This window comes from Theropithecus gelada, chromosome 3 (genome assembly GCF_003255815.1).
Source record: "Theropithecus gelada isolate Dixy chromosome 3, Tgel_1.0, whole genome shotgun sequence".
Taxonomy (NCBI): domain Eukaryota; kingdom Metazoa; phylum Chordata; class Mammalia; order Primates; family Cercopithecidae; genus Theropithecus; species Theropithecus gelada.
In genome coordinates this window covers 50,833,468-50,975,713 of record NC_037670.1, presented here as the reverse complement: position 1 = coordinate 50,975,713, position 142,246 = coordinate 50,833,468, and the positions used below count along the sequence as shown (strand labels likewise).

Sequence of the window (142,246 nt, the reverse complement as noted above, 5' to 3'; positions counted from 1 at the left end):
GGGTTGCATGTGTGTGTGTGTGTTGTATGCACACAGGCACATACAGAGTTAAAATGGCTTGGTGGTGGTTACATGACATGGGTCACGTGTGTGCGTGGGTGTCATGGGCTGAGAGTTCCAGTCCCAAGTGCCAGTGCGTGTGAATGGGACCTTGGTTGGAAACAGGGTCTTTGCAGATGATCAAGGTAAGATGAAATCATTAGGGTGGCCTCTAATCTAATATTACCGGTGACCCCATTAAAAGAGGGACATTTGGACACAGAGACAGAGATGCACGTGTGAAGACAAAGGCAGAAATCGGGTGAATCTTCTAGAAGCCAAGGGCTCATCCAAAGCTGCCCTCCAAGGATCGTAAGCTAAATGAGAGAGCCAGGGATGGACTCTCCCTGACATCCCTGGGAAGGAACCAGCCCTGCCCATGCCTGGCTTTTGGGGGTCCGGCCTCCTGAGCTGTGGTACAATACGTTTCTGTTGTTGGAGCTTCCTAGTGTGTGGCACTTTGTAAAGGCAGCCCTAGCAACGTGAGGCAGTGTGTACACTGCTACTTAGTGCGTTTGTACTACTTAGCCTTTAATAAACACCATGGAAGACGCCAAGTTAATTCAGAGAACAGATACACAAACACACAGATACACACACAAACACACACATACACAAACACACAAACACACGCACATACACACACAAACACACACATACACACAAACACACACCCACGCAACCCACACAAACACAAATGCACACACAAACATACACACACACAAACACACATACACACACACACATACACACATGCACAAACACATACACAGACCCTGTTTCCAAACAAGGTCCCATTCACATGCACTGGCGGTTAGGAATTGAACACTCACCGTATGACAGCCACACACACGCAACACACACACAAACACACACACACACACACACACACTTAGGGAGGCCAAGGCAGGTGGATCACCTGAGGTCAGGATTTGTTCAAGACCAGCCTGGCCAACATGGTAAAACCCTATCTCCACTAAAAACACAAAAATTAGCCAGGTGTGGTGGTGCAAGCCTGTAGTCCCAGCTACTTGGGATCCTGAGGCAGGAGAATCACTTGAACCTGGGAGGAGGAGGTTGCAATGAGCTGAGATTGCACCACTGTATTCCAGCCTGGGCGACAGAGTGAGACTCCATCTCAAAAAACAAAACAAAACAACAAAATTTAACCCAGTGCCTTAGTTTTCTATGGCTGCTGTAATGAATTGTCACAAATTTAGGTGGCTTAAAATAATACAAACTTATTCATACAGTTCTATAGGTTAGGTGTAAAGTCCGAATCAGGTCTCCCTGGGCGAAAACCAAGGCGTCCACAGGGCTGATTCTTTCTGGAGGCTTGGGGAGAATCTGCTTCCCGGCTTTTCCAGCTCCTGGAGGCACCCACGTGCCCTGGCAAGGGGCCCTTCCTCCATCTTCAGAGCTCACAGAGCAGCATCTTCTGTACCCAGATGTCCCAGGCCCCCCTCTTTTTTCTTTTTTTTTTTTTTTGAGGCAGAGTCTTGCTCTGTTGCCCAGGCTGGAGTGCAGTGGTGCGGTCTCAGCTCACTGCAAGCTCCGCCTCCCGGGTTCACTCCATTCTCCTGTCTCATCCTCTGGAGTAGCTGGGACTACAGGCACCTGCCACCACGCCCGGCTAATTTTTTGTATTTCTTTTTTAGTAGAGATGGGGTTTCACCTTGCTAGCCAGGATGGTCTCGATCTCCTGACCTTGTGATCTGCCCCCCTTGGCCTTCCAAAGTGCTGGGATTACAGGCATGAGCCACTGCGCCTGGCCCCTCCCAGGCCCCCCTCTTATAAGGACCTTTGTGATGACCTTAGGCACACCTGGAGAACCCAGGAAACTGCCTTTCTGCAGAGCCCTGCCTGAGTCCCCATTGCCACACAAGGCACCAGGGTCATGAGTCCTGGGGGTCCAGACCTGGGCATCTTCAGGGCCATCGCTCTGCCCACTGCACATAGCAACATAAAAGCACAGACATGGAACCCCACTTCCATTAGCCCTTTATTCTCTGTGATCACATGGAGATTTTATCTGGGTTTAAAATTCAAGAGTGACACAGAGTATGAATTGTAAAGTGTCATGTTTTGGTTTGGTGAATGCAAATTTTGTTTTGTATGTGAGATATTTTACTAAAATTGGCTAATATATTTTTAATTGAAATTTACTCTTAGTTGTTTTATTTTTTTATTTTTTTGAAACAGAGTGTCACTCTGTCACCCAGGCTGGAATGCAGTGGTGCCATCTCGGCTCACTGTAACCTCCACCTCCTGGGTTCAAGCAATTCTCCTGACTCAGCCTCCCAAGTAGCTGGGATTACAGGCGTGTGCCACCAAGCCCAGCTAATTTTTGTACTTTTAGTAGAGACGGGGTTTTGGCATGTTGCCCAGGCTGGTCTCGAACTCCTGATCTCAGGTGATCCACCCACCTCAGCCTCCCAAAGTGCTGGGATTACAGGCATGAGCCACCGCGCCCAGCCAATTTTATTTTAAAACTAAAGAATGAGTCAAGAAAATAAAGATGTTGCCTAAATTGTAGCTTTGAAGATATTTTGGTTTTATAACATTAACTTATTTTTTGACTGGAATAATCATATACATGAAATTCAATAAAATAAAATGTTCACAGCTGCATTCCTGTCCTTGCCATTATTATTATTATTTCCTTGAGACAGGGTCTTGCTCTGTCATCCAGGCTGGAGTGCAGTGGCACAATCACGGCTCACTGCAGCCTTAACTTACCCCCAGGGTTAGGTGATCCTTCCACCTCAGCTTCCCGCATAGCTGGGACCACAGGCTTGTACCACCACACCTGCCTAATTTTTTTTTTTTTGAGGCGGAGTCTCGCTCTGTCGCCCAGGCTGGAGTGCAGTAGCGCAATCTCGGCTTACCACAACCTCCGCCTCGCGGGTTCAAGCGATTCTCCTGCCTCAGCCTCCCAAGTTGCTGGGATTACAGGTGCGTGCCACCATGCCCGCCTAATTTTTGTATTTTTAGTAGAAACGGGGTTTCTCCATGTTGGCCAGGCTGGTCTCGAACTCTTGACCTTGTGATCTGCCTGCCTCAACCTCCCAAAGTGCTGGGATTACAGGTGTGAGACAACGCGCCTGGCCACACCTGCTTGATTTTTGTATTTTTAGTAGAGACGGGGTTTCATCGTGTTGCACAAGTTGGTCTCAAATGCCTAGGCTCAAGCATTCCTTCCTCCTTGGCCTCCCAAAGTGCTGGGGTTACAGGTGTGAACCACCACACAGCCTCTTTATGGGATTGTATCAAAAGTCACAAGGAGCCGCCATGAGCACTCCATGCTGGAGACATTTCCCACCCTGGGGCTCCAGGCTCTGCAGGCATGGGATGCATCCCAGTAGCAAGGCCCCTAAACCAACGTGCTACCCTCAGACAAGGATCACTGTCCTTCCAGCTGGGGGTGAGGGTCCCTACCTCTCCCCGGATCTGCCCCCCTCAGGTTGGCCACTGTGAGGGTCTGTCGCCTGCAGCACTCACTCCTGGACCACTTTCCAGGTTGAGGAGGGAGCCCAGGTTCCATCACTGACCAGCTTCCAGGCCTTGGGCAAGTTCTGAAACTTCTCTATGCCCCGTTTCCACACTCATAAATGGGATGACAATGATTCTGACTGTCAGAGCGGAGATGCGGCTGGTACATACCGGTGTGGGGTCCGTTTCAACCAGGCAGTGCCGGGGTCCTGCCAGTCATCGCCATCATCATTGTTATTATTGAGATGGCGTCTCACTCTGTGGCCCAGGCTGGAATGCAGTGGTGCGATCCTAGCTCACTGCAGCCTCGCCTTCCCGGGCTCAAGCAAGTCTCCCATCTGAGCCTCCTGCGTAGCTGGAACTCAGGTGCACACCACCACGCTCGGCTAATTTATTAATTTTTTTAGAGACGGTGTCTCATGATGTTGCCCAGGCTGGTCTTGAACTCCTGGCCTCAAGTGTTCCTCCTGCCTCAGTCTCCCATAGTGTTTGAATTACAGGCGTGAGCCACCACGCCAGGCCCAGTTATTAAATGTTTTGAACATCACTCCTATCTGTCCCCATGTGGTTATTGTGAGGACAACAGGAGTCCATTCTTGCAAACTTTGGAGAGCACGGCCTGGCACACAGCAAGGGCTCCGCGAATGTTTTCATCGTTGCGTTTCTCAGGCAGGCAGACTCCCCCCAGACCCACCCCATCATTACAGATGGTAATTCCAGAGAAAACGCCTTCACTTCCCAACACCCATATATGAAATCTCATGGAGCAACTGACGCCTGGGCTGTGATCCATCACTGTGGTCAGGGAGATGGAGTTCTCTGATTGGCTCCGATTGGTTCATGGCTCCACCCCTTTGGTGGGGACGGCATCCCTGGGGGTGTGAAGGAAAGAGGCTCTGAGGCCCAGGAAGTGGTTGCTGGGTAGATACGAACACATACACACACACACAAGCATGCATACACATGCACACATGCACACGCAGGCACACACACACGTGCACACACGTGTCTGCACACATGCACACATACACACACTTGCACTCACACACATGCACACGTGCACAAACGCACACATGCACACACACGTGCACACACGCACATACACAAACGTGCACACACAAACACATGCACACGCATATGCACACACACACACAGGTACACACATACACATGCACACACACACAAACACACACAAACACACACACAAACGCACTCACATGGAAAAGAAAAAAAGAAAAAGAAACGTTTTCTCCACCAGGGCATATAAAAACCCACTTTGCATAAAAGGGGAGAGTTATGATGTTGCTGCATTGAAGACAATATTATAAAGATGTAATTTCCCTCCAAGTTAGTCTATAAATTTAAAGCAATCCCACACAAAAGCCCAGCAAGCGTTCTGCAATGTGGGATCGTGATTCTAAGGCTCATCTGAAGAATGCTCGCTTGAGAACAGCCGAGAAAAATGTGGAAATAGAAAGGAATAATGAAGAGGGCTTACCCTATTAGACATTAAAATGCATCACTAGCTAAGCCAGCTAAAGCAACCTGAATCTGGGGAGGAGGAGACAGATAGATCAATGAGTGAGAACGCAGGAGCCGGGAACAGACAGGACCTAGATGAGGATTTGGTGAGAGGTGGGAGTGGCGTCTCGCATCAGTGGATGTAGAATGGATTGCTCGATAACTGTACCGAACATCTGGTCAATCATTTGGAAGAAAATTCCGAAGCTCCCTACTTTGTATGCCAAGCCGAAATAAATCCCGGAATAGTAAATGTTTAAGATAAAAAGATATTGGGCCAGGCGCGGTGGCTCACGCGTGTAATCCCAGCACTTTGGGTGACCAAGGCGGGCAGATCACTTGAGTTGAGGAGTTCGAGACCAGCCTGGCCAACATGGTGAAAGCTCATCTCTATTAAAAACACAAAGATTAGCCGAACATGGTTGTGGGTGCCTGTAATCCCAGCTACTTAGGGGGCTGAGGTAGGAGAATCTATTGAACCCAGGAGGCAGAGGTTGCAGTGAGCCGAGATCGCGCCACTGCACTCCAGCCTGAGTGACAGCCCAAGACTCTATCTCCAAAAGGAAGGAAGGAAGCAAGGAAGGAAGGAAGGAAAGAAGGAAGGAAGGAAGGGAGGGAGGGAGGAAGGGAGGGATATTGAAAAACAAAAAGCAAATTATATATTATTTTCTATTAGGAGCAGGCTGGGTTTCTTAGCAGATTAAAAATACAGCCCGTGGGAATCTTCTAGGTGAGGCCTCTGCATGGCGGTGGTGCAGCTCACGCATGCTGTCCCGAATGCCAGCGATCCTTCCGTCTTCACCGCTGCTGACGTTTAGTCTCTGGTCATATTGTAATTCGGCCCTTCCTCTGTTGCTGGGCACTTCAGTCATTTCTATTTTTGGCTGTTGTGAATGGGACTATTATGACATTCTGAAACAAAACAGAATCTGTAAAGACGAGAGATGGATATATTTTGTTAAATAAGTGTTCAAAACATCTTTACATCAAAATAAACATGGACACATAGGCACATGCCTTGGTGAGGCTTTTTTCTTTTTTTTTGAGATGGAGTCTTGCTCTCTCCCCCAGGCTGGAATGCAGTGGCACAATCTTGGTTCACTGCAAGCTCCGCCTCCCAGGTTCAAGTGATTCTCCTGCCTCAGTCTCCCAAGTAGTTGGGATTATAGGCGCCCGCCATCACACCCAGCTTTTTTTTTTTTTTTTTTTTGTATTTTTAGTAGAGATGGGGTTTCACCATATCAGCCAGGCTGGTCTCAAACTCCTGACCTTGTGATCCACCCACCTCGGCCTCCCAAAGTGCTGGGATTACAGGTGTGAGCCACTGCACCCGGCCCTCGGTGTGGCTTCTTGGTAGGCAGGGTCCGTCTGCCTGTCTGGCCCCCACCCGGGTCCCATAGCTGCAGGTGGCGGTGCTGTGGCCCTCCCTGGAGACTTGACACCTGGAGTTGCCCACCCCCATGCAATGGTGTGTCAGGAAGCTCAGTCCCCACCCCTGGTTGCTTGCAGTAAGTTTCCGACAGACCCAGGGCAGGATGGATTCTGTGATTCCTTCTGTGTGGCAGAGTCCTCTGTGGGATCAGGCAGAGGCCTCATAGGGCATATGGCATTCAGGCAGCTCAACTCCTCCACTCTCCTCCCCCGTCAGAGGAAGGGCAGGTGGAGCCGGGAACTGGCAGCGTCCTGGCCGTGCTGGTCTGCGAGGGCCGCCATAACAAATACCCCAGGCTGGCCGACTTAAACCACAGACACTTATTGCTCACAGCTCTGGAGGCCGGACGTCCTCGGTCAAGATGTGGCAAGGCTGGTTCTTCCTGAGGCCTCTCTCTTTGGCTTGTGGATGGCCGTCTCCTCCCTGGGGCCTCACATCGCAGGCCCTCTGTGGTCTGTGTTCAAATCTCCTCTTCCGGCCAGGCGCAGTGGCTCACGCCTGTAATCCCAACACTGTGGGAAGTCAAGGCAGGAGGATCACCTGAGGTCAGGAGTTCAAGACCAGCCTGGCCAAATGATGAAACCCCTTCTCTGCTAAAAATACAAAAATTAGCTGGGCGTGGTGGCAGGTGCCTGTCATCAACTATTCGGGAGGCTGAGGCAGGAGAATCACTTGAACCCGGGAGGTGGAGGCTGCAGTGAGCCGAGATCGCACCACTGCACTCCAGCCTGGGCAAAAGGAGCGAAACTCTGTCTCAAAAGTAAAACCAAACAATTCTCCTCTTCCTCCTGAGGGCACCCCCTAATTACTAGGAAAGAATTCCTGTCTCAGGCTCTGGCTCGAAGGAACTCAGCCTAAAACAGTACCAGATGTGGCCCTGCAGACCTGAAGGATGAACTCTTGATCCTGCCCTCACCCACTGGGCAGATGGCCAGGGGGCCCCTGGTAACAGTCTTTGGCAGGCTGAGATGTTCTCTGAAAGGTAAAAGACAAGCAACTGTGCCTAGTACCTTCTGCCACGAAGACAGAAGCACCAGGCTCAGTAGGCTATGTTAGTTGCAGAGGCAGATTATTCTGCGTGAGGTAAAAGGGCCCTGCCACACTCATCAAAAGGCATGGAAAATGCCAGGTGTAAGTGGCGCTTTGATGCAAGGACTCTACCACAGCTCGAGACTCAGGTTCCAGGAATCCTGCTGCTTGGGCCATTTGGCTGGCAGATCCTGTGGCGCTCAAGGCACCTGCGGAGGGTGAGTGTGCTGGGTAGGACATCAGGCCAGCCACAGTACAGTTCTGTAGCACAGGGCAAGCCCGGAGTCCGGGAGCAGGTCCATGCCGCAGCGGGGAATCACATCCAATTCCAAACAGCAGCTCGCTTGCTGGGGGGCCTGGTCCTGGCCGGGCATCTAACCACAGGGTGTCCAGTGACTGTGTCACCTGCAGGCTGCCCACGCTGAGCCAGAGGCTGAGAAACCCACCAAGCTACGAGCGCACACTGGCCCATCAGCAGGACCGGGCTTGGCCAGCTACACAGAAGGATGGCCCGGACGCTGGTCTCTCCTAATTGCTGCTCCCATGACTCTGTATCTTCTCATGCCTGTGGGTTCAAAGATGGGCTGATGAGGGAGAGAAGGCTGGGCTCGTGGGAGCTGAGAGTGAGCAGCCCACCAGGCCGCACTCCTGTGTGCAGAGAGAAGGGACGCAGGGTAGGGATCCACACGGACTCCTGAGCAGCGGCAAATGGCGTGGCTGCTGGGCTGGGGAGGTGGAAGGAGCAAGATTGGAACACTGGGGACAAATAATTTTGGAAGAGACGTGGGGGACCTGCAGGAGTGGGCTCAAAGGACGAGAATCTTTGCAGCTCATGGTGGCACCCACCAGAGGGAGCCCACAGCAGACGAGGCTCAGAAAACAGGTGGAAAGGATGGCTCATGCCGGGACGCCAGCCAGCCTCCACCCTCAGCCAGCCGGCCTCCATCCTCGGCCACCCCAGACTCCACCCTCAGCCACCCCAGACTCCATCCTCAGCCACCCCAGCCTCCACCCTCAGCCAGCCGGCCTCCATCCTCGGCCACCCCAGACTCCACCCTCCGCAGGCAGCCTCCATCCTCACATCCTCAGCCACCACAGCTTCCACCCTCAGCCAGCCAGCCTCCATCCTCGGTCACCCCAGACTCTATCCTCAGCCACCCCAGCCTCCACCCTTGGCCAGCCAGGCTCCGCCCTCAGCCACCCCAGCCTCCATCCTCAGCCATCCCAGCCTCCACCCTCAGCCAGCCAGCCTCCATCCTCAGCCACCCCAGACTCCATCCTCAGCCAGCCAGTCTCCATCCTTGGCCACCCCGGCCTCTATCCTCAGCCAGCCAGCCTCCATCCTCAGCCACCCCAGCGTCTATCCTCAGCCAGCCAGCCTCCGTTATTGGTCAGCCAGGCTCCATCCTCTCCATCCTCAGCCAGCCAGCCTCCATCCTAGGCCACCCCAACCTCCAACCTCAGCCACTCCAGTCTCTACCCTTGGTCACCCCAGCCTGCCTCCTTGGCCACCCCAGACTCCACTCTTGGCCAACCCAGGCTTCAACCTCAGCCACTTCAGCCTCCATTCTCAGCCAGCCAGCCTCCATCCTCAGCCAATGCAGCCTCCACTCTATGCAACCCCAGCCTCCACCCTTGGCCACCTCAGCCTCCATTCTCAGCCACCCTATCCTTCATCCTTGGCCACCCCAGGCTCCACCCTCGGCTACCCCAGCCTCCATCTTCAGCCACCCCAGACTCTACCCTTGGTCACCTCAGCCTCCATCCTCTGCCACCCCAGAATCCATCCTCTGCCACCACAGTCTCCACCCTCAGCCAGCCATCCTCCATTACTGGCCAGCCAGGCTCCATCCTCAGCCACCCTGGACTCCACCCTCAGCCAGCCAGCCTCCATTCTAAGCCACCCCAGACTCCACCCTCAGCCAGCCAGCCTCCATCTTCGGCCACCCCAGACTCCACCCTCAGCCACCCCAGCCTCCACCCTCAGCCAGCCAGCCTCCCTCCTTGGTCACCCCAGACTCCATCCTCAGCCACCCCAGCCTCCACCCTCAGCCACCCCAGCCTCCATCCTCAGTCATCCCAGCCTCCACCCTCAGCCAGCCAGCCTCCATCCTCAGCCACCCCAACCTTCATCCTCTGCCACCCCAGGCTTCACCCACAGCCAGCCAGCCTCCATCCTCAGCCACCTCAACCTCCACCCTCAGTCAGCCAGCCTCCATCCTCAGCCACCTCAACCTCCACCCTCAGTCAGCCAGCCTCCATCCTCGGCCACCCCAGACTCCATCCTTTGCCAGCCAGCCTCCATCCTTGACTGGTCAGCCTCCATCCATAGCCAGACAGCCTCCATACTTGGCCAACCAGCCTCCATCCTCGGCCAGCCCAGCCTCCACCCTCAGCCAGCCATCCTCCATCACTGGCCAGCTAGGCTCCATCCTCCGCCACACCTGCCTCCATCCTCAGCCAGCTAGCCTCTATCCTCGGCCACCCCAGCCTCCATCCTCAGCCACCCTGGCCTCCACCCTCAGCCAGCCAGCCTCCACCCTCAGCCACCCCAGCCTCCATCCTCAGCCATCACCTCCTCCACCCTCAGCTAGCCAGCCTCCATTATCAACCACCCGAGCCTTCATCCTCTGTCACCCCAGCCTCCACCCTCAGCCACCCCAGCCTCCACCCTCAGCTACTCCCAGCCTCCACCCTCAGCTAGCCAGCCTCCATCCTCAGCCACCCCAGACTCCATCCTTGGCCAGCCAGCCTCTGTCCTTGACCAGCCAGCCTCCACCCTTAGCCAGCCAGTCTCCATCCTTGGCCAACCAGACTCCATCGTCAGCTACCCCAGCCTCCATCCTCGGCCACCCCAGCCTCCATCCTTGGCCACCCCAGCCTCCATCCTCAGGCATCCCAGCCTCCACCCTCACCCACCCCAGTCTCCACCCTTGGTCACCCCAGCCTGGCTCTGTGGTCACCCCAGCCTCCACCCTTGGCCACCCCAGCATCGCCCTCGGCCACTCAGTGCTGGTGCAGTGGCTCTTATTTGGCACGGCCGTGGTAGCAGGGAGGGAGGGAGGGTCTGCAGGGTCCAATCACAAGAACTTCCCTTCACCAGGGCTCATCTAGCTTCTGCCACTGCCAAATGTCCGAACCTCGCTATGAGGCCGTCTCTCGAGGTGGTGGTGGCAAGTGGATTTCACTGGACTCCTTCTGGCCTGGACTCGTGTTACCTGGGATTCATCCAGGACCAACCCCGAGGCCCGTGGAGTGTCTGATGCGCTGGCACGAGGACCCACCTAACATCACTTTGGCTCAAGGGACCCGCTTTATGGAGGAGAAGGTGTGTTGGCGAGCACAGGACCCCAGGATTCTCTGATCCCACCACACAGTACATCACCCCAAAACTGCCAGCCGGATAGAGGGGTGGGTGGAATGGTAATGACAGCAAGGGGACCTGCTTGGAGATGACGCTGTGAAGACAGGGACACGTCCTGTGGCATGTGGCATACACGCTAACACAGCGGTGCTATTTATACGGTGCTGTTTTCCCGATGAATAGAAGACAGGTTCCTGAGAGCCAGAGGGGAGGGGGTAGGGGCGGCCCCACTGTCCATCACCACCGGTGACCCACCTGGGGAACGTCTGCTTTCCATCCCACGACTTTAGGCTCCACAGCTCCCAGGATCCTGGCTCCCAGAGGCAAGAGGCTTCCACCAGGGGACACAAGCAAAAGGATTACTTTTGAGATAAGAAAAAAATCAATGAAAGTTATTATTCTTTCACATACTGGCTGGCGAGGCAGCTCACACCTGTAATCCCAGTACTTTGGGATATCAAGGTGGGCGGATCACTTGAGTCCAGGAGTTCAAGACCAGCCCGGGCAACATAACAAAACACCGTCTCTATGTCTCTATTTAAAATGTCCCACTGCATTTAAAACGATTGCAACAGCGAAACAGCCAACGCACTCCACGTTTGCAAAGGGGCCTTTTCCTTCTCCTGCATGTAGGCTGGGATGGTTTTAGAGCACTGAGGCAAAAATGCAAAAACAGCAATCGTGTGACTTTTAAAACTAACTCTGGGATTAAAGGGAGCTGTGTAAAGAGCTAACTAGGTTTTGTTAAAGATTTACAGGAGTGGCCAGGCGTGGTGGCTCAAGCCTGTAATCCCAGCACTTTGGGAGGCCGAGACGGGCTGATCACGAGGTCAGGAGATCGAGACCATCCTGGCTAACACGGTGAAACCCCGTCTCTACTAAAAAATACAAAAAACTAGCCGGGCGTGGTGTGGGCGCCTGTAGTCCCAGCTACTTGGGAGGCTGAGGCAGGAGAATGGCATGAACCCGGGAGGCAGAGCTTGCAGTGAGCCGAGATCCAGCCACTGCACTTCAGCCTGGGCGATAGAGTAAGACTCTGTCTCAAAAAAAAAAAAAAAAAAAAAAGATTTACAGGAGCACTGTGACCTGGTCAAGGACTAAGAAGCGTCCAACCTCCTTGGACCCTCCCTGGCTCCCAGATCAGTCACCTCTTGGTCCCAACCTCCTCCTCTTCCCCTACATGTAACATAAACCAAGCCTGAAACTTGTGCTGACTAAAGATGGCGTTTAGGGCGCTAGTCCACCATCTTTCCGGTCGGCTGGCCCTCCGAATACACCTGCTCTTCCTCCTACCAGCACCCATCTGTCAAGTTTTACCTTCTCTAATAACAGCAAGCAGGTGAACCTGGCTTTGATTACACAGTGGATGTTGCCTGTTTACTCTGAGCTCCTTTCACCAAGATAGAAACAAGCAAAGAAAGCACTGACCTGGGGCCCTGCGCGATGGCTCACACCCAGCACTTTGGGAGGCCGAGGCGGGTGGATCATCTGACGTCAGGAGTTTGAGACCAGCATGACCAACTTGGTGAAATCCCGTCTCTACTAAAAATACAAAAGTTAGCCAGGTGTGGCGGCGGGTGCCTGTAGTCCCACCTACTTGGGAGGCTGAGGCAGGAGAATCGCTTGAACCACGGAGGTGGAGGTTGCTGTGAGCTGAGATCACACCACTGCACTCCAGCTTGGGCAACAAGAGTGAAACTCCATCTCAGAAAGAAAAAAAAAGAAGAAAAGAAAGAAAGCAGTCACCAGCTGGCAAGGGTAATGGACCGTGATCAGCATTAGAAAGCAAGGCTGCCTGTGATGAGGGCTTATGGTTGGGGTTAGGGTTAGGGTTAGGGTTAGGCTTATGGTTAGGGTTAGGGCTGGGTTAGAGTTAAGTTAGGGTTATGTTTATGGTTAGGTTTGGGTTATGGTTAGGTTTCAGTGGTCGGCCTGGGCATACTGCACCTGTGGGTTAGGGTTAGGGTTAGGTTGGGGTTAGGGTATGGTTATGGTTACAGTTAGGTTCAATCATGGGTCTGGGCATGCTACATCTGTGGGTACTAGTGTTCACTCCTCTACCCCTCTCCAAATGTCTCAGCAGATGAACCCACTAAAATGCAGGCAAGCTGTGTCAGATAGAAGCCATCTAATGTGAGAAGCAAATGCATTTGAATAGTGCAATGGGAGTCAGTGGCAGATGCTGTTGGTGACCCACCCAGATGCTGCAGGGTTCCTCCCACCCCTCTGGGGTACCCATGCTCCAGCTGCTACCTGGCGCCGTTGCTGAGGTTCACACCTGCTTCCCCTCTGGAGGGTTTTCCTCGGGCGGTTTGCACCACCCCTCTTGCAGGAGTCAGGGATCCTGCTGCCTCACCCTGGGGCGGCTTGTGGTCAGTGACCGCCTCACAACGGGGCACGAAAGCCTCACTGCCTTGTGGCAGGACAGGCCCCATGACAGCCTTCCCCAGCTGAAGTTCTGGGAAGGAATTAAGTCCTTCGGAAAAGTGATTTCAGTGACTGTTTTCTCAAGCCTGCCAAGGATCGTTGATAGATAGTTCCATACTCGATGCGTGGGAGAGAAGATAGTTGAATAGAGACGGTCCAAATCTTAGGACTAAAGTCCAGAAGAGTCACTGATTATATTAGTTTAAAAGGCAACACCAGTCACAATGGGTGGCTGTCCTCGTTTAGAAATTTAGTCCCAGGAAAGGAAGACTCACAAACACTTTGGACTTAAGGACACCAGGCACAGCCGAAGATGACGGCACTTATTAAAAGCAGAGAGATTGGCCGGGTACATTGGCTCATGCCCATCGTCCCAGCGCTTTCAAACATTAATTCGAAATAGACTATGAATTTAAATATAAAAAGTAAACTATAATCTTCTAAAATAAAATATAGCAGAAATACTAGAACATCTTCAGGACCTCTGGCGAGGCAATGTGACACCAAAAGCATGATCTACAAAATTAAAAAATGGATCAATTAGAACTCAAAAAGTTAAAAAAAAGATTCTTGCCTTCTAAGGATGAAAAGACAAGCCCACAGGCAGGGAGAAAATATTTGCAAAGCACACAACTGACAAAGGTGTTGTTTCTAAAAAAGTGTAAAGAACACTTAAGACCCCACAGCAGAAACAAACAAAACATTTAGAAAACGGGAAAAAAGGCCGGGCGTGGTGGCTCACGCCTGTAATCCCAGCACTTTGGGAGGCTGAGGTGGGCAGATCACCTGAGGTCAGGAGTTCAAGACCAGCCTGATCAATATGGTGAAACCCTGTCTCTACTAAAAATACAAAAATTAGCCAGTTGCAGTGGTGTGTGCCTGTAGTCCCAGCTGCTGGGGAGCCTGAGGCAGGAGACGTGCTTGAACCAGGAAGGCAGAGGTTGTAGTGAGCCGAGATCATGCCACTGCACTCCAGCCTGGGTGACAGAGTGAGATTCTGTCAAAAAAAAAAAGAAAGAAAGAAAGAAAGAAAGAAAGAAAGAAAGAAAGAAAGAAAGAAAGAAGAAAGGAAAGGAAAAGAAAAAGAAAGAGAAAAAGAAAGAAAAGAAAGAAAAATAAAGAAAGAAAAGAAAGCATGAAAGAAAAAGAAAAGAAAGAAAGAAAAGAAAGGAAAGAAAGAAAGAAAGAAAGAAAGAAAGAAAAGAAAGAAAAGAAAGAAAGGAAAGAAAGAAAGGAAAGAAAAGAGAAAAGAAAGGAAAGAAAGAAGAAAGAGAAAGAAAGAGAAAAAGAAAGAAAGAAAAATAAATGAAAGAAAGAAAAAGAAAAGGAAGAAAGAAAAGGAAAGAAAGAAAGAAAGAAGAAAGAGAAAGAAAGAGAAAAAGAAAGAAAAATAAATGAAAGAAAGAAAAAGAAAGAAAAGGAAAGAAAGAAAGGAAAGAAAGAAAAAGGAAAGAAAGAGAAAGACAGTAAGAAAGAAAGAAAAGAAAAGAAAAGAAAGAGAGGGAGACAAAGGGGAAAAAAAGATGTAAGGAGACATTTCATCAAAGAAGAGGTACAGAGGACAAATAAGCACCCGTATAGGTGTTCACCATCAGTAGATACCAGAGAATAGAACTTAAACCACAGTGAGATGTCACTGTACACTGTTAGAACGGCTAAAACAGAAAATAATGATATGATCCAATGCCAGTGAGGGTGTGGAGAAATTTCATCTCGTGTACATTGGTGGCGGACACAAAAAATGGGTGCAACCACCCTGAAAAACAGTTGAGCAGCCAGCATGCACTTACTATGCACCCCAGCAACTGCATGCCTGTGCATTAACCCCAGAAAGATGAAAACTTAAGTTCTCACCAAAGCCTGTGCGTGAATGTTCATAGCAATTTATTTGTAGTGGCCCAAAATTGCAAAACCACCCAAATGGTTTTCCACAGGTGAATAAGATTAAACAAACTTGGGTGTGTCATCTATACAATGGAATACCACTCAGCGATGAAAAGGCGCAAACTAAACCGTTGATTCATAAAAGAACTTGGGTGGACCAGGCACGGTGGTGGCTCACGCCTGTAATCCCAGCACTTTGAGAGACTGAGGTGGACAGATCACCTGAGGTCAGGAGTTCGAGACCAGCCTGGCCAACATGGTGAAAACTTGTCTCTGCTAAAAAATACAAAACTGAACCGGGTGTGGTGGCAGGTGCCTGTAATCCCAGCTACTTGTGAGGCTGAGGCAGGACAATCGCTTGAACCTGAAAGGCGGACGTTGCAGTGAGCCGAGATCGTGCCATGGCACTCCATCCTGGGCAGCAAGAGCAAAACTCCATTTCAAAAAAATAATAATAATAAAAGAATTTGGGTGGCTTTTAAGGGCCTTATGCTGAGCGGGGGAAAAACGCCTCAAAGGTTAAATAGGGTATGATTTCATTCATATAACGTTCTCAAAATGACAGAAATGGAGGAGAGATTTGTGGCTGCCAGGCAAGGGTAGCATTGGGGTGGAGTGGGGGACGGCAAGATCCCTGTGGTGACGGAACAGTTCTGAATCTGGACTGGGGCAGTGGTTACTGAAATCTATATATGTGGGGTAAGTTCGCAAAGAACTACACACGCGTACATGCAGGTGAATGCGTGTGCAGGCTGCTAGGAACTGAATCAGATCTTAGTTAACAGAATGACACCCAGGTACAAGCTGACTTCCTGGTTTTGATACTGTACGCCGGTTACGTAAGGTGTCACCGCTGGGGGAAGCTGGGTGACTCTATTTTTACAACTTCCTGTGACTCTATAATTACCTCAAATTTAAAGTAAAAATTTTAAAGACTCCTAGAAAGTAGAACAAAAGGGCCATGCAATGGGGTGAGAAGAGATACTGAGAAAATCACAGTCACCCAAAGAGACTGTCCCTACACCCCACCAGAGCCCACATCCCCACGTTCTCTCCCTCTGAGGAGGAGCAACGGCCAAGTCCAAGACCTGCCTGGCCAAGGCCAGCCCTTCCATGGAGCACAATATCTCATCCCATCTTACTCAAGCATTGCTCTGGCAATTCTCTCCCTCTTCCTGTTTTCTCAAGCCTGCCAAGGATGGTTGATAGACAGCATCATACTCGATGCATGGGGAGGAGATCATTGAATACAGACGGTCCAGATCTTACGGCATCACCAACGTTTTCTTCTGCACTGGATCCTAAAACACACGGTTATTTCCCCATCTTCATGCACCACGCCCTATGCCCCATCTGGGGGAACAGAGGCTCCAAACACCCGTTGTTACAGAAAATAAAGAGATACCTCTTTGCACATCTGCCTGCAGGGTAGAGATGTCAAGCCCGCTGCATTTTTAGAGAGAAAGGGCTAGAAAGGCAGATACTGATATATTCCCATGGTGAGCTCGGGGTGGGGAGAGCAAATGACTTCTGTTTCCTCCTTTGTTTTCTAAAGTTTATGTAGCAAAAGGATTACTTTTGAGATAAGAAAAACATCAATAAAAGTTATTATTCTTTAACATACTGGCTGGGTGAGGCAGCTCACACCTGTAATCCCAATACTTTGGGAGGTCAAGGCGGGTGGATCGCTTGAGTCCAGGAGTTCAAGACCAGCCTGGGCAACATAACAAACTGCCATCTCTACAGAACAAACAAACAAACAAACAAACAAAAAATAGCCAGGTGTGGTGGTGTGAACCTGTGGTCCCAGCTACTTGGGAGGCTGAGATAGGAGGATCACCTGAGCCCAGGAATTTGAGGCTGCAGTGAGTCATGATGGTGCTACTGCACTCCAGCCTGGGCGACAGAGCAAGACCCTGTCTGAATAGAATAGAATAGAATAGAATAGAATAGAATAGAATAGAATAGAACAGAATAGAATAGAATAGAATAGAATAGAGTACAGTAGAGTATAATAGAATAGAATAGAATAGAGTAGAGTATAATAGAATAGAATTGAACAGAATAGAATAGAATAGAGTAGAATAGAACAGAACAGAAGAGAACAGAGTAGAGTAGAATAGAATAGAATAGAATAGAACAGAGTAGAGTAGAGTAGAGTAGAATAGAGTAGAGTAGAGTATAATAGAATAGAATAGAACAGAATAGAGTAGAGTAGAATAGAATAGAATAGAATAGAATAGAATAGAATAGAATAGAATAGAAAACTGTCAATGGCTCCCTATGCCCAGAGCCCTACTGTCGTTTCTTCACACTTGCAAAGCAGGCCACCGAGCCTGGCTCCACCCTGTCCCTAGTCTCAGCAGACCAGGCCCCCTCACTGCCCCATGGTGGCCCCTCTGGGTGGGCTCAGGGGTCTGTGCTGTCTGCACCTTGGCCCCTGCCATCCTCTCTGGATGGAAGTCCACTCCCTGTCCCCACCGCCTTGTCTCTGCCACGCCAATTCCTGTTTGTCCTTCAGGGTCTTTTTGTTTGCCTGTTTTTTGTTGTTTTGTTTACTTTTTTTGTATGTGTGTGTTTTTTTTGTTTTTTTTTTTTGTTTTTTGGTGAGACGGAGTCTCGCTCTGTCACCAGGCTGGAGTGCAGTGGCGCGATCTCGGCTCACTACAACCTCCACCTCCCCGGTTCAAGCAATTCTCCTGCCTCAGCCTCCCAAGTAGCTGGAATTACAGGCGCCCGCCACCACACCAGGCTGATTTGTGTATTTTTAGTACACAATGATGTACTATGTACCACAGTGATGTAGATGGGGTTTCACCATGTTGGTCAGGCTGGTCTTGAACTCCTGACCTCAGGTCATCTGCCTGCCTTGGCCTCCCAAAGTGCTGGGATTACAGGCATGAGCCACGGTGCCTGGCCACCTTCAGGGTCTTGAGCGATCACCTCCTCTAAAGCCTCCCTGTCCCCAGTGGAGATGACGTCCCCTACTCTGTGGCTGCCCCCTGGTCAGCCTCCCCCATCGCCCACTCCAGGTTGTCTCTGAACTGTGGACTGAACCTTGTGCACCCCATCGTGGGTTCCCTGGCGTCCTGGCCATGCAGCCAGCAGGGAGCCCAGCAGGAGATGGGAGGGAGATTGGGGGAGGAGCCGGGGTGGGCACGTGTCCCCAGTCCTCCTGCGAGGCTGCCCAGGCCCACTGGGAACTTCCCCTGAGGTCCCTCTTCAGGGCTCCGTGGGCTTCTCTGCACCTCTCTCTCCCTCCGGGTTCGGGGGCTCTCCTCCTCCCCCTCTCCCAGGGGGCCAAGGTGTGCCGTCAGCTTGGTGTCTCTGGAAATGGCCCCTTCGTAGGCAACCCCTTGAAGGATTCTACTTTGGGGTCTCTGCTCTTTCCTGTTGGGACCATGGCTGACACGTTCTTGGTGGAGAGGGGGGCAGACAGCATGTCTAGTACACAGTAGGCCACCGTGGCTGACATGTTCTCGGTGAGGAGGGGCAGGCAGCGTGTCTGGTACACAGCAGGCTCTCTCCGTTTGTGTGCTAAGCGAATGCGTGGGTGGCAGAGACCTGGGGCCTTGGGTTTTCTGCTCTTCCGGCTCTGCCCTCTGCCCCAGGGAGGGACACCTGGACTCAGCCATGCCTTTGGCCTCGGTGCATAGAGGCCCCACCCCCATCTTTGCCCTCCGTGTCTGCAGCCTTGGCCACGGGCCCCTGGGCTGGGGTGCCCTGTCCACGCTTTTCCTCTGAGCTCCGCCCTGTGGCTCACCCTGGCCTGTGGGATGCCAGCAGATGTGACCCTGGGGTTTGCTCTCTTGGCTATCGCCACAAGAACCGGCCTGTGCTGGCTCGATGGAGGATGGGAGACTGTGGGGAAGAACCCGTTCCTCCCTGTGCCCCCAACATGAGAGTGTGCCCTCTTGCCAGCCGCCCCCCGAGGGGCCATGCCGTGCTGTGGTTGTGGGTTAGGCAGCATGAAAACGGCAATGGATAACCAGTGCACTGCAGGAGGGGCAGGCGTTGGCATCTCCCGCTGGACAAACGAGGAGACTGAGGCAGAGAGGGCCAGTGGCTTGCCGTGGTCACACAGTCCTGGGGTATGGCCTGGGCCTGAACCCTCACTGTGGCTTAGCCCTTGTCTCATACATGAGCAATAGCTGCCCTCCAGCTGCCCCTCGGAAGCTGGGCACCCATCCCAGCTGCAGGGCAAGGCTGGCTCCAGAAGGTTTCCTCCTGCTCCTGAGCCCAGCTCTGAGCCCACAGGGCACCAACCCCTCTCACCTTGGCAGCCTCCACCCACTTTCTCACCCAAACCAAATACCACCCCTTCCAGGAAGCCCTCCCGGCTCTTCCCAGTGGGGAGTTCCCATCCTTCCTGGACCTCCAGTGCCTCCCCTGCTGCCCTGAGCAGGGTCACCCCCCTCCGCACTGAGTGTTCCACCAGCCTGTGAGCTCCCCGGGGGCCGGGACTAGGCTGGGCTCCTCCCTGTGCCCACACAGAGCTTGGCACAGAGCCCTGCACACAGTAGGTGCTTCATAAGTGTGTGTCTCCTCCTGCTTACATCCTGTCACCCCCACCATGACACCTTCAAGCAAGGGCATGGGAATTCGGGGCTCTTTGTCCCAGGACTGGCTGAGCGTTCACAAACACTCAGGGCCAAGCCCCACAGCTCCCAGGAGGCCTGAGCTCCCAGGCTGGGTGTCCCGGCTGCTGAGGACCGTGCACCTCACCACTTGCCATTTTCCCTTGTTCCTCTGTGGGCCCTTGACTCTCCCTGGGCACCTGCCCTCCCACACACCCGCCCTTCCTGGCCAGCTGCCGGGTGTCCCCAAGGCAGGTGCCTCTCTTTGGTGTCTGCCCTTCTCCTGCATTCCCTATAAATAGCCCATCTTTGCTCCTCGGTGAAGGGAAGCGTCGGGCTGAGAAGGCCTGGCCGCCTCTCTGTCCCATGACCAGACAGTCATCGAGTTGCTGTGTGACCTTGGGCATGCCAGGGCCCTCGCTGGGCCTCTACCCGTCAGCCCTGGATCCCGCTCCTGGTACCCGCTCCTCTCCCCTGGGCCTGGCCTTGTGGTCTCCAGCAGTCTCTCATGCCCTCCCGGGACCCCTCATGGAGGATGGGGAACTGCCCAGGGCTGGGAGCCTCAGGTTGACCGCAAACCTTGGGTCAAATGGGGAAGAGCTGGTGACGCAGCGTCCTCAGAAATGGCCCCCTTTGGAGGGCTGAGTCACAGGGTGCCCATGGAACCCACCCAGGCGTGCACCCCCGGAGTAGGCCTCACACTCCCAGGACCCTGGTGGGGTGACCTGAGTGCAGGTGGCAGGACCAGGCTGGCTAACCTGGAAGGGACAGATGGGCCCTCAGTTCTGTGGCCTCTGGGGGACTGGCCCCTGGGCTTCTGCTCTAAGGAAGGTCCCAAAAGCTGGAGACAGCGACAGAGGAGAGGGGTGAGCTTCCTGTCACCGAGGGCATGCAAGCAGAGGCCGCCCCTGCTCCTACCCCCATTGGCCCTTCCTCCCTCCCTCCTTGTCCCCCACTGGGTCAGGCTGAGACTGGGTGCCTTCTTGGGGACCTGTCAGAGCCTGAAAACCAGCTTCCATCCCTCCAGTTCCTGCCCTGGAGTCTCCTGGGTTTCTGTTGCCTCTGGGATCTGGCTCTAGCTGTAGCCTCCTGCCTCCCTGGGTCTGTGCCAGAGTTCAGACTGGGGGTGGGTCTGCCCTCAGTGGAGGGGTCGGGTGGGGGCTCAGCAGCCGGGACTTTAGGAAGGAGAGGGGAGGGGCCGTCCAGGCAGGCAGGGAGGGGTGACAGGGAGCTTTGACTCCCAGTCCCAGCATCAGGCAGGTGTCTGGACCCCGGGGCCATGTGGGAGGGAAGGGCCCAGGGCGAGGCGTTCCCCTTCCCAGCAGAGCCCTCCCCCTGAGCAGAAAGGCAGCTCTGCGTGGGGTGCAGGGCTGGGGGTGGTTTCCCTGGGTTGGGTACAAGACCCCCACTCAACTGGCAAGTGGATTCAAGGGCCTGGGAGTGGAGTCTCTTCCTCAGACTCTTGCTCTGGCTCCTGTAGGTGGAATAAGGGGCACCCCATGCTCTGGGCAGCAGGAAACCAGGGACTCTCTCCACCCTCCCCTGGGGATGCTGAACAAGCTGGTGCTTGTCCCACGTGGACCCCAGCCTCTTATTCACTCAGAACAGGGGCCACACAAGGGCGGGCTGTCTGGGGGAGGGGTGGTGGGTGAGATGCGTGGGGAGGGGCTGCAGTGCAGGGTCTGGCTCTGGGCACAGCATCCTGAGAGACCCCTGCAGAATTAGGGGTCTCTGGGCACCTCCTGTAGCTGGGGCTCTGGCGACGGCAGGGGAGCCCACCCTCACACAGACGCACCCTCCAACCACCTCACGCTCACACTCACTCACATGCAAACCCACACCATTGACTCACCCAGAACCTCACTCAAGAGCCTCTGGGCGTCCCAGGCCCACTCACAACCCCTCAGCCGCTGGGTTCTGCACACACCCCGCTGGCACGCACAGCCAGACACACACAGAAGCGACCCGGCACCGCAGATCCACCACGCCAAGACCCTGCTCCCACCCATCCTCCCGCTGCCACCTGAGCTCGGCTCCTGCCTGCCCTGTCCACACTGGTTCTCAGACACGCTCCAGCCCAGTGTGGGCCGCCCATCTCCCAAGGGTTCCCACGTGCACCCCCCTGGTCACACCATGCTCTCGCCAAGACAGCACAGTATGTCCTCACCCCAAGGCCAAAATCAGTAAAACCACCCCCCAAAATGGGACGTAAAAGAAACCTCAACGCTTTCCCTGAAACCCACAGTAAAAACCCAGGACAAACAAGCATTTGACTTCTTTTCCTTTGCAGATTTTTTTTTTTTAGTAGACATAGTCTTTTTTTTTTTTTTTTTTTTTAGTAGACATAGTCTTTTTTTCTTTCTCATTTTACAGCAAACATTGCAAATATAGAAATATTTTTTTCTGTACAATAGAACGACTACAGTGTACACGGGGGCTGGGCTGAGGGACGTGTCTCCCAGCCCTCGGCCCTTCCGGCCACCCCGGCCGTCCACAGGCACAGCCTCCACCCACCCTGAGTCCAGCAGGGCTCCAGGACCTGTCCCAGAGGCCACCTGGCCGCCGGCATTCACCTGACCCTCTGTGGTGGACTCCGGAGGCGGCAACGAAGAGACAGACTGGACAGAGAATCCACAGAAAACCACGGACCGAGGAGATCACGCGAGGGGCCACGAGGTGGCCACGCCGGCCACACCCCCCACGGACGGCGTTTTATGTCTTTTTAAAAGAACTTGTATTTTATTATTTTTTTTATAAAAGGAAGAAAATAAAGAGAGAGGAAAAGAAAAGGCAGAGAAGACTCAAAAGAGGAAAGATAATGAAAAAAAATCCCCACCCCCACCCCCCATCCCTAAGACACAGTTTTCCGAAGTCCCTCGTGTGTGTGTGTGTGTGTGTGTGTGTGTGTGTGTGTGTGGACACGTACCACCCGGGGCGGCGAGCGCATCCCAGGACCAGCCACAGGAGCTCAGGACGTGTCCCCCTTGTCTGTCCCCGCCCACGCCCCCCTCGCCTCTGCAGGGCCCCCCGGCTGTCACAGTTGCTGTGGTGTTGTGCGTGTGTTGGATGCTGTGGTGTTGTGCGTGTGAGTCTCTGGGTGGATCCTGCATCCTTTTTGGTCCAGTGGGCATCGCGGGTCTTGGGGGGGCTCAGGACTTGTGCTGGGCCGACACGCCCTTCCAGTAGTCCAGGATGTCGTGCAGATCCTCGTCTTTGGCGAACTGAACCTTCTTGCGCAGTGCGTGGCCCGCGGCCATGAACTCCTCTTCCTCCTTGTGCCGCCGGCGGCTCAGTCTGAAGCGCTCCCAGATGCTCTGGGAGGCCCGGCAGGTGTACTCGGGGCTGGAGGAGTAGCTCAGGCTGTGGTACTGCGGGGACAACTGCGAGTAGGCGAGGTCGCGGGGCCGCGGCCGGGTGAGCGGCTCCAGGATGGACGCCTTGCGCCCCAGACCCTCGTGCGCAGGCGGCGGCGGTGGCCCGGGGGGCGCAGGTGGCTCGGCCGGGTGGGAGCCGGGGTACGAGTGCCGGTGCTCGCCGTACTGGCGACCCTTCTCGGCCTCGGCCCGCAGCACGGCGGCCGCGGGCGTCACAGTGAGGATGGCGTCGGCCGCGGGGGAGCCCTTCTCGATGTACTTGGCCTCGGCGGCCGCGGCCTTGTGCACCCCAACAGCCTCGGCTCGGAAGGCGCGGGGGCTGCGCGCGGAGCTGCCGGACGAGGCGCTGGCACGAGGGGGCCCGGCCGCCTCCACGCTGTGGTGCCGCTGCAGGCTGTGGCCGAAGGCGTCCTTGTACCCGGGCGCCAGGAAGCCATGCTTGGCGGCCAGCGGCTCGGACAGCAGCACCAGCGGCGGCTCTGCGGCGGACACGGGCCCCGACTTGACGCCCTGGAAGGAGGTGGACTCGGACTTGAGCGCGTCGATGCAGTTGTTGATGATCTGGTTGACCTTGTCCACCTCCTTGGCGATGGTGGAGATCTCGGCCACCGAGCTCTGGCTGTCAGGCCCCGGCCGGCCCAGCTCACAGTCCCTGCGTTCCGGAGGGTCCCCGGTTCGAACCTCCATGTAGCTGCCCTTGCTGGCCTTGGGGGTGTCCGCGCTCTCCACCAGCTTGTACTGCTCCACCTCGCCGGCCACAGGCAGGTAAGGGATGCGCGTCACGGCCTCGGGGCCCAGCAGCGGGCCCTGGGACAGCGGGGCCAGGCCGGGCGCCTCCAGCTCCGGCCCATACTTGAGCTCGATGATGGTCTTCTTGAGGCTGCCAGCTGCGGCGGCAGAGGCGGCCTTCTTGTGCTTCTCCTCCTGGCGCCGCCGCCTGCGCAGGCAGTAGTAGACGGCACCCAACACCAGCACCATGCCGAAGAGGCAGCCCAGGATGGTCATGATGTAGTGGGTGGCCGTGGAGGGGCTGGGCACCGGGCCGGGTGGGCTGGGCAGCCGGGGCAAGCAGATGGTGAGGCAGGTGTGGTTGTGGCGCAGCCCGGCGCTGGTGGACACCACACAGTAGGTGTAGTTGGTGAGCGTGAACAGGTTGGTCAGGCGGATCTCCTCCTGGGCCTTGGTCAGCCTGGACACGGTGGAGGCCTTGCTGTTGTTGAAATGCTCCAGGGTGTACATCCGGTGGAATGGGCTGGGCAGCTGGACAGTGATGGTGGCCGAGTTCTGGGTGAGCTGCTTGACCTTGATGAGGGGGCGAGCCTCGGCCTGCGTGGCCAGTGTGGGCAGGGCCACCAGTGGCGTGGTGCCATCCCCGGAGAAGCACTCATCATCGGCACAGGGTGTGTCACTGGGCTCTGGAGGAGGTGGGGGCGGCGGGGAGCGGCCCGGCTGTGAGCGCCCGGGTGCCGGGCGTGGGGGCCCGACCACCTCAGCCGCGTACGAGTCCTCGGTGCAAACTGACTGCAGTTTGCTGAGGATGCTGCGGTGGCCACGGCGGCCCTGGCCCAGGAGGTAGTATCCGGAGTAGACGGGCGGCGACTCGCACTGCATGCGGTCGTAGGTCTGCGTGGCATTGGTGAAGGCGGCCAGCCAGCGCAGGAAGCCCAGCAGTTCACAGGAGCAATAGAAGGGATTGCTGTAGAGCTCGCACACCGACAGCTTGGCCAGGCCGGCGAAGGTGCCGCTGTTGAGCTGCTGGATGCGGTTCATGGACAGGTCGATGTTGACAATGTTGGGGCACTCCCAGAAGCTGCTGGCCATGACCACCTCGATGAGGTTGGCCTGCAGGTACAGGTACTCCAGCTTGCCCAGGCCGCGCAGCATGCCCTCCGTGAGGTTGCGCAGCCGGTTGTAGCCCAGCTGCAGCACCTGCAGGTTGAACTGGCCGGAGAAGGCGCCGTCCTCGATGTAGCCGATCTCGTTCTTGGTGAGGTTGAGGTACGTGAGGTTGCCGAAGCGGCTGAGCGAGGCATACTGCACGCTGCGGATACGGTTCTCGTTGAGCCGCAGGTCCACGATGGTGTTGTTGATCTGCTGTGGGATGGCCTCGTAGGGCGGCTGATTCTGGCTGCAGATGGCCAGCCACACGAAGCCCTTGTCACCCTCGATCAGCCAGCAGTCCCCGCGGGCCAGGCCGCCTGCGTGCAGCAGGGTGGCAGCCGCCACACACACCCACAGCGCGCCCCACCCACACCCGGCCATCGGGACCGCCCTGCAGGGAGCCCCAACTCAGCCTGCCCAGGGGGACCAGGTGGGGGGGCCAGGCGGCAGCCCCCAGAGGGATGGAGGGGCGGGAAGGGGAGGTGCCTGCACTCTCAGGGGTGTCCTGTCCCAAACTGCATGGCCGCGTGACGTAAGCGCGGGGAGGGAGGGTGCCTCCCTCACGGCCGGCCGTCTCTCGTCTTTCGCCCCAGTCCTGTGGTGACTGAGGCCTCCTGCCCCATGGGCCTGGGTGTCCTGACGGCTCCACTGGCTCCTCCTGCTCCGACGTTCCTGCTGCAAGACAGAAGAGAAGACAGCGGTCAGGGGATGGCCAGCATCTCACAGCAGCGCATCTGAACGTGGGCTGAGTCCCTGCTCCGCTGAGCCCCCCGGCCTCTTCTGTAAAACACAGAAGAAAACAGAAGCCCCTTCCTCAGAAGCCCCTGGGGGGTCCTGAGACGGGTCAGGATAAGGGAGGAAATGCTTCACCCTCCCGTGGAGGGGTCTCCTCAGCTCTCGGGCCTCAGTTTCCTCATCTGCAAAATGGATGGGGCACTACCTGCTTGGCCGGGCTCCAAGGTACTGACAGCCCAGAATTGAGACCCCCTGAAGCCCATTTCACTCTCGGCACAACCCTGGTCGGATGAGGAAACTGAGGCAGGGGACTGGGACCTAAAGTCGCTTGGCTGAGGAGTGACGGGGCTTCTGCCGGCTGGCTGCGGCCAGGGATGCGCGTGTGAAGGCCCCCGCTGGGCACGGTGCCTGTTGCCTGCCGCTTCTGCTCCCAGGAGGCCCGGCCGCAACGCCCCTGGAGCCGCCTGTAGGAGCTGCCCCGTGCACCCGCCGCTGGGCCCCCAGCCCACCGCACAGAATCCTTCCAGGGCGCGGGCTCCGCTCCAGCCCTCTGGGAGGGAGGCACCGGGAGGTATTCTGGCCTGTCCCGGGACTCGTGTCTACCAGGTCTCGGTCTGAGCTCGCCTGCCCTGTGTCCCCGGCATGCTGTGCCCCCTCTGGGCCTCAGTTTCCCCAAATGAGCCAGCTGGATGGTCTCTGAGGGTGTCTACCTGGCACTGGGACTTGGCACTGTCTGCACCTCACCTTGGTGGAGTGTGGCCACCTCCCTTCTGGAAGGAAGGGAACTGCTTGCTCCGCCGAGAATTTCCAGGTTCTGCTCATCCTCCCCAGGCTGGGAGACGGACAGCTCTGAGGCCCCTGGGGGAGCCAGATGCCTCTCCCGCCATCCTCCCCGCCACCATACGGGGTCCTCTGCTCTATTCCTCAGCCTCCACTGGACCCTGAGGGTCTCCAGGCAGGATGGTGCCTCCTCTATCTCCCTAGTGTCTGCTGAGCCTGGACACAGAGGATGTAGGGACCGAGCCATAGGGGAGGAAGCCCCAGGCAGGAAGCACCCTGCAGATGGGGCTGGAGGTACGTCCGGGGAGCGAGGCACGCCGCTGGGCTCCTGCTCCCCCACGGACCCCCCACCACTGCCTTCAAGACAAGGGGGCCCCTGGTGTGCAGCCTCACCTCCTGGCCGCCTGTGCCTCCCCTGCAGGATAGAGAAATGGGTGTGTGTTTGCTTGTTAGTATGTGGATTTACAGCCGGCCTCTGCCACCGAGCCGTGGCCTGGCGCGCATCCAGCTGAGTGTATTTCACTGATATTGACGTTTGCAACTAGTCTGCACTGAAGCGGTTTAAATTAGAGAAAAAAAATATAATGATGTAAAATGGGTTTTTTCCTCCCTTTGGAAACTTCATAAAGAACAATTTTGTTCCAGCTCCTGGAGAAGAGTCTATTTCTGATTTAAAGAGGAGAAGTCAGACGGCACGGGAGCTGTAGCGAGGTCCTAGCAGGCCTCGGGGAGCTAACCCAGGGCTTGGCCTGGAGTGGCCAGGGGACACCCAGCTCAGCCGGGTGGGACCTGACTAGGCCCACTCAAAAATGGCTCCGGGGGCTGCTTGGGTCGGGAAAATGGGGTCCCCACGTGGTCTGGTTGGATGTGAAATCCACCATCACGGGAGAGTCAGCGCTGTCTCAGTCACCGTCATGCCATGTGCACCTGCCATCCCGCACCCACGCCAGCCCCTCCATCCCTCCCCACCATCCCTCCACCGTGCCCAGACAACCTGTGCCAGTGCTGGGATTTAGCTTTCCCAGGCCTCTTGGGGGCCCAGGTCTCAGGCAGAGGCGCGTGCTGGCCGGGGGCGGGCCAAGGGCGTGGGGCGGATGGTGTCCGGCTGTGCCCAGCCTCCGGAAGGGCGGGTCTGGCCAGCGGCCGCGCAGGAAGCGTGTAGGAAGCGTGGCGCCTCAGCCCACAATCGTAATCACCTTTAATCTCTTGCTCAAAATAACCCAAAGTCAAGGTAAGGAGGATTACAGGGCCTAAAAGCCCTTATCACAGGCACAGGGAGGAGGCTTGGGGCCTGGGGCTGTCCAGGCTCTCCTGGGCCTGGCAGCTGAGGGCTGGAGGGCTGCGTGCTTATGGGGGTCACATGTGTGTGTGTGTGTGTGTGTGTGCATGTGTGTTTGTGGACACATGTATACCCACGTCCACCCACACACGTGTTTGGTACACGTGAGCCCTCGTACGTGTGTGCCAGGTTGCGTGCGTATGTGCGTGTACAGATGTGTGTGCACAGGTGCGTACACAGGGCTTGTGTACATAAGTGCACAGGCCATGCTCACTGGGGCACTAGGCAGAGCAGGTGTCACTGAGGGCACCCTGTCTGGGCAGTGAGGCCTGGGGCCCTGGTGTGTCTGGGGCTAAGGGGAGGCAGGTGTGGGTGGCATGGGTGCAGCTCAGAGTCCCCCAGATTTCCTCATGTTCACACATGCACGGGGGTCTGTATGTCTGGCATGTTGCATGCATGCAGGAAACATGCTCTAAGTGTGCAGCAGTGGCTGACATCTCCAGAGCCCAGCTGGGCACCACACTGTCTCCTGCTTCCTGGCTCACCTGGTTCCTCCCCTGCCAGCCCTTTTCTTACCACCATGCCCCACTCCCCGCATTGTGAGTATAAGAATCTGTGCATCAGACTCCTTGGGAGTGGCGCTGGGAGCACAGCCTCACCTCCCCGCCCGGCTCTGAGCCCTCCTCCATTGGGCTGGGCAGCCCATGTGATGAGGGAGGGAGGCTGTCCCCAGCCCAGTGTCCAGCCCTCACCTTCCTATTCGGCCCCTGCCCCAGAGTCCAGGTGAGCAGGAGCCTGACCTACATGGGCTTGGGGAGTCCTCCCCCGACCCCCAGCCTGGCCTCATTGCCAAGTCTCCTGGGCAGGGGGATCTTCGGGGCATGTGGGCGTGACTCCCCATGTGGCCAGCGCCCTGCCAGTGAGGAAGGGTGGGCCCACAGCCCCGTAGGAGGCACGGGATTTTGCCCCCTCTATGGCCCGAAGCTTTGGAGGGGCCCCAAAGTTTTCTTTTCTTTTTCTTTTTTTTTTTTTTTGAGACGGAGTCTTGCTCTGTCGCCCAGGCTGGAGTGCAATGGCGCAATCTCAGCTCACTGCAACCTCTGCCTCCGGGGTTCAAGCAATTCTCCTGCCTCAGCCTCTCAAATAGCTGGGATTACAGGCACATACCACCACACCCAGCTAATTTTTGTACTTGTAGTAGAGACAGGGTTTCACCATATTGGTCTGGCTGGTTTCGAACTCCTGACCTCAAGTGATCCACCTGCCTCCGCCTCCCAAAGTGCTGGGATTACAGGTGTGAGCCACCACGCCCAGCCAAAGGGCCCGAAGTTTTCATTCTGCAGCTCACTTCACAGTGGGGAAACTGAGGCACAGAGAGAGAAGGACTTCTCCAAGGTCACACTGTGAGTCAGCCCTGTGCAGCCTCCTGTTGGGGACCAGGGGGACAGGCTGGATGGGTGCTGTGCTAGGAAGGGTTCAGGAGGCGCCCTGGGTCTGGGAGCCCCCAAGGGCAGAGGCTGTAGACCTGGCACAGGAAACAGGGAAAGGCTGAATCACCCAGGAAGGTTCTGGACGGACCACAGGCCCCCCAAGGCCCTTTCCAGCTGGGCTCGCTCACTCAGTCATTCTTGATGCCCTCGCTGATCCACACGCACACCTGCCCCTGTACCCCGCATCCTGTGATCCACTCATTAAACGTTTCTAGAAAGGAGTGCTGGCCGGCATGGAGGGCAGGTGCGGAGACCCCACATGGGTGCTGCTCTCCTGCACAGACCCGGGCCCAGCCCTGCTCCCCTCCTCAGCACACTTGCAACCTCAGACCCAGAGGCTAGCATGGGTGTGGACCACAAGGCCTCAGGGAGGCCAGCAGGCCCACGGCAGCCCTCGGGAGGGCTGCTCCCCACTGCCTGAAAGGAGCTCCCCTTGCTCTCAGCCCATCTGCACCTGCTCCCGGGGCCTGGCCTCCTGCCTCAGGGAGATGCAGAGGCTGTGGCCCCTCTGGAATGGGCCCTCCTGGGGTCTGATACCTCCAGCCCTCTGCAATGCCATCCTTCCCCTGCAGCTTTCTTGGATGCATGGAGGTTCTGTACTTGCACTGTCCAGCAGGGCGGCCACAGGTCCCCTGTGGCTCTGGAGCACCAGAAATGTGGCCAGTAGCTGCTGTAATGGAACTCGATACAGTTCCATTGTATTGATGTATTGGAAGGTTCTAGTTTTAGAACCTTCCATAAAACAAACCAACTTCACCTGCGTGCCCTCCAGCCTCTGCCTCAATGTGGCAGGTTTTCTCAGAAGGATCGGCAGTGGTTTCCATCCCCCTCCCTCACCTCCTCTTCCATCCTCAGCTCCACCCCGTCCAGCGTCCCCCCCTCGGGCCCTCTGAGCTGTTCTCACCAAGGTCACTGGCGACCTCTGCCCTTCCAGTGCCCATTTTTGTCTTGCTCAGCCTCTCAGCAGCCCTTGGCCCAGGCAGCTGCTGGCTCCCTCCTGCAGCCCTCTCCGCTCCGGTGTCCCAGCTGCCACCCTCTCCATCCAGGTTCCTTCACCTTCACCCCGACTCCACGTGTTCCAGCCCAGGCTCAGTCCTCACAGCCTCCTCTCCCCAGCACTCCCAGGGGGTCTCGCCCTGTGGTTTTGTCTCCGTGCAGCTGACCCCCGATCTATCTCGAGGCCCTCGGCTGCCCCCGACTTGAAGATTCTCTCCCGTCGCATCTAAGTGGCTGTTCCAAGATCTTGTCCCTGCTGGCATCTCCCTGCTCACCATCCACTGCATTCCTCCACCTAAAGTTGATGCCGCATCCTGGACTCCTCTCTTTCCTCCCCCCACACCTGGTCCAACTCCAGTAGCATCTAATCCACCTGCAGAAGCATCCGGAATCCCTCCATTCCCACCACGACCGCCCTGGTCCAAACTGCCCAAATCCACTTCCGGCAGGGATGACGCCCTTGGCTCCACCTCATCTCCTGGCACCCAAAATCCATTCTCCCTCCACAGCCAGAGGGAGCCTCGCTAACCACCAAGGCAGTCCTGCGGCCCCACCCTCTGCGCAGCCCTGAGGGCATCCAGTCCTCCGCGCGTGGCGGAGAATCCAGCCTCCAAACACGATCTCCAGGGCCCACCGGATCTGCCTCTGCGCCTTCTCGCTCCCTGTCCCCGATGCACACTCCCTTCCTGGCTGAAGACCCTGCACCAGCCACCCCTCCACCTGGGAAGCTCCGGCTCCCTCCTGTTGTTCAGTCCAAGATGCAGCAGCATCACCTCAAGAACCCTCCCTGCTCTGCACCCCGAATTCACTCTCAGCCCCCACCTAGCTTAAATCCTGGCACTTCTCTCTCCCTGATGTTGTGCTTGGTTATTTACTTTTAATTCATGTTGGAGCTGCTCCTGCCACTGCAAGAGCAGGAGCTGTGTGTCCTGGTCACTGTGGCATCCCAGGGCTGGCGTGGTGCCTGGCAGCCAGCACTGGACAGACTTGGGCCACGCTGCGCACGGGCTGGGATGCGCCAGCTCTGCTTCCTCTTCCGTCGAATGGGAGTGAGGACCACTCTTCCCAATGGGCCTGTGGTTTCTCACAAACATTAGCTTCCTTTTGTATTTTTTAAAAGAGATGGGTCTCACTCTGTTGCCCAGGCTGGAGTGCAGTGGTGCAATCACAGCTCACTGCAGCCTTGACCTCCTGGACTCAAGCCATCCTCCTGCCTCAGCTTCCCAAAGCACTGGGATTACAGGTGTGTGTCATCATGCCTGGCCATCCTTTTCACATTTGATCAAGCCCATAAGAGTTTTTACCCCCTCAGGAAAGATATGAAGTGCCCACAGGGAGTTAGGGCATCCTAACCCTAACCCACAGGGGGTCCTGCCTCTCAGTTTTGGGCCAGACCCGGCTGGGTCATGCATGTCCCCACCAGCTTCAGTGTCTGATGCCCCTCACCCAGATGGAGAGAGGCCTCCACGTGCCCGGCCATGGGCAGCCACGAGAGCACCACAGGCCATGCCATGGGACACGGGACCACGCACCCTTTGTGGTCTGGATGGGAAGCCCCTCAAGTGAAGGGACTGGCCAAGGTCGCCTGGGCTATTCGGGGAAATGGGCTCCCAGAACGACTGCATTCACTCACAGCCGCTGGCGAGGTCTGCTCGTCGCACGGAGACCTCGGCTGTCCTGGGGGCATCTGCCTGTCCCAGGCCTGAGCCTACCAGGCTTCCATCTCGGGACAGCCCTGCCTCCCACAGGCAGCGCCTGGGTTGGGGGGAGCTGGAAGGGGCAGCCAGCATAGCCTATTCACAGAGAGTGCTTACTGGGGGACAGACACGGAAGCCGGGAGAACAGAGAATGGGGTCAGATGTTAGGCCCGGTGACCCTGGAATGTGCTCAGCTCTGGGCCTGTCTGGAGGGTGGAGAGGGGCAGGAACCAGAGTCAGTGGCCTCTGGAAACAGGAGCACTCCTGGGACCCAGTTGCTAAAGAGCTCTGTCCAACAGGCTGTGACAGGTAGCGAGCCCCCCATCAGCAGGGGTGTTCAAACAGGAGCAGGCGCGGAGGGCAGGGCTGCCGGGAGGTGGGGTGAGCGGGAATGCCCCTGACCGAATGAGCTGGCCATTTCAGGGAACGTTGAAGGTGGAGGGAACACTCAAAAGGATGGAATCTGAAGCACATTTGGCCTTCCTGAAGAGGTTCTCTCTCCTGGATGGGTGGAGGGCGAGTGGTTTAGCATCTCAGAGTGGGACCCAGCCCCCTCGGACAGCAGAAAAGACCCCAACTCCAGCTGGAACCTGCTGGGATTCAGGGCCAGGGGCCAGCGGGTCAACCCCCTGCCGTGCCCCTGAGACCCAGAGCAGGAAGGTCCGTGTTCATCTCCTGGCCTTGTTCTGTCCACTGAAGATGGGTTGCCAGGCACTGGACATTTAGGAACCATGGGGCCCCTGAAGGGCTTACAGACCACAGTGGGGCCTGCAGGGAAACGGGAGGCCTGGCTGGAGCTAGGGAGGTGTGCGAGACAGCGGGCAACGAGGCCGGGCTTTGGCAGGAGCCGCGGCTTGAAGGGCCTCAGCAGATGAGTAGGAGTTTGTTAGGGAAGGAGGGTAACAGGCATCCCAGGCAGAGGAGGTGTGTTGGAGCCATGAAGGTGGGAGGCCCCTCCAGGGAGTGTGGGGTGCCCAGGGCGCAGGCAGTGGTGGGCAATGCTGGGCAGGAGGTAGGGCTGCAGGGGTAGTGGGGGCAGGTGGAAGGGCTTGAGTGCTAGGAGAGGAGCCTGTTGTTTGACCAGATCATCTCCCCTCCCTGGGCCTCTCTGCTCAGAAGGGGTGGGAGGAGAGAGCACGGCATTGCTCCCTGAGAATCCTCTCCTGGAAGAAGACCCTCTCTCCTCTGAGTACTGGAGTTGCTGGGAGAACTGGCCACAGCAGGAGAGGCCAGGCATCTGGGCCGGAGCCAGAGTCTGGGGTCTCCAATTCCCGTCTCCAGGCCTCAGTTTCCCCCATCCTAACACAAAATTGTTGAACCAGGCGCCTCCAAGAACTCTTGGGATTGTGTCTGTGTCTCCCTGGCTGGAGCCCTCGTGATGTCTCGTGATCACACTCACACACGCTGCCCTGCAGAGAGCACCCCCCTGCCCCCCAGGGGACGATGGGGACAGTGCGTGTAAGGCGGGCACCAAGTTCCTTCCGCAGCCTGTGTCATCACTAATGAAATCAAGAAATATGGTGGTTCCAGGCTTTTAAACTTCTTACGACTGAATTTGCATAATCACAGCAGCCGTGCTGGGACGGGCGTGCATCTGTCTAAAAATATTGTTCCTCGTCTCGATCATTTAAACCAGATGAGAGGCCAGGGCTGGTCTGGGGCTGGGGCCAGGGCTGGACTGAGGATTCTGCTGATGGAGCGAAGTTTCCAGCTCCAGGGGGAAAGGTGGGCAGAGGGCCAGACGTGTGGGGGAGGGGGGCAGGGAGATGGGTGGAAAGCTATAGATCGATAACTTTTCATCGTTCCAATGTTTTGCCGATAGATCATGTTTACTGCTAACGTCTGCCTGCCTCTGCAGTTTGGCTCTCGCCCTGTCTCCCTGGGCTCTGCCGCAGAGCCCATGAGGCTGTGATGGGCATATCAGGGCAGTTGGGCCTCGAGCCGCAAGGCCGGCCACAGTGACCTGGCCGGGCTAGGGGCAGGTAGGGGGCCCACCTGTGCACCTGCTGTGTGAGGGGATGCAGAACCATCGCAGGCCAGGAGACGGTGTTGGCTCTGCCATGCGCCTGCTGTGTGACCTTGGGCATGTCACTTAACCTCTCTTAACCTCAGTCCCCTCATCTGTCAAACAGAAATCATCATGGCATCTGCCTCCCAGGGTTGTGGTGGGGATGCACCACCAGCTACTTAAGGCTCCTGGCATGTTGCTGGGTACAAGGGGGTGCCCAGTAGATGCTCATTTTCTCCTCGGTAGGGGAGGGAAGGTCAGTGCAAGGCAGTGTGGGAGACAAAGCCGCATGCTGGACACATGTGGGTTTTCCTTCAGCACAGTTGCCAGCCCTGGTGCCCACACAGGGGGGCCCATGGAGGGCTCTCGCCAGCTCTGGGGGCAGGGCAGGGGAGCCTCAGAGCTCCAGAGGACCCCCCAGGCCTGGCCCTCTCTTCCGCTCCCTGCTCCCATCCTATTGTCCAGGGGAGGCTGGCGGGGGATGCACGCAAGGCCGGGGCTGGGAGGGCTGACTCAGCGGGGCTGGCTCCTGGGGACACGGCCACGGGGTTGGGTCTGGCAGGCCTCTGACCTCAGCCTTGCCCTCCAGGAGGCCGGGCTGGGGAGGAGAACAGAGGGGACCACTGCCTGCACCACGTCGCCCCTGTGTAAGGACCCAGTGAGTGCTGGGGAAGGTCAAGGGGCTGTGGGAACGGTACTGAGTGCCTGACAACCTTACCATCTGACCTTAGGCCATCCACACAACTCATGGAAGCCTCAGGGCTCCCCCTGCCCTGCCCCCAAGAGCAGGAACGCCCTGCGAGTGTGCAACAGAGAAAAGCTCCTGTTTCCTCCATGGTCCGTTGGTGCGCGGTCCCTCCCACACGCAGAGCCCCTCCCCAGGGTTCAGGGAGGCAAAGGTGTTACCTCAGTTGGACAGAGCGGGAAACAGAGGCTCAGCGTGGGAAAGTCTAGCCAGGAAGTTGAGACTTCCTCACAGCAAGGCCCAGGAAGGCGGCAACAGCACCCACTCCACTGCTACTTAAAAATGCAGATTCCCTGAGCGGGCATGGTGGCTCACACCTGTTATCCCAGCACTTTGGGAGGCGGAGGCAGGAGGACGGCTTAAGCCCAGGAGTTTGAAACCAGCCTGGGCAACGTGGTGAGACCCCATTTTTACAAAAAATAAAAAAATTCGCCGGGTGTGGTGGTGTGCACCTGTGACCCCAGCTAGGTGGGAGGCTGAGGCAGGAGGATCCCACGGGCTCAGGAAGTCAAGGTTGCAGTGAGCCATGATTGTGCCACTGCGTTCCAGCCTGGGTGACAGAGTGAGATCCTGTCTCAAAAAAAAAAAAAAAAGTAAAAATGCAGATTCCTGCCTCGCCCCAGAATACGCAGAGGCAGGCCCCAGAGCAGGAGCCAAGGGCTAGGTGAGGCAGCCCCTCCCCAAGGCCCTGGCAGGCGGGGAAGGGGGTGCCTGGTCCCCTCTGCCTCCTCCCAACCAGAGTGGGGAGGGCTCAGGGATGGGGCTGGGACCCTGAGTGCTGCCTCCTGGGATGCACCAGGCTTATGCTGTGTCCTACCTCTGGGCCTGCAGCCCCGGGCTGCTCTGGAGTTAATTAGAGACCCAAACATTTAATGGTCTGTTATGCTTCCACGGGGCATCTTTTAAATTAAAAAACATGATGTATGGAGCCGTTGGAGGGAGAAATCACTTCGCAATGGTTCCCTGCTCCAGCACTGGCAGGGTTGTGAGGTGTAGGTGGCTGGCTGGTCTGGGAGAGGAGGGATGACCCTCCCTGGGAACACTGGATCCCCTCTCACCACCGTCAGAAAGTGCATCACTTAAGCCAGGCAAGGGTCTAGGTGTCCAAGGATGCCTGGCAGCCTCCCCATCACACCCTCATAACCCTGGCAGCGGGAAGTTCTATCTTTAGTCTGACCTGAATCTCTCCAGTTGCTTTCAGGGATGGCCAGTTTGAGACTGAAGGCAGAGAGGTGCTGGTTCTTCTCTTCCTAGCAGTACCCTGACCTCCAGGAGCCCCTGAGCTCTGGCAAAGCCTTTCTGATGATGTCAAGCTGGCAGATTCTGTCCCTGTTCTGACCTTGGGTCACAGTCTGGTGGTAAAACAGGACCTCCTCCTAAGACGCTGGAAGGACCCTTTGGTGGGACTGAGGCCTGGCTCCCCTCTCCCCGGGCGCAGGTGCACAGGCATGTGGGCTGTTTGCAAGCACAGATCCTGCCGCACAGCAGCGTTACCATGATGACTGAATCTGTGTGTATTTCCTGGCTGCTATTAATTGTGCTAGAGATTTGGGACATGGTTTGGGGGTGAAGGTTAGAAATGAGCAATTAGCCCTCAAACGTTAAACTAATAAGGGAAATAAATGACCAAGCAAAGCCTAGCCTGGGAGACGCCCCCACAGCAAAGCCCAGAAGGCGGCAACAGCACCCACCCCATTGCTACTTAAAAATGCAGATTCCCAGAGCGGGCATGGCAGCTCACACCTGTCATCCCCGCACTTTGGGAGGCAGAGGCAGGAGGACAGCTCAAGTCCAGGAGGTTTCAGCAACGGAAGATGGGCTGGAACAGGGCTGGGATGTGGCCGCCCCAGGCAGGGAGTGGCCCAACCCGGTTTGCTTGGTGACCAGGATGTTTCCAGTCGGAAGGGGTGCCATCTCCTGTCTGTTACTAGAAAGTTCTATCATAACCCCAGGGATGCTGACACAACACCATGAAACAATTACTATCCTACCGCCCAGGGCGCCTCGTGCCTCGAGATGACCGGGAAGGCATTTGCTGTCCCCACGCCCATCAGCACCCGAGAGGCCTGTCACTCCCCCCAGGGGGTTCCCCAGCCACCAGCCCTCACTCACACGGTCACAGCATTTCCACTCCCCAAAGCCACCTGTCAGGCACTGCGTGTCCTGGGGACTGGTGTCCCGGCTGCCAAGGAACCTCAGCTGGATCTGGCTGAGCTGTGAAAATAAAAATGTGGGCCAGGCATGGTGGCTCGCACCTGTAATCCCAGCATTTTGGGAGGCCGAGGTGGGCGGATCACTTGAGGCCAGGAATTCTAGAACAGCCTGGCCAACATAGTGAAACTCCGTCTCTACTAAAAGTACAAAAATTAGCCCGGCATGGTGGCAGGTGTCTGTAATCCCAGCTACTCGGGAGGCTGAGGCAGGAGAATCGCTTGAACCCGGGAGGCGGAGGTTGCAGTGAGCCGAGATTGTGTCACTGCACTCCAGCCTGGGTGACAGGGTGAGATTCTGTCTCCAAAAAAAAAAAAAAAGAAAAGAAGAAAAACGTGGCATCTCTTGACCTCATCACATGGAGTTTCCCCGAAGCTTGTTCAGCGCTGTCCCCGCTGTGGCCTGTGCTCGCTTCCCAGGAAAGAGGTTTCTGTAGACAAGGCCAGTGCCATAGCGTGGAGACGCCTGCTTTTGACTTGCATGTCATTAGCAACGTGGGGCATGTTTCTCCCCACCGACATGGCCTTCCACCACTTTGCAGCTCGGGGAACTCCACGCCATCCTGAGACAGGACATCCTCCTCTGACTACCAATCTCTTCACTGTTTGAATTCCTACATTTAACTGTCAATCACCTGCAAACCATTTCTCTGGTGTAAAGTAGGATCAAAATTGATTTTCTCCCTTCCCCCAGATAGGCAACAAATTGCCCTGACACTAGATTGAGTAATCTATTCTCTTGGGCTGATTTCTGGTGCTCTAGCTCCACCCAGGCTGGAACGTCTCCTGCCTCTCCTCCTACCCCCTACAACCTTGCGTAGCTCCCCAGTACTCTGGAGAGAGTCCACACTTCTTCTTGTTTTTTTTTTTTTTTTTTTTTGAGACGGAGTCTCACTCTGTCGCCCAGGCTGGAGTGCAGTGGCCGGATCTCGCTCACTGCAAGCCCCGCCTTCTGGGTTCATGCCATTCTCCTGCCTCAGCCTCCCGAGTAGCTGGGACTACAGGCACCTGCCACCTCGCCCGGCTAGTTTTTTGTATTTTTTAGTAGAGACGGGGTTTCACCGGGTTAGCCAGGATGGTCTCGATCTCCTGACCTCGTGATCCGCCTGTCTCGGCCTCCCAAAGTGCTGGGATTACAGGCTTGAGGCACCACGCCCGGCTGAGAGTCCACACTTCTTAAAGGGGCTGACTAGGTCTCAGTGAGGGTCCTTGCTGTCTCTCAGCTGTCATTTTGCCATATAAGGCTGTGATTTGCCTGGGCATTTTTGCTGACATGTTGTTTCCTCTGCCTAGGACATGAACCCCTTCCACCACCCCAATGTTCTCCCACTCAGTGGGCTTCTCTGTTCGGTCCCCACGTTGGAGCTGGAGCCTCGCGTCTATAACTGGGGCTGCCTTTGCTTGCTCCGCTGTGACCCCACGCTGCCAGGCTCTGATTCTCATCTCTCTCCACCTGGAGTCCACCTTCTGCACTGAAAGCTCGGGGCAGGTAGGGCTGGAGTTGGGGTTTCCTTTCCAGGCATTGAGTAGGCAATGCCTGATGAATGAGTTCAGGGAAATATTAACTCTATAGCTGCCTATAAAAGAAGGCAACCAGCTCAGGCAATTGGTTTACGCCTGTAATCCCAGCACTTTGGGAGGCCGAGGCAGATGGATCACCTGAGCTCAGAAGTTCCAGGCCAGCCTGGCCAACATGGTGAAACCCCGTCTCTACTAAAAATACAAAAATTAGCCAGGCGTGGTGGCAGGGGCTTGTAATCCCAGCTATTTGGGAGGCTGAGGCAGGAGAATCGCTTGAACCTGGGAGGTGGAGGTTGCTGTGAGCTGAGATCGCACCACTGCACTCCTGCCTGGCTGACAGAGCAAGACTCCATCTCAAAAAATACATAAATAAGTAAAGGAAGGCAATCCGAACTTGGCCTATGTCATGGTTTTCTTGGGATGGGCCCTGTGCATATCTATCTCTGGGTCTAATGGTGAATATATCCCCTTGTCACTCTAAAAGTATCCCATTTGGGAAAATATACTGTCATATGGTTACCCTGTCACGAGGCTTCTGTGTGGGACCATTTTTCCTATTGCTATTGATAACACCTCCCTTCTCTTCTTTGACCAAATTCAGCTCGATTTCAATCACCGTAAGTCTGTAAGAAGCCTCCATATCTGGTAGGAAGGACATCTATCATTCTTCCTTTTCTCTGCATTTCTTTACTCTTGCCATTTGAATATTCATTCAGATGAACTTTTAGAATGATTTTCCCTCGCTTGGTAAAACTCGCCACCAGCCTGTTGAGGGACTGCATTAAACCTATGAATTAATTCTAGAATAACTTTTGGGTAATATTCCAACACGGCACGTCTCTCCACTCTTGTTTTATTTGATATCTCTCAGGATAACTTTATAGAGTTTTTCATAATGATCCTAAATTTCTCTTGTCAGTTCATTCCTGGGAATTGGGTTTTGTTGTTATTTTATTGGTGCCGTTGTAAGTGGGGACCGTTTATTTAATTATGTGTCTCGACTAGCTGTTGTTAGTACAGAGAAAAGTTATTGATTTGTATATGTTTGTTTGATTTCCAGCCCAGCACCTTCGTATTAAATTTTTATATTAAGTCATTTTTTTTTCTCAGTTGCTTCTCTTGGGTTTCTAAGGTCTTGAATCATATTGTCAGCAAATAATTACAATTCTTCCCTGTAGACATCCCATTTAATTCTGTTTCGTGTCTTATTGCTATGTCCAGAATTTCTGGACAATGATGAAAGCCTTGCTATTTTTTAATATAAGTTTTTGAATGGGAATCATTAAAAAATCTCATCACCTAGAATGATTCTGGCTGTTGAACTGAGACAGATTCTTGACTTCGATAAAGAAGTGTGTTTCTGGTTCTATTTCTAGCCGTTACTTTAAAATCCGAAATTGGCACTAGATTTTATCAAATGCCTTTCGTCATTATGAATGTGCATGACAGCTGACCTGTGGACACTGTGTAGTTTATTAATAGATTTATCTCACATTAAGCCAACTTTGAATTCTTTGTTTAACTTCTACATAATCATAGCCGATTCTTATCTCTGTGATAGTCTGTGGAATTGGATTTCCTTGAGTGTCTTTGAGGCTTTTTGATCCAATATTCACGGGTGACATCAGCGTGGGGTTTTATTTCCTGCAGGGTCTTGGCTGGTTGGGGGTTTGAGGCTGTCCTGGCTTCCTCCTCCAGCTTATCAAACAGTGCTGCTGCTGGAAGCCCCTGGCTTGGTGGGCTTGGCCCCCTCCCCAGTGGATGTGTTCTGGAAAGCCCCACAGGCAAATACCACATGCCGCTTTGTAAAGTGAATGATCACGTTCTCAAGTGAAATGTCACGCCTCATTTATCTTCTGTGCTTTCCAGATTTGCACGATTCAGGGTCGGCTCAAAGTAGGGTGAATGACGGAGCAGCCTCCTCTGGGAGAGCTCACGACCGCCTGGAAGGGGTCCGATGCGGCGGATTCAGAGATGGCCTCTGGGAGGGGCTGGTCATCAGGTGGGGCTGCCGAGGGCCTTGGAGGGAGACCCCAGCTCCCTGCCCGTGAGGCTAGGCCTGTGAGACCACCCCCACCCACCTCCCAGGACCTGCTGGTCTATGTGCCGGGGCATCCGTGCTGACAGATGGACATCCCGGTAGGCATTTGGGAGGGGAGGGCACAGAGAATACAAAATGAGTAAACTGCCATCTCAGCCCCTTCAGGACAGCCGTTCTGACATAGGAGAAAAGGAACAGATGCAGGAAATAAATAGGGGCTCAAGGCAGGACTGCTAGGGCAGACCCTGTCTGCAAAAGACAGCTGCATCTCTACCTCCCACCCGGCGTCTGCAGAGACCTTGCCACCCCTTGCTGAGACACAGGGTCTAGCTCAGCACCCATGAATCTGGGTTGGCCTGAGATAGCCTTGACCAAGGCGCTGGTAGAAGCGAAGCCATGTCCGTCCTGGGCACAGCCCCTAGCTAGGCTGGCCTCCCTGCCTCCTGTGTCGTGGAAGCAGCCACCAGGTGAGAAAAGCGGCTTTCCCAGCACCTTGCTGTGAGACCTGGGTGGTGGGGGGTGTGGTCCCATCGAGACTGAGAGGCCAGGGCCGTGGCACTGGCTTGAGAGCGAAGGAGCCACTGCTGAGCAGAGGTGAACCGCCCTGCTGAGCCCTTCCCAGTGCCTGACCCAGGAACCCTGAGCAAAAGGAGCCTGCACTGAGCCCCTGGGGTGCAGGACTTTGTCGGGCAGTGGTGGATCACTGACTCACGCCAAACCCAAGTCCTCAAGTAAGAGGGAGTGGGTGGGGAGCCCCAGGCCTCCTCCAAGCTCACTTTCCCCGTCCACTACAGGGGGCCGAGCTCTTGCTCTAAGAATCCACTGGAGAATTGGAGGGCTCCTGGCGGTGAGTTGAGCAGAGGGGCTCCATGTGGTGTGAGGGCCAGGGGAAGCCAGCAGCGGCAGCTCTGCGGGGCAGGAGAAGCTGAGCTTTGAGCTGAGTTTGCCTCCTGAGCAGCTGGTCGTTCCCCAGCTGGGCGATTTGCAGAATGTCCTTAACTTCTCTGAGCCTCAGTTTACCTTTCTGACAAATGGGGCCACTGATAGCCACTAACAGGACCATCATGAGAGTGAGATGCGCTGTGTTTGTGAACATGCTGGGCACACGGAGGAGCTGGTGTGAAACCCCTTCTCTGACAGGCGCTGGGACCTGGGCGGGGCTTGATCCTCCCACTCAGTTCCTGATGCTCACAAAACTCTGGGTCTTTCCCAGCCTCTGTTTTCTCTCTTCTGAAAACTGAAAATACTAACATCACCCTGGGGTTCCTGGAGGGGGGAACGTGAGACAATACATGTGCTGTGTGCTGCCTGGGGCGTGAAGTGGTCTGCAAAGCCGTCGGTGGCATCTGCGCGGACAGAAGGAAAGGTGGGGGGTCTGAACAAAGCCCAGGAGGTGTCCCCAAACCAGGGGGCCTTGAGCGTTGGCACAGTGGCTTTCTGTGAGGGAAGGTGGCCAGGACCCTGAATGAGGAGGGCTGGGTGGCTGTTGGCAGCTGGCTTCTGCTCACCCAGCCAGCTCTGCAAACCTTCTGCCTGTCAGAGCCTATAAAGAATCTCTCTAATGACACAGCAAACATTAATTACAGCTGGAAGGCCGCAGAATGGGGTTGGTCTGAAAGAGGCTGCCCCTTGTTAGTCACTGAGCCTCTGGGGAGGGTGCAGGCAGGGGCTGGACTTCCTCCCCAGGGGCTAGTGTGGTGGTGGGGGGATGGGGAGCAGGGGCTGCTTCCAGGGCTATGGTGCAGACCACAGGTCCTGGGGGAGACCTCCTATTCTCAGCCCTGTTTGGCGCCCTAAGGGAAAACCTGTCCTCGCAACCTGCAGCAGGAGAGGCAGAAAGAGAGGCCCCTGGGTGGAGCAGGAAGGCCTGGGACCCAAGTCCAGCCCTGCCTCTTACGGCTCTGGACAGAATACAGCCCATGCAAAGGGGCGGTGCTTGGACGTCTCCGCCTCTCTCAAACCCCTCCCCTGCACACTGGGTGGAGAGAAGGCCCATTCCCTGGGTGTTCACAAGTCCAACAGGCTGCAAATAAGGACTAGGGGAGGTGAGGCACAGTGGCTTACACCTGTAATCCCGGAGCTTTGGGAGGGCAAGGTGGGAGAACTGCTTGAGTCCAGGAGTTCAAGACCAGACTGGGTAACAAAGCAAGACCCAATCTCTGCAAAAAATAAGAAAGCAGCTGGGCATGGTGACACATGCCTGTAGTCTCAGCTGCTTGGGAGGCTGAGGCGGGATGATTCCTTGAGCTCAGGAGGTGGAAGCTACAGTAAGCCATGATCACACCACTGCATGCCACCCTGGGTAATCAAAAAAAGACTACTGGATAAGGCCAAGGCATCCAGGCAGACAGAATATTGGAAGGGAGTGGAGTCCTTGAGTTGAATGAGGAAATGAAGGGAGGCCCCTTGAGTGGGGCTGGGGAGACAGCCTGGGGCTATCCTTCTAGGGCAGCCTAGGACTGACCATAGGGGCATCCCACTACTGAAGGTCCCAAGACTTAGTTCCCCTCCCTGTCCCTCTCATGGAAAAGAGAAAAAGGAAGATTCAGCCCTAGTTTCTTGGACCCTGGAAATATCTGAGCTTCAGGAGATACCCCTACCAGAATAAAAGTCTCAGGAGATACTCCCACCAGAATAAAAGCCTCAGGAGATAACCCCATCAGAATAAAAGACTTTGTCTCATCATTTCTAGCTATCCCAGAGAGAAGAGAAAGACTGCAAGGTGGAGAAGCCTGGCTGAAGCTTGGGGACTCACACTCACCATCTCCACCTTCCTCGTGTGCTCATTCATCCTTCATTCTCACAATCATTCATTCAGTATTTATTGAGTGCTTGGGGGTGGACAGGGAGGGAACCAAGATGGACGGAACAGGGTTGTTGTCTTCATGGATCACAGAGGCTCTGAGCGCTGAAGAGAACATGAGTAATGGAATCCCACAGTCCGACCCCAATGCTGGACACTGATCCTGTTGCTTGCTGCTGTGTGCCCCTGGGCAAGTGGCCCACCCACGCTGGGCTTCAATCTTTATGCCTGTAAAATGACCCTGGAAGGACTAAATAAAAGGACATATGGGAAGAACCCAGCCTGGCTCCTGTCTCAGTAGGCATGGGTCTCCTGTGGAAGAACTTGGGACATGCAGGGGAGAGTTCTGGTGGAGGAGGCATCCCAGCCCACCTGCGGGCCCTACTGCTAATAGCTGGGCTCATGTCCCACCCGAGGCTGGGACGATGGCCCGTCCCCTCTTCTCAAGGTGATGCCCTTGCTGTGCCTCTGGCTGTCACCTCCCACCTGCCCACCTGTCTGTATCCAGGAGGTGGGGGCAGAAGGGACTTGGGGGCCCTCCCTGGACAGAGCCTGGGCTAGAAGCGAGTGGTTGGCTAGCTCTCTGTGGAGGCCTGGGTTCCCTCTGCAGCAGCCACCACATGTCAGGGGATCCAGGGACCCAGGAGAGCACATGCTGGTGGGCATGAGGCCTCGGGGGAGCTGGGCTGGCTTGGCCTTGGGGAGGGACTTGGCGTAGTGTCGGGCTGAGCGTGCCGCCAGCATATGTCTGAGCGGGCACATTTGGCAGGGTCCATATGCTGACTGCTATAAATAGATCTTCTCATTTAGGCTTCAAAGGGCCAAGGTGAGGAAGAACCGACAGGGTATGGAGAGGCACCGTGCAGGCAGGACTACGGCTCTTGGCTTGGGGCGGGAGCACCACCCAGAGACCCACAGTGGCTCATGTCCCCATCCCAGCACGGTGGCCTGGACAGAGCTTGGGTGCGGTCGCTATGGAGCAAGCGGGGGTCAGGCCCGTGGTGGGTGGGGACCTTGGAGCCCTGCATTCTCCAGCTGAAGACCCGCTAGGCCCTGGGAGAGAACAGTGTGTGTCTGAGTGTGATTTTTGTGTGAGTGTGCATTGTGTGTGAGTGTGACTTTTGTGCAAGTTGTGTATTTGCGTGTGAGTGTGATTTTGGGTGAGAGTGTACTGTGTGTATGATTTTTGTGTATTGTGTGATTTTTGTGTGAGGGCATACTGTGTGATTTTTGTGCGAGTGTGTATTTGTGAATGTGATTTTTGGGCGACGGTATACTGTGTGTGTGTGATTTTTTGTGCGAGTATTTGTGAGTGTGATTTTGGGTGAGAGCACTGTGTGTGTGAGATTTTTGTGTGAGTGTGTATCGTGTGAGTGATTTTTGTGTATTTGTGAGTGTGATTTTGGGTGAGTGCACTGTGTGTGTGATTTTTGTGCAAGTATTTGTGTGTGAGTGTGATTTTTGTGCAAGTGTGTATTTGTGAGTGTGATTTTTCGGCAAGGGTGTACTGTGTGTGTGTGATTTTTGTGCAAGTGTGTACTGTGTTATTTTTGTGAGTGTGTACTGTGTGTGTGTGAGTGTGACTTTTGTGTGACTGTGTACTGTGTGTGCATATGTGGGCGTGTTCTCAGCCTCTGGCCCCTTCAGCCATGGGTCTACCACTTGCTCCTCCTCACCCTTTCCCGACGTGCACACACAGACACACACACATGTGTTAGACACACGAGCATCTAATTACTGACTCACAGCAGGCAGGCGTCCGACAGCTGGGGCAGCCAGAGGACATTCCATTTTCGTTGAAGCTGACAACACTGGAAACCACCCAACTGGGGTGCGAGTGCACCCTCTCAGGAGTGACTTAGTCAATGAGACGGCAGCCAGGCCCGGGAGGGAGGCCTGTGTTCTGCTTCCACCCCACCCCCGCTCTGCCTCGCACCTGCCGCCCTCCCTCCCTCCCTCCCTCCCGTCTGTCTAGCTCCCGCCTCTCTAAGGCTGCACCAACCTGGCAGACACACGCACCTGTCACCGGCCTCGCCTGCGCCCTGTCCTGTCCCACTGTCTCCTCTCCTCTCCTCTCCTCTCCACACCACCAGGGCCCCCGCCAGCTGCCAGGAGCCCCAGCGCCAGCTGTGGGCGGGATTCTGGACGGGCAACCTCCCTGTGGGAGTCATCAGCCTATTCCCTGGGTTCCTTCTTCCCCAAACACAGTGTCTGGCCCCTGCTGCTGGCCAAACTGCCTGCACCCACCAGGTTTTGGGGTGTCAGGGTCACCTGCTCCCCCTCCCTAATCCTAGCCTCTGCCCCACTTCTGGGAGACCCCTCTTTGATCCCCAGCCCAACCTTACTTAGGGACAGAACCGCCCTCTGGGGAGCAGGGCTGGGCCGTGACACCTTGTTCTGCCTCCTGGGCTGTGCCCCTACTGACAGGGGCCTCGCCTGGGCCATGCCTGGCATGGTGGGGAGGGGACTGGCACCTGACATCAGGGCAGGGCCAGTGTCCACTGTGAGGTAAGGAGATGAAGGTGATGATGCCCTCGGAAGTTGGCCAAGAGGCTGACCCAGGCCAAAAGGGGTGCCAGGGGTGCAGGAGGGGAGGTGGGTGTGAGGCACAGATGACCCTGACCTTGAGGAAGGGGCAGTGGTGGCCGTGAACCTGCGAATCCACCAAGAAGAATCGGGTGAGACACACCCGGCCTCTGTGACAGGCCCTGTGGGGAGTCGCGTTCATGGGGACCCGCCCTCCGGCAAGGCTGTGGTCAGTGATCACTTACGCTTGAGTCCCTCAAAGGGCTGGGGTTCCCCAAAGGGGGTCCGTGCGGGGGTCATGAGCTCTGTCCTCACCCAGTTCTACCTGTGAGTAGCAGTTTGGATGAAATTTGAGAGTTTGCAGGAGGGCCAGGACCAAGACCCAAGCCTTCCCTCCTGCTGGACTGATTGAGGGTCAAATTCATCTCCACAAGTCACACAGGGCAAAACTCACACCCACGTAGCCAGTCAGCAGGGAGGTGGAGCCGCACAGCACCTCAGGGAACAGAAAGACCAAGAGCAAGTTCAAGGGTAAACATGGCCACCTGAGAAGGCAACGTGGGTTGACTTAATAGAGGTACGTTAGGTAGAATAGAGGAGGTGATCTGGTTCTGCCCAGTACTGCTTAGCCACGATGAAGGGTTTGGTTTCAGACCTCCAAGGAGATCATAAAAGCTCATGCTAACATTGCACCCATCACGCGCCAGACACTGTGCTAGAAACTCTGCATATATTAACATGTTGGATACTTACGGTAACCCTGTGACATCTGTGCTGTTATTTCCCAATTTACAGATGAGGTGCAGACATGTTCGTGAACTTGCCTGAGTTCCCACGGCAACTAAGTGGTGGGGCCGGGGCCCAAGCTGAGGCAGCCTGGCCCCATAGCCCGTGTGACTAACCACATCCCGTGTGGCTTACAGGTCAGCGTGGGCATGTTACCAGGTGAACGAGTGGCCCCAATGGGAGGGAACACAACGTCAGCTCATCCAAAAAAAGTGGGAGGAGATGGGGTGTCTGGCTGAGGGAAGGCGCGTCAGGTGCACTGCAGCTCGCAGAGCTGCCTACAGCAGAAGGTTCCCCCACCCAGGGCAGGCACTGCACGTGGCCACTCCTCATCCTCCCAGAGACTTCTCCACGCCTGACGATGAGAGTGGGACGCGGTGTGCAGTGCTGGAAAACAGCTAGGCAACATCTCACCAAGGCAAAGATTCTCGCAGCCCAAGAGCCCAAGCCCCAGGTCTGGGCACAGTCCTGGAGAAGCCGGGAGAGCTACCCAAAGATGTTCCAAACAGCATTGTTTATAATGGTGACAGGGCGGACACCGGATGTCCACGAGAGAGTGGACCAGAACCTTGTGAGGCATGGGCTTGGTGGAGTACTATGCAGGAGTGAAAAAGAAGGAACCACTGGGTCACGTGCACAGAGTGGATCCCACTCACAAATATGCCTCCCAGCCAACAAGCCAGCTGTCCAAGATACCTACTGTATCACACCCCATATCCAAAGCTTCAGAGCTGGCAAAAGTGTATTACATAGGCATTTGTACAAATACGGTCATAGTGTAAAAAATGTGTCACAATAATGTTGTGGGGGTCTGTCACACAGCGCTGTAAATCCACAGAACACCACTGAACTGCATGCTGAAATGCGTAAGATGGTGAATTTTATGTGTATTTGACCACTATGAAAACAAATTTTTTTTGAGATGGAGGTTCACTGTTGCTGCCCAGGCTGGAGTGCAGTGGCGCAATCTCTGCTCACTGCAACCTCCAACTCCTGGGTTCAAGTGATTCTCCTGCCTCAGCCTCCTGAGTAGCTGGGATTACAGGCGCCCGCCACCATACCTCGCTAATTTTGTATTTTTAGTAGAGACGGGGTTTCACGATGTTGGCCAGGCTGGTCTTGAACTCCTGACCTCATGGGATCTGCCCACCTCGGCCTCCCAAAGTGCTGGGATTATAGGCATGAGCCACTGCGCCCGGCCAAAAAAGTTTTTATTTTATTTTATTTTATTATTATTTTTTTTTTTGAGACGGAGTCTCGCTCTGTCGCCCAGGCTGGAGTGCAGTGGCCGGATCTCAGCTCACTGCAAGCTCCGCCTCCCGGGTTCACGCCATTCTCCTGCCTCAGCCTCCCGAGTAGCTGGGACTACAGGCGCCTGCCACCTCGCCCGGCTAGTTTTTTGTATTTCTTAGTAGAGACGGGGTTTCACTGTGTTAGCCAGGATGGTCTCGATCTCCTGACCTCGTGATCCGCCCGTCTCGGCCTCCCAAAGTGCTGGGATTACAGGCTTGAGCCACCGCGCCCGGCCCAAAAAAGTTTTTAAAGAGAAAGAGGGATATAGGATCTTAGTGCACAGGGACTAAGCTGGGAAGGGGGCAGGTATTTGGGTATTCATTGTATTATTCCTTAGGTCATTGATTGTATTAAATATTTTATAACTAGTGAAATATTTATAGGGGATTACTTAAATATTTGAGACATCTTAAATATTTTATAATCAATTTTAAAATGTTTTAGAAAGCAATGGGCTGCCACGTAAGACTGAGCTCCCCGTTAGTGGAGGTATACAACGAGAGGCAGGACACCAGAGACGCCACTAAAGTACTGGGGTAGAAGGCGGACTAAAAAAGTAGCTCCTGGCCAGGTGCAGTGGCTCACGCCTGTAATCCCAACACTTTGGGAGGCTGAAGTGGGCAGATCATTTGAGGTCAGAAGTTTGAGACCAGCCTGGCCAACATGGTGAAACCCCATCTCTACCAAAAATACAAAACTTAGCGGGGCACGGTGGCGGGCGCCTGTAGTCCCAGCTACTCGGAAGGCTGAGGCAGGAGAATCACTTGAACCCTGGAGGTGGAGGTTGCAGTGAGCCGAGATCGCGCCACTGCACTCCAGCCTGGGTGGCAGAGCAAGACTCCATCTCAAAAAAAAAAAAAAGAAAAAAGAAAAAAAAAAAAGTATCCTAAATTGGGCTAGCTGTGAGGGTCACTCATGAAGTTTAGAAAAAGAGGCTTCCAAGACATACTCTGGGGTCCTGATTTGGTAAGTCTAGGTCAGGCTAAGCACCTGTACTTGTTAATATGCCCCCTTCTCCAGCTAGACCACCTGTCTGGTTTAAGCACTGTTTCTCTAGTCCCAAGGACCAGGCCTGGGCCACCTGGGCCCCTGACCAGCTCAGCCATTCCCAAGGCTGGGGCAAAAGACCGTCCACTTCATACCTGTTGTAGTAAAGGATGAGATGTACCCATCCCAGAACGTTCCTGGAGCCGTAAGCCAGGGGCCTCTGGCAGTGAGTCACACAAAAGCTCCCATAGCACAGACGGAATCACTGAAGACCAGAGAGGGGAAGGGAGGGAGTGTCACAGAGTCACAGGGGACGAACGAGACTTGAGCTTGGGCCTTCTCGTTCCCTTCCAGGACCTCCCTATGCCATGGGCAGAGGTACTGACTGGCTTCACAGACCCCCGGACAACAGATGGTGAGCGATGGTTTTGCAGGCCGTCCCCACCTCAGAACACCCCCTTCCACCCTGACGGGCCTGGCTTCCACTGGGCACTGAGGAAAGACCTGATGGACTGAGCGTGGTGGGCTTGGCAGGTGTGTAACTCGATGCTGTGTAAAATGGTGCCCATGAGAAGCTGAACCTTCATCTCACAGGCTGATGGCTTTAAGGCCCCAGCTGTTCTTCATCCAGCTGACAAGGCATTTAAAGCACCTACTATGTGCCAGGCGCCATGCTATGGCATGGCACAGGGCAAATGGGATGCACTGTCCAGCAAGTTCGCTGCCTTCTGTGTGCCTTCCAGTGTGCCTGGAGTCACATCAAGAGAAGCTCCCAATATTGGCATCTGCCCGCTGAGAGCTTGCACCTACACACTGAGGGCCTGAGAGGGAAAGGGATTTTCCCTGAGTCACACAGTGAGGTCATCCCTCTCCAAGGTGACACCCCTGTACCTCCCTGAAAACATTAGGCCTGATTGGGCAGCCAGGAGGAGGGTGAGTGAGTGATCAGTCACGTAACTTCCTCCCACCAGCTCTCCCTCCCCCAGTACAAGTTGCTAAATCTCTCTGTGCCTCTCAGCTACCTCACAGGGATGAGAGAACTCATTACGGTAATGCCAGACAGCTTTTATCCAATGTTCAATTGTGCAAGTGCTGACACATGTTTATTTAAACATGCTATTAAACACATAGAAACACTATGATGTGGAGAGTCCTCGGATCATTCTCATTTTCCAGAAGAGGAAACTGAGGCACAGAGAGAGCACATGGAACACATTGGTAAGGGACACAGCTGGGACCTGGGCCCAGGCAGGATGGGTGTGGCGCTGCCTCTGTACCAGAGGCCACACAGTCACCTGAGCATGCAAGGTCTGAGTTTGTTCATGCTCAGTATTTAGTAGTTGTTACTTTAGACAATAATACAATGATGTTCTATGTTACATAATAAAAGTAAGAGCTTACACTGTGGAAGAGAGATCCAAGTACTAGGTGGTGGGGGGTGCTGGGGGGAGGAGGGGATCCCACCACAGGAAGGGGAGAGAGGTGGTCTCCAGGGCCTGAGATGCACTAGAATAGGAAGCAGCTTTTAAGGAGCTCAGAAAGGCATCACAACCTGCTGAGGTTCTTGGCACACAAGCTGGCGCAAAGAGCCATCTGGTCTACCACCTGCCTGGTTAGATGCGGCCGGGTTATTGAACGCGGTTTTCCATTCATTCATGCCACAAACCTGCACGCTGGTTCCCTGGCTCATGGCCTCGGTGTTCTCGCTGTGCCTGGGTGGAGGCTGGGGACCCATTCCTGAGGCTTGCTGGGGCATAGCTGGCTGCCCCTCTCCAGCAGCTGTCTGGGCCTCCCAGCAGGCGTGAGCCAGCAGGCCTCTGGGAAAATCAAGGGCAGGCAGAGGAAGCCTGGGGCCCACTGCGGAGACGTCTGCCCCCCGACTGTTCCCATCTTCGTCTTCCCACTGGAGTAAGGGCAAAGGCCATGGACTCCATCCAGGCTGGGCCTGAGTGCAAGGATACTGGCTTCCCTGGGACAGGGAAAATGGGCAGAGGGTGGGGTTTAAAAGGAGAGGTGTCTGGCTGGGACATCTCCAGGCAGCATCAGGCTCGCAAAGGACACTGTGCCAAGATGCTGTCAGCTGAGTCTTATTTCTGGGCTGAGAAAGGGGAACCCAGGACATGGACTGCTGGGTGGCTGGGGCTGGGGTTTGCAGAGGAGATGGTGGGGGAGGCCCCCACCTGAGTGTCGGTGGCTGGGGCTGGGGTTTGCAGAGGTGATGGTTGGGGGGAGGTTTGCAGAGGTGATGGTGGGAGAGGGTTTGCAGAGGTGATGGTGGGGAAGGGTTTGCAGAGATGATGGTGGGGGAGGTCCCCCCCCGCCTCCTAGCCGTTTGCTCCTGGCCTGATCCCAGTGCTTCGAACCCCGCCATTTGGGGAGATTTCTCTGGGCTCTGTTGTGTCTTTGGTTTTCAAGAAGATGCCAAAGGTCTGCCAGCAGACCTGGAAAGGGCAGTGTCCTCACAGAATCAGAGTCTGTGGCCCCATCTAAACTCAGCTCCTCCTTCTGTCGGTTGAGGGAGGCGGGGAGGGCACTGCGGGGGCTGGGAGGCTTGGGGAACAATGGGGCCATCTCTAAGACACAGGGGTCTCCAGGGGCGGGTGTGTCCAGAGGGCCCTGGCTGTGGAAGTGGGAATTAGAGGGGGCTGCCTAGCCCAGAGCTGGTCCTGTTGGTGGGCGGGGCCCTGTTGGTAACCCCTGGGGGTGGAGATGGAGGCACTCATTCAATCCTGGATGTGATGCAAGCGGTCAGGACCCTGGACAGCTCCGGACTGGTCCCAGACACACTTGGGGGCAAAAAAAAAAAAGAGAGGAAGCTCACGTTTCTAGCCTCCTGTGCATCCCATCCTAAGAACCCCTGGAGTATGGCTCAGAGGAGGTGAGGGTCTCAGGAAGAGAAATGAGGGCAGAGGCCCAAGACCCCTCTGTCCAGGATGGGATGCCAGACAGGTCGGAGCTGAGGTCCACAAGCCTAACAACGGGCAAGAGGGAATCTGAACCAACACAGCCAGGGAGGGGGCCTTTCTGGAGTCCTAGAGTGGCTCCATCATTAACTTTGGTGTGACCGAGGACCTCAGCTTCCCCAGCCAGAACACAGATGGAACGGTCTCCAGGTGGGTGACTGCCCATCCTGGTCTGCCCTACTGTCCCGATGTCACTACAAATGCCGCCTCTTTGTACTCTCAGAAGTGCTTTGGTTTGGACACTAGATTACATGGTCGCTGTCTCTCTGGGCACCTTTGCATTCAACGCATGCTAATGATTTCCTCCTATTTCAACTTGTAGCGAGAAAGGCTTTCAGCCAGGACTGAGGAGAGGCCCTGTGGAGGGGTCAGTTACCCCTGGTGCTACTTCCCATTCGTCAGCCAGGCCCGCTGAGGATGACCCACTCTCCCTTCTTCCTACAAGGTACTGCAGCTCCAGGGTGTCCAGAGGAATCAGTGGCCAAGACCTTTCGTTGGTCCCCGTTCTCCTCTTCCTCCTTTACTAATTGAACTCCAAATTTAAGCTGGACCCACCAAAATACTACATTTCTAGCTGCCCTTGCAGCTAGGACCACATTCCAGCCAATGGGATGTGAGTGGAGTTGAAGTGTTCCACTGGTGAACGACTCCCTTAAAAGGAATGGGCCTAGGCCGGGCGCGGTGGCTCAAGCCTGTAATCCCAGCACTTTGGGAGGCCGAGACGGGCGGATCACGAGGTCAGGAGATCGAGACCATCCTGGCTAACACGGTGAAACCCCGTCTCTACTAAAAAATATAAAAAACTAGCCGGGCGAGGTGGCAGGCGCCTGTAGTCCCAGCTACTCGGGAGGCTGAGGCAGGAGAATGGTGTAAACCCGGGAGGCGGAGCTTGCAGTGAGCTGAGATCTGGCCACTGCACTCTAGCCTGGGCGACAGAGCGAGACTCCATCTCAAAAAAAAAAAACAAAAACAAAAACAAAAAAAGGAATGGGCCTACATGCTCCTTGCCAGCTGGGATGCAGATGTGATGGTGGGAGCAGGAGCAGCCACTTTGGTCCCAGACGTGGAAACTACGGCTGATGGTGACACAGCCACCCTACCAGCCCTGGGCCACTGACTTCTGGCTGTTTGTGAAAGAGAAATAAACTTCTATCTTATTTAAACTACTGTTCTTCAACAGCTTGTCCCTACCTAATACAGATGAGAGGCTTCTTGCTCAGAGGAGCAGATGACAAGGGAGGGGGCCTGGCACAATCTGGAGGTACTCTGGGTAGATGGGGAAGGGAGGAGAAGCAGGACTACAACTTCCTCCTCCTCCCCTGCAATCTGTCCCTGACATGCCCAATTTTCTTTTTCCCACCCTGGCACCACAGCTCCACCCTGGCCGTCCCTATACTTTGCACATGCCATGCGTGGTGGAGACGCCACTGTTTCTGCCATCTCTCACCTCACACCCAGAAGCCCCCTGTGCCCCTCTAAGTTCCACACACTCTTCCTTCCTAGAAGGCCACTCTGATCTGTGTGATTCTCTGAGTCCTGCATGCGTGCATCGTTCCTCTCTAGGAGGGTCAGGGCCCCCCATGAACCACATCCCCAGCCAGGCCTGGGCTCCCAGGGGCACAGCTAGGGCTCCAGCTCCCCCACATCTTCCTCTGAGTGGAGCACACAGTAAGACCGTAGCATATGCTTGCAGACTGGGCACCCTGCCTACCTCCACCTGCCCCTTCCTGGGTGTCCCAGAGTCTCAGCGTGTCAGTTGAGCAAGCCTGGAACTGCAGCCCACTGAGGTACTCATGGCATCTCAGGGCCATGCTGCAAGTGGCCAGGCCAGGATGCTCCAACGTCCTAAGCAGCCTAAGCTAGGGCAGGCAGAGAGCCCCACGGGCTGCTCCAGGTGCCTGTGATCTCCATGTAGAGAACAGCAAGGCTGTGATACTGGAGCCTGGACGGTTCTCCTGGGCTCCTGCTCTGGGCAGATGCACAGCCCCTGTCTGCCTCTATTTCCTGTGTGTGGTGGCACCACTGATGCCCATCGCTCAGGGCTCTGGTGTTACGGAGAGGCTGCGTCTAGAAGGTGCTCAGTAAACGTGTTCTTCTCCTTCCACACTTCCCCCTCCTCCCTCCTGCACACTCTGGCAGAGAAGCAGCTCCTTGAGCTCTGGGCCACGTCTCTCCGGATCAAATCATTGCTATGGAAAAACAACAGCCCTGTCTGCTAATTTCCCTCTGGCTCCCATGCCCCGTGCTGGCCACCTGCGCCCTGGCCCCTGCAGTTCCTCCTCTTCTCCCAACTCTCCTTCCTCCCTCCTCCCCCTCCATGGCTGCCGTCAAGCCAGACCTTGGCGCTGGCCTCCTCCCCAGGCCCTCCAGTTCCCCCGCACGCTCTCTGACCCACTTTCGCTGCTGGATTCACAGTTTCCCGGGTGGGGCTGGGGGAGTGTGGCTGCAGCCCTGGCTGGGAGTCACTGGGGCTAAGTTTGCAGGGGGAAGGGATGGCTACGGCATGTGCGCAGCCCCCAGGGGTCATCACGCGACATGTATGCACAGGGATGCACACACCTGTGTGTACAGAATGTGGATATTCTGTATCCACATTCGGGGATGCGGGGGGCCTGGGGATCACACCTGTGCAGGCCTGTAGCTGGGCCAGCCTGGGGCATGCAAACACGCATGCACACACAGACATACACCCATGTCCAGCGGCAGGAAGGAAGGCAGCTGAGGCTATGGAGGGAGGATGGGGGAGAAAGACTCAGTGGCACCTGCCCAGAGGGCTTGCCGGGCACATACCAAGGCCCCAAGAGGGCTTCAGACTTTAGCCAGGCCGTCACCTCACCAGATGCTGTGTGACCCCCTGGGGCCTGGGCCTCCACAGCACACAGCACGATGACCCTAGACTCTCTGGCTGTGGGACCAGCAGGGAAACCTGGAGGTAGCTCAAGCCAAGGCTGGACTGCAGGGTAGTAGGACCTCGGGGTGGGCAGAACCTCAGGGTGGGCAGGAGACGGGAGCAAGTGGAAGGGGAGCAGGCACAGCTGAGAGGACTCCTGGCTTCTCATTCACTTACAGACCCTCACCCCCAACTCACTGAGGAAGAACACAGAGAGGTTACATGACTTGCCTCTGTGTGCACAGCTGGTGAGCAATGGCGCCCACAGTTAAACCTGGGCCTGGGACAGATCCCTCCCGCTGGGTGCCAAAGAGCAGGTCAGAGACCAGGGGTCAGAGGCCAGAGTTCAAAGTCAGGGGGAGGGTCTACAAGGGGAGGAGGCCAGAGTTCAGGCTGAAAGACAAAGTCTGCGGCAGGGATGGGCAAACTGGGGCCAGAGGCAGCCTTCAGGAGCTCTGACCCAGGGGAAGGAGGGAATCTCCAGGGCCTACCCAGCGGGAGAGGCCAGAGGCAGGGGGCCGGGCATCTGCAGTCACACCCTCTGTCTGCTAATGAAGTTACAGGAGTCACATGATGTAAATGACAGGAGGAAATTAAAAGACCAATGAAGACCTAGGAGCAGAAGCTGGATCCCTGCAGCCTGGCCTGCTGCAGGAGCAGGTTGATTGTGGCGGGGAAGGGGCTCTGCAGGAGGCAGAAGCTGGCAGGAGACCCAGGTGCCGGGGAGGGGAAAGGAACAGCTCCCTTCTCATCCAGGGTGGCCCATGGGGCGACTCCGTCCAGGCTGGGCTTGGGCAGTTCCGAGTGTGTGCAGAGGTGAGATAGGATGGAGGCAGCGGCTGCCCTTGTGCTGGGCTCCTGTGAGGAAAAGCAGCCAGGTGTGGGGTGGAGGCGGAAGCAGGGAGAACCCAGGCTGGGTTAAGGGATGCCCCTGGAGGATGCCCCAGAATGGGCCGTGGCTCACCTTACAAATGTCAGCATGCACCTCGTGAATACCACCGGGACAAGGTCTATTGCCTGGCATCTAGTAGGTGCCAAATAACCACTTGGCAAACGAATAAGACATGTAGTAAGCACCAACCGAAAGGCAGCAGTGACCGCCGTGGGCAGGAGAACGGCTCAGGTGTTGGCTGCTACCTTCCTAATGATAAGAAACAGACTTAGCTGGTGTATTCCCTTCCTCTTCACCTCTACCCACTTCCTGGTTTCCTGCCTGAGATGCAGATACAATGGCCGGAGGTGTGGCAGCCATCCTGAGGCCATGAGGACAAATGTCCACAGTTGCAGAGCAGGAAGCTACAAGGAACCTGGGCCACTGACAACCCCCTTAGGCTGTGTACCAGCTCCACTGTCACCCTCTTTGCATAAGAAAAACGACCCCCATGTGGGGTTCAACCATGCAGTGTTTAGGTTTGTCTTGCACAGACAAACTCAGTCCCTAGCTGACACAGCATAAAATACTACTGAATCATTTTATGAGAAAGTTACTCTCACTTTAATACTCTTGATTACAACAAGAAGAAAGTCTCAGATCAGGGTTGGTGAGTCTTGAACACCTCTGCACACTTACCGCTCTCCCGTTTTAATAAAGCAATAGCAGGCCTTGGGCTCCGAACCTCCCCCGGGGCTACAGCATCCAACTAGAATTTAATAACATTGTTTTGTTTCCACTGAATTTATTTTTATGATTATGAATTCTATTTATGGCAAGAGAGGCTTGTTTTCCATTTGTAGTAGTGCTATAAAGCTTCCCTTTTAAATAAATGTATTTAGGTTTTTAAAAAGTGAATGGATTTAGAGGAAGGCGGTAGGCTTGAAGTCGGAGGTGGTGTGGGGAGTGGTGAATGAAGTCTGGTGGGGATGCTGCCCAGCCCTGCACTGCTGCTTTGAGGAACAGTCTGTCCCGGGCAGAGGGAGCTGGCAGGGCTGGGGTGGTTAAGCCTGGCCCCTCTGCATGCTGGGGGCTGAGCCTCTGTCACAAGAGGGTTTGTTCAGCCTGGAGACAGGGGATGGATTTCCCTTGGGGCTGGGGAATCTCTAGAAGACGCAGCCTCAGAGGCGTAGGCTGGTCAAGTGGGCGATGAGTTGTGAGCAGTGACTTGAAGCTGTCCTGGTCACTGAGCCACTAACTCAACGTCCCAGGCTCCTTCCAGCCTGCCCGTGTGAGGCAAGACTTCAAACGCGGGGGCTCCGGGAGCTGGCGTGACCTTTTGCTGATTAGCTCGCGCTGTTTGCTCGGCAGCCGCCAGCTGATCTCTGGACGGCGGCTCAACACGCCAGCCACAGCCGCCTGTCACCCTCCGGCAGATAAATAACTGCTCCTGGAGAGGTGGGGGAGGGGAGCCGGGCGTGCGGCAGTGTTGGGGGAGCGGCTGCACGCAGCATGCGGGGATTGGTGAGGTGGCCTTGGGCGAGTCGCTGGGATGCCAGCCCTGCATTTCAGCAGCACCTCTGCCAGCAAGGGCATCGCTCCCACTCCCCAGAGAGGGAAACTGAGACCTACGGAGGGGAAGGGGCTTGCAGACAGGGTCTGGGCTCACCTCTCTGGGCTCCCAGGCCCTACTGTCTTGAACAGGCCTCTACCTCCTATCATAGCCGCCGGCCCACCCCCGGCCTCTCTCCCTGGTGCTGAACGAGTCCAGCCAAGGTCACCCAGGGTCACAGGATACCAGAGAGCCCCTTCTAAAGTCTCAATCACTGCCTGGATAAAAGCAACTTCTAGGGACCAGGCCTTGAATGCAGGAATGGAGGAGAGGGGCAGAGGTGTTAGAAGCTGGGAAACTTCAACTCGCTGAATGACAAAAGGATGTCCCTAGAAGGGATCTCGGAAACAATGCGTCCCATCCCCAAGTTCCTGAGGAAGACCAGCGGAGCAGCTGCCTCCAACGTCAGACCACACAGGAGCCAGGGCCCACCTGTCTTACCACCTGCCTTCTGAGGTGGGCCGGGCTGGGAAGCGTCCCATCTACTTATTCAACAAACGTTTATGCACCGTCTCCCACCTGCTGGGCTCTGAGGCTCACAGCACAGAGTCAGCAGCGTGGAGCTGATGCAAGAGAGAAGACAGAGATTTCATGCCTGGAGAGGATTCTGGAGGCTATGGGGCTGGGGTGATCCCACCAGGCTGCGGTGAGCCTGAAGGAGCCTCAACTTGGGCTGGGATGGAAAGACAGGCATCTCTGGGAGGAAGGAACAAACTAACACAGATGGAGCATTGGTGTTCTGGAGACTGCTGAGTTCCCATTCCATGCTCAGGGCAATGCCCAGTGTGGTTGAATGAGCACCTACTTGATGCCAGGCAGTCTACACATCCCACTGAAGGCTTCCCTCCCGGGAGGGGCCTTATTTTCCCTATTTTATAGATAAAATGTGGGCAGGGACTTGAAGCTGTCCTGATAAAAGATGAGAGATAAAAGAGGGAGGTCAGAGGTAGAAAATGACTTGCGCAGCATTTCACATCCAAAACCCATCAGGGCAGAGGTGGTCTGACCTTTAAAAAGGAAAGAAAGCCTAGGTGTGGTGGTTCACGCCTATAATCCCAGCACTTTGGGAGGCTGAGGCGGGCTGATCACTTGAGGTCAGGAGTTGGAGACCAGCCTGGCCAACACAGCAAAACCCCGTCTCTACTGAAAATACAAAAATTAACTGGGCATGGCAGCAGGTGCCTGTAATCCCAGCTACTTGGGAGGCTGAGGCAGGAGAATCACTTGAAAATTGGAGGCAGAGCTTGCAGTCAGCCGAGATTGCACCACTGCACTCCAGCCTAGGTGACAGGGCAAGATTACAAAAAAAAAAAAAAAAAAAAAAAGAAAAGAATCAGACAAACTTGGGGGACAGGGTGTTCCAGGCAAAAGGACCCCCATATGTAAAGACACAGAGAGGGAAGGCCCGTGGCTGCCGCTGACCATCTCAAGCAAAGCTGAGCTCAGGCCTCCCAACCACTGTCCCATCCCCAATGGCTGTGCAATGGCCTGGGGTCCACACAGCCCAGTCCGCTAGCCTCACCCTAACTGTCCACACTCTGCCGCAGCCCTGTGGGCCTCTGTGTTCTGTCTGCCGCAATGTGGGTCTCAGTCTGGAGGCCGGGGGTTCCTGGGCTCCTGGCATGGTCCGAGCTGCCACCCCCTCCCCCAGACTGCCCTGTCTTCCCAAGAGCTCCCAGGGAGAGCCCCATCAAGAGAGGGTCTGTGGGGACATCCTCACATTTCAGGTGGGGACACTGTCGCCCACAGAGGGGCAGGTGCAGATCACTGTCACAGGGCTTTGCTTCGGTAGGTGATCACACAGATTGGATGAATACGTGAAGAACTGAAAACCGGGATTTCTGTTTCTGAGCGTGCTCTCTCGCTCTCGCTCTCTTTCGCTTTTTTTCGCTCTCATTCTCTCTCACTCGCTTTCATCTTCTCACTCTCTCGCTCGCTCTCTCTCTCTTCAAGGTTTTTCCTTCCCATGTCTCTCTGAGCCTCTGGCTGTCTCCTCCTCTTTCCGGAAGTCTCTATATTTTCTGGATCTCTCTGTTCCTCTCTCATCTCCTCCTCTTCCCACACTCCCTGCCCTTCCCTCCCCTCCCCTCCTCTGGCCTCTGGATGTTTGGGGCACAGGCTGAGTAGGGGTCCCACAGGCTGGCCTCAGTGGCAGCTGCCACCACCCATCCCTGCGCAGCGGACCCACCCCGGGTTCGTTCCCTCGTTTCCACTTTCTAGGCCAACCGACAGACCCACATGGAACACAGAGTCTGCACATAGGGAGGACATCGCTGCACTCTGAAGACGCAGCCTGGACCCGGGGCTCTCACTGTGAACCCCCCAGGAGCCTGGTCCATATATTCCCAGGAGAAGGGGGATCTTCCCTGAAATACAAAGGTGGTATCAAGGTCAGCAGGGCTTGGAGGGATCCCAGATGGGAAGGAGAGACTATCCCACTGGGGAGGAGGAAGACCATAGATGGGGCCAGGTAGGGCTGGCGTCTGAGTCCCTGCTGATCCTGGCTCGGGCAGGGCAGCCCCTCTGTGCGTCAGGGAACTCCAGGCTGGGGGCATGGAACATCTGGGGCCTCGCCCCCACTTTGTGAAGATTTTGCTGGGTGGTCTCGGGAGTGAGTCCCTTCCCTTCTCTGGGCTTCAAGTTCCTCATCTATACAACAAGAAAGATAGGTTCATGATCCCGAAGGTGTCTTCCAGGCCTAATATTCTAGGTAATATTCAAGGCAGTAGAGCAGGACAGAGCTAACAGCGCAGTGGACCAGGGGCTGGGGCCTGGGCAGGGAGCAGCCTGTCCTGGGGACCCCATCGCTTGCCAGCCTTTGTGGGAAGGAAGGAGAAAGACGTGGAGAAACGAACACCGGCCTGTGAGTTAGAGGAGACTTATTGCCCCGATCTGACTCTGCATCACTATGTGGCCCCCCGGGCCTCAGTTTTCCCACCTGTAACATGAGACAGCTGCAACAGATGCAACTTGAGGGCCTCCCAAATTGGAGATGCTACAAGCTGTTGGTAGGGCCAGTGCTGTGCGTGGAACTCCTCCCTACCAAGTCCTGGTGAGGCTTTCAAATAATGCCATAGTGGCAGGGGCGAGGGGGCAGGACAGAGCCCAGGAAACGAGGTCCTCTGGGATCCCTCCCCAGAACCCAGTTCAACTTGTCTTCCTGAGAAGCCTCCCTCTAAAAGCTGAGGAGGGGTCTGGGGAATCATCTGATCATCAGCAGAAAAAGGCAAGACTTGGGAGGTTCTAGATGGATTGTCTGTCCCCCCATGTAACGAAGGAGAGAACCCGAAAATTCCCAGATGCCTTCCTCTTGTGGTCCATTGGAATTGGCAGAACATAAGCAGCACAACCACTTTAAATAAATTCAATATATACAACTCTTTAATATGGAAGATGAGTTATTTATTGAGGAAACCCACAGTCTAAAATCCAGACTTTTCAGTGTACTGTGTCACTTAATATCGCCTCCTTCTGGTCAAGTTAGATATTACAACCAAGCTCTATTAGACAAACTACGTAACAGGACCTGCTAAATTTGAAAGCTGCTGAGTTGGAGTCCCAGAACTGGATGAAGTTTCCCAAATCCAAAGTACAGTTGCCCAGAGAGGACATATCTGCTATTTCTGAAAAATGCTGCAGAAAAAAAACTTGTCCAGCTACCTTCCCACTGCAGGATGAAACTCAGAAAAGACACTGCATAACTGGGTCACCAAAAGATCTGGCAAGCCATTGGGATGGAGACCTCCACCCCCCTATTCACCTAGGCATTCAATTCAACAATTTGTATATATTGTTCCAGACAAGAACCTGTTTCAAATATATACTGCAAGTCAATATTAACCTATGTGACCTACGCCATGTTATTCACATAGTGGTTTTATGCTCCAACACTGGACCATATCTGTTCACAAAAGTGGTAGAAGATAAAGTCTCCTCTAATCCTCAGGGTTGATCCTGGCTTGTCAGGAAGGATAATGAGCATCCCCCGAGTATGGCCACCACCTACTTAGACCATTTCCGGGTCCTCCATCAGCCCCAGGCTCCTCTTGTCCAATTCCGAGGCCACCCCTGTGGCCTCTGTCCACTCTCTGCATCTGAGGGCAGCACCACTGAACCAGGGTCAATCCCTAAGAAACGCTTATTTCTGCAGGACACCTGGCTCTGTCTCCATCTCCTTCCAGGCACACCTACTCACAGGTCATTAGGAATTGTTCCTGTCCCCCTTCCCTGCAACCCCCTGCATAGAGCATGAGGAACAAGAGCATACCTTACTTGCGTGTCAGGGCCTGCCAACAACCTGGTGTACCAGCGAGGAATAGGCTGGAGGATTCCTCCCTGCCAGGCTCATAGACATGTTCGCCTCATTCCAGCACACAGGACAGCCTGGGTTCAGACAAACTGTAGGACAAATGGTCGCCAAGGCAGCTGCACCTGCACAGAGATAGAGGGGAGGAGGGTGAGGAGGGATGGAGCACAGCCTCCTGCAGCCGTCTCAGCTGCTGGAAGACCCCATCTGCCGGAGCCACCAGCTGTTGGTCACACATGTGTCGGACTGCAGGTACATCACAACTCAAGAACAAATCGTAGAGGCTGGGGACTTCCTGACACACAAGCAGGCGACACATGGAGCCACGCGCCAGCCGGGACAGAGGGGAGAGGAGCCAACAGCAGATGCAAGATGTGAGCTGAACTGCAGAGCGAGGGAGTTGCCAGACCTGGGGTCACTGCAACCAATTCCAGCTCTAGTCACTTGGCGGTGGCCCAGGTGTTTGGGGCAAAGGTGGGGCCCACTTCTGGGGCCACAGCCCCAGAGGTTCTGGGGCCACTGGGTCCATGGGAACCTTCCAGGCACATTGCATCCAACATCCCTACGTGAGGTGAAGGCAGATGAAACAACAGGCTGGACTGATTAGGTAGAGACCCTGGCTCCATCCCTAGCAGGGCCCTCTCCCTGGCACCTCCCACCCCAGCTGCCTGGGAGTAGAGGATGCCAAGTGCCAGGCCAGGCCAATGATCGAGAAGGAAACTAAGTCAGGAGGCAGAAGCCTCAGGCCCAAGCCCAGCTCTGTGCTGGTCTGCTGAGAAAGAGACCTTGGGCTGGTCAGTGAACTATGCTACCCACAGGTCAGGTCATTCATCCACCCACTGGATCAATCCCAGGAAGTTCTGCATGCCCAGCCCTGGTGCTGAGGATTCTCCAGGCCTCATCTCATTTCACCAGCATACTTGCTTCCTTCACCATGAGGAGGTACCTGATTCCCATTCTGCAGATAGGGAAACAGGCTGAGAAGGGAAGTCATCCTGCCAGGGACGCACAGCTGGGGTGTGGTGCAGAGCCCAGCCCCATGAATGATGCCTTTGCACCTGGAGGGCAGAAGGGGAAGCACTGTGGGGTACTGGTGGGATGCAGGGACCAGAGGAGGTGGTGTCTGCAGGACAAAGAGGGGTTCTGGGTGCAAAGGGCTTGGCAATGTTGGTGTGGAGGCAGGGGGCTGACGCTGGGCTCTGCTGCACCTGTGCCCCTGGAGGCTGAGGGAACCTCAGGAGGCCCTGGCAGGGGTCAGGAGGGGCCCCCTGGTCTGTCTGCCTGTGCCCCGCTCCCACAGCTCCAGAGCTGGAGCGAGTGCTAGAAGGCGAGCAGGAACCTGTCGCTGGCGGAAGTGTGTGTGTGCAAATAGATGAGTGAGTGGCATGTAATTACCTAAAATTGTGGGTTAGAAGCGGATGTAAATAACCAAAAAATACGTGGGGAAGTGGGGGGATGCTCATCAGTTAGAGATAATTACTTAACCACTAATTGAAATAATAATGGTGTGTATTTGAATATGCTAATGAGGCTGAACCTGTGTGGGAAAAGGTAACTGAAATAACATAGTGGGAGGCTTCCAGGCCCACACCTGCTCTGCCCCAGGCCTTTGCCCCGTAAGCCCCCCTGCCGTCTACCCAGCCCATGCCCACTTTCTTTGCTTGGTCCTGCCCAAGGCCCCTCCCAGGGCACCCATCAGCCCCAGGGTTGCCCCTGCTTCCCGCGCTGGGAGGGCAGATGCTGCGACGCAGGGCATTTGTCCACCAGCCTCCCACAACGCCCCAGGGGAGAGGCAGGAATGTATGCTTGCGGAGTGCCTACTGTATACCTAGCCCAGCTCTGCAACGCACTCCATATTACAGACTAGGAGACAGGCGTGTGCGGCCAGCCCATAGTCACGTGGAGGAGTCCAGCCAGGACGCGGATTTCCAGCTGCTCTCGGACTTTCCAGCAAAGCCATCCAAAGGCGGAACACCCAGGCATCACGGAACCACCGTGTCACTGCGAGCAGAGGCCCAGACTCCGTGGGAGTGGGCTCTGTGTGTTCTCACACGTGTGTGCTGGGCACGGTGTGCACGTCAGGGCACCTGCCCTGGAGCGTTTCACTCTCCATTAGCGTCACAAGCAGACTGTGAGTGTACACACACACACACACACGTATGCACGTGCACACATAGGTACACGGGTTGCACATGTGTGCACATACACATGAACTCACACATGCATGCACGCACAGAGGCATGCACACTCACGTGCACAGGCACACCCATCGCTCTCCACAAAGGCTCACTCAGACACATGCAGGCCCAGGCATCCAACGCACCCCCTCGGGCACGGCCTGAGCTTTAACCCAACATCCAGCCTGGCATCTGCCAACACATGGCACCTGTGGGGCTGGACACAAGATGGGGTGCAGGGGCCCACTCATCCACCCTGTAGAAGCCAGCCAGGCCTGGAGGGTGGTCTCTCTGGGGCTGTGTGCTTTACAGGAGTGAAGGTGATTAGACAACCTCACAGTGGCCCTTGCATTGCTGCTAGAAATCCACACTTCTGAACAGCCAGCATCGATCAGGGATTCCTGGGGTTGCTGGTGATCTGACACGCAGCAGTTGCTGGCCCAGGGGCTGCACTGGGAAGGCAGGGGGCATGCCCAGATTTGCATGTCGTGGAGATTCAGGGTGCTGTGGGTGGCAGCAGTGCAAGTTGGGACTTGGAAGATGTGGAGCTGCTGGGTTTTTTGTTTGTTGATTGTTTTTTTTTTGAGATGGAGTCTCACTCTGTTGCCCAGGCTGGAGTGCAGTGGTGCGATCTCGGCTCACTGCAACCTCCGCCTCCCGGGTTCAAGCAATTCTCTGCCTCAGCCTCCCAAGTAGCTAGGATCACAGGCACCCGCCACCACGCCTGGCTAATTTTTGTAGTTTTAGTAGAGACGGGGTTTCACCATCTTGGCCAGGCTGGTCTTGAACTCCTGACCTTGTGATCCATCCGCCTCGGTCTCCCAAAGTGCTGGGATTACAGGCGTGAGCCACTGCACCTGGCCAGCTGCTGGGTTTTGAAGAAGTGGTGGCTCCTGCCCTTGTATGTGGTCCATGGTGGCTCGGAGGAGGAACCCAGAGGGAGGCTAGGCTGGCAGCTGAACGACACCGCCACGGCCATGACCTTGACAAACCCCTGAAATGCTGTGCCTCACTTTCCCTCACTGTAGAACAAGGATGATCATGACAGATGGTCACGATCCCTTCGTCAGGGTGCAGGCTCACAGCTCAATCTTGTCTGGAACTGCAGGCTGGGGAGCCTCAGAGACCACTGAGCTGGAGGGGTCAAAGCTAAGAACCCACCCTGGAAAATACACAGGCAGTTTCGTCTGTGATATTCGGGGGCTCATCAGACCTCCCCGAGGACCATCCCGGGACGCTGAGACCCTACTTTACAGAAGGGCAACGAATCTGTGCAGGATGTTGTGGACGGGAAACCAAGGCCCAAAGACATCCACTAAATTGCCATGAGCCAGAAAGGGCAGGGGCCCAGAGGGACAGCAGCCCCCAGAGACTAGGGTAAACTGAGCCTCCAAGGGGCCGATCACACAGGTGCACAGTGAGGCTGTGAGGCCTCCCTTCTGAGGTGCCCACTGTGTGCTGTCGGAAGAGGGGCCCAGCGGTGCCCTCGGGCGGCTGCCAAGTTGGACTCAGTCTCCTGGCACCCGGGCGGCTGGGGGGAGCTCCTCCTCCTCCTTCCAGGACGAGGAACAACTCATCAACTTGCAAATGTCCGGGTGAGAGGGTTGGAAAAATGAAGGCGCCCAAACTTGACATTTGCATTTCAAACACTTATATCAGCAAAACAAATAACAGTAATTATACCATTTGCATATTTTGTGCATGATTGTTTAGCGAGGTGGGGAGGAGGGGCGCCTGCTGATGCCAGCAGCCTAGCCTCCCGCACAGCTGTGCCGCCCCGCCCAGGGTCCCTGCCGCCCCGCACCTCCATGCTGCCCACCCCGGGCCCTGTGGATGTGACGTGCAGCCCTCGGGCTGCTTCTTCCTGCGGGCTCTGCCCTCTGGCCACTGGGTGTCCCTCTGTTCTCTAATACACCCTTCCCCAGCAGCAGGTCCCCACCTCTGCCCTCTGCACTTGCTGTGCCCCCCGCCTGGGAGCCTCTTGCAGACCCACCCAGGCTAGCTCCTCCATTCAGGGCCCATCCTTACTGTCCCCGCCTCCACATTCTGATGGGGACACCCACGGCTGCCCTCTCTCTAGCCGGGAGCTCCATGAGGCTCCAAGCTGAACTTGAGCCCTGGTGGACAGGACTGACCCTTGGTGTGGGGCCTGCCCAGCCCACACCCCAGCATATGGCAGGCCCTCAGCAGGCAGGGGACGTTCACACTCAAGTCCCTGCCCCCCACTGGGCACCGGGCACCTGGCTGGGGAGGAGTGCCCAGGCCTGGCACTGACCTCGCAGGGGTGACGTGATGTGGGTCTCAGGGTGAGGGAGATGGGACTCAAAAGCAAGGGCAGTGGGTGATCTGACTGCGTACCCCAGGTCACACTCAGGACCCCAAGCTGACCCCCACCTAGTACTGCTGTGGGTGGAGCCTCCTGGGGTGGGGAGGAGCCGAGACCCAATGACCCACATGGCTCTGTGGGTATCACCATGTGTTTACGGAGGGTCTCGCTGTGTGTGAGCACATGTGCACATGCATGTGTGAGTGTGCGTGAGCGTATGCACGAGTGTGTGTACATGTGTGCGTGTGTGCATGTATGTGCAAGTGTGTGCATGCATGCACGTGTGTGCACATGTGCATGTGTATACATGTGTGCATGTGCATGCATGTATGCGCAAGTGTGCATACATGCGTGTGTGCATGCATGCACGTGTGTGAGTATGTGTGTGCTTGTGTGTGTGTATTGTAGGTTCTCCAGGCAATGCTGGTCTTTTTGTCTGGGTCAGGACTAACAGACTGGGTCTCTGGGTGCCCACTCCCCACAGCCCAGTTTTGGGGTGATGAGGGGGACAGTATGGCCTCCATCAGCGCTGAGAAAGGGAGGTGGTCCCACTCACCAGCCCACTCACAGCTGGCAGGGTCCCCCACCCAGAGACCACCATGCCTGGCTGCAGGCTACCTTCTCCTGAGCGGCAGCCATAACAAGAACACCAGCGATTGTGCACCTGTCACAAACGCCAGGCCCTCCCATGGGCTGACTTGCAGAATCATCCCCCAGCCCCACGAGGAGGTGGAAACTCCAGCTTTATTACCCCCATTTTCAGATGGGGAAACTGAGGCACACCGCAGCGACGCCTCTTGCTCAAGGTCACACAGAAGAGCTAGGATTTGTACTGACCCCACCCGGCCACTTGCTTTTTGCAAGACAAACACCCCCGGCGAACACAGTCCCGGTGACGGCCCTTACAGGACAGGTGTCATCCGTACCCACATTTCACAGACCGGGAAACCAAGTCTCAAACACATGCAGAGGCCTCCCCAGGGTTACACTGGATGTGGCTAAACTCGGCCGAGAGTTCTTCGCTTTGGACTGAAACTCAGGCAGAGGCTGCGAGTAGGACTGTCCCCGTGGTAATTAGGGCTCCACAATCAATCCCAGCGCGCAAGATGCCACCTCCCTGCTTCCTTTAATCTCCCCTGCTCAGCTCAGCACCGACAGAGGAAGCCGAGCCCAGAGACTTGGAAGTGCAAATGAGGCTCCATCCCCTGGTAAACTGCAAGCAGCAATTAACTCCTCACTTCACACCCCACAGCCCCACAAATTCCAGACGGGGTAAACAGTTAAATATGAAATATTAAGCCATAAAAAAGCTGGAAGAAAACAGAATTCAATACTTATCAGTTCTCAGGAGGGAGAGAGGCTTTCCAAGCTCAGAAGGAAGAGAATAAATTTTAAAAGAAAAAGGAGGCAGATGTGACCAAATAAAAATAAGAAAAAGGAACATAAAAAGTAACCCAAATTAAAAGCTATATGGCAGAGAGGGAAAGATATTTGTGGCGAACGTGACAGATAAATGATAACTATCTTCATTATGTAAAGAACTCATTCGAATTGATTAGGGAAACATCAACAACATATAAATAAATGGGTAAAGGAACAAACACAAAACAGAAAATACAGGTGCTTACAAAACATATGGCCCAATGCCCAACCTCCCATATAATCAGGGAAATGCAAACTTTTAGAAAATGCAATGAGACACCATGGACCCATCAAAGGAGACGTGATCTAAAAAAACAAAAACACTGAACTAAAATAAATCCCAGTGCACTGCAGTGCTGGCATGGTTATGGTGAAATTGGCACAATTCTTTTGGAAAGTCATTTGGCAATACAGATCAAACACTCTTAACATGTGCGTAACTTACAGCACATCACACCATGGTGCAGCTGTAACTTTCTGCAATCAAGAGCAACACAAGGACGCTTGCTGCCACCACTTTGATTCAGCACGGTGCTAGTAGTTGCAGCCATTGCAATAAGGCAAGAAAAGGAAACAAAAATTATAAGATTCGGAAAGAAAGAAATGAAGCTCTAGCTATCCACAGACAATGTGGTTATGTATATAAAAAGTCCAAAAGAATGTATATGTTACCAACATTAATACAATATTAGCATAAAATTCATACACAAATATATATTGAATTTCTATACATCTGTAATGAATAGAAAATGAACATTTATGAAATGTCAACACTTCAAATTAATTTATACATTCAAGGCAATCTCAATCAAAAATCACAGTCCATTTTTGTTTTTTGTGGAACTTGACAAGCTAACTCTAAAATGTATATGGAAGAAAAAAAGGCCAAGAATGTCGCTAAATAAAAAGAACAAGGTGGAGGGAGGGAGGGAGGGTCTTCTTCTTTTTTTTTTTTTTTTGAGACGGAGTCTCGCTCTGTCACCCGGGCTGGAGTGCAGTGGCGTGATCTCAGCTCACTGCAAGCTCCGTGTCCTGGGTTCATGCCATTCTCCTGCCTCAGCCTCCTGAGTACCTGGGACTACAGGCGCCCACCACCACACCAGGCTATTTTTTTGTATTTTTAGTAGAGACGGGGTTTCACTGTGTTAGCCAGGATGGCCTTGATCTCCTGATCTCGTGATCCGCCCGCCTTGGCCTCCCAAAGTGCTGGGATTACAGGCGTGAGCCACCACGCCTGGCCGAGGGAGGGTCTTCTTCTATCAGATAATGATAGTTGATTATAAAGCTATGGTGATTGAGATATTGTTATAAGATTAGACACATAAGCCCATGGAACAAACAGAAAATCCAGAAACTGACCCATGAGACAGCCCTTAATAGGGGAGGCATAACTTTTTAATAAATTGAATATATATGGGAAAAAGTGAAACTGAATACCTGCTTTACATCACATATAAAGTCAACTCCAGGCTGATTACAGACCTAAACGGGAAAAGAAGAACTATACATTTTGAAAGATAAAGTAGAAAAAAGATAAAATATGTATATATAATACAAATATATATTTGTGGATTGAGATAGGGTCTCACTCTGTTTCACAGGCTGGAATGCAGTAACATAATCACAGCTCACCGCAGCCTCGAGCTTCTCAGCCTCAGGTGATCCTCCCACTCCAGTCTCCCAGGTAGCTAGGACTACAGGCATGCACATTTGTGCCCCACTAATTTTTTTTTTTTTTTTTTTTTAGAGAAGGGGTCTTGTTATGTTGCCCAGGCTGGTCTTGAACTCCTGGGCTCAAGCAGTCCTCTCACCTCGGCCTCCCAAAGTGCTGGGATTACAAGCATGAGCCACTACACCCAGCCAGAAAAATATATTGATGATCAAGAGACAGGGAAGAATTTCTTCCCACTCATGCAAGAATATATTGACAAATATTACTACATAAAAATAAAGAATTTCTGCTCGTAAAAATATACTATGAAAATCTAGCCTGGACAACATAATAAGACACTGTGTCTACAAAATTTGTTTAAAAAATTACCCAGGCATGATGGAGTGTGCCTGTAGTCCCAGCTACTCTGGAGGCTGAGGTGGGAGGATCACTTGAGCAAGGGAGGTCAAGGGTGCAGTGAGCCATGATCCCACCACTGCACTCCAGCCTAGGCAACAGGTCAACACTCTGTCTCTAAAATATGCATGCACATGCACACATATGCACACATGCACAATCACACACACACGTGCACACACACCATACATACACACACACACGTGTGCACACGCACGCACACACATACAATCATACACACCATACACACACACATCATACACACACGCGCACACACACGCACACATGCACACACACGTGTGCACACACGCACATAGCATACACACACATACATGCGCACACACATACACACACGCGCACACACACATACATCATACAAAGTCTTAAAACACAAGCTACACAATAGCTATCTTCCAAGAGACTGTGATCTCATTCGGAATCTATAAACACCTCTTACGAATTAATAAGGAAAACCAACACTCAGTCATAAAATGAGCAGAGATCTTGAAAAGGCATTTTACAAATGAGGACATCCACACGGCCAAAAACCCCGTGCTCAACTTCAAATTCAAATGAAAGCTTGGTAAGATACCGGGACACACCCACCAGACGGGGAGGCTTCAAGCATCTCATCAGATCTGGCTCTGGGGAAGGAGGATGTGGAGCAACAGGAACTCTCGCCCGCTGTCCTGAGGGTGCAAAGCCTCACCACTCCTCTGGGAAAGAGCTGGCGTGAAGCTGTGCATACCTGAGACCGGCGACTGTTCTCTGGGGTGTAAACCTCGGGGAGGGTCCCCCATGTGTGAAGCAGGAGATACGCAAGGGAGCTCACCACAGTCCCAAACTGGAACTGACCCCTGATCCCCTCTTAGGACAGAACACTCTTCAGTGACGAGAATGAATCAGTACCAAGCACAACGAACGGGTATGTCTCCCCCGATAGTGCTGACCAGAAGAACGAGGTCAGAAGGGAAGAAGTATGCAAAGATTTCATTTACGGGAAGTTCAGAAGCGGGCAAACCCAGAATCAATTGTCCAGGAATGCTGGCTGCTACGATCAGGAATGACAGAGCGCTGGGATCGGGACAGAACGTGCCAGAAGCCTCTGAGGGCCGCCAGCATTCTAGGTCTTCACCCCGTCTGTGGTTACACAGATGCATTCACACAAGGTTCACACGGCGGTTATTCTTTCCCTGGCTCAGATGGGACTTTCGCACCCTGCTATATAGACGGTTTGTTCCAACTCACAGTCTACACCACCACAGGGCTGTGAGGGGATGGCGTGCCTTTCACCCAGCAGCCCCACTCCTGAGAACCTACCATAAGGAGAGAATCCCAGAGAGAAAATCAGCTACAGCGAAAGATTTCCATTGCTGCTTGATAGAGAAGGAAAAAAAATGGAAAATGGAAACCACCAAAGTTTTCAACAACAGGACAATGATGAGGCCGGGCGCGCTGGCTCATGCCTGTAATCCCAGCACTTTGGGAGGCCGAGGCGGGTGGATCACCTGAGGACAGGAGTTTGAGACCAGCCTGCCCAACACGGCGAAACCCCGTCTCTACTAAAAATACAAAAACCAGCAGGGTGTGGTGGTGGGCGCCTGTAATCCCAGCTACTTGGGAGGCTGAGGCAGGAGAATCACTTGAACTTGGGAGGCAGAGGTTGCAGTGAACCGAGATGGTGCCACAGCACTCCAGCCTGGTCCACAGAGTGAGACTCCATCTCCAAAAAAAAAAAAAAAGAGGAGAATGACTAAATCAATTAAAGCACACCCTTATTATTGACTGTGGTTATTTATTTATGATGGAGTCTCGCTCTGTGAACCAGGCTGGAGTGCAATGGCGTGATATCGGTTCACTGCAGCCTCCGTCTCCTGGGTTCAAGTGATTCTCCTGCCTCAGCCCCTGAGTAGCTGGGATGACAGGCACACACCACCACGCCCAGCTAATTTTTGTATTTTTAGTAGAGACAGGGTTTCACCACATTGGACAGGCTGGTCTTGAACTCCTAACCTCAGGTGATCTGCCCGCCTCAGCCTCCCAAAGTGCTGGGATTACAGGCATGAGCCACCGCACCCGGCCAGCATCGTCATTTTAATAATGTTAATGAATATTTTGCAACTCGGAAATTTGGGGGTTTTATTGTTTTATTTTTTTGAGATGGAGTCTTGCTCTGTTGCCCAGGCTGGACTGCAGTGGTGCAATCACGGCTCACTGCAACCTGGACCTCCTAGAGCTCAGGTGATCCTCCCACCTCAGCCTCCTGAGTAGCTGGACCCACAGGTATGTGTCACTACACCTAGCTAATTAAAAAAAAATAATTTTTAGAGACAGGGTCTCACTATGTTGCCCAGGCTTGTTTAAAACTCCTGGGCTCAAGTGATCTGCCCACCTCGGCCTCCCAAAGTGCTGGGATTACAGGTGTGAGCCACTGCACCTGGCTGCAACTTGGAAACTGCTGGAGATCAGTGAACGATCAGACTCAACAAGTCCATTCTCAAGATGGACAGAGATACCAACACGTCTCTACAAAACACATGTGGTGTGAAGTGCATCACTGCTCACGGTACCCATGATAGTCCAAACTAGAAACAACCCGAAAGGCCATCAGCAGAGAAGGGATACATCAACTGAGGTACAGCCTTACGTGGGAATACTATACAGCAGTGAAGAGGAAGGAACCGCCATTACATCTAACAAGGATGAATGAATTTCACAGGTGCCATATACAGAAGTGCCCAGACACAATGTGCATATACAGGATGGTTCATTTATACAACATGCAAACATAGGCAAAATTCAGCTATGCTGGAAGGAACTAGGTAGTGTTTACCCTGAGATGGGGGAGAGGTGACCTGGAGAGAACATCAGGAGACTTTTGGGGCTGCGGGGGCTGGTTTCGTCCTGTTTCTTGATTGAGGTGCTTGTGAAAATTCATTAAGCTGTGCACAGTGAGAATTTGTGAACTTTTCTCTATGTAACTTACATCGCAAATTTTTAAGTTTCTTTTAAGACTGATATCAACCCTGAAACAAACGCCAATCCTCAAAAGAAGAAGAAAGACAAGGAGAAACTCTAAAATGCGGACAAGCTTCTCTTGCATGGTGGAACCAGAACTTACATCTCCTGTTTTCAGCATTTTCCTAGTTTTCTTTAGTGTATACACATGTATATTGCTTTTGAAATTAAAGAGAGAAATAATATGCTATTACATATATTTAGATGCCAGGCCCCCAGAAAAGGATTCATGTTTAATTAGGACTTTGTGATTCAGGATGGCACAATGTTTTATATGTTGTAAAAAAAAATCTCATTGCGGCTGCTAACGGTGGCCGGGCCCCCTCGCCCCATCTTCTCACTGTTGTGGCCCAACCATTCTTCACCCGACAGGAAGCTGACGTGCTAATTTGCTTAGCAAAGTCAGAGCGAGCGCTGAGGGTGCAACGCAGGAAAAGAAAATTGCCACAAAAGGGAGGCAGGAATATTCTGAAGGCATTAACCTGATGAATTGTATGTAAGAGCTGTAAATTTGATAAGTGCTTATTAGAAGTAGAAAATGAGGCTTGAAATTTGCTTGTTTGCCTGAAATGAAGGCTGAGGTTCCCTTGGAATCTAATTGGCTAAAAAGTTGGCGAGATGTTCAAATGTAGGCATCATATGAAAAAAGACAGCTAGAGAGATGCAGAAGGCCAGGAGAGATGGTAACTGTTGTGTCAGGCACATTTGGAAATATTTATTAGAAACGGGAAAGAAAGTCCGACGTCTTCTCCAAGCCCGCTGCCTTAGTCAGCACCCGCCCCTCAGCCGGCCAGCTCTGTGGGAAGCCCAGGCCTGGCCCCAGCCCCACTGCCCTGTCTGTCTCTCCTTTCTTCCCACACCTGGAGGCTGAGGTGGGAAGATCCCTTGAAGTCAGGAGTTCAAGGCTGCTGTGAGCCATGATTGTACCACTGCACTCCAGCCTGGGTGACAGAGAGAGACCCTGTCTCTCAAATAAATTTCAATTAAATAATTTTTTAAAATCTGCTCAGGTGACACATGCCTTGATGTGTTCATGGGCAGGCAGCCCCGATCCTGGTGAAAAACAGAGACAAAATCCCGGAAGGAGGAAGGGTGGGGGCAGGAGGTGGAGACCGCCCTAGAGAGGGGCCTGAGATCACACAGGAGTTGTTGCAAATTTGGCAAATACCAATTTTTCCAATTGTACACGTGGGTGCGTGGATGAGACGATAGGCTCAGAGGTCCCAAGGCCAGTGGGAAGCTGGGAACACAGACCCTAAACATGTGCCACACAGCAGGCTGGCCTCGGCTATGCAGGGACCTGGCAGGCAGGGTCAACCCCAGCGGTCAGTTCCACCCCATGGAGTGGGGAGTGCAGGCCCCAGGGTGCTCCCAGTACCAGCTCCTCCCAGCACCGGCTCCTCCAGCAGCCCAGATACCCCCATGGAGGAGGAGGGGGCAGGCTCACGATTGTTCCTCTCCAAGTCCCACACTCTGTGGCAGCCGAGCAGGGGTCTCAGGCCCTCTGCATGTCCGTGGATGGGAATGCAGGCATGAGACTCTCCCCCTTCCCCTCTAGACCTGGCCTCTCTCCTGCCTGGAAAGGTGGGGGCTCCTCTCTGCCCTGCCTGGGGAGGGGCGACTTGCCATCCTCATCTCCAGCACTGCCTCTAGGCTGTCCCACCCCTGCTGGGAAGCCCAGATCAAAGAGGGCAGCGGCTTCTCCAAGGTCTCAAAGCCAGTGAGGGGCGTTGGGCCTTGGACCCCAGCCTGGCCGAGTCACCTCCTCCGAGAAGCCTCCCAGCCTGCCCCACCGAAAGGGACTGACCAGTCCCTGCTAATGCACTGCTCACGGTCATCTCCTGTGGCCCCTGTTGTTTTCCTAATGCCTTGCTTCACTCGAGTCACCCCACCGGACCCTCAGCTCCTTATGGGCAGTGCCGTGGGCTGAAGTGTGCCCAGCATTCCTGGGATGAAGCTCTGACCCCAGGCTGATGAGAGGAGGTGGCAGGGTCTCTGGGAGGTGATTGGGGTTAGCTGAGGTCATGAGGATGGGGCCCGTGACAGGATTCAAGCCTTTACAAGGAAGGATGCCAGGCTGGGCGCCATGGTTCACACCTGTAATCTCAACACTTTGGGAAGCTGAGGCAGGAGGACTGATTAAGCCAGGAGTTCAAGACCAGCCTGGGCAACATAGCGAGACTCCATTTCCACAGAAAAAAGTTTTAAACAATAATTAGCGTGTGGGTGTGGTGGCACACACCTGTGGTCCCAGCTACTCTGGAACCTGAGGTGGGAGGATGGCTTGTGCCCAGGAGGCGGAGGCTGCAGTGAGCTGTGATGGGGTCACTGCACTCCAGCCTAGGTGACAGAGGGAGACCATCTCCGGGGAAAAAAAAAGAAAGAAAGAAAGAAGAAAGACACCAGGGCATTTGCGTGCTCTCTCTCTCCCTCTGTCTCTCTTTCCCTCTCTCCCTGTCTCTCTTTCCCTCCCTCTCTTTCTCTCTCCCTCTGTCTCTCTCTCTCTCTCTCCCTCTCTCCCCCTCTCTTTCTCTCTCCCTCTGTCTCTCTCTCTCTCTCTCCCTCCCTCTCTCCCCCTCTCTTTCTCTCCCTCTGTCTCTTTCTTTCTCTCTCTCTCTCTCACACACACACACACACACACACACTCTCTCTGCCTTGGGAGGACACGGTGAGAAGGTGGCCGTCTGCAAACCAGGACACTGGCCCTCCTAGAACCAACCCCGCTGGCACCTGATCCCAGACTTTCAGTCTTGGGGGCGGGGAGATAATGCATGCTGCTATCTAGACCCCAGTGTCCAGGTTTTGTTGTGAGAGCCAGGGCCGACAAAAGCAGGCAGGAGTCATGTCTGCCCTGCTCACTGCTGTGCCCCCACATCTAAACCAACCTGGGGCTCGGCACACAATAGGCATTTAATAAATGCACACTCCAGGAGGAAAGAGACTTTGTCTGGTAACCCAAGGGCCTGGCGGGCCCAACAAGATTTGCTGAGTAAATGTTTGTGAACAAATGAAAGGGAGTCAGTGAAACCAAATCAGCACTTTTTTTTTTGGTTTTCTTTTCTTTTTGAGACAGAGTCTCACTCTGTCACCCAGGCTGGAGTGCAGTGGCACGATCTCAGCTCACTGCAACCTCCACTTCCCGGGTTCAAACAATTCTCCCCGCCTCAGCCTCCCAAGTAGCTGGGATTACAGGTGTCTGCCACAACGCCCAGTGAATTTTTGTATTTTTTAGTAGAGACAGGGCTTCTCCATGTTGGCCAGGCTGGTCTTGAACTCCTGACCTCAGGTCATCCACCCGCCTCAGCCTCTCAAAGTGCTGGGATTACAGGCATGAGCCACCGTGCCCGGCTGCACGGTTTTCAAAGTGGGGCTCATGGGCTTGGGGGGCTGAGTCTGCTCCCGCCTCCCAGCGAGACTCGCCCAGGCCTGTGCCAATAGTCCCGCTCCTGCCCTTTCGGGAGGGCCGTCGAGGCGGACACCTGAGCCCTGAGCCGCAGCCCTGGAGGAGGAGGACGCAGCTGGTGCTGGGAAGGGCTGGGAGGCCGGTCACACATTCCCGGCACACTACTACTCCCTGGGGTTCTCAGGCAGGAGCGAGGTCCTGGTGGCTTTCCTGGTGGAGGGACCGAACCCTCACAGCCCCAGCAGGCTGCGATGAGCTCCAGAGCCATGGGGCAGGTCGCCATGTGCCTGTCGGCCACGTGTGCTGCCTGGCAAAGCCACGTGCGTCCGGAGACGTCTGCAGTGTAACTCAAAGTGAGGGGGATGGGCACATGTGCAAGACGCCCGACGCCCCTCTGCAGCACTCAACAGAGAGGGCAGGGAGCTGGAATGTGTCCCAGCTGGGCACAGGGCTGCTGCTGGCAGCCAAGGTCAGGGAGACTCTCAGAGTCCCCCACTTCTGTCAAACAGACAATTTCTTTGGTTCTGGAATTAAACTATTAATAGCAGTGAAGATCAAGAAACTCAAGTGCAGGGCAGCTGACAGGTGGTCTCAAATGCACCCTGGGGGATGTGCAGCCAGCAGCTCTCAGAGCCAGTCTAAGTTTGGCAAAGGGCCGCTGTGTGGGCCAGGCATGGTGACAGTGACGTTTTGGTGTCAGGGCCTCCCATCTCATACCCTCGCTCCTACAAGGGCCTCCGCACCTGGACAGGTGGGTGTCTGGGTGCTGGGGGAGTTGACTGCTTCAAGGAGGTGGTTTCCTGTCTCAGGGAGGCGGGGGGCACCCCTGGGATCTGCTACTAGGGCATAAGCCCCGGCCCATTGACTGACTGATGGACCAGAGCTCTATCTTTCTAGAAGGCCTGGGAGAAGCCAGGAATCCCCTCCCGGAGCCTCGCCCCACTCCTCCCTCCAGCCATCCTCCTCCAGCTCTTTGTGACATCACTGCCGTTGCCATGGGAACCCTGCCAACTGAGCGGATGACTTCACAGGAGGATGGGAGGCGCTGGGCTGGGCCGGCCTGGGTCTTGCAGCAAAGGTCTTTGATAACCAGCAAAATGGCAAAGGGAGGCAGGAAAACTGCCAGCAGGGAGGCCAGTGTGGGTTTAAGGCAACAGCATTCCCCAGCCCTGCCCAGCACCGGCCTTCCAAGCCTGGGACCTGGGGCTCCCTGCCTCCTTCCACATGGAGGTGGGCATGGTGGAGTGTGAGGGGCCTGTGTCTGCCCGGGTTGGCTGGGGACCCCCGGCTGGAGCTGCTTCAAGTCTCGGTTTCTCTTTCTAGGAAGTGAGACCAGGAGACGGGGGGCTCCCTGCCGAGTCTGTGGCCCTGAGGGCTGTTCAGCTCTAAGCGTGGGCGCATGGACAGGCCAGAGAGGGCTGTATTGCTCCAATCACCCTGTAGGAATCACAGCCCAGACGGGGGCTTCCCGAGCGCTGCCCACCCGGCCGGCAAGCAGGGGGAGGTGGCACGGGCTGGGGAGGAAGAAGCACTCTCACTCCTGCTGGAGCCTCTGTCCAGGAACCCCGATTGGCCCAGCCATCCCTGGGGAGCCCCATCCCGTGTGCCCTGCACCCCGTGTCCATCAGCACCGATCTGGGTCTCCCAGACACCTGCTCTGGGGTTGCCATGGGGACGAGCAGGAGGGGTGAGTGTGGTGCGCACAGCTGTCCGTGGACACACAGAGGGCATGCACGCATGTGTCCGTGCTCACCTCCATGTGTTCACATGGCCTGGGCACCGCCAGAGGTGTTCACACAGCAGTGTACACGGACCCCCCTGCAGGTGTGCACACGCCCAACAAGGCTACATCCACAGGCGTGTGTGTGTTCTCACACCAGGAAGTGGGTCACCCCCCACACCACACACCATACACTCTGTCCCTGGAGCACACACCTACCTGGGCGCACCAGGCAGTCTAAGTCCATGTCACCTATGTGTACACGTATGTGCACACACCTGCCCAGGCACACCAGTGTGTGTACATGCCTGCCCAGGCACACTGGGCAGCCCGAGTCCATGTCACCTACGTGTACACGGCTGCCCAGGCTCTTGGAATCGGGCACTTTCTGAGGCTGCCCCGATGCGCATTTCCTTCCCCAGCCAGTACATCCTGTCTTCCTAACCCCATGTCTGCTGGACTCTGAAGGTGTCCACATGGCCATGAACGTCTCCAGGGCCTGCACTGCCCACCACCAGGACCCTAGCAGAACCCAGCATCTGGTCACTAGGGGTCTGCGTGGGCAGTCACTTCCTGGGGGCCTACACCCCTCAAGGAGGGTGAAGGATGGGCCGGCCCAGCTGGGGCTGAATCCTCACAGCCTTGTTCACAGGGAGAGGCTGACCTGTGCCCATTTTACAGACAACAAAACTAAGGCTGAGAGAGTAACAGCCCAGCCAGCACACAGCACAGCGTGGTGCAGGCCCAGGCCAGTCTTGTGAGGTCTCTGCCATTCCCTGCAGGGTACACAGAAAGAGGCAAAAGCTGAGGTGGCCCCCACTGGGCATTCTTTCACTTTCTCTCCTGTGATTCCACAGTCCTTAGACCTGGGATTTAAGAAAATGTCCCTAGTTTCCAATGAAGGAAATATTAATAGATGCTCAGAGACATAAGTTAACTGACCCTAGGTCACAGAGCAGAGTCAGGGAGCTGGTGAGGTTGAGGGGAGGGAGCCCCAGGAGGGCCTCAAGAATCTCCCTCCCTACTCCACTCAGCCAGGGGCAGGTGCAGCCGGCAGGTGGACCACTGGCCCCCGGCATGCGCTGTCTATGCCTCTGCAACTAGCGTACATGACGAAGGCAATTTTCCACGTTTAAAGTGCCACAGCAGTGCCCGCCTCTGCTGATCAGCCCCGATCTTTCTTGGCTGTCTCTTCCCCAGCTCCACGCAGAGGCACCCCCAATTCAAGCTCCCTAAGTTCCCAGCCCCACTCCTCTCCACTCTGCCTGTCGCAAGGCCCTCCCGGCCCAGGCTTGGGAGAGAGGTGCACCCTACACTGCCGTGAGCCCCGAGTGCACCTGGATGGCCAGAGGGAGCAGCCCTCAGCCCAGGCTCCACCACGCAGCCCAGTCCGTCCCTGCAGCCACTATCGGTACTCACAGAACCCTCTGGCAATCCGGCCTTGGCAGGGTAGGCCAGACAGATCTGTGCAGTTTACAACCAGCTTCTGCTTCTAAAAATAGAAGTGCTACTTGGCACACAGACCACGGTGAAAGTGGAGAAACTGAGGCCCAGCGGCAAAAAGTGTCTTGTCCAAGGTCACGGAGGCAGGAAATAGCAGATGCCAGGAGGGTCATGACACTCAGAGCCGAAAGGAGTCCCTTGTGCCCGGCACTCCTCCGCCCACCAGCCACCATGGCCATCCTGGGCACGTGAGCACCGCTGCGCCAGTCCAGCCTGGAGCCTGGTACTGCCGGCCTTGGCAGGCAGACATTGCTGGTCAGGAATGCAGAATCGGCCTTTAAATACCTCAGCGATTTCATGCCCTGGCATCTCCCTCTTCCCCACACCGCCCGAGGTGCCGCTGAGGCCTAATGGGCTGTGAAGGTCCATCTTTCAAAGTTAAACATTTCCTGGGCTCCCTGGCCCAGCCCTTAGACACAGCCTGGCAATGTCCCGGGTGTGGGGTTGAGACAGCTGCACAGGGAGGCCGTGGTCCACGCAAATCTCCACGACGCCTTCGGCTCTCACTGGCCACCGATGCCAACAGAGACCTACCTGGTGGCCAGCTTGTGGGACGCAGAGCCGGCAATGGGTCAGGCCTGGGCTGTGGGAACGGTGGGTCAGGCCTAGGCCCCTGAAGCTGGGAATTCCAGCCTAACACAGCCTTCAGAGGTGTTGATTTTAACCCCCTGCCCATTTTACAGATGAAGAAACTGAAGGAGGGCCGTAAGTCCTCTGACATCAGGGACCACAGAGCTTACCCGACCAAATCTCTCAGGGTCCAGCCCAGGGCCTAATGTCTAGTGCTGAAAACAGCTGGTGCTCAATTAATGCTTGTTGCCAGGAGTAGCACCCAAGGCTGCAGAGCAGGAGGTGGCAGCCTTGGGTGGAGACCCCAGAGCCCTGATTCCCAGACCCCCTGCATTGGCCTCCGAGGGTACAAACAGGCCTCCTGTCTGCTGGGATCACTGCTGGCATCCCAGAGGCCCCTGGCTCCTGGTTTAGACCCCACTGTCTGCAGATGTGAAGCAGTGGAGAGGGAAGCCTGGATCGGGACTTAGGCAGGGCCAGGTTTGGGTCCCAGCTCTGCCACTCTCTGACTCCCTAGGCTTGGACAAGCCACTTCTGGGGGCCTCAGTGTCTCCATTTGTCATTTGGTGACATTAGTCTCTTTACCTGGGGGACTTCTACACTCCCACTTCTTCCAAGCTCCTGTCCATACTGACATTGTCTTTTTCCAGTCCCTGTAGGTCTCTGTATCCATCATCCATTCATTCATTATCTACTTCCATCATCATTAATCTACATCCTCCCTCATTCAGGCATCCATTCATCCATTCATCATCCATATATCCTTCGAGCATCCACCCACCTACCCACCAATCCATCCATTCATCCATCCATCCAGCTCTCCACCCACCCACTCACCCATCCACCCATCCATTCATCCTTCATCCATCCATTCACTCATTCATCCATCCATCCATTCATCCATCCACTTGTCCATTCATCCATTCACACACCCACCCATCCATTTATTCATCATCCATATGTCCTCCTAGCATCCACCCATCCATTCATCCATCCATCCACCCACCTCTCCACCCATCCACTCATCCATTCATCCATCCATTCATCCATCTATCCACCCATCCATCCACCCACCTATCCATTCATCCATTCACACTCATCTATCCATCTATCTATCATCCATATATCTGTCTAGCATCCACCCACCAATCCATCCATTTATCCATCCACCTAACCACCCACCCACTCACCCATCTACCTATCCATCCATCCATTCATCCTTCATCCATCCATTCACCCATTCATCCATTCATTCATCCACCCATCTAGCCACTCACCTATCCATTCATCCACTCACCCACCCACCCATCCATCCATTCATCATCTATATATCCTTCTAGCATCCACCCACCAAGCCATTCATCTATCCATCCACCTATCCACTCACCCACTCACCCATCTACCCATCCACCCATTCATCTTTCTTCCATCCATTCACCCATCATCTATTCATCCATTCACCTATTCATCCATTCACCCACCCATCCATCCACTCACCTACGCATCCATCCACCCATCCATCCACTTGCTCACCCACCCACCTGCCCATCCATCCACCCATGCATCCATCCATTCATCACCCACCCATCAGTCCATCCATCTATACATCCATCCACCCCTCCATCTGATGATGCATATATCAAGAAGGCAATGTGCCAGTTCTGTGCCAGGGCTAGAGTCCCAATCCCCAATTCCTAACCTAACGCCCTCTCCAGGATTCCAGGTGTCCAGAGGGCTCAAGGGGTTCCCATTCTGTCACTGCATTGGCTCAGATCCCTGACTGCTTGGGGAAGAGCTCCTGTTACCACTCTAGGTCTCATGGAGACAACCAAAAGCTAAAGAACCAGAGGACTCCCTGTTGGCCCTGCTTCAGGACGGTGTGAATCTGGGCAAGACACTCATCTCAGTGTAGCACTCGCCACCTGTAATGGGCACATGACTGCAGAGGCTTCAAACTGGGCCACACCAGAGAAGTTGGCTGGCTCAGGGTGCTGTAAATGGATAATGTTGTTAGAAGATTCAACAACATGATTAAAAATAAGGAGACAGGATATGCTTTTCCCTTGCCACCAATTCCACAGCATCTCAAGGGTCTGTAGTGCACCAGCCCCAGCCCCCAGCGAAGGTGGAACCAGGCCTGCCCAGCTGAGCCCTCTGCAGATCCCAGGGGAACAGGGTCAGTCTGCAATCCCAGAAATGTATTCATGGTTCCTTAGCAACCAGTGGCTTGGGGACTGAGCCGGGAATCTGTGTTCCTCCCGGCGTCTCACCTCATCTTTTGTTCCCCTCACTTATCCAGCTGAGCTCTCAGCCCTCAGACACATTAGATGACTGGAATAGTGACTACATGCCTGTGCAATGCTGAAATTATACTTCCACACTCACAGAAGCACATACATGCATGAGCATGCATACATGTATACACACTACATACAGTATGCTAAGTAGAGAGACCCAGGTTAAGAAATAATATCACTACTCAATTATAGAAAAGAACAAACTATTGATAAACATCACAACTTGAATGAATCGCCAGGAAATTTTGTGGGGGAAAAAATGTAATCCCAAAATGCTACATACTGTGTGATTCCATTTACTCAGCAGACTGACAGTCCCTGACTTATGGTGTTTTGATTTATAATTCTTTTTTTTACTTTATAATGGGTTTATTGGGGTACTAAATGCATTTTTGACATGATATTGTTGACTTATGATGTGTTTATCAGGATGTAACTCTATCATAAATTGAGGAGCATTTGTACTTGAAAAGACAAAATTATAGAAATGGAGAACAGATTAGTGGTTACCAGAGGTCAGAGATGGAATAGGGGTGAGGAAAGGGGGTGTGGCTATAAAAGGGTAAAAAGAGGAATACTTGTGGGATGGGACTTTTCTGTATCTGAACTGTATCACTGTCAATATCCTGGTTGTGACACTGTACTGTAGTTTTGCAAGATGTTGCCACTGGGGGAAACTGGATAAAGGCTACATGGGATCTCTCTGTATTATTCTCACAATTGCAAGGGACTGTACAATTGTCTCAAACTAGAAATTTTAATTTTAAGGAAATAAAATAACATTATTGAAAATGGATGGTATTTTTCAATGAAAGGGGTAAAATCAACTGGATTAGTATACCTGGGAAGAACTGACACTTGATCCTTACACCTCACACCATAGATAAAAAAATTAATTACAGGTGGATTAAAAGTCTAAATGTCAAGTGTGAAACAATAAATCTCCTAGACAGCGTCTCCAAGAACTTAAGGTGAGAAAAGATTTCTTTATAAGCTAACAGAAAGTGCTAACCATGGAGGAGAACTTGAGTAACATTAAAATGAAGAACTTCTCATTAAAATACATGATTGAAAGAGTGAAATGGCAAGCCATGGAATGAGAGAAGATATTTGCAACATATATAATCAAAAAATTAAGAATTACTAGATTATAAATAAAGAATTCCTACAAATGTATAAGATAAAGAAAGCAACTCAATAGAAAAATGGGGCCAGGTGCAGTGGCTCACACCTGTAATCCCAGCACTTTGAGAGACCAAGGTAGGAGGATCACTTAAGTCCAGGAATTTGAGACCAGTCTGGGCAACATAGGGAGACTCTGTCTCTACAAAAAAAAAAAAAAATTAGCCAGGCATGGTGGCATGTGCCTGTAGTCCCAGCTATGTGGGATGCTGAGGTGGGAGGATTACTTGAGCCAGAAAGTTTGAGACCAGTCTGAGCAACATAGTGAGATCCTGTCTCTATAAAAAAATAAACAAATAAAAGAAAAAAGACAAATATGACTTTTAAACAGATAGGTCACAAAAAAATAACATACAAATATCCAAATGGCCAATAAACTTATGAAAAGGTGTTCACTAGTAATGCTAAAATTTAAAAGGACTGACAACATCAAGTGTTTGCAAAGGCTTTTAAAAATTGTTTTAGATTTAATATTTGGACCTTTAATTCATCTGGAATTAATGTTTTAATCTATGGTATGAGGTAGGGATCGAGTTTCAGTTCTTTACAGGTATATTAATCCAGTTGATCTTACTCCTTTTATTGAAATATACCATCCATTTTCAATGGCATTATTTTATTTCCTTAGAATTAAATTTTCTATTTTGAGACAATTATACAGTCTTATGCAGTTGTGAGATTCCACTGGAGGAGAGAAGGGTAATGATCAGGAGGAGATGGAGTGGGGGCTTCTGAGATACAGGTGTCATTTTTATTTCTTGAGCCAGATGGTTCCTACATAAATTTCACTTTGTGGTACTTCATGGAATTGCACATGTTACCTGTTTTTTAGGTTTCGTTTTAAAAAAAAAAAAAAAAAAAAAAACCACAGGGTGCGACTTCTGGCATAGAATAGTTTCACTATTCTATAGGTCACCAAATCTTCTCTCCAAAAAACAACTATAAAACTAGTCCAAATTCTCAATCATTCCCACACATCCTTGAAATTAACCAAAGGCCTTCATTCATGAAAAACTGCTTAACTTAGGCTAAGACAGGGGGAATCTGTGGAGTTCTAACCTGAAGCTCTCCCATCTACCCCCACACCCCAGTTGATGCAGTCATTCCAACAGGGCAGGGCAGGGCAGGGCAGGGCAAGGCAAACCATAAAAACTAGCAGCTTTGCTGTCAGGGGCTGATTTTATTTGGAGCAGAAGGCACAAACTCTCATTCAGCAGAAGTGTTGTCAGTAAGAAGCAGCAATCTCAGTGGCAAGTGAATGGGAAAAGCCAGTGGTTCTACTAGGCTGAAGCTGTGATCCTGACTGGGGCAGGAATAGAGCAGTAGACTAGCTGGGAATCTGACACAGAGTTGCATGAAATATGACAGTCATAGAGATGCCTGATAAGCCTTCCACATGTGCCCAGTAGATGGGTAGCGCACAAACACAGGGGAGAGCAGAGAGGGACCAAGCAATTCACAAATTTCTGGCCTACTGAGAGCCTGTAGGCATATGCAGAGGAGACAAAAGAGGGTCTGGAAGAAAGTAGAAACCAGGTCAGGCCTGAAAACTACCTGATCTTTGGATGTGCTTATAGACCCACATGCAGATCTATCAGCAGAGTGTGTAGGCCTGACTGGTTCAAGGTATTTGTAAACAACCCCAAACCGATCACTGACTGACCACAGAGTTATGCAAACATAGAAGTAATCTAGGAGGCCAGAATTAAAATAAGTAGGGATTTAAGAAAAGAGAAGAAAGCCAGGAATGGTGACATGTACCTGTAGTCCCAGCTACTTGGGAGGCTGAGGTGGGAGTATAACACAAGCCCAGGAGTTCCAGGCTGCAGTGAGCTATGATCACATCACTGTACTCCAGCCTGGGGCAACAGAGTGAGATCCCATCTCAAAAAATAAAAAAATAAAAAATAACAAGGACAAACTAACAGAGACACAATTATCACACATCGGGGAAAATGAATTTCACAGCTTCAGTCCAGGTCAATTACTACACAAACAACAACAACAATGAAAACCACCAATACTAGCAACTCTTGGGGATACAAATCAGAATCTGGAACTGCTGCAATATATGACCTGAAATGTTTGTTTTCAACACAAACTTACAAGACATGCAATGAAACAGGAAAGGGTGACCCATACTCAGAAAAAAAAAGTCAATGGAAACTGTCACTGAGTGTTCCCAGATGTTAGAAATAGCAAAGACTTCAAAGCTTTTTATAATATATATATTTATATTATATATTTTATAAATACAATATAAATACATTCAAAGAAATAAAGACAACTATGTTTAAAGAATTGAAGAAAATGATAATAATAGTGACTCAAAACACAAAACCTCAATGAAGGCAGAAATTATTTTAAAAATGGAAAATTTGGAATTAAAAACTATAACAGATGAAATGAAAAATTCATCACATGAGGGCTTGCAAGATGGCAAAAGAAAAAATTAGTGTGCTTGAAGATCAATCAACAGTAGTATCCAATCTAAAGAACACAGAGAAAAAATTGAACAGAAAAATAAACTGTGCCTCTGATATGCATGAGACATCAAGTGCACTAGCATATGTGGTGGTGGGAGTCTCAAGAGTAGAGGAGAGAGCAAAAGAGGCAGGAATAAGATTTGAAGAAATAATGGCTGCAAATTTCCCAAATTTGATGAAAAGCATTAATCTACAGATTAAAGAAGATCAACAAACACCAAATAGGATGAACACAAGAAAAATCCAAACCTGGACACATCATGGTCAAACTGTTGAAAGATAAAGAAAGGAGCAGAAGAAAATTGATTCACAGTGTCCAGAGTAACAGCAATATGATCAATGGCTGATTTCTCATCAGAAACTATGGAGGGAAGAAGGTGGTGGAATGGCATATTCAAAGTGTGAAAACAAACAAAAAAAAATTGTTAGCCAAAAATGAAGGCAAACTAAAAACATTACAGATCAAGAAAGACTGAAAGAATCTGGGGCTAGTACAGCTTATTTAGAAGAAATACCAAGAGAAGTCCTTTAGGTTGAAAGGAAATGTCAAATGGTAATTCAAATTCACAGAAAGAAATGAAGAGTACCAGAAATGGTAAATATGTAGACGAATATAAAAAGCTCTATAAATGTATTACTTTCTCTTTCCTTCCCTTACCTTCTTTTAAAAACATAAGATTGTATAAAGCAATAATTTTAACACTAGATTGTTGTATGTTATAACACAACATATGTCAACATCTATTGATGAAATATATGACAATAATAGTACCAAACAGGGAGAAGAAAATTGAACTATGTTAGAGTAAAGTTTCTATATTTTACCAAAATTGTTAGCAGCAATGAAAAATAGATGGTCATAAGTTGGTAGGCATACTGTAGTCCCTAGGGTAACCAATAAGAAAATAACTCTAAAAATTAGTTTAAAAATTAACAGAGGAATTAAAATGGCACATGAAAAGTATTTACCTAACTCAAAAGAAGGTAGCACAGGAGAAAAGAAGGGGTAAAGACATGAGACATAGAAAACAACTAAGAAAACAGCACCCATAGGAAATTTAAAAATTGCATTAGGTGTGAATGGACTAAACAGACCAAATAAAAGGCAGAGATTGTCAGACTGGACAGTAATATGATCAATGGCTGATTTCTCATCAAAAATTATGGAGGGAAGAAGGTGGTAGAATGGCATATTCAAAGTGTGGGAACAACCCAAATATATACTGTCTAGAAGAGGTACATTTTAGTTCAAATATACAAATATGTTGAAAATAAAAGGATAGAAAAAGATGTACATGCAAACAGTAACCATAACAGAGCTAGAAAAAGACATACATGCAAATATTAACCATAACAGAGCTGGAGTAGGTAAAAAAAAAAATTGAGGGAGACAGGGTCTCATTCTGTCACCCAGGCTGGAGTGCAGTGGTGTAATCATGGCTTTCTGCAGCCTCAACTTCCCATGCTCAAGTGATCCTCTCTCCTCAGCCTCTCAAGCAGCTAGGACTACAGGTGTACACAACCATGCCCAGCTAATTTTAAAAATTTTTTGTAGAGACGGGGTCTCCCTATGTTTCCCAGGATGGTCTCAAACTCCTGGGCACAAGCAATCCTCCTGCCTTGGCCTCCCAAAGTGCTGGGATTACAGGCATGAGCCACCACACCCAACTTGGAATAGGTAAATTAATGTCTGATAAAATAGACTTTAAGACAAGAAATATTGTCAAAGACAAAGAGGAAGGTTTCATAATGATAAATATGTCAGTATCTCAGAAATATGTATCAGTTATAAATAAATATGCTCATAACAACAAAGTCCCAAAATACATGAAGCAAAAATTGGCAGAATTAAAAGAAGAAATAGACAAATCAACAAAAATAGTTGGGGATTTCAATACTCCACTCCCTCTCAATAACTGATAGAACAATTAAAAAGAAAACCAGCGAGGACACAGAAGACTTGAACAACGCTACCACCAACTTGACCTAAGTGACATTTATAGAACATTTCACCCAGAAGACCACACAATGTTTTCAAATGAATGTGGAAATACAAAGGAATATTATGAACAACTTTACACTAACAGATCAGACAATTTCAATGAAGTTCCTAAAAAGTCACAAATTATCAAAACTTATTTGATAAGAATAGAAAATTTGAATAGACTTAAAACCAGTAAATAAAAAAAAATTAACTAAACTAAGGCGTAACAAGTTAAAAAACAAACAAACTGATTAATTTGAAATCTTCCCACAAAGAAAAGCCCAGGCCCATATGACTTTAGTGGTAAGTTTTGTCAAATATTTAAAGAAATAATATCAAAACTTCACAAAGTTTTTCAAAAAAAAAAAATTAAAGGAGAAAAACTTCTCTACTTATTCTGTGACAGCAATATTTTCCCTGATACCAAAACCAAAAACATCACAGAAAATAACAGACCTTTATACCTCATAAACATAAGATTCAAAAATCCTTAAAATATCAGCAAACCAAAACCAACAACATATAAATATAGGTAGAATTTTCCCCAGGAATGCAAGGTTGGTTTAACATCTGAAAATCAACTAATTTTGACCCCCTTAATAGATACACAAAAAGAATTTGACAAAATTTAATACCTATTCATGGAAAAACTCTCAATAAACTAAAAATGGCAGAGAACTTCTCCACCTGATAAAGACCACCTATGAAACCCCACAGCTAACGTCATATGGTGAAAGACTGAATACTTTTCCTCTAAGGTCAAGAACAAAGCACCTCTCCTCTTCAAAATTATTCTGAAAGTTCCAGTTAGTAGAAAAAGAAATAAAAATGCTTCAAGAGGCCAAGGTGGGAGGAGCATTTGAGTCCAGGAGTTCAAGATCAGCCTCAGTAACATAGAAAACCTTGTCTCTACAAAAACAAACAACAACAACAACAAAAAAATTATCTTGGCATAATGGCACACGTCCATAGTCCCAAACACTTGGGAGACTGTGGTGAGAAGATCACCTGAGCCCAGGAATTCGAGGCTTCAGTGAGCTATGATCACACCACTGCACTCCAGCTTGGGCAACAGAGCAAGACCCTGTCTCTGAAAATAAAAAATAAAAAATAAAAAATAAAATAGGCATATACTTCAATGGAATAGAATCGAGAGTCCAGAAATAAACTTTTTCATTTATGATTCCAATAAAATGCAATGCAGAAAAGATAGTCTTTTTCAAAAACATGTATACAGAAAAACAAGCTCTGACCCTCACACACCATACAGACATTAGCTGAAATTGGACAACAGGCCTAAGTGCAAGAGCTAAGACTAAATGTACTAAAAGAAAACAGAAGAAAATCTTCGTGGCCTTGGGTTAGGCAAACGATTCCTATATATGACACCCAAAACCTGCTTCATAAAAGAAAAAAGATGATAAATTGAACTTTATAATAAGTTAAAAAATTTTTGTACTCCAAAAACATACCATTAAGAATATGAAAGACAAGCTCCAGAGTGGGATAAGAGATCAGAAATTACATTTCTGATAAAGGACTTGTATCCAGAACATATACAGAACTCACAATAATTCTGAATAATTTTGAAACTCAATAATAAGACAAATCCATTAAATATGGGCAAAAGATCTGAATAGACATTTTATCAAAGAAGAAATATGAATGCCTAATGAGCACATGAAAAGATGTTCAACTTCATCGGTCATTGGGAAAATGCAAATTTAAACCACATGGGACACCACTACACATCCGCCTGAAGATCTGTAATAAAAAGACCGACAATAGCAGGTGGTGAGAGACATGCAGGGGCTGGAACCCTCACATGTTGCTGGTGGGAATGTAACATGGTCCGGCCAGTTTGAAAAACTGTTCGTCAGCTTGTCAAAAACTTAAATATGGCCGGTTGCGGTGGCTCACACCTGTAATCCCAGCACTTTGGGAGGCCGAGGTGGGTGGATCTCTTGAGGTCAGGAGTTCAAGACCAGCCTGGCCAACATGGCAAGACCCAGTCTCTACTAAAAATACAAAATTTAGCTGGCATGGTGATGCGTGCCTATAATCGCAGCTACTCTGGAGGCTGAGGCAGGAGAATCACTTGAGCCTGGGAGGCAGAGGTTGCAGTGAGCCAAGATCAAGCCACTGCACTCCAGCCTGGGTGACAGTGAGACTCCATCTCAAGAAAAAAAAAAACAAATTAAATATGAACTTAACAGAAGAACTCTACTTCCAGGAAGCTGCCCAGTGTGTGCACGAATGTTCATACTGGCCCCACACTGGATACACATGCTCTGCATATGTTTTGGATAATGGATAAATAAAACTTGGTCTAGCAATATAACAAAATACTATTCAGCAATAAAAACCAAAAACTGACACAGTCGACAAGATGATTGAACCTCAAAAACATGACACTAAGTGTTAGAATCCAGACGCAAAAGACTGCATGTTGCAGGATCCTATTGATGCGAAATGTCCATTAAATGTAAATCCACAGGCCGGGCAGGGTGGCCCATGCCTGTAATCCCAGCCCTTTGGGAAGCCGAGGGGTGTGGATCAGGAGTTCGAGACCAGCCTGGCCAACATGGTGAAACCCTGTCTCTACTAAAAGTACAAAAACTACCCAGGCATGGTGGTGAGCGCCTGTAATCCCAGCTACTCAGGAGGCTGAGGCAGAAGAATCATTTGAATGAAGGAGGCGGAGGTTGCCGTGAGTCGAGATCGCACCACCGCACTCCAGCCTGGGCAATAAGAGTGAGACTTGGTCTCAAAAAAAACGGTAAATCCACAGACAGGGTTCGGATCAGTGCCTCGGGGTGGGGCGGGGGCTGCTGACTACAGTTGGGCATGAAAATGTTCCATAGCTGGTTTGTAGTCATGGCTGTGCAACTCTGTGAACGCACAAATACCACTGTCTGGTGCCCTTGCAATGGGCGTGCAGATGGACAGTGGAAGGCACACTGATGGTGTCGGCACACAGGATACCTCTGTAAAGCTGCTCAGGAAGAAAGGAGAAGCACGCTCACGCAAAGGAAACAAGCACAGCACAGCCGCTGCCCCTTTCAGCATCGTCCCCCAGGTGACCAGAGTCTTCTTGTCCTGAGGGTGGCGAGAACCAGAATGACTTTACCAGCCCCCAAGACCATCCGCGTCTTGACCATCCTGCCACACTTGATTTTCACTCAAAACAGGATCTCCCCGTGACCTTGGGGTACCTTCCCAAAAATCGAACACAGAATTTGTTCCCCTACATGATCTGCCTTGGACACTCCCTCCAAGGGGTGTTCCAGCACTGCCCTGGGCCCCTGGACCCACTCTGGTCAAAATGAGCCAGAGTGCACAAGGCAAGCCCAGGCTACTCCCAGGATAACATCTGCTTTGCTTTCGTATCCAGACCACGGAGCCCAGCATCGGAGAATGTCCACTGGGTAGGTGAATGAATGAATGAATGAATGAATGAATCAACACTTTTGATGAGTAACTCCCGTGTCCTGACTTCATGGTCATGTTTAATGAACTGTGCGCCAGCACACAGATGAGCTCGGGGGCACACGCAACCCCTCTGCTCCCCGTTCCATCTCTGTCCCTGCCCTCTCCCTCCTTCAAGGATGGTGATCTGGGTGCCAGGGCCCTGTGGTAGACTGGACAGGGCAGCGGTGACCCTGCACCATGGGGCTTTCAGAAGAGTGGGGGACACAACACCCACAACGGCTGATGGCCAAGGACAGGGGCAGAGTCACAGCAAGGAGTCACCATTGGAGTGTGACCAGGGGGCAGGTAGAAGGGACCCTCGTTCTGAGCACAATGACAGGTAGCACCATGGCATCCAGGCTGTGCCGATGCCCCACAAATGCCACCCCGCTTGGTGGGATTCACCCCAGCAGACAGTAGTTAGCAGCTCCAGTGCACAGGTGCGAACATGAGGCTTGCAGGAACCCTCTGTTCCCCTCCCCATATCCTCCCTGGGAGAGCTCGGTGGGGATGGGGCTGAGGCAGCAGCCTGGGCTTCAGTTTCTCCTCCTGCCTCAACCTCCAGGGAACGTTCCTGTGAGTTCCCTCAGCCAGCCTGCTGCAGGGGACCTCAGAGTAGACCCCGGGACTGTCCTCTAGGTCCCAGGCCCAGAGCACCTTGCCCACGGCTCAGCTGGTCAGGCCAGGCGCTCCCAGGCTGGGGGAGGTCCCAGAGCCTCCCGCAGGGAGGGGGATGTGCAGCCATGATAGTTCCGGCACAGTGGACCCAGGCCTGGGCTGTAGCTATGCACCCCCCCACCCCCGGTCACCAGCTGGACCCTGGCAGGGTACAGAGCCCTAGTTGCTCTTTTGTCAAATGGAGGCTATGGGTGGTCATGCGTGCATGTGTGTGTGTGTGTGTGTACGTGGGGGGTGGGCTCTAGCTAAGCAGGTGCCAACATCCCTGCAAGACGGACATAATCATTAGTGTGTAACTCAGGGTCACGCAGCCCAGCGGAGGTGATGGGAGATGGGGATCAGGGTCCCCAGGCCTCTCCTCTCCTCTGCCCACACCAAGGCCAGGTCCTCGGGGTGTGCACTCTGGGAGCACAGGCCAGCCCCTGACATCACCCATTCTGACATCACCCACGCTCCAAATCCCGGCTCGCAGTGTGTCCATGCGATGCCCGCACCCCACACTCCCGATTTCGCTGCTGTGCCAAATACTCCCTCACTCGCTAAGCTGGGTGGTCACCGAGACCGTCGCAGAGAGGGGGGATGCCCTGGTACCCACATGGGCAGGCGGAGGCACAGTGAGAGCTGGGGCTCAGAGGCCACACCCATGACTGCTGGGGTCAGGCAAGGGCAGCAGGGCTGAGGCTGGTGGTGGGTGCAGGAAGAGGATGCCAGAGGAGGCTTGGGGCAGTCTGGGCACCGTGGGAGGTGCTGAGGCTGCTTACAGACCTTTCTGTAAAATGTGGGGTGGGGGCCCAGGGGTGTCCGAGACAGGCTATGCTGGGTTGTGGCACACGTGAGCTGTGAGCCTGAAACACATTACTTCCCCACTCCATGCCTCGGCCTTCTGGTCTGTGAAATGGGCACACAGCACCTCCCTCCGGTCTGTCGGAAGATTTCCAGGGGTGTGGGCCTTACCCACAACGGGCATGCAGGGCGCAGGGTGGGGCGGGAGAGCTGCTCCAAGCCCAGGTGTGGGGTGTGAGGCTCAGGTGCCCTAGGTGGTCATGGTAGGACGGGAGCTGAGGTCCCATGTTGGCACAGGCTGCACTCCAGGACCCCATGGTGTGTGTCTGCGTGCACCTGTGCCTGTGCGCACCTGTGCCTGTGCACACCTGTGCATGCCTCCCCAGTGTGTGTGTGGGAGCACGATGGCACGCACACTGTGCATGGTGAGGGCACAGGTGCCCAGGGCTGGGAGCTGCCTGTTCAGCCGAGTCCCCTTGGTCCCTGACTGGTGTGGATTCGGGCGCGGGAACACTGGATTTCTGGTGAGTTGTTTCTCTGAAAAGCTGTGTCTGGGGACTCACAGCCCTCAGATGTAGCATGCTCTTGCTCTGTGGGGACAACATAATGAAGGAACAAAAATAAGCCCGGATGTCTGTCAGACAGCAAACACCTCGGGGGCCTGACTCTCTTCCTGACGTCCCTCCCCGCCTACCCCAAGGACAGGGGAGACGGCCGCTCCCAGACCCACCAGGCTCCCAGACCCCCTAGGCCCGCGGGAGCTCCACAGGCTCCCTGCATCTCAGAGCCTCCATCCGCTCCATTGAATTTGTCAAAAAAAAAAAAAAAAAAGAAAAAGCAGACAACAAATTCATTTTACAGAAGCTAACCCTCAGACTGAAGGAAATTCACATCAGAGCCACGACCATTCATGAACCCACATCAGCTGCCCACTATGGTGTCTGAGAGGTGAAAGGGGTGGGGGGGCCAGGAGGGTGTGCATACACCTCTATCCACACAGACACTCATCTACACACGCGTGCGCTCATGCATGTGACAACACTCCTGTATTCAGACACGAATCTACACACACACACCTGTGAATGTGCGCACACACATGTGCACACTCCTCTATTCACACAGGCAGTAATCTACACGCACACACATGTGAACACGTGTGCCTGCTCCCGTATTCACTCGGACATCCATCTGCACCCAGAGCCACACGCAAACGAAGATCTGAGGATCCCGTCTCCTGGAGGAAGCCGGGATGCCAGATACCTGAGGAATGGGCCCTGAGCCCCACTTTTGTGGGCACCCTGAGGGGTTCTGTGCCAAGCTGACTCCACTGTTTCATACCAGTCCATTTTGGGGGGTTTATCTCCCCCAGAACACAGCTCTGAAATGCTAATGGCTGTCAAAGGGAAGCAAGACTTGCTTTGCACAACCTTCCTCTCCACAGGACCGCCTCCCTCATTTCCTAATGAATATAAATAGGAAAATAGGTTTTGCCTTACAGAGTATTTTTCTCCATAGGAATGTAGCTCCAATTTCTAAGCACTGTCAAAACAGAAGTTACAGCCTCTCTGTCTCTCCGTTGCCAGCGTCGTCACCCAGTACGGGCTCCCCTCACAGCTCTCAGATGTCAGCAGTCCCCTAGGTGGCCCATTCCCTTGTGTGTCCCTAAAAACCCTTTCTCCATCGACACCAGAGGGATCCTTTAAAGCCAGCCTTGTCTCTCAGCTGCTGCAAACTCCCCAGAGACTTCCCGAAGCAATCCGAGCACCATCCAACTCTTCGCAAGAGCTCTGACACGGGAGCAGCCCGGACCCCGGGGCCTCCTCTGCTCACCTCTCAGCCCCCACGGCCAGCCGCACTGGCCTTGGCCTTCACTCACACGAAGCATGTCTCGACTGCAGGGTCTTTGCACCTGCTCTCCCTTCGCCAGCATCCTCCTTCCCTGCCTCTTTGCATGGCAGGGCACAGAGGGACGCAGGGACCGAAGCTGCACCCCATCCAGGATCCAGGGCTGCAGGTCTGAGGGTCCTGCAGGGCAAATCAGAAGGGCTGGGGATTCTGCTAGCAGCAGTGGCTTTGCCCTTTCCAGAACTGGTGTCAGCCATTTACACTCCCCACAGCCATCCGTCCACCCCCACGCCCCGGCCGAGGCTCCAGGAAGGGAAGGGAAGGGAAGGGACCCACCTCAGGTCATGCGGAACACCAGAGGTTCCCCAACCCGGATCACCCTGTGATCTACAGTCAGGCCCTCCCACCACTTCCACAGAACACACAGATGCAGGGACGGTCCCTCCGCGAGGAGGGCAGAGGCCTTAGTGCAGGCTCCCCTCAGGAAGGGAGACAACAGACTGGGGGGGCCCTCTTCAGGAGCCACAACAAACCAGGGGGTTCGAGATTTCCAGGAAACACTGTTGCCCTGGGAACAGAAGCCAGGGTGCCCTGGAGCCACTACCAGCACCCTCCGGGCAGAGGCAGGCACTTGGTTAATGCCGTCTCCCTCGGGATCTGGTCTAGGAACCAGCTGCTACCTTCCAGACGTGTCCGGGAAGCATCCCAGTGCCCCTCCCAGCCAGTCTCCCTCGGTCAGCACTCTGACCAGTGGGGGACCAGGCAGGAGCCACAGTACAGCCCAGAGTCCAGGCCCAGGAGACACATCCTGAGGGTCCCCAGCCCCCTGGGTTTCTAGGGAGGCCGTGGAGATCAAGATGGTGGTGAGGGAGCCAAGCACTGGCTGCCCCTTCACGCAACCCTGGCGGGGCATCTATGTCGTGGGTATTTCCGGGACACCTTCCCAGCCACTACTTTGGGCTCTGTCTCAACAGTGCAGGACTGTGAAGGCACACAGCTGTCCTTGACTCGTCCCTCCAGGCCAGCGCTGCCTCACTGTGTGCTCTGCAAAGCCCTCTCCCTGCAGTGCCTCCTGTGCACTGGCTGAAGGTCTGGGGAGCCCCTCGACGGCCCCCCATTTCCAGACCCCGCTGCTCCTGGCCCCGGAAGTCGGCCGGGATTCTCATCCATGTAGGGCGGGCACATAACTGGCTGTGTTTGTATCTGTGTTTATTAAACTAGACGGAGTTAATGACTAAGAGGTGCCTGAGTTTGATCCTGCTGAAAATAAGACTCGGATCTGTCAGTAAACACGGGGGAGCCTCCAGGCTGTCAATCATCTCTCAGGGTTTCCATCCCAGGCAGGATTCCGCCTGGACCCAACCCAACAGCCTCCAAATGTCAGGGCAGCAATGCCGGGGTGTGCACCTGTCACATGGACACACCCCCAAGCCCACGGCCACCAGCCGGCCACATGTCCAGCGCCGGTGGGAAGCTCTCAGTACGATCAGTGCTCTGCAACAAGCCCTCTGACAGAAGTCACCATCGGAGGTGGCGGACAGCAAAGAGATGCACCTCTGTGGGGTCCTAGAGGGGGTAGTGGGCCACAGGGGGCCTGGGGATACGCAGGGGTGGAATGTGGCTTCCTAGACAAGCCAGTTCACCTCCACGCCATGGGCTTCAGGGTCCCCATCAGTAAGGCTAGGGGCACTCTCCCAGCTGAGGTCAGACATGAGGTGTGGGGAGCCCAGCGTGGGAGCAGGGCTGAGCCCAGATACTGTTGCCTGCAAGCCTCAGTGGCTTGCGGCCACTGCGGCCATTGCCCTGTCTGGGCCTCAGTGTCCCTATCTTTAAAATTCGGGGATTGAATCGGAGGCTCTAGCAAACATGGTGACTGGTGATGGCTGGGCATTTCCCGCCCGGCTGTGCCTCCTCTGTCCCCACCCCTCCCTCGGAAGCCCAGAGCTCGGTTTCCCAATATACCCCAGCCTCATGCGGGGGCACTGGGCACAACCCAAGGGGAGGCAAGGCCCTGTCCCTTCCACCAGTCTCTCCCACTGTGGCTGCCTGAGTCTGTCCCGGAACTGGTGGAGGAAGACATCAGGGCAAACATCGCAGGCAGGGGGGTCATCGTCCACTGTCAAGGCCTCTCTCCCCATCCACCTCACTGCTCCAGGGGCCTCACACCTGCCTTTCCGCTGCCTCTCCTGCCTGGGTGCCCACCTCTTCCTGTGGGGTTATCTAAATTCTGCCCACCCTACAGGGGCCAGTCAGACCCCTCCTCCTCAGCCCCAGAGAGGAGCTTGGGTCTGGCTCACAGAGGAGGGGAGCCTGGAAGCTGTGAGTGCTGAGGAGGCAACCGGGGCTGAGTAACCGAGATCCTGAGACTCCAGGGTCTCCTACCACAGAACGGCCCCAGGAGTCCTGGCCACGTGGGGAGGGGAGGGCGGTGTGGACCAGCCTCTATGACTCAGTTTCCCCACTAGCTCCTGTGCACCCCCATGGCCAGGAGCAGGGAGCAGAGGAGTGGCCCTCTCTGCCTCAGTTTCCCCATCAGCTCCTGTGCACCCCCCATGGCCCGGAGCATGGAGCAGAGGAGTGGTCCTCGCCGCCTGACTCAGTTTCCCCACTGGCTCCTGCGCACCCGCCATGGCCCGGAGCATGGAGCAGAGGAGTGGTCCTCGCCGCCTGACTCAGTTTCCCCACTGGCTCCTGCGCACCCCCATGGCCTGGAGCAGGGAGTGGAGGAGTAGTCCTCTCTGCCTCCCCTCTGAAGGTCCCTCAAGCCCTGCTGGACCCCCCACCGCCTCAGCCTGGGTTCCAGCTCTTCTCCAAGACCAAGACCCTGGCTGCCCCAGGACAGCCCTACAGGTGCAGAGGCTTGGTCCAGCTATAGCTCCAGCTCACTCGCTGTATGACCTCGGGCGACGCTGGACCCTTCAGGAAAATGGGACTGGACCGGCTGATCTCCGTGGGAAAGGAGGTGCGTTTATTTGTGAGACCATTGTCTTTCCATCTGGGGATGCCCGTTCCAAGGCAGCCGAGTTCCTCCAAGCTTTGTCCCAGGCTCCAGGAAGGGCACACAGTCCGCCCTCCTTTGCCATCAGTGCTCCCAGGGTGGTCTCTCCACCTCCTGCCCTCCCTCCCCGAGAGGCTGGAAGAGGTGGGACAGAGCCAGGTCTCAATCCACCAGCCTTGGGAAGGGGATGTCGGGGGCAAGGTGAGGAGCTGTGGTGCTGGACTTGAGTGGCCGTAGCTGCCCCCCCCCCCCCCGCTTCCTGTTCACTGTTGGTGGTGCCGCCGACTGGCTCAGGGTGCACGGGGATGAGGGGAGGCAGCAGCCCCCAACAACCAAGGCCTCTCACCCTGCTAGAATTCCCTGACCTGAACCAACACAACAGGACACAGACACCGGACACAGGACCCCTCCACCACCTTCTCTGGCCCCACCCCACTCTGGGCCTCAGTCTCCCCATCTGCACAGCGGGTGCTGGAGTGGATGGCGCCATCATCCACCACACTGGCTCCACCACCAGCCACCCCCACAAAGACCCACCCAAGGCCACTTGACATCCGAGCTTGTGCTGGAAGAAACCAAATCCACAACAAAACAAAAAAGAAAGAGCGAGGGGCGGGGAGCTGGAGAGCTGACAAATGTATCCAGTGTCCGCGGCGATGCCACCATCCGCTCCAGGTTCACGCCCGGAAATTTATGGTCTCGTCACCCGGCCCTGGAGATCTATCGCCTGTCACTCACTTGCATTTTTAAGCCTGCCCCCACCAGCCCCCTCGTGTATTTATGCACCACCCAACCAGGCATCTCGGGGACCTGCCTGTTTCTTTCTTGTGAAGATATATGAACACCCCAAGTCCGAGCACCTCTGCTCATAAATTTCCTCCGATGCGATGGCGTCTGAGTCTGGCATGGAGAAACAGAGTTCCCTACCAAAATGGGGACTGGGCTTGTCAGGGGGTAGGGATCCTAGGGTGGGGGCTCTGACCCCAGGGGGACCTTAGAAGGAGGCTTTCCTGAATGCTTAGAAAATTCTCTCAAAATTTAGAGCTGATGCATGTGTGCTGGAAACAGACAGAGACAGCCACCAACACGGGACCCAGGCAGTCACTCCAATTTTACCCCATTGATCCCAGGCACTGTGGTCATATTTTAGTCCCATTAATTTTTCTCTCCTGGAGAGCAGGTGAAGCCTCCAAGTATACACTTAGGATGAAAATATTCAAATGCCGGGGTCCAAGAGAGGCAGCTACTCCAGGCTCTGGCCCTGGGCTCTCACTGGGGCCCCGGACACCTGTTTCTTGGTGGGGATTGTGGTAGGGAGGTGGAGGAGCAGCAGCCTCTCCCTGGCCCAGGTGTGGGGAACCTGCCTCCAAAGACACTTTGAAAAATCAGTGCTTTCCAGTGGCAGCCCAGGGGCACGGTGGGGAAGGGACGCAGCCCTCCCTCCCTTCCTCTGGTCCGGGGTGCAGATGCCCACCACATCCCTGCACCCCTACCCTGGACTTACCAGGCCTCAGGAGTGTGGCTCTGGTTCAGGTGCCCACTGGTTTTCCTGGGAGTCAGGAGCTGCCTGCTGGGCCTGCTGTATCATCCTGAATGATACGCACAGAGCAGGCCTGCTGCTGCGGCCGAGGAGAAGGGGGCTGCACAGCTGGCTGGAGGATGGGGGAGGGGTATGGCCCCCAACCTTTGACTTGGAGACCCCCAGCTCTTCTGCCCAGCAGAAGACCTAACTACCGTATGCCCAGGAAAATGAGGGACCCAAGTGCTGGGGTCCTGGCTGGACTCCAAACCCCCTCAAATCCAGGTGACGCTCCCACGCACGGCCCTCTGGAGTTTGTCCCCCCACCTTTGGTGGAGTGGGGCGCAAACCTGGGCTGGGTCCTGTGAGCCAGTTTTCTCAATGCTTGTTCAATTAAAAGGTGGCAGGGGCAGGGACCCAGGGGGCAGGAGGCCAGGGGTCAGCCAGGCAGAGAAGAGGAGCATGTTGGTGCTTTTCAAGCAACCTATGCCCCATTCAGTGGGGTTTGCCCCAAGGCTGGGTGCAAGCTGAAGACCTCTTTGGAGGCTGGGGGTCTCTCTAGGGGGCAGCCCCTCAGAGAGAAAATGTGAGGAGATTCGCCATTTATATCTGCTCCTGGCTCCCAGTCCCTCCACAGCTTCTGTCCCCAGGCTTTCCGCACAGCCCTTAGCCCAATCGAGGGAGTGAGCGGCAGAGCCAGCCCACCCAAGACAGGGTCCAAAGAGGCCCCACTCTGGGTGTGCAGGAAGGGAAAATGCTGGCACGGAGGCTTTTGGGGGACATGCACACCTGGCTCGGCCCCGCCTCGACCCTTTCTGCTAAGCCTTCGTTTTTTCCAGAAGGCATTATCAGCCTATTCCCATTTCACAGGTGTGGAAACTGAGGCTCTGAGATTCACCTGCCCCAAGGTCACACAGCTGAGACCTGGAAAAGCCTGACTTTCATCTCAGAGGCTGTCGTTTTTATGGGGGGGTGCGGTAACGGCAGGCAGTGCCCCCCGCCCCACCCTCAGCATCAAGCGGGTGACCTGTGGGTTTCAAAGGATGGAAATAGGGGCACTTGTCTTTAGAGGCAGGTCGGGGCACGTAGGCTTCGCAGCCTCCTCCCATCCCCCCCCCCCCCAGGAACGACGACGAGGATGGCCTTCAGGTGGGGCGAGGGGTGGGGAGTACCCAGTAAGTTCAGTTCGGAACGAAGCCCCCCCTCCCCCACGCCGCCGCGCCAGGGGTTGGACTCAGGGGCTGGTACCGAGGAATGTGACCCCTCCGCGTGCGTGGCTGGACGGTCCCCGCGCCGAGCTAGGAGGCTCGCGAGGAGGCTCGCAGCGTCTGGGGGAGGGCGGCCCAGTTGGGAGGGCTATGGGAGTCCGGGGAGGGGTCAGCGATTCGGCCAGGAGGCGAGGGCAGCCCCCTGGTTTCCGGGAAGGGCAGGGGGCCGCGTTCTGGGGGCGCGGGGCGGGGTGCGGACTGCGAAGGGGGACGGAGGGGAGAGAGGAGCTGGAGAAGGAACCGCTCGGAGGGACAGGGCAGCGTGCGGGCTGCGGCAGCGACCCCAACCCGGGCCCCTGGGCTCTGTCGGGCTGAACCTGCGCCCGCTCCGCCGCCGCCGCCAAGTTCCTCCAACTTTGCCCGTTGCGCTCGGATCGCGCGCCGGGCCTGGGGGCGCAGCAGGGGCCGGGGGCGCACGCGGCGCACTCGGGGACGCCCGGGGTTCGAGGTGGCGGGGGGCTTGGCCGCGCCGCTCCCCGGGGGTGGTACGGGTCCCAAGTCCCCCAGGGTCAGCGCCCGGCCGTGCTCGCCGCTTACCTGCCCGCCCGGCCTCGGTTCCGGGGCTGCGCCCGCCGCCGCCGCCGTCCTTCAAGCTCTAACTTCGCTCCCGGGATTGAAATTCCTCCCCAGCTTCGCCCATCGATCTGCGCGCGCGGCCCCGCCCCTCGCCGCGCGGCCGGGGGGGAATTCAAGCTCGCCCTGCCCCCGCCCGCCCCCCTTCCCTCTCTCCCTCCCTCCCTCTCTCCTTCCCTCCCTCCCTCGCTCCCTCGCCCGCCTGCGCGCTCCCTTCCACCCCCTCTTCCTCCGGCGCGAGTCCGGCTCGGAGCCTCTGGCCCTCCCCTTCTCTCCCCGGCCTCCAGAGCCCCTGCTCTCCTCGGCTCCCCGCGACGCCCCGCTCCTTCCCTCTCCCGGCGACGCGCAGGGGCTGGGGGAGGAGGGGAGGTCCTAGAAAGCGCAGGGGGCGTCCTAGCTGTCCCGTCCCCGGCCCTCTCCGCCCACAACTAAAAGGTGGTGGGGGTAGGTGGGTGGGGGGAGTGGGGGCGACAGCTGTTGGCTGAACGAACCACCCGCGACTCCCATCACCCGAAGCAAAGCCAAGGTGTTCTCAGGTCCTCCCGTCGGTCCGCCCCTTATCCGGGAGGGCAGGGACCTAGGGGCAGAGAATGCGGGGCGCAAGCCGGGCCCCGCTTCCTTCCTTCACTCACCCCAACCACTGGGAGGACTTAAGGGGATTCTCGAGCACTCTTCGGCTCAGTCTCACCCTGACAACCTGCCTGTGCGGAAGCCCCCGTCCGCATGTTACAGGAAGGGAAACTGAGTCAAGAGAGGCCCAGAGTCTCGCCCCACATGGCGCGTCGGAGGCAGAGCCCCAGGGGCAGCCTGGACCCGGGTAGGAGCCCTCGAGACTCCACGCTTGGGCCGGGCAGGCCCCGGAGGTGCCTGGACAAGCCCGCGTTCCAGAACGGCCGGCGCCTGGGGGCCCTCTCCAGTCCCCGCGTAGCCTGCGCGCCCCCGCCGGCGCCCCCTCCCCGCTTCCTGTCCCCCGCCCGCCTCTGGTTCCCGGCCTCAGTACCCCCGGCACGCTCTCCGCTCGCCGCCAGCAGCTGGGCAATTCAACGAGCATACAAAAGAGTTGACTCAATTCAAAGGCAGCAAATCAAGATAAATCCTATAGTGTGTGGGGACCGGAGAGGGAATGTGAATGAACGCCCACGGCGCCGTTCAGTCCTATAGGGACCGGCCTAGCCCGGCTGCAGGGCCTGACACGCCTGGGTCCTAGGGTTCTCTAGGAGCCACAATCGGGGAGTGGGCTCCGAGCGGCCTTGGCTCCCAGGCATCCAGAACTGGCCCGAATTTAGGAATTTGGAGCTTGTGGCCTCCTTTGGCTGGCTGGGTGGGGCTCCCGTGATGGGGGTGCAGAGCCTTGAAGGGGAGTGCTAGGACAAAAGCCAGTGCGTCCCCACGATTTCATGCAAGTACTGGGGGGGGGCAGGGGGCCTGGAAACCCAGCACAGCCCCAGGGGCCAGCAGGAAGAGCACTGGTGGTTTGGAACACCTAAGCTCTGGCCTTTCTCCTTCTGCCCCGACCTGGACCACGGTCAGAGCCAGGCCGCAGGCCAAGAGCAGGTCCTTGTTTACCCACCAGATAGATACTGCAAGCCTGAGATGTGCCAGGCCTGGGCCTGTGGAACGAGGCCGGCGGTAAGAGGGGCACCCTCTCCTCCCTGCCTGTCTGTGAGGTCTCCCCAGCGGCAGCTCCACTAGGGAGAAGCTGGTCGGCCCCCAGAGCTTCCTTGGCGGGGCTTGGAAGGTGCTGGTATGCTACCCTCCAGCTTCTGGCCTCACCAGCCCTGTGCAGATGACCACCGGCCTCGGGGCCCCAGCCTGTCCATTCCCCCTGCCAAACATAAACCCCAAGAGAGGTACTGGTTCCCCATTTGCAGCAGGTTCCCCCAGGCCTGTGCTGGTCAAGTGCAGCCGAAGCTCTGGAAGGAGCCTCCTTGGCCTTCGCAGGTGTCCCCCGTGTGCCCTGCGCTGTGCTGGGCGCCTGCCCGGAGGAGTCGCACCAGGACGTCCTGCTACTTCCCAAGAGCAGGCATTATGAGCCCATTTCCTTGGGGTGCAAACTGAGGCCGGGGGCCTCTACAGAGCGCCCTTGACCGGTACTGCCTGACCCCAGAGGTCAGTTCTGCGGCCACTCGGGGTCTGAGATCCACGGAGAACTTCAGAGGTCAACTGGAGGGGCGGGTAGGGGTACGCGCGGGGCCCTGTGAGGCGAGATCCAGCAACCTGAGGAGCCAGGACCCCAGCAGAGAGCGAAACCTGGAGCTGGGGGAGGGGAGGGCAGAGGACTGGAGGCGGGGCTGCACCGCGGGGGTCGAGTCCTCGCGGCCGCCCCGCAACCCCGAGCGGAGGCTGCGCCGTCCGGCTGCGACCGAGTCCCCGGAGTCCTGGCCGGGCCGCCCCTCCCCCGTGGCCGCGCCGATTGGCGGCCTGCGTGTAAGTCATTAATTCTGTTACCGGGACGCGGGCGCCGCCGCCGCGAGGACATCTGTCCGGGTCCCAACGCCGCGCTCCACGCCCCCCGCCCCTCCCCCAGACCCAGAACCGAGAAAAGGACAGGACGCGGCGGTGAAGCTGAGAGGTTGGAAGCTGGAGGGCGGCGGAGTCCCGGAGTTAACGGGGAGGGGGGCGGGGCCGGCGCTGGCCCTGGGGACAAAGATCCCCACGCTGCCTGCGGACTGGGCTCTGCAGACACCCAGGCAGAAGAAGGACTCCGTATTCCCTGTCCCCTAGATCCTCAAATCCACTCAGGCTCTGACCTGAGTGTCGGGGTGGGGTGGGGGAGACCGAACCCTCCTGGGCCCTCGGGGCGCGCGAAGGCGACGCTGAAGGGGGGACGCCGGGACGCTGCTTCCTCCCTGCACACGCCGCCCGAGCTGCATCCCTAAACGCTCCAGGAGCTTCGCGGGTGCCCCCCACCCTCCACAGCCCCCGAGGCTGGCCCCAGCGACCTCCTCTCGCCCGCAGGCGCGGGCGAATGTGTTGCGCTCGCCGTGGGTTGGGAGGAAGGGCGCGGATTGCAGGAAGTCCCCGCTCCTCCCTGGGCAGCCTGGCCCCGGGGACTCGCGCTCAGCCCCCGGCGGAGGACTCGGTCGGGAACGGTGCTGAGACTGCGCGGGTACGGACCAGGACCCTGACCGGGTGGTCACCGTGCAGTTTGGGAAGAGAAAAAGTTCCGGGGGGGCGACACCCCGAGACCGAAGAGGGGATAATGGGAGGAGAGCAGGCGGGAGGGAAGAGCGGCGGCAGCGGGGCCAGGAGAGCTGGGGGTCCGCTCTGGGCCCCGGGGTCCCGCCCCACTCGGCAGCCCAGCCCAGCCCCACCGCGTCGTCTTCCCGGACCGGGAGAGGCTCAGGTCACGACGCCTATTAATAACCGCGAGCGGGTCCTTCCCGGGAGCTCCGCAGCGGCGGGCAGGCTAGCCCGGCCACCGGCTGGGGTGGGGGCGGGGGTCCCGTAACACCCCCTCCGGAGGCTCAAGCGGCGCGGGGCGGGGCGCTGCGCCCCCCACGCAGGCTTTGCGAAGGCAAGGCACCCACAACCTACTCCCTCCCCACCTCCGCCTCCAAGACCTGGTTTTAGATGAAGAGGGGTTCGTCTGTGGTTCAACTTGGGGCGCCGCGGCTACCCCAGCGCACTCAAAGGCGCGTCCAACCCCCTCCCCCTCTTTCTGCCCAGTCGGCTTTTTGCTCTCAGCGAGCTCGGTAAAGTTTCGGGGTCCCCGCGGCGCCTCCCTAGCACTAGGGGTCCAGAGTCCTGGCCCTTCCAGCCGCGGCGTCGGGGAGGGAAGTTTGTCCGGCCCAGGCTCGGCGGCCGCGAACTTCGGGTGCGCCCGCCTCCGAACCCGGGTGGGTGGATGGGGACACCCCGGAACCGCGGGCCCCGAGCGCCGCATCCAGAGCCCCGCGGGCGGGGGGACTCAGCCCTGGCGCGGACGCTGAGGTCAGGGCACCCGGGATGGGGTGGCCCGGGCTGCAAGAGCCGCTGGGGACCCTGTGCTGACCCCCGCCGCCCCCCCGAGAGAGTATCTTCTTCCCTGCCTCCCCCAGGGGCGGAGACCCTCCGATCCCGCAGCGGCGGCAGAGGGGTCCCCCGGCCCCGGACAGCCCCATGCACCGCAGGCCCCTTCTTACCTGGGCCGGGGTGCGGGCCCCGGGCTGGAGGCACGGTCGCGGGCGAGCAGAGCGCGCGCACCCAGGTTCCCCGAGCGCGGCGGCAGCGGCGGCAGCGGCGGCGGCTTCCCCTCCTTCCTCCTCCTCTTCCTCCTCCGGGCTCGCTGGCTCCAGACAGCCCTCCTCCCCCTCCCGCCCTGCCGGCCCCTCCCGGAGCCCGCCCGGCTGGACTCGGCCTGCGACCCGGAGCCCAGCGGAGCCGGCGGGAGCCAGGCTGCGGCGCTCACTGCGTCAAGCGCGGGGCGAGAGCGGGGCGGCGGCGGCTGCGGGGACAGCGCGCTCGGAGCCCGGGGCTGGCCGGGCAGGCGGGGGAGCGGCGGCTCCGGCTCCGGCTCCGGCTCCGGCTCGGGCGCGGGCGCAGTGGCGGCGGCCGCGGCAGCGCCGAGGTTGTAGCACATTCTTTCTGAGCGTGATGGAAGGTTTCATGTGGGAGAGCGCGCGGGGAGGGCTGGGGAGGGGGCGGGGGCCGCGGCGGGAGCCGTAGGGGCAGGGGGCGGGGTCGCTGCCCGCACGTCGGTGGGCTAGGGGGTGGCCGGAGGGGGGTTCCGGAGGGCAAGTTGGAGCCAGCCCCGGGGGCGGCGTGGGAAGCCGAGAGGCGGCCTCTCCCCCTCCTCCTGGCCCGCCCCGCGCGCCCCTTGCCTCCGCCCCAGGCCACCCAGCGGCTCCCAGGCTTCGGTTTGGAAGAGAAGCATCCGAAGGTCTGGGGGTCGGGACCCTTGGTGGCGCTGGGAGGTGGGCACCTGGGTGCGGACACGGCTGTGCTCACACGCGCCCGGCAACCGAGTGGAAGTTGACCCCAAGTCAGACCCTGTGTGGGCGCGCGCGTCCGCGAGGGCCAAAGCACAGCCCGCAGAACGCGCGTTTGCTGGGCAGGGGGAGAGCGGGGCACTTGGGGGCGGGGAGGTGGAGCGAGAGGGTGGTCGGCCCCCGGCGGCCCCACGTCCCCAGGGACTCGCCCTCCCCTAAGGTCGCCGACCCCTCCCTCCTTTCGCTCCCCGTAGTGCGTCGCCCCCCGCCTTTCGGCCAGGAGGAGGGGGAGGCTTGGGAGCGGCCCGGCGCCTTCCGATTCCCGGAAGGTTCGGTTTAGCGGATTTCCCTCTCCCCTTCATGCGCCTCCCGAATCCCGGCGGATCCGAAATCGCTCCCTCGGGCTCTAAGCCGAGGGGTCCCCCGCTGCTCCCTGGTGGTCCCGAGCCCTCGCCGAGCGGTCTCACGGCTTCCCAGGGCGTCTCCCACTCCCAACCGCCCCTTCCCCAGCCTGCGGCTTTCGCGTGGGCTAAAAATTCCAAACCAGGCTCAAGAGCGCCCTCGCCGGGCTAAGCCCCCGCGCGCCGCTTCACGAACCCGCGGTGTTCGGAGTTGCCGAGCCTGGGACCCCCAGCATGCGCTGGGCACGACCCTCTGGACGCCGCTGCCAGCGCCGCGCCCCGGCCAGGGAGCCCCACACCATCAAGAAGGCAGGGAGGGGGAGAGGAGGGGACTGCTAGAGGAGAGGGGGCGGCTCCCCGGGTGTCCTTCCCGGGGGAGGTCCCGGGACAGGGGTGGTAGGCCGCAGAGATCGCGCCCCGAGGATGGCCGAGCCAGGGATGGGCGCGCGGGGCTCCCGTCCGGATGCGGGTCCAGCGGCTTCTCCACAGCCGAGAAACTACGTCCAGCCCGCGGGGCGGCCGCCCGCCCTCTGAGCTCCTGGCATCCGATCCCGAGCCTCCACCACTCTTGTTCCTGCAGGACGGGGTTGGGGGCACTGAGACCGTGATTCAGGCCAGGGCATGGAGGAAGTGCCACCGCCTGCTCCCGAGATTGCTGGACACGAAGGTTGGAGGCCGAGGACGGAGCTCCTGCCTGCGGCTGTCCAGCCCTTAGTCCCTGCGCGGGGGCACCCAGACCTCCAGGGAACAGGGAGCCAGAGCGGGCAGAGCCCAGCCTGGGGGGTCTCTTGCCTGGTCCTTCAGGGAGGGGCCCGGCTCTGAAGCGCGAAGTGGCCTAGGTGGGCACACAGCCCCTTTCTCTCACTTCCCCCCTCCCCTGCTTGCGGGCCTGGAGAGTCCCGGACCTGGCTCCCTGGAGGAAGCTGGAAGAGGGGAGCTGTCCTGCGGGCTTTCCAGGGCGCTGAGGTATTTCAGCCCTGACTGACTCCCTCTGCAGCTCCTTCCAATGCTGAAATATGCCCTCCTGACCCGTGAGAGGGCAGGGCCCCCCGCGGGGCCTGGCTGGCCTCCGGCTGCTGTGCCCCAAAACCCTGACACACCTCAGGCTGGGAATGGGTGACCCCAGGACAGACCCAAAGAGAAGAGGTGGGTTGGAGGCTATCTGTCTCTGGCCTCTTCTGGAGCCCTCTCTCCCGGCCTCTATTTGCCTCTGTCAGAGGATATGTTTGTTCTCTCTCTCTCTCTCTCTCTCTCTCCCCCTCTCCCCTCCCCCCCCACCACTCCTTTTCCGTCTCTTTCCCTCTTCCTCTTCTTCTCCCCTCTCTCCCTTTCCTCCTCTCCTCTCTCCTTTTCTTTCTCTGTCTTCCTCTCTTTCTCTCTGACATTCATCTCCTCCTGATCCCCCTCCCCCAGCAGACACAGGTACCCAGAGGCAGCTTATGTGGTGTAGACACATTACAGCACATCCAGGGAAGACGCACAGGCAGGGAAGACACGTGTGGTTACCCACCCCAGCTCCCCCCACAAGCCTGTCCCCCATGTGAAGATGCCACAGCCTCACTGGGACAGGAAGACCTGGATCCCTCCCCACCCCATATCTCTCACTGTGGTTGTGTGGAGAGTTGCAAAGGCATCCTGCTTCACACATCCCCGAATTGCACATGCCCCACCCCACCCCGAGTAACCCTCACACACACGGACGCACACTGATGTGGCACAATGACCATCCCTCCCGTGATGGAGCATCCTAGTGGCTGGGGGCTGATATCAAGTCATTTAGTCCTCACAGCAACCCTAGAAGTGAACTAGCTATGAAGATCTCCAGTTCCCAGAGGGTAAAATCGAGAGGTCCAGAGATCAAGTACCTTGGTCAGGGTCACCATAAACTGGAAATGGCCAGGGTTTGAATCCAGATGGTCAGACTCGAAGGCCATTGTACTAAGCATGTTCCCATCTGCATGCACACGCGTTCACGCAGTCACTCCACACACACGTACTTGCTCAGGCCTCCTTTCTGAGGTGCTGCCACTGCCCGGCAGCGGCCCCAATGCAGCAGTGACAGCCAGTCCATCAGACAGCCTGTCTTTCCAGAGATGAGTCGGCTGGGCCAAGACCTAGGGCAGAGCTGGGGATGGTGGGTGCACCCCCAGCCACCTGGGCACCGTCGCCAGATCCAGGGCTCAGCAGGCCCTTCTGATGTACACGACAAGGTCCTCGTTCAGAATAAAACAGCCCAGTTTAAGACCTGCCTGGGCAACATAGTGAGACCCTGTCTCTACAAAACATAAAAAATTAGCTGGGTGCGGTGGCGTGCGCCATGGTTCCAGCTATTCAGGAGGCTGAGGTAGGAGGATCACTTGAGCCCAGGAGGAGGAAGTTGCAGTGAGCTATGGTTGTACCACTGCACTCCAGCCAGGGCAACAGAGCAAGAGTCTGTCTCAAAAACAAACAAAAAAAGAGCTAAACTGCCAGTAAGATTCTCATTTTTATGGAACCAAATCAACCACCATCTCATGACCCACCAGCTACTCTATAGGGGAGAGGCTGGTCAGTAAGAGCCGGAGGGGCCTGGGGCTGTGGGGCCTCAGGGCTTCACTTTTCTTAGGTGGTTGGAAGCGCACACACCCCCTCCCCCGCACCCTGCCACTGACAATCCTGTGTCCCTGGACACCCTGGGATTCCCTGGGTAAGTTCTCACTGTATTGTATAGTCAATGACTTGATGTGTCAGTTTCATCCAGCAGAGTGTGAGCTGGAGAGAGCAGGACAGACGGACTCACCTCCAGGCCTCAGTGCCCCACTCCAGCCCCACATTCCCGCACCCACTTCCAGGATAAATGAGGACTCACCTGATGGCTTTGATACCTTTGCATCCCTGCAGGTGGTTCCTGTGCCCTCTCTGCTGAGGATGGCCTGGTTGGAAGCAAATGACCCGGTTGCCTGAGTGTGTTTGTGGGAAGCAGGGGAGGGACAGAGCACCTGGGATAAATTGCGAAGGAGCGAAGGAGCGGGGAGAGAATTCCACCCCCCGCATCCTAAGAAAATGGTAACCAGAGAAGAATGGTGACAATCTCTTCCTGTTCCCAGAACTTCACAGTAAGAACAACAAATGCCCGTAAAACCCCAAAGCCATAGATTAAATGCTATGTCCAATTTCTATCTCAGGCAAAGAGCCAGTTCCCTCTATATAAAGAGCTCTTACAAATCAATAAGAAAAAAAATAGCCAAGAGGCAAAAAAAAAAAAAAAAAAAAAAAAAAAAAAGCAGAGGTAATGAACAGAAAAGGAAATCAAAAGGATGTTTAAACAAATGAAAAAGTGCCTACGCTCACGCTTAGTTTGAAACTGTACTGATGTGATTTTTCACTCATCAGATAGGCACAGATTAAACAGTCTAAGGACACACCCTGTTGCAATAGTGTGGGGAAGAAGACACCCTTGGAACCTCTGAAACAATGTCAAAATTCCAAATATACACACCCTTTGGCCCAGCATTTGCTTCTAGGAATCTGTCCTCCAGATACTCCTCGCAAATGTGAAAAATGATATATTGCTTTGTACAAGGTTATTCGCCGAAGCACTCTTTGTAATAGCAGCAGATTGGAAGGATCCTAAGTGCCCGCTGACAGTGGAGTGCTTAAATCATCATGGCACATCCAGCCGGATAAAGGTGGACTGATTGGAGTTCATCTGTGGATGTTCTTTAGGATGAAAAAGCAAAAGGGGCTGGACAGTGTATATGGCACTTTTTTTTTTTTTTAGACTGTGTACAAAAAGGAGGTAACGAAATGACATTTTATTTGCCTGCACACACTGATTTCTGGAAGGAGACCCAAGAAACTAGAAATAGTGGGTGCCTCCTGTAGGAACCTGGGGGCTGCAAGGCTAGGGGAGAGGGTGGAAGGGGATTCATTTTTTTTTTTTTTTTTTTTTTTTGAGACGAAGTCTCGCTCTTGTCCCCCAGGCTGGAGGGCAGTGGTGCGATCTCAGCTCACTGCAACCTCCACCTCCCAGGTTCAAGTGATTCTCCTACCACAGCCTCCCGAGTAGCTGGGATTACAGGCATGCACCCCCACGCCCGGCTAATTTTTGTATTTTTAGTAGAGACAGGGTTTCACCATGTTTGCCAGGCTGGTCTCGAACTCCTGATCTCAGGTAATCCACCCACCTTGTCCTCCCAAAGTGCTGGGATTACAGGTGTGAGCCACTGCGCCCGGCTGGGGACTCAATATAAAAAAATAGTTTTAATGTATTGTTTATTTACAGACAGTGAAATTCATAGTTCTTCAGTTTTTGTTTTGTTTTGTTTTTTTGAGACGGAGTCTCACTGTGTCGCCCAGGCTGGAGTGCAGTGGCGCGATCTTGGCTCACTGCAAGCTCCGCCTCCCGGGTTCACGCCATTCTCGTGCCTCAGCCTCCGAGTAGCTGGGACTACAGGCGCCCGCCACCACGCCCGGCTAATTTTTTGTATTTTTAGTAGAGACGGGGTTTCACTGTGTTAGCCAGGATGGTCTCGATCTCCTGACCTTGTGATCCACCCACCTCGGCCTCCCAAAGTGCTGGGATTACATGCTTGAGCCACCGCGCCTGGTCTGTTCTTCAGTTTTATACTGCTGGGAACTACAGTTCTGAAATCGGACAAATGTGGACACTGGTTGCCATCACTACCCAGCTCAAAATACTGAACATTCCCATCACCCCAGAAAATGAGACTTCTCCCTGTGTGCCCCTGTAATGCCATTTGAATTCTGTGCGATGTGCAGACATGTTCCTTTGTAATAAATTTCAATGTGAAAATGAAAATGGAAAATTGTTTTCTAATGTCTCATCTGGTCCCCACTGTAATCCAGGGAGGCAATCCTTCCTTTCCCCTTTTACAGGTGACAAAACTGAATTTTAGGGAGTGACTTGCCTAAGGGGATCCTTTTTCTTCTCCTGCATGTAGGCTGGGATGGTTTTAGAGCAGAGGCAAAAATGCAAAAACAGCAATCCTGTGACTTTTAAAACTATCTCTGGGATTAAAGGGAGCTGTGTAAAGAGCTAACTAGGTTTTGTTAAAGATTTACAGGAGTGGCCGGGCGCGGTGGCTCATGCCTGTAATCCCAGCACTTTGGGAGGCCGAGACGGGCGGATCACGAGGTCAGGAGATCGAGACCATCCTGGCTAACATGGTGAAACCCCGTCTCTACTACAAAAAAAATACAAAAAACTAGCCAGGCGAGGTGGCGGGCGCCTGTAGTCTCAGCTACTCGGGAGGCTGAGGCAGGAGAATGGTGTGAATCCGGGAGGCGGAGCTTGCAGTGCGCTGAGATCGGGCCACTGCACTCCATCCTGGGTGACAGAGCAAGACTCCACTTCAAAAAAAAAAAAAAAAAAGGCTTACTTGATAATGCACATAGCGTACAATTCACCCATTTCAAGTGTACAATTTGATGGTTTTTAGTATGTTCGCAGGGTTGTGCAACCATCACCACCATCTAATTTTAGGAAATTTCATCACCCCAAAAGGAAACCCTATATCCAGTATCAACCATTTATCATTCCCCACCATCCCCCAACAACAGTAAGCAACCACTTATCTGCTCTGTCTCTATGGATTTGACTATTCTAGATTTTTTTTCTTTTCTTTTCTTTTTTTTTTTTTTTTTTTGAGATGGAGTCTCCCTCTTGTCACCCAGGCTGGAGTGCTGTGGCGTGATCTCAGGTCACTGCAACCTCCGCCTCCCGGGTTCCGGCAATTCTCCCACGTCAGCCTCCTGAGTAGCGAGGATCACAGGCATGCACCACCATGCCCGGCTAGTTTTTGTATTTTTAGTAGAGACGGGGTTTCACCATGTTGGCCAGGCTGGTCTCAAACTCCTGAGCTCAAGTGATCTGTCCGCCTCAGCCTCCCAAAGTGCTGGGATTATAGGCATGAGCCACCATGTCGGGCCTGTTGTAGGTATTTCTTATATATGGAATCAGACAATATGTGGTCTTCCGTGACTGGCTAGTTTCACTTAGCATTGTTTTTGAGGTTCATCCATGTTGTAGCATTTCAGTATTTTCTTCCTTTTTATTGCCAAATAGCACTCCATTGAATAGCTGGAGCACATTTTATGACCTGTTCATCAGCTGATGGGTATTTGGGCTGTTTTCACGTTGGAAATGTGAGTCACACAGCTAGGTACAGTCAGGTACTAGTTCTCATGTGCACATATGTTTCCATTTCTTTTGGGTAAATACCTAGGAATGGAATTGTTGGGTCATATGGTAAGCCTATCTTTCACATTTTGAAGAGTTCACAAACTCTGTCAAAATGGATACCACACGTTATGTTCCCAGCAGCAATGTAGAAGGGTTCCTATTTCTCTGCATCCTCGTCAACACTTTATTATTATTATTATTATTATTATTATTATTACTATTTCCTGAGATCTGAGATGGAGTTTCACTCTTGTTGCCCAGGCTGGAGTGCAGCGGCACGATCTCGGCTCACCACAACCTCTGCCTCCTGGGTTCGATTCTCCTGCCTCAGCCTCCAGAGTAGCTGGGATTATAGGCATGAGCCACCACACCCAGCTAATTTTGTATTTTTAGTAGAGATGCGATTTCTCCATGTTGGTCAGGCTGGTCTTGAACTCCTGACCTCAGGTGATCCACCCACCTCGGCCTCCCAAAGTGCTGGGATTACAGGCATGAGCCACGGTGCCTGGCCAACACTTACTATTATTATTACCATTTGAGACAGGGCCTCACTCTGTCACTGTCAGGCTGAAGTGCAGTGGTGCAATCTTGGCTCACTGCAACCTCCGCCTCCTAGGCTCAAGCAATCCTCCCACTTTGGCCTCCACAGTAGCTGGGACTACAGCCATGAACCACCACGCCTGGCAAATTTGTGTATTTTTAGTAGAGATGGTGTTTTACCATATTGCCCAGGCTGGTCTCGGACTCCTGGGCTCAAGCAATCCACCTGCCTCAGACTCCTAAAGTGCCTGGCCTCAACACGTATTATTATCTGTCTTTTTTATTATGGCCATCCTAGATAGTGTGAAGTTGTATCTCCTAGTGGTTTTGATCTGCATTTCCCTGGTGACTAATGATGTTGAGCATCTTTTCCTGTGTGATTGAACTTTTACATATCTTTTGGAGAAATGTCCATTTGAATCTTTTGTTCATATTTAAATTGGGTTATAATTTTATTAACTCAATAATAAAATTATAACCCAATTGAGTTGTAAGACTTGTAAAATATATTTTAGACACACTCCCTAATTAGATGTATAATTTGCAAACGTTTTTCTCCCTTTCTGTGGGTTGTTTTTCATTTTCATGTTGCCGTTATTTGTAGCACACAAATTTTAAATTTTGATGAAGTCCGATTTTTTCTTTTGTTGTTTGAGCTTTTGATGTCGCATCTGACAATCTTTTCCCTACGTCGAATATTTAGTTCTGTATTTTCTTCTAAGAGTTTCATGGTTTTAGCTCTTCTGTTGAGGTCTCAGATGCATTTTTTTTTTTTTTAAACAGAGTTGTGCTCTTGTTCCCCGGGCTGGAGTGCAGTGGCAGGATCTCAACTCACTGCAACCTCCACCTCTCAGGTTCAGACAATTCTTCTGCCTCAGCCTCCTGAGTAGCTGGGACTACAGGCATTCACCACCACACCCAGCTATTTGTGTGTGTGTGTGTGTGTGTGTGTGTGTTTAGTAGAGACAGGATTTCACCATGTTGTCCAGGCTGGTCTTGAACTCCTGACCTCAGGTGATCCACCTGCCTCGGCCTCCCAGAGTGCTGGGATTACAGGCATGAGCCACCATGTCCAGCCTTGGATGCATCTTGAGTTGATGTTTGTATATGGTGTGAGGTAAGGGTCCATCTTCATTCCCTTGCATGTGGCTGCTACTTGGCTGAGCACCATGTGTCAAAGGACTCCTCTTCCCCCAGCCCCATCAAATTGTCTTGGCTCCCTTATTGGAAATAAACAGAGTGAAAATACAAGGGTTTATTTCTGGACTCTCAGTTCTAGCCCATTGCAGTACATATCTGTCCTTACCACAGTACCACACTGTCCTCATTACCGTAGGAAGTTTTCACATTGGGAAGTGTCAGTCTGTCTTCCTGCTTTTTTTTCCTAGAAACAGGGTCTTGCTCTGTCGCCCAGGCTAGAATGCAGTGGTGCAAACATAGCTCACTGCAGCATTGAACTCCTAGGCTCAAGTGATCCTCCCATCCCAGTCTCCTGAGTAGCTGGAACTACAGGCATGTGCCACCACACCCAGCTAATTTAAATTTTTTTTTTTTTCCTTTTTGTAGAGATGGAGTCTTGCTATGGTACCTAGGTTCGTCTCGAACTCCTGGGCTTAAGTGATCCTCCTGCCTTGGCTTCCCAAAATGCTGAGATTACAGGCATGAGCCACCACACCCAGCTGAGTCTTCCCACTTTGTTCTTTCCTTTTCAAACTTGTTTGGGCTCTTTGGGGTCCCCTGCACCTGAACCCAGTGCAAACCCCAGCTGTCCCTCAGCATCTCTGAGTAGCTGGAGCACATGTGGCTGATACTTTCAGGGCTGAGGAATACTGTCAACAAAGAGCACATTTATTAAGCACCTGCTGTGTGCCAGGCACTGTCTAAGTGCCCTGCCTGTGTTAATTCACTTGCACTGTGGGCAGTGGTGCTATTACCACTCACACTTAACAGTGAGGACCCTGAGGCACCGTGAGGCTGAGAAACCCACCCAGGACCACACAGATACTGGGCCGTGGCCACCTCCCAGCAGTTTGTCTGCAAAGCCCAGATTCTTTTTCATTGCTTTTCACATAGAACTTTGAAATGTTTCAAACATCTGGAAAAGTTGAGATGATTTCACGGCGAACACCCAGATGCTGTCACCTGCATTCCAGAACTGACGTTTCACTAGACCCGCTTCATCTTGTTTTTCTGTCCCTCTGCCCACCCAGAAATCAATCTCTTTCCAAGTTGCAGGCACCAGTACGCTCTCCCCCTTAACAGGCCAACTGCTTGTCATGAACTAGAGTTCAATATTCGTTTCATATTTTTTATTCCTTTGAGCAAAATTCACTTACCATGAAAAGTATAAATCTGAAGGAACCACTGAATGCTCTAATGGATCACTTCTGCACCCAAACCCTTATCAAGAGACAGACATCAGGCCAGGTGCAGTGGCTCACGCCTATAATTCCAACACTTTGGGAGGCTGAGGTGGAAGGATCACTGGAGCCCAGGAGTTGAAGAACAGCCTGGGCAATGCAGGGAGGCCCCATCTCTACAAAAATTTAAAAATGAGCCAGGTATAGCAATAGCGGCACATGCCTGTGGTCCCAGCTACTCAGGAGGCTGAGGTGGGAGGATAGCTTGAGCCCAGGAGGTCAAGACTGCAGTGAGCCATGATTGAGCCACTGCACTCCAGCCTGGGCAACAGAGCAAGACCCTTCCTCTGAAAAATAAAAAAGACAATGCTCCAAAAGGTTGCATACCCCTGCCCAGTGCCTTCCTACCTCTGCCCCCCAGAGGCCACTGCCATTCTGATGTTTTCCACTATAGGTTAGCTCTAGAATTAGTTCTAGTTTGTTAGTTTTAGTCCAGGTTAGTCCAGGGTCGATCTAGTCTGTTCCAGAATTCCACACACCTGGGCTCATGGATATGACCTCCTGGCGAGCGGCTTCTTCCCCCAGTACAGTCTCCCAGCCTCATGCATGGCGTAGGTATCCTCCACGTGGCTGTACCATCTGCTGGTCATCCTCCCCGGGGCAGACACCCTGGACCCTCATCTGCATCACCCATCATATCATTTCTCAGCCAGGAAGGCAACCAGAAATTTTTAAGCCTTTGGACACCCAAGGAGCTCCCTGGTGGCCTCAGCTCTGGCCTCCGTGGCTGCTCACTTGTGTGACCCCGTGAAGGTGGCCATACCTCTCTGTGGACCTGGTTCCCCATCTGTTCCTCAGCCGCACGATGATCAGAGGAAGTTGGGGAGGGAGGCAGCCTTCCTGGAAGCCAGAGGTTGCAGAAATGCTGACCTTCATTGGCATCTTCTGTCAGGGATAAGCCGTAGGATCTAACATTAGGTGAGGAGACAGCAGATTATAAATTGCAAACTGGGGCTGGGTGCAGTGGCTCACACCTGTAATCCCAGTACTTTGTAATCCCAGCACTTTGGGAGGCCGAGGCAGGCAGATCACTTGAGGTCAGAAGTTCAAGACCAGCCTGGCCAAAATGGTGAAATCCCATCTCTACTAAATATACAAAAATTAACCAGATGTGGTGGTGAGTGCCTGGTTACTGGGCTGGTTACCTCAGCTACTCGGGAGGCTGAGGCAGGAGAATCGCTTGAACCTGGGAGGTGGAGGTTGCAGTGAGCTGAGATTGCACCACTGTACTCCAGCCTGGGTGACAGAGGGAGACTCTGTCTTAAAAAAAAAAAAAAAAAAAAAAAAAACCCTAAAATCAAATAAATTGCAAATTGGGGATTCTAGTAAGAAGAATCCCAAATTTGTAAATAAATTTTTAAAAAGAAAGGAAAGGAAGGAGGGAGGGAGGGAAGGAGGGAGGGAAAGAAAAAGAAAAATTATATATGTATACACACAACACACTGACACTTTGGTAACCAGTGGACCACATATGCAATGGTGGTCCCAGAAGAGTATAATACCCTATTTTTACTGCACCTTCTCTGAGTTTAGATGTGTTTAGAAACACCGACACTTACCCTTGTGTTGCAGCTGCCTACAGTGTTCAGTGCAGTCACCTGCTGTGCGGGTGTGTAGCCCCAGAGCCACAGGCTGTACTGCACGGCCCAGGCATGGGGTAGACTGTGCGGGTTTGTAGCCCAGAGCCACAGGCTGTACCGCACGGCCCAGGCATGGGGTAGACTGTGCGGGTTTGTAGCCCAGAGCCACAGGCTATACCGCGCATCCCAGGCGTGCCATCTGCATTTGTGTGAGTCACTCTAGGATATTTGCACGATGACAAAAATCATAGAACCATGTATTTCTCAGAACATATCCCTGTTGACGAGTGATGTGTGACTCTGTGTGTGCGTATACACGTGTGTGTATATATATGCAGACACGCACACACATATGTAGCCTGGCAGAATCATGGATGCTGCTTTTTCTCTGTCTGCCTTATTTCATTTCTCTGAATTGTCCATCTTCACCAGCAGCAATGTGCATTGCAGCTGGGCGCCATGTTCCCAGGAGCCAGGGCCTGCCCTCCCCGGCTGCTGCAGGGGTACACTGGGCGGGGTGAGGCTGGGTGCCCCCTTCGCTCCCCCCGCATGCTGAAGGCTGGGGTGCAGACGCCCTCCTCGGTGATGAAGGCAAATGGTCCAGGCCTCAGGCTCTGCTCACCTGGTCCCCTGTGATTCATTCTGCTTTATTCAGACTAAAATAGGGCTTAATGAGAAGATAACAGGAGTGACATTTTGCAGGCTCCTACGTGGACTGTGCCCGGAGGGATCTTATTTCTTAAAACAAGTTTCAACTGCCAGGATATTTCACTTGGAAGGAGAGACCTGTGATGTCTAGGACTGGTAAGGAAATGGTAGAGAGGCCTCAGCCTCCACCCCGTGGGGTCCCTGGGTGGAGATGGAGGTGCTGTCAGCAGCCACCTGCAAATGTGGCCTTGAGCTCGGCGCACCCCTCCTGCTGTTATGATGAAGGGGGGCCTCAGGACTTGTCTTCCCTCCTCCCCAGCTTCCCTCTGTGAGCCCCTCAGGGATCAGGCTGATCTGATCATCACTGTCACTTTTGTACACAGTAGATGTTCACAGTAGGCGCTTTGGAACGCAGGTATGCCCTTCCCCAAAGCACACCCTCAGCAAACAGCCTGTACACGCTGGGCCATGGGCCCCAGGACCGGTGCCCTGGCCTGCTCCCAGAGCTGAGCATGGCGCATTCCTCCCCAAAGCCTGACTCACTGCAGCCAAGCACTGGGGCCCAGATGCCCGCTGGCTCCAGGAGGCAGATGGGCAGGCAGGGCGGGGTCTGCGTAGGAGCTGGTCCCCATCTCTAGCAGGGTGCTAATCTGGGCCTGTGTCCAAGCACATCCTGCAAGTGTGTGACTGTCTGTGTGCATGCATGTGTGTAAACATGTCTGTGTGCATGGTATGTACCTGTGTGCACCTGTGCATGTGTGTATATGAGTATGTGAGCATGTCCGCATGTATGTGCACACATATGTGTCTTGTGCACCTGTGCATGTGTGTATATGTGAGCATGTCTGTGTGGGTGCACAGTATGTACCTGTGTGCACCTGTGCATGTGTGTATATGTGAGTATGTCTGCATATGTGTGCACACGTATGTGTCTTGTGCACCTGTGCATGTGTATATGTGAGCATATCTGTGTGTGTGCACACATGCATATGCCCTTGTGTATGTATGCCTGCATGTATGTGTGTGTGCCTCTGCGTGTGTGCATGCCTGCATGCTTGTGCACATGCATGTACCTGTGTGTGCCCGTGCATATGTGTGCATGAATGCCTGCATGTACACATGTATGTGCCCTTGTGTGCATGTGCCTGCATGTATGTGCACGTGTGTGTGCCTGTGTGCATGCCTGCATTCTTGTCCACACGTGTATATGTGTGCATGCATGATCACCCTATTTCTTTCCTCCATCACATATTAGCATCTACATGGAGCACCTGGGGCAAGAAGGGCTAACAAGGTGCCGTGAGTCTGCACCTCAGGCCACACAGACAGGGGCAGGTGATAGGGCCCGCCGGTGTAACACCACAAGGAGCTCATAGCATTTCTGCAGGGAGCCCACATCTGTCCCTGTATCTGCGTCCCGGGGCCACCATAACAAAGTGCCACACGCTGGGGGGCTTAAGACAACAGGCATCTGCTCTTTCACAGCTCTGGAGGCCTGAAGTCCAAAGCCAAGGGGTTGGCAGGGCTGCACTCCCTCTCATAGCTCTCGGGGAGGATCCTTCCTGCCTCCTCCAGCATCCCTGAGCAAGCCCTGGTGCCCCATGGCTGGTAGACACGTCACTCCCCGTGGCTGGTAGACATGTCACTCAGTCACAGGGATGTCTTTCCTCTTGCATGTCTGTCTGTGCACAAATTTCCTCCTTTAAAAAAATAATTGGCGGCCGGGCGCGGTGGCTCAAGCCTGTAATCCCAGCACTTTGGGAGGCCGAGACGGGCGGATCACGAGTTCAGGAGATCGAGACCATCCTGGCTAACCCGGTGAAACCCCGTCTCTACTAAAAAATACAAAAAACTAGCCGGGTGAGGTGGCGGGCGCCTGTAGTCCCAGCTACTTGGGAGGCTGAGGCAGGAGAATGGTGTAAACCTGGGAGGCGGAGCTTGCAGTGAACTGAGATCCGGCCACTGCACTCCAGCCTGGGCGACAGAGCGAGACTCCGTCTCAAAAAAAAAAAAAAAAAAAATTGGCCGGGCGCGGTGGCTCAAGCCTATAATCCCAGCACTTTGGGAGGCCGAGACGGGCAGATCACAAGGTCAGGAGATCGAGACCATCCTGGCTAACACGGTGAAACCCCATCTCTACTAAAAAATACAAAAAAACTAGCCGGGCGAGGTGGCGGGCGCCTGTAGTCCCAGCTACTTGGGAGGCTGAGGCAGGAGAATGGCGTGAACCCGGGAGGTGAAGCTTGCAGTGAACTGAGATTGCACCACTGCACTCCAGCCTGGGCAACAGAGCGAGACTCTGTCTCAAAAATAAAAATAAAAATAAAAAAATAAAAAATAATTGAGGTCAGGCGTAATGGTTCACGCCTGTAATCCCAGCACTTTGGGAGGCCGAGGCGGGCAGATCACCTGAGGCCAGGATTTAGAGACCAACCTGGGGTGGTGGCACGCACCTGTAATCCCAGCTACCAGGGAGGCTGGGGCAGGAGAATCGCTTGAACCCGGGAGGCAGACGTTGCAGTGAGGCAAAATCGTGACCCTGCACTCCAGCCTGGGCAACAGAGTGACTCTGTCTCAAAACAAAACAAAAAACAGAACAAAACAAAACAAAACATTGGGGGTGGGGGAACAAGGTCTCGCTCTGTTATCCAGGCTGGAGTGCAGTGGTATGATCACAGCTCACTGCAGCCTCCACCTCCTGGGCTCAAGTGCCTGCCTCTCAGCCTCCTCAGTAGCTGCAACTACAGGCATGTGCCACCACGCCCGGCTGAAATTTTCCCTGTTCATGAGGACACCAAGCACACCGGATCAGGGCCCACCCCAAGCACACTGGATCAGGGCCTACCCAATACACTTTAACTTAATCACCTCTGTAAAGACCCTGTCTCCAAATAAGGTCACATACTGGGAATAGGACACCAATGTGTCTTTTGGGGACACAGTTTAGCTCATGAGAATCCCCATCTCAGTTCCTTCAGCAGTCCTGGAGCTTGACTTTATTAGTCCTTTGATGAAGTCAGGGTGGTGTTGAGGCTCAGAGATGTCCAGTCCTTTGCCTTAGATCACCCAGCCTGAGCACTAACATTCCCCACAGCAAGCTGGTGCCACAAATACCAAGAGGGAGCTGATCTCCGTCCCAGGCAACCTAGGGTGGCTTCCTGGAGGAAGTGTTGTTTGATACGGGCATTGTTGGTTAGGGAGATTTTTAGTCACTTACAAAAGCATCAAGAGTCAAGTTTCAGGGAAAAGTCCCACCCCCGATGGGGGTGCTCCCCTCGCTCTCCCCACCCTCTCTTTCAGGCAGAGCCTCCCCCACCCAAGGGCAAGACTGTGGTTGCCCACGGCCTCCTGCTCGGAGCAGACCTCAGGTCCCGGGTCCCTGTCTCAGTTCTCTGAGGCTACACAGGTTGGCCTTACCCCTTGATGCTGCCTGGTTCTGCTCACTCCACCATGCAAGTCTGGGCCTCCATCCCTGCCCGCTCCAATCAAGCCTCCCTCAGGCTGTGACTGGAGTCAGCCTTTCAACATTCCAATATGGAAACCCTCATGTTCTCAGAAAAAGTCCCCATCCTTGGCCTAGAGGACCCAGGGCTGTATCTAGCGCTTCCCTCCAGGCCTTGGCTCATACTGGTGCCTCCGCCTTGGATGCCCTCCCAAGCCTTGGCTGGCTTCTCCCACGCTTCCGTCCATCAGCCTCAGCTTAGGGGTCCTGGGCCTGTTCAGGCGCCCGTCCATGGGCCCATTGCCTGGGCCGTCGTCATGAGGTGCCCTGGTGGGCAGTGTCTTGCCGGGAGGGGCTTATTGGACTCTACTCCAGCAGCACAGGACTTTGAACCTACCTGGCTGGGGCCAAACCAGCCTGGAGGAGGGGTGGGCAGGTGGCTCCAGGGAGCAGGGTGCTTTGGCAAAAGGCCAAAAGTCCCAGCACCCCCTGTAAGCGGCATCCTTGCCAAATGGACTGGCCCAGCCGTGGCCCCTACTTCAGTTCCTCTTCTCCCACAGCGGGGCTTCCCCTGCGTCTCCCATGGGAAGGCCGCTCGCTCCAAGCCCCCATCGTGACAGAAAACCAGGCCTAAGTAGGAGCTCGACGGGGCTCTGCGGCTGCGGGGATTGATTGGGCTTCCTCTGGGAGGGGACCCGGCACCTCCACATCCGTCTCCTTGGCAGGAGCTCCCTGGTTCTGGCCTCATCAGTAAATGACAGCGGCCTCCATTCACAACCACCCTCATCTGCCTGGCTGGGGCACGCCGGCCCTGAAAGCCGCCCCTGGGTGGGCATTTGGGGCCTCTGCAGGGCACAGCTTCAGCTCTGAGGCCAGGTCAACGGCTGCAAACCTGACTCCAGAGAAATCACTTCCTCCAGGGCTGCTGGTGTGTGGACCCTGAGCCCACAGCCTGACTTACCGTGCTGCCTGGCCCCTGGGCCTCCGTGAAAGCACGAATTCATGCAGACAACCGGGCAACTATCGGGGATCCAGCCCTGGACCCGAAAAGCCATCTCCTCCAATCACCTCCTCCAGTGTTTCTTCCCAGGACTCGGAACTCCCCCCACTGCTTCTGATAAAAATAAAAGCCACCCCTCCATGATGCGGATCTTCCTGCTTCTCCCAGTCAAGTCTCCCTACCCAGTGAGCATCAGGATGTGCTTGATTTCCTCCATTGCCAGGGAGCTCACTACTGCCCAGCTGTGGCAGCTGCTGGCCTTGTGCACCTGAATTTACTTACCAGGCTCTGTGCTGGGGAGGGATGAGCACCCCCTCACTGCACCAGACAGCGTGGTCCCTGAGGCTGTCCCCTCCTTGCTCTTAGCCAGTCTCCTCCACATGGCCCCTCCTCCAACCTCATCACCTCCACAGGGTCTCAACAAAGGCCCCCTCTCCCCGCTACCTCTCCTGGTCACCCGACCACCGGCGTCACCCTGCGGACACTGATCTCTCGGGAGTCCCTGTGGGGCAAATCCCCAAAGCTGCCCATGGAACTAAGCAGCAATGTTTCCCCACGGTTTGAGGCCCACTCCACCCCAAATAACCTCCCTTTTTTTTTTCTTTTTCTTTTTTTGTGAGACGGGGTCTCGCTCTGTCGCCCAGGCTGGAGTGCAGTGGTGCGATCTCGGCTCACTACAACCTCTGCTTTTTGTGCCTCAGCCTCCCGAATAGCTGGGATTACAGGCGTGCACCACCATGCCCGGCTAATTTTTGTATTTTTAGTAGAGATGGGGTTTCGTCATTTTGGCCAGGATGGTCTTGAACTCCTGACCTCAAGTGGTCCACCCGCCTCAGCCTCCCAGAGTGCTGGGATTACAGGCATGAGCCACCGTGCCTGGCCACCTTCCTTTGTAAAGCCGCCTTCTCAAACTCCTCCTTCAGCCCGGACAGCGCTCACCAGGCACACCTTACCCGTGTTCATTCATTCTTTCCGTGCACTGGCCCGAAGGGAAGGATCATGACTCTGTTTGCCAAACGAGGACGTGAGATCCCGGGAGGTTATGTAACTTGCTGATGGTCACATGGCCCGTATGTGGCTGGTCCAGGCCCAGGCGTCGGGCTCCAGCATCCATGCCGCAGACATTCTGCGGGGTCCGGCCCCCTCTCTACCCTTCCCGACACCTGCAGGCTCCCATAGGTGCAGCACTTCAAGCTGGCACAGAAATGACCCTGATGATCCTGGCCCGTCTTCACACCATCCTTGAAGGTCATGGAGGCTGGGAGGGGAAGGGGCCTGCCCTGAGTCACTCAGGAAGGGTCAGGGGGTACCAGGAAGAGGACTTCCCAGGAAGAGGGGGGTGTTACGGGCTGCATGGTGCCCCCGAAGCTCAAATGCTGAAGCCCGGACCCCCAGGACCTCAGAATGGGGCTGTGTTTGGAGACAGGGCCTTTGAAGAGGTGACTAAGACCAGATGAGGTCATACGGGTGGGTCCTAATCCAATCGGACGGGTGTCCTTGTAAGAACAGGAGATCAGGACACAGACACGCACAGAGGGACGGCCCCATGAGGACACACGGAGATGTTGCCATCTGCAAGCCACGGGCTGAGGATTCGGGAGAAGCCAGCCCTGCCCACACCTTGGTCTCGGACTTCCAGACTCCAAAATGTGAGACGATAAATTCCTGTAGTGTAAGCTGCCCAGTCTGCGGGGTTTGTTACGGCGGCCGGAGCGGACTCACACAGACGGGGCCTTCCTGACTCCACGCTGGGGGCTCTGGGGGCACAGCCTGCTGCGGAGCTGGGCCGAGGGTTCGCTTGGTCCCTCAACGGGAGCTCCCCTTGCAGGGGCTGCTCAGGACTCTGCTGGCTTCGCTCTGCAGGCCGCCCTCCACCCCGGGACAGGCTGGGTCGGGACTCCGGCAGGGCTTGGCTCTATGACAGGCTGTCAAGCAGGCAACAGATAAAACGCCTGGCCGGGGTGACAGAACAAGATATAAAAAGCCTGCTGGCTCCTTTGTACTGCCTAGAAACCTTGTGCTTCATGTCCCATTATCTCCCAGGCTAACAGGCCCAGACCAAGGCCAGTCAGTGGGGAACTCGGCATCCTGGCAGGCAGGGAGACATCACACCTTGCGGGGCGCCCCAGCCCTCGGCCCTGGTCCTCCCCAAGCCAGGACGGTCTGACTGGGTAGGTCCTTCTCACCCCAACGCATTTCCATCCCCTTCGTTTTGGAGGGCAGGCAGAACATGACCGCCCCTCAGAGAGGAGACAGAGCTGCAGGCAGCTGGGAACTCGCCCAAAGCCAAACTTGGATGGCAGTGTCCTGGGCATCCCCCAAGGCGGGCAGGCCCTGGCATGGGCCCACTGAAGCCACCTGAGCATTTGATGAGGAGGTGCTTCTGCACCCCCATTCTGCAGGCAGGAGTGCAAAGCCCACAGGCAGGGAGGGACTCACCCAGCAACCCTGCAAGCTGGAGCCAGTGTGGGGCTTCTGACCCAGGTCTGTCAGACCCCAGAGCCTCAGGGAACCCCTGGGCAGATTGGGCTGGGACCCCAAGTGTCTATAAACAGGAGTGAGGCTGTGGCCCTCAACCCAGATCAACGCCCATGAGCACAAACCCAGGTAAGGCACAAACTCCATGGCAGCAGCGGTGTCCGTGGGCCCCAAGGTTCCCTGAGGCCAAGGCTCCAAGCCTGTGGGATGCAGACGGGGTCCTGGGTCCTCCTGCAGGGCCTCGCTCCAGGCTGGAGTCACAGGGGCTCTCTGCCTCTCCCCGCACCAGCCCCTCCGCCCCTTCTCCTTAGTCAGGTGGCAGCTGCACACTTCTCCCTCCGCACAGCCTAGTTCCCCAGGGACCTCACTGAGCCAAAAATGCCTGTGGCCTCTGAGGAAGCTGGGAGGAAAGACATGACGTGCTGAATGAAGGGCCGTTTCTTCCTTCCAGAATAGCTGCGGCCGCGGCACGTCCAACGTGCCTGACCGTTGGAGCCAATCGCAGCACGGGGAGCAGTAATTAATAAAAATGGGTAATGATAGACCATCTGTCTCAGCCTGCGCTCCGTGGCGGGGCCACACCGGGCCCTCATTAGGCATTCCTCTGTCATTGTCCCCACAGATGTTGGCGGTAGCCGTGTCGGTCTCATGGGAAGACGAGGTTGAACACATTTAGGCAGACGACACCAGCAGGCTGGGCCTGAGCTACGAAGCTCACTGGGGTCAGCCTGTGCACCAAGCCCTGGCACAAGGGACCTCCACGCGTCCTCTACCCCGGATGGTGGCTGTAAGCTCAGGCTGTGAGTGAGGTAGGCCCGGACCCTGGCTGGAGGCCTACTCACTGGCTCTGTGACCTTGGACAAGCGCTGGAGCACTCTGAACCTCCACCACCAAGCTCAGAGCCAAGCACCCAAGGAGAGAGGCCAGTGTCTGTTTGGGAAGGTCAGGTGGGGAGATGAGGACTTCCCAGAGCCTTTCATTTGCTAACTTGCAAGGGAGGAATCAAATCTCACACCGTGGCCCCCGGAATCCAGAGACTCAGTAAAGCTCCCAGATCACAGCCATGCTTCAGTGGAGAGGAGACCTAGGGAGAAGATGCCCCCAGGGGCCCCAGGGTCTTGGAACTCTCCGGAAGGTGCTGGGCAGGGCTTATGCTCCTTGACAATTGCAGCCGGTCTATGGATCCCTGATGGAGGGCCCCTGCACGATGCCTGCAGCCCAAGGGCCCCTAACTTCCCTGGAGGAGGGTCCATCCCCTCGGGAGGGGAGGCTGGGCACCCAGGAAGGGAGGAGGACCCAGCATGCCCACGGCTCAGAGGACCCATGAGAATTGGATATGCAGGGAGGCCTGGCGTCGTGGCTCACGCCTGTCGTCCAGTGCTTTAGGAGGCCGAGGTGGAAGGGTCACTTGAGCCCAGGAGTTTGAGAGCAGCCTGGGCAACACAGCGAGACACTGCCGCTACAAAAAAATAGAAAATTAACTGGGCATGGTGGCATGCACCTGTAGTCCCAGCTACAAAAAAAAGCGGGGGTGGGGGGGCGCCCAGGCACAGTGGCTCATGCCTGAAATCCCAGCACTTTGAGCGGCCAAGGCAGACGGATCACCTGAGGTCAGGAGTTTGAGAGCAGCCTGGCCAACACGGTGAAACCCCATCTCTACTAAAAAAATACACAAATTAGCCCAGTGTGGTAGCAGACACCTGTGGTCCCAGCTACTCGGGAGGCTGAGGCAGGGGAATCACTTGAACCCAGGAGGCAGAGGCTGCAGTGAGTTGAGATGGCGCCATTGCACTCCAGCCTGGGCAACAGTGCAAGACTCTGTCTCAAAAAAAAAAAAAAAAAAAAAAGGCCAGGCGCACTGGCTCACACCTGTAATCCCAGCACTTTGGGAGGCCGAGGCAGGTGGATCACGAGGTCAGCAGATCAAGACCATCCTGGCTAACATGGTGAAACCCCGTCTCTACTAAACAAAATACAAAAAATTAGCCAGGCGAGGTGGCGGGCGCCTGTAGTCCCAGCTACTTGGGAGGCTGAGGCAGGAGAATGGTGTGAACCTGGGAGGCGGAGCTTGCAGTGAGCCAAGATCACACCATTGTACTCCAGCCTGGGTGACAGAGTGAGACTCCGTCTCAAAAAAGCAAAAATGACCAGCAGAGGGCAGGGAGGGACGTCTTGCTCCCCGGGGTGGAGGAAGGCCCCGCATGGTCTGCATAATCTGGAGCCGTTCTGGGGCAGAGGCAGGGCCTGGCCTCCCCACAGTCTCAAAGCTTTGGGCTCTGTGGTGGACTGCTCTCCAAGCTGGGTCCACTCTGGACAAACGGCCAAATGTCCTCCGAGCAGGGGGTCCCCCACACAGAGCATCCACATTTGCCAAGGGTGGCCCAGCCTTGAACACACCTGGGGAAGGCATGGCAGAGAGCGACACGAAGGCACAGAGAAGCGTGACCGGTCCAAGGTTGCACCGCCAGGAGCAGGGAGCCTGACTTCCCCCGGACAGCATGTCCTGGGGCATGGAGGCCACTCACCCTCCACCCTTGAGCTTTGGGGTCTGAGCACTCCCCCTGCCATGCCTGCAGCCCCTGCCCCCTGCCTGCCCCCTGAGTGCTCCCAGCTCACCTCGGTTTGGCCTGTGCCAGGGAATGGCTGACCAAGCAGCCCCTGGCTGTGGGCCCAGAGGCCAGCGGGGACACCTGACCGAAGGTCTCTCTGGTTCCCTGTCCTGGGTAACCCGAAGTCTTGGCCTGGCACATCCCTGGGGAACCGGAGCCTCTCGGCTTTGTCCCTGCACAATGGAGCATTGGAAAGAGGAATCAGAGAGGACGTGTTGTTCCCAGAGCCCGTCAGCCTGGCCAAACCCTTTCAGTCTATGGCCCAAAAGGGCCTGTGGAGGTCAGAAGGGAAACTGAGGCTGGGGCGGGGCTCCCCCTTACACAGGAGGTGGGGTCAGAGCTGAGACAGGACCTGCACCTGCCGAACCCTGGGCCAGGGACCATTCCCACCCAGGGGTGTCCTGGGACGAGGGAGCCGTGGGGCTGCCAGGCAGACCTCTGTGGGTGGAGGGAAGGCCGCCTCGCTGGCTCGAGTGCAAGGGTCAACAGAGACCCGTGGGTGCGGCGAGTTAGCAAGCTATGGAGGTACTCAAGGGCGAGAAGATAGAACCAGTGCAGTGTTCTCATAAATATTCATGTATGCCATATGAATATTCATAGTAACATCTCCTACTACTGATAAGGGAGAAGTGGCAGTGAGGGAGGACAGGCCTCTCCCTCCTCAATCCTGCAGGCCAGAGTGCAGGTGGAGGCCCTGAGCATTGGAACCAGTCCTCCCGGCAGCCCTCTCAGGATCTCCTCAAACAGGCCTGCCGGGGACCAGGGGCCAGTGAGGGCGGGACCAGAGCAGGAAGGAGCACGTGGCCTCTCCATGCCACGGACGAGGGCTCCAGCACCCTGGGTAACCTGGGGTCACCCTGCCTGGACCTCAGACGGGCCTGGCTTTTCCTGGGTCCGCTGGCAGGAGCCGCAGGAGCCTGGCAAGACTGCAGCTGCTTGGATCACAAGGTCCTCTGGGGCTGCGTGGGGAAGGGATGTCCACTCAGAGGTGGGGCAGCTCCATGCCCAAGTTTTTCCTTTCACAGAGATGGAAAGTGAGGACGGCTCAGAGACAGCAGTGCCTTGCCCTAGGTCACACAGCAACTTCGTGGAGAAGCCCAGGGATCCATTCTGTAAGCTTCTGTAAGCATGGGGTCGGATTTTTTTTTTTTTTTTTTTTTTTTTTTTTGACATTTTCACTCTGTTGCCCAATCTGAAGTGCAGTGGCACGGTCTTGGCTCACTGCAATCTCCACCTCCCAGGTTCAAGTGATTCTCCTGACTCAACCTCCCAAGTAGCTGGGATTACAGGTGCCTGTCACCACGTCCAGGTAATTTTTGTATTTTTATTAGAGATGGGGTTTCACCATGTTGGCCAGGCTGGTCTTGAACTCCTGACCTCGTGATCCGCCCACCTTGGCCTCCCAAAATGCTGGGATTACAGGTGTGAGCCACTGCACCCAGTCTGTGTGGACGGATTCTGGCGTGCAGGTAGGCAGAGTTACATCTGAGCTGGTTCCTGCCCTGGGACAGGTGTGTGACACATAGTAGGCCCTCAGTTAGTGTTTGCTGAATGAATGAGGGATCATAACCTGAAGTTAGTTTCTATTTAAAGATGGGGATGCCTGACGTGGTGGCTCATGCCTGCAGTCCCAGCACTTTCGGGGGCCGGGGTGGGAGGATCACTTAAGCCCAGGAAGTCGAGCCTGCAGTGAGCTGTGATTGCACCACTGCACTCCAGCCTGGGTGACAGAGTGAGACCCCACCTCCAATAAACAAATAAATAAAGACAGGGAAACCGAGATGAAAGGGCCTGCCCAGGTCTCGCTGTAGAGGGTGGTGGGCCAGCTTCTGTTTCACTGAGTCATGTCGACAGCTTAGGTGGCGTTTGAGGATGGGAGTCTTTGTGGAAACCACTCTCCTTGATGATCATGGCAGCCCGTTGGCTCGTGAGGAGCTTTGCAGAACCCACAGGCCTGGGGCAGGGGGCACAGGGTGCTGAGACCTGTGGCCTGCAGGGCCACCGCATTCCCTCTGAGTCCCCAGTCCCTTCTGTGCACTGGAACCAAGAAAGGTGCGCAAGGCACAGTGGTATGCGCCTATAGTCCCAGTGCTTTGGGAGGCGAGGCAGGCGGATTGCTTGAGCCTAGGAATTTAAGACCAGCCTGGGCAATGTAGCAAGACCCCATCTCTACAAAAAAATTCTTTAAAAAGTTAGCCAGGTGTGGTGGTGTGCACCTGTAGTCTTCAGATACTCAGGAGGCTGAGGTGGGAGGATCACTTGAGCCTGGGAGTTCAAGGCTGCAGTGAGCTGTGATTGTGCCACTGTACCCCAGCCTAGATGACAGAGTGACTCTGATGAAAGAAAGAAGGAAAGGGAGGAAAGGGAGGAAAGGGAGGGAGGGAGGAAGGAAAGGAAGGAAAGGAAAGAAAGGAAGGAAAGAAAGGAAGGAAAGGAAGGAAAGGAAGGGAGGAAGGGAGGGAGGCAGGGAGGGAGGAAGGGAGGAAGGAAGGACGGAAAGGGAAAGGAAGGAAAGGGAAAGGAAGGAAAGGGAAACGAAGGAAAGGGAAACAAAGGAAAGGGAGGGAGGAAGGAAGGAAGGAAGGGAGGAAGGGAGGGAGGGAGGCAGGGAAGGAAGGAAGGGAAGGAGGGAGGCAGGGAGGGAGGGAGGGAGGCAGGGAGGGAGGGAGGGAGGAAGGGAGGGAGGGAGGGAAGGAAGGGAGGGAAGGAAGGAAAGGAAGGGAGGGAGGAAGGAAAGGAAGGGAGGGAGGAAGGGAGGCAGGGAGGCAGGGAGGGAGGAAGGGAGGGAGGGAGGGAGGGAAGGGAGGTATGAAGGGAGGGAGGGAGGGAAGGAAGGGAGGGAAGGAAGGAAAGGAAGGGAGGGAGGGAGGGAGGCAGGGAGGCAGGGAGAGAGGAAGGGAGGGAGGAAGGGAGGGAGGGAGGGAAGGAAGGAAAGGAAGGGAGGGAGGCAGGGAGGGAGGGAGGAAGGAAGGAAGGAAGGAAGGAAGGAAGGAAGGAAGGAAATATATGCAGGCAATACTCATCTGAAGGATAGAACAGAAAAGCCCAGAAGACCGGCGGCAGTGGGCAGGAGAAGGCAGCAGTGCTGGCTGGGGCAGGGACACAGGAGGGTCCTGGGGCTGGAGGGAGGCCCTCGGAGACAAAGCAGCCGGGAAGTCGTGTTCATATGAAATCCAATGGGGAGGCTGACAGTGAGTGGGGAAGAAAAATAATCATAAATGATGGTTTTTATTAAAAAATATCACCAGGAAAATGTATGCTCATTCCAGAAGCCCAAAAAAGCCCAAAATGTAATAAGGGGGAAGAGAGGAGATGGGGAATAGAAAATTAACATCATGAAACTAGCCCCGGAAAGCCTCCTGGTGTCTGCTGGGAGTCCGTAGCCTGGGAGGGAGAGAGGGAGGGAGGCAGGGAGGGTCGCTGCTGTGCCGAGTGATAAACATGGTTCCGCAGCTGAAATAGCATGGGGCACGGGCAGGAGGAGGCTCAGATTATCCATCAGGCAGCAGTAATGGATCCTTCCTGCCGTGACCAAGGCAGCCAGGCTGGCCCACAGGCCAGGGGCCAGTGCCTGGGCACCTGCGAGGGGGAGTGGGCTCGTGGTCTGGAGGCAAGGGGCTGCCTCTGGTGGCCCTGGCCAAGGGGACTGCTCAGCTGGAGTCACACCACGGTGTCTGTCCCAAAAAGGCTCCTGGGCCCCTGGAATGCAACCTTGGGATGTGAGAAGGGAAACTGAGGCCCAGAGAGGAGAAGGCCTCACCCACAATCACAGAGCAAGCCCGTATCAACGTGGGGACGGGGGCAGGTCTGCTGGGGCAGGCGCTGCACCTGGGGCCCATCACATAGGGGCGTCTGAGGAGGGGCTGTTGCTGTCTGGGGTTCCCCCTTGCCATGCCTGTCATGGCCGCAGCAGCACCCCTCTTCTTCCAGCCTGGAGGCTGGGGATCCGGCTGGGGCCTCTCACTCCTGCAAGGCCCGGGAAAGTCCCCTCACCCCCTCATTCCTGTCTGACTTGAGAAGGGCAGTGAGGGCTGGGTCTTGGCACGGAGCGGGGCCCCCACCATGTCCACGGCATGGAGCGGGGTCCCCATCGTGTCCACAGCTGACACTGGAGCTCCGGGTGCCATTCCAGCTGGGGCAGGGGGTCTATTTGGGGAGAACAGCAGGGGGATGGGATAGTACCCCAATTCCACTGTCGGTTGAGGGACCCCAAATCCAGGCTCCTAGTGGGGCTTGGGGTTTTATGAAGCACATCACCTCCCTCCACTGTGGAAGGCTGTCCCCTTTCCACAGATGAGAAAACAGAGGCCAGCTGGGAGAGGGCTGCTGATGCCACTCACAGGAGGACCAAAGAACGGAATCCAGGCTCAGGCAGGGCCATCCCCTGGCTCCACTGGGAAGCCGGTGAAATCGGCTTCTTCTGTCGACAGCCTTGCCATGCGCCTGCCATGTGGCCAGGGCTCTTGTACCAGGATCAACAGGAAAGGGCACAGAACCCTGGCCTCGTGGAACCGACATTTTAGCAAACTAGGGAGGGAGATGGGGAGGGAAGAACGGATTTCAGACAGTGAAGAGAGTCAACCGTGGCAATGCGATGGAAACAGTTGGGGGGCAGGAGGAAGGGGCAGTGCTGTGTTTATACCCGCGGTTCCAGAACGGCCTCTCCCAGGAAGGGATTTTGAGCTGAGACCTGGGTGGTGAGAAGGAGCGAGGCTGTGAGGAACCCCAGCCGAAGGACACCAAGTGCCAACGCCCTGCAGCCAGGTGAGCTGGCTGGGAGGACAGACAGAAGGCCGCACGTGGGGCAGGGGGCAGGCAGGGTGAGGGCTCCGGACCCCGGGGAACAGCTGGGGAGGGCAGAAAGGGCACCTGAGAGTGGGGAGGACAGATGGGGCAGGGAGAGGACGGAGCTGGGGACCCTCTGTGGGGCCAAAGGGGGTGCAGGGAGGGCTGCCAGCTGTGTCTGATGACCTTAGTTAGGGGAAGACTGGGGAAGGTGTAGGTCTGGGTGGGGTTTGTGGGTACCATCAGGAGCTCAGCTGGGAGTGGAGGGGACCAGTGGGCAGGTGGGACGGGATGGGGACCAGCGGGCAGGTGGGAGTGGAAGGGACCAGTGGGCAGGTGGGAGGGGATGGGGACCAGCGGGCAGGTGGGAGTGGAGGGGACCAGTGGGCAGGCGGGAGTGGAGGGGACCANAGGGGACCAGTGGGCAGGCGGGAGTGGAGGGGGACCAGTGGGCAGGCGGGAGTGGAGGGGACCAGTGGGCAGGCGGGAGTGGAGGGGACCAGTGGGCAGGAGTGGAGGGGGACCAGTGGGCAGGTGGGAGTGGAGGGGACCAGTGGGCAGGTGGGAGTGGAGGAGGACCAGTGGGCAGGTGGGAGTGGAGGGGACCAGTGGGTAGGCGGGAGTGGAAGGGACCAGTGGGCAGGTGGGAGTGGAGGGGACCAGTGGGTAGGCGGGAGTGGAGGGGACCAGTGTGCAGGTGGGAGTGGAGGGGGATCAGTGGGCAGGTGGGGCATGGAGGGGAGGGGTGGGCTGGGGGAGAAAGGCAAGGTGGTGGCCAGCTTGGAGGAGGGGTAGGGTAGCTCATCTGGGAAGAGAGGAGGTGAAGCGGAGGCCGGGCCTGCTGAAGCTGCAGAGCGCACGTGCACAGGCCAGCACAGGCCTGGGGCAAGGCTGGGCCGACCAGGGAGCTCCAAGCTGCAGGGGTGGAAGGCTGACCCAGGCGGAGGCGCAGTTCCCCACTGAGGTGGGCAGCCTGGGCCTGCTGGTGGTGGCTCCTGGCATCGTGGGGCCTGAGGCTGCTGGGTGTGGGGGTGGGGCTGGGATGTGAGGAGCTGAGGGGTCCAGTTTGGGGCATTTGGCTTCCTGAACAGAGGTTACTGGGGCGGATTTCCAGGCGAATGAGTTTTGCCTCTGAATTTGGTCAAAGGCTTTCCTGAGCCTTCAAAATGCCCGAGGATCTACCCCAGCAAGGGGCCAAGGTGTGGGCCACCCAGGGCTCAGAGAGGGCTGCAGCGCCCTGGTTCCACTGCCACGTACCACAGCATCCCCTTCCGAGACACAGCAGGAAATGGTACTTCCAATGCCAGTCGCTCCAAGGCAGGGCCTGTCTTTGCTGGGGTTACATTTTGGAAGAGGGATTTTGTATCGTATGCAAATGATTCCCATCAGGAGAAGAAACCAAAGCCTCCTTCTATTTGGAGATACCAAGAGTCCCCTGGCTGATCACACCAGTCATTCCAGCACTTTGGGAGGCCGAGGCGGGCAGGTCACTTCCGCCCAGGAGTTAGAGACCAGCCTGGATGACATGGTGAAACCCTTTCTGCACCCTAAAAATGCAAACCTCAGCTGGGTGTGGTGGTGCGCCTGTAGTCCCAGCCACTCGGGAGGCTGAGGTGGGAGGATCGTTTGAGCCCTGGAGAGTGAGGCTGCAATGAGTTGTGATGGTACCACTGCACTGGAGACCCGGTGTCAGGAAAAAAAAAAAAAAAAGAAAGAAAAAGGAATCTCCTGGCTGAGAATCTGGAGCTTCCCCCAGGCCCTGCTGGGTGCCAGACCCCTTCCTGGCCTCATCCATCTCACCGGATAAACTGCAGCCCAGGCGATGATGAGATTGAAGCCGTGGGGCCGGGGAGCCCGGAAGAAGCTGAGCTGCGGCCCAGGCAAGGGCATCGTCCATCTTGATCAGAGGTCTCCCGAGAGCCAGGCTCCCCCTCACCCACGTACCAGTCCCCACCCCAGACCAGGGTGGCTCTGGACACAAGACCCCTGGCTCCCCTCAGCTCCCAGTGCCCTGTTCCTTACGACACCAAAGCCCTCACCATTTCTAACATTTCCCGAGGGTCAATTAAGATGTCTGGAGTTGATTAGACTCTGACACTGATGAAACCCAGAGGTAATTAGCAAAAGGAAAAAAAAAAAAGTTTTGATTAGTCCTCAGCATAATTCTCTCCAATTATTCAAAGTTCATGCCTGCAGGGGGTGGAATATCTCCAGGAATATTTATTTATATCCCGATTTTTTCATCAACTTTGTGAGTCTACTTAATCATCAGGCCCTGAACTTGTTAATTTGGAGAATTTATCCAGGGCTGGGCTGGTCTGAGGCTGAACGGCTCACCTGAGGGATACAGGGGCCCCTCTTGGATCCCCCAGAAGAAAACCTGGGGACCCCACCGACATCCCCCAGCAAAGTCGCAAAACACAATACCACTCCCATCTGGCTGGTTGTCTTGGGATACCGGCTCTGGGCACCCACATAGCCTGTTCTGAGGACGCCAGGGCCCCAAGGAGGAACCCGCAGATGGCACCAAACTGTCAGTCAAGCACATGCGCCATCTTGAATGAGGTTCCTTCAGCCCCCGTTGAGCTGCCCTGCGCTGTGTTGGGGGAGCAGACGAGGCCTCCCTGCCTGGCCCTGCACAGATGGAGGATTCCTGAGCAGAATCAAGAACTGTTGTTTTATGAAACTGAGTTTGGGGAGGTTTGTTAAGTAGCAACAGACAATCCAAAGCACCGAATATGTGGGGCAGGGGCAGTGGCTCACACCTGTCATCCCAGCACTTTGGGAGGCCAAGGTGGGAGGATCACTCGAGCCCAGGAGTTTGAGATCAGCGTGGGCAACATAGGGAGACCCTATCTTTACAAAAAATATGAAAATTAGCCGGGTGTGGTGGCAACTGTAGTTCCAGCTACTGGGGAAGCTGAGGTGGGAGGATCTCTTGAGCCCAAAAGGGTGAGGCTGCAGTGAGCTAGAACGGAGGCACTGCACTCCTGCCTGGGCAACGGAATAAGGCCCTATTTCTTAAATATATATATATATAAAATAAAAATGAAAAAGCAAGGAAGCCTGTGTGAAGAGGCACCCACACCTGGACACCACCCTGCCCATGTCCCTCCCCAGCCCTGCCTACCACCCTCCCCCAGCCCCCAGCCCAAGTGACTTTGGGATAGGCAAGACCAGGACTCTCTCTGGCTCCTTTATCTGCAGCCGGAGGGAGGCTGTTGCCTTCCTGTCCTCACTCGGAAACTCAGGGCTCAGGTTTTCAAAGCAGATGCTCAAAGCCCTGCCTCCTCCCTCCCTCCTCTCAGCCCTGCCAGGGCTGATGGGCCTGGCATCTCATGACTCTCTTCTCGGATTAAATTAGTCCAGCCCAGCACGGGCTCCCCGGCGGTGCTCCCATCACACTTTAATGGTGAGCTTATTAGCTGGGTGGTTCCAGGAGGAGTATATTCATTCCCAGTTCTGCCCAATTAATGCTGCCCTAAGCCAGTTAAGAGGGAAGCTTAGAGACAGCCGCCCCCATAACTGATAGGGAGGTTCAGTAGCAGGGCGTTGGCTCTGCTAGGGCAGAGGAAGGAACAAGAATTTGCTGTCCACAGGCCAGGGCCTGGTGGGGGCCAGGCCAGGGTCTGGCTGCTGGGTCCAGCTTGGACTCTGACCTGGTGGCCAATTCCTGCAAATACCCTGCCTCTCTCTTGGCCTCAGTTTCCCCATCTGCAAGCTGAAGCAGTTGAGTAGGATGAAAGCAACACAGAGAGGTATAAAAATAATGGTGCAGTTACTTAGTCCTTCTTGCCTGCCATGCTGTGCCACAGAATTGACATCCACCAACTAAATTTATCCTCCCAGCTGGGCACAGTGCCTTATGCTTATAGTCCCAGCACTTTGGGGGCCTGAGGTGGGAGGATTGCTTGAGCCCAAGAGTTTGAGACCAGCCTGGGCATTTTAGACAGGGTCTTGCTCTGTCGCCCAGACTGGAGGGCAGTGGCATGATGTCAGCTCACTGCAACCTCTGCCTCCTGAGTTCAAGCGATCCTTCTGCCTCAGCCACCCAAGAGCTGGGACTACACATGTGCACCACCTCACTCAGCACTAAATTTTTGTATTTTTTATAGAGATGGGGTTTCACCATGTTATTTTTCTAGGCTGGTCTCAAACTCCTGGGCTCAAGTGATCCACTCACCTTGGCCTCCCAAAGTGCTGGGATTACAGGTATGAGTCCCCATGCCTGACCTTCTATTTTATTTTCAAATTCAAAAAATTAATTAATAAATCCTCCCAACATTTCAGAGAAGTGGGTACTTGTGTTCTAGCCGTATACAAATAGAGCTACTAGGTATGCTTATATCAGAGTCTCTGTGTGAACAGATGATTTCATCATTCTTGGGTGAGTGCCTGGGAGTGGAGTGGCTGCTTCTTATGGTAGGTATATATTTAACTCTCTAATAACTGCCAAACTTCCCCAGCGTGACTGCACCATCTTGCATTCTCAGCATCAGCACTCAGCATAGAGTTCCAGGTGCTCCATGTCCTCATCAACACTTGCTGAGGTTGGTCTTCTTCATTTTAGGCACTCTAGTAGGTGCGAAGTGGTATCTCATTGTGGTTTTATTTTTCATTCCCGAACAATTAATAATGTTCAGTGTCTTTTCATGTGCTTACGTGTCTTTTTTTCCCCACTTAAACTAACTTATCTGAAAACCTGTGTATCTTCTTTAGAGAAGTATCTGTTTAAATATTTGGCTCCATTTTATTTTATTTTATTACTTTTTTTGAGAAAGGGTCCTTCTTTGTTACCCAGGCTGGAGTGCAGTGGTGCAACCACAGCTCACTGCAGCCTCGAACCCCTGGGCTCAAGCAATCCTCCTGCCTCAGCCTCCCAAGCAGCTGGCACTATAGGCACATGCCACCATGTCCAGCTAATTTTTTGTATTTTTTGTAGAGATAGAGTCTCACTATGTTGGCCAGGCTGGTCTCAAACTCCTGGGCTCAAGTGATCCTCCTACTTCAGCCTTCCAAAGTGCTAGAATTACAGGCATGAGCCACCTTGCCTGGCCCTATTTAACCCATTTTAAAAATTGGTTGTTAGTCTTTCATTATTGAGTTTAAAACATCTTTGTATTTTAAATACAAGTCCTTTGTCAGGTAAATGTTTGTAAATATTTTCTCCCAGTCTGTAGCTTGCATTTTCATGGGGGAATATCTTAGTAACTGTGAGGTTGGCAAACAAACACTCTGAGGGTACACACAGAGACCTGGCCTACACACAGAGACCACCTGTGGATGCCTCAGCCTGGGCCCAACCCTCCATGATGAACTCTGCTGTGTTTTCACATCCTTGGCCTGCTCTGTTTCTCACCAACCCAGCATTGACCCACGGGCCCTTTCATTCTTGACTCTGGCCTCATCTTTGGGGCCTGGGGCTGGACCTCCCCTCCAGGATGACTTCCTGGGCCCCACAAAATCTGGAGACCCAGCTAAAGGCACAACAAAGGGCACAATGACTCATGAAGCCCCACTCCAATCTCTTCACAGGAAATATGGGAATATCTCAGAGGTTAATGAGATAATTCATGTAAAAAATCAGTGGTAGATAATAAAGTTCTATGCAGACTCCAAAGTACTTCAGAATCCAGAAAACATTTCATAAACTGGGACAGTCAGCCTCTCAGAGGGCCTCCAATGATGGATTCTCCCCTCCTGGTGTTTATGCCCCTGTATAGTCTCTTCCCATTTTGAACAGGGCGGACCTATGCAATAGGATATCCTGGGAGAAACAGAGTGTGGCTTCTGAGACTAGGCCACAAAAAACAATGCACTTCTTTCTTGCTCTATAGATTGCTCACACTGGGGAAACCAGTCACCACGGCACAAGGAAACCTAAGCAGCCTATGGAGAGGGCCACAGGGTGAGGAGCTGAGGCCTCCAGCCAACAGCCCTGTGCAGGTGCCATCTTGGAAGGGAGCCTCCTGCCTCAGTCAAGTCTTCAGAAAAATGCAGCCTTGGCTGGCTCCTGACTGCAACCTCATAAGAGTCCTTGGGCCAGACCCACCCAGCTAAGCCACTACCTAATTATTTACCCCAGAAATTATGGGAGATAATACATGTTTATTATTTTAATTTGCTAGATTTTGAGGTAATCTGAGTAATTTCTTGTGCAGTAATAAATAACTAATACCCAACCCATTTGCTTTGTGAACCAAAATAAAATAACAATAAATAAACTAAATTTGTAAGTAAGAGAGTACTTTGTCAAACTTAAAGCTTTTCTTAAACCATTGCCAGATTTTGTCCGCTCAGGGCAAAGCTAATTCATTCCTCCATGTGGAAAACAGAGGCCATGGAGGCTTTGGGTAGGAGATTGCTTAGGAAGTGACGGGACGTGGCTGCAGGGTCCCCATGACTGCTGGGGCCACTGTAGGCCCTGTTCTCATATATGGGGTCCCCAGATGGGTGCCAGGGCCCCTGGCTGGGTGCATCACTCACAGAGCACAGCCCAGAGAGTTGACATAACCCAACCCACTCTGGGGATATGTGGCAGATTGTCTTTTCCAAAGACAGCTGCAATGATATCTCCCATTCAACAGTCTCTTCTCACAATGTGACCTTGACCTTCCTCTCATCAAGTGTTGGGGTCTCCATCCCTTCCCCTTGACTCTGGGCAGACCCTCGTCCCATAGAGCTTGGCAAAGGTGATGCTACTTGACTTCTAAGTGCCCTGCACTCCTCCTTGCTTTCTTGGGGGTATTCATTCTTGGAACCCAGCCACCATGATGTGAGGAAGCCCAACAGCCCAGGGAGAGGACACATGGAGAGGACCTGAAGACAGTGGTCCATAGCCCAGCCTGAGCTCTGTGACAGCTGGTGCCCACCTGCCAGCCATGGGATGCACACTCTTGAAAGTGGACTCCCAGCCCCAAGTCCATCCCTGTGCTCCCATGACCTGACCCACAATAGGGTTCAGAGAAAGTCAGTCATGATAGAGCCTGAGAGAGAAGTGAGTCGAGGGGGTATCACTACAAGCTGAAGCTTACAGGGAAGACACAGCAGGGCAGGAACCTAGGGTGCTCCGGAGAGAGGGACAGCCACAGAGTTGGGGAGGAGGGACTTCTACAAGCTCCTGCAGAGGCTTGAGCATCCGCAGAGGGTCCCCAGGGCAGCTGCCCCCAACCCATCCTTCCCAAATCCTACCTTGGCCACACCCACCCAGCAGCCCCACTACAAGGCTAGCCTGGAGGGAGACACGGGGATGGAGAGGGAGATCCAGGAGACGGGCAGAGAGACAATGAGGAAAGACACACACAGAGCTATGGGAGTGGTTTCAGACCAAGCAGGCCACAGCTACAGGGGAAGGTGGGGACAGAGGGCCTCTGGGTTCTGCTCTCTGACACCCTGCATGGTTGGGGGATGCCACCTGCCTGGATCATTGCAGGAATGAGGGGAGCCTGAGCCCCCACCCAGGCCCCTGTGCCACTGTTAGTGAAAGGTGGCTCCCCCCAGGAGAAGCCCAGGTTTGGGAAGGCTTGTTTTCCTGTCCAGAAAATGCTACAGCACCAGGCAGCATTAGGGGATGCACGGTGAGACCCCAGCCCCTCTCTCTGCATGAATGTCAGCCCCCCAACTCCCCCACCAGGGGCTGCATGTCAGGGAGCTCAGGGCCTCCCAGCCAGCCTCGGAGGGCCGTGACAAGGATTCACCTGTGGCCTCCCAGGGCGACGGGGCTGTCTATTCTCCCCATCACAGTGACCTTCATGGGGAAGGGCTGTCCTGAGTCGGTGTGGTGGGGGGTACCCCAAAAACCCCACAGAAGTAAGATTACTGCAGAGGAGCCAGGATTAAGGGCCATGTGGAAGCTGAGTTGTGAGTTTGCAGAACCGAACCCCTTCTGCAAGAAGAACTCTCTGCTTCCGCAGGAATCACCCTTGTCCCCAGCTCACTCAGGGTCACCCACCCCTGCCAGCTGTCTCAGCCTCAGGGCCAGCACTCACTCTGTCCTGATTCCCCCGTCCTCCCCATCTCCCCAATCTGCCTGCCTGTGCCTCCACATGGGGCCCAGGTAAGGCTCCCACGGGTCCTGCGGCCAGTCTGGCCCAGCTGTCCAGGAACCCTGCCCCCCATGGCCATTAACACCCCTTGGGAACTCTGTGCTAACTTCAAGGCCCCCTGCTTGCTGGAGCCCGGCCCATTTCTCAGGGACCACCAGGAACTGAGCTGCCCCCACAGGCTTGCCAGAGCCATGGTTGGGGCTCCTCTCCCCTCTACTCTCTCTCTTCACCCCTGTGCTGGTGTGAGGATTTCTCCAGACTTCTCTCTAAGGAGTGTATCAAGCACAGGTCTACCCTGATGTCCCCCACCTCCCCTGGGTCTCTCAGCAGCCACCCCCATGGGGCTTCACCCAGGCAGTGGCCATGTGAGGAACTGGCACACCCCTGTCCTCCCCTCTCATGGTCCAACCCTTGCCTTCTCTCAGACAGGAGAGGCTCCCCACAGCCTCCCCCACTCTACAGCTTAAGCCTGTAAAGTCCATGTTCTCACTTAAAACCTTTTCCTTTCTCAAAAAGCCCTGCTCTTGCCAAAGAAATCCTCTGTGCTTTAGAATAGTGCCACTGCTGCTGGTCTTTAAAAATTCATCCAGAAATCCATCGATTTCTTTGTACTCAATTCTGTCCGCCTCCCCACCGAGGCAGAAGCCACAGAGCAGAAGAACAGAGAGAAGTGTGGAGGTGAAAACCTCCACCAGAGCCTAGCCAGTGCCGTCGCACCTGGCCCTGCACTGCCAGGGAGGCAAGGACTGCCCTGGGTCCCCGCGGTGGGGGGAGGCAGGAGAGGCAAGGGGTCAGCACCCCCTGCTGCAGGGTCCTGCCTCTCTCGACCCTGGAAGGCCGTCCCTGGATGTCAGCTTCACTGTTCGGCAGCCCTACCGATGCTCAGGCCTGGCTGGGGACCCAGGTGTGGATTGTAAGCAGCCCTTGGTGTGTACAGGTAAGGTGGGGGTGCTTACAGGTAAGGTAAGAGTGTGCACAGGTGAGGTGGGGTGTGCACAGGGTAGGTGGGGTTTGCCCAGGTGAGGTAGGGGTATGCACAGGTAAGGTGGAGGTACTTACAGGTGAGGTAAGAGTGTGAGGCAAGGGTGTGCCTAGGTGAGATGAGGTGAGGATGTGCATAGGTGAAGTTGCCCACAAGAGAGATGTCCAGGTAAGGTAGGGTGTGCACAAGTGAGGATAAAGTATGCCCAGGTGAGGTAGAGTGTGCCCAGGTGAGATGGGGGTGTGCACAGGTGAGATGGGGGTGTGCACAGGTGAGATAGGTAAAATATGCACAGGTGAGGCAGAGTGTGCACACGTCAGGTGGGGGACACATGGGCAGGGATCCTAGGTCTGATTATGACGTCAGCTCAAAGACCATGTCTGTGGTTTGCAGTTTCAGCGGTGACATCTGCACCTGGACACTTCCCTGTGGGAAAACAAGCCTGAGGCTTCCCTGAGGAAGCCCCTGCCCTGCCTTTAGTCAGGCTCTCAGCCCTCTGTGCCAATGACTACTTCTTCAGTGTACCATGGATTCCATGACTGCAGAGGTCATCAGGTGGCACCCACTGGAACGGGACAGTAAGGGACACCCTCTGGATGCCCAATTAAGCCACCTGCAACCAATAGGGGCCATGTCTGGGATCTTTGCTATGCTTGCCCATATGATGGGATATCAGTTCCTGTGGCCTTGGCTCAAATAGGAACAAGGAAAAGGGTGGCATAATCTGGGTCTGTACCCCACATCAGTGGGCATCAGGCCTTCTCTCTGACATGGCCCAGCTCCTCACCCTCCTTACAGAAGGCTGTACCTGAATAGAAGTCAAAGAATGCCAAAGTGTAAAGGGCCCTGGGAAATGAGTTCACTCGACTCTTTCATTTAAAGATAAGGAAACTTAGGTCCTGGAAGGCACATCTGTGGCCCAGTGTCCAAAACAGTTGCTGATCAAAAATTGGAATGAGTACGTGGAAGAATATGGAAGGAGATACGGGTGAATGACGGATGGATGAATGAGTGGGTGGATGGGTAGGTGGATGGATGAATGGGTGGATGGGTGGATGATGGATGGATGAATGGGTGGGTGGATGGGTAAATGGATGGATGAATGGGTGGATGGGTAGATGATGGATGTATGAATGGGTGGATGATGGATGGATGTATGGGTGGGTGGATGGGTAGATGATGGATGGATGAATGGGTGGGTGGATGGGTAAATGGATGAATGGATGGGTGGATGATGGATGGATGAATGGGTTAGTGGATGGGTGAATGATGGATGGATGAATGGGTGGGTGGATGGGTGAATGATGGCTGGATGAATNGGTGAATGATGGATGGATGAATGGGTGGGTGGATGGGTGAATGATGGCTGGAT

General features: G+C 54.7%; 1 protein-coding gene, 1 long non-coding RNA gene and 1 pseudogene across 2 annotated transcripts; 2 read left to right on the top strand and 1 right to left on the bottom strand.

Annotated features, from left to right (window-relative positions):
* Positions 1-22,033: 22,033 nt before the first annotated feature.
* Positions 22,034-83,326, bottom strand: ELFN1 (extracellular leucine rich repeat and fibronectin type III domain containing 1). Its single transcript, XM_025379957.1, has 3 exons — positions 83,295-83,326; positions 61,526-61,684; positions 22,034-25,695 (listed from the first exon to the last, which is right to left on the bottom strand). Exon 3 carries the CDS (start codon positions 25,399-25,401, stop codon positions 22,915-22,917), a length of 2,487 nt encoding a protein of 828 aa, XP_025235742.1. The 5' UTR covers positions 25,402-25,695; positions 61,526-61,684; positions 83,295-83,326; the 3' UTR covers positions 22,034-22,914.
* On the top strand, positions 27,664-31,393 carry LOC112620924. Its single transcript, XR_003118621.1, has 2 exons — positions 27,664-27,766; positions 30,810-31,393. It is a non-coding gene; the product is annotated as an uncharacterized LOC112620924 (long non-coding RNA).
* LOC112621596 lies at positions 76,344-78,583 on the top strand (annotated as a pseudogene).
* Positions 83,327-142,246: the final 58,920 nt, after the last annotated feature.

What these genes read in the sequence shown, in the direction of transcription:
- ELFN1 (XM_025379957.1), bottom strand. Translation starts at nt 25,401, where the DNA reads ATGGCCGGGTGTGGGTGGGGCGCGCTGTGGGTGTGTGTGGCGGCTGCC.